The 144,179-nt window shown below is 37.4% G+C and overlaps 2 protein-coding genes across 12 annotated transcripts; one reads left to right on the top strand and one right to left on the bottom strand.

Annotated features, from left to right (window-relative positions):
• Positions 1–34,261: 34,261 nt before the first annotated feature.
• KTN1 (kinectin 1) lies at positions 34,262–134,858 on the bottom strand. Of its 11 annotated transcripts, XM_037984015.2 has the most exons (45): positions 134,751–134,852; positions 109,293–109,386; positions 106,764–107,316; positions 102,519–102,656; positions 101,029–101,199; positions 99,844–99,974; positions 90,880–90,996; positions 88,821–88,961; positions 85,624–85,730; positions 83,993–84,125; positions 82,129–82,216; positions 81,299–81,465; positions 80,818–80,886; positions 79,444–79,481; positions 78,671–78,761; positions 78,227–78,295; positions 77,735–77,772; positions 77,495–77,576; positions 76,944–77,012; positions 71,836–71,870; positions 71,040–71,130; positions 70,289–70,357; positions 69,318–69,355; positions 68,702–68,792; positions 68,485–68,553; positions 67,190–67,227; positions 66,187–66,277; positions 66,042–66,110; positions 65,527–65,564; positions 62,991–63,081; positions 60,527–60,595; positions 59,435–59,472; positions 57,562–57,652; positions 55,115–55,201; positions 51,806–51,895; positions 48,338–48,418; positions 47,491–47,580; positions 47,268–47,360; positions 46,427–46,498; positions 46,116–46,199; positions 45,875–45,958; positions 43,238–43,321; positions 40,721–40,813; positions 39,490–39,610; positions 34,262–34,744 (listed from the first exon to the last, which is right to left on the bottom strand). In XM_037984015.2, exons 3-45 carry the CDS (start codon positions 107,284–107,286, stop codon positions 34,740–34,742), a joined length of 4,074 nt encoding a protein of 1,357 aa, XP_037839943.2. In that variant the 5' UTR covers positions 107,287–107,316; positions 109,293–109,386; positions 134,751–134,852; the 3' UTR covers positions 34,262–34,739. The 11 variants fall into 11 exon arrangements, with proteins under 11 accessions (XP_037839943.2, XP_007984948.3, XP_072867108.1 ...); XM_007986757.3 differs by lacking the exon at positions 109,293–109,386 and having other exon boundaries at positions 134,751–134,858; XM_073011007.1 differs by lacking the exons at positions 109,293–109,386; positions 134,751–134,852 and adding an exon at positions 133,816–134,569.
• Positions 133,937–137,896, top strand: LOC140710005 (uncharacterized). Its single transcript, XM_073010809.1, is given in 5 exon segments — positions 133,937–134,334; positions 134,449–135,157; positions 136,355–136,492; positions 137,709–137,754; positions 137,757–137,896. Coding segments are annotated over 5 exon segments (1,431 nt in total).
• The last annotated feature ends 6,283 nt before the right edge of the window (positions 137,897–144,179 follow it).

Below are 144,179 nucleotides of genomic sequence, written 5' to 3'. Positions count from 1 at the left end.
GCTACTATAACAGAATACTATAGACTGGGCAAATTATAATGAACAGAAATTTATTTGGCTCATGGTTCTAGAGGCTGGAAAGTCCAAGACCAAAGGGATGGCATCTAGTGAGGCCTTCTTGCTGGGTCACAACATGGAGGAAGATATCATATGGCAAGAGAGACAAAAGAGAGGGCCACACCTGCTTTTATAGCAAACCGACTCCCACAATAACAACATTCATCCATTAAAGGTAGCACCTGTCAACACTGTTGTGTTGGGGATTAAGTTGCCAACACATGAACTCTGGGGGACACATTCAGACCCCAGCACCCATCTTCTCACAGCTCAGGCCACTGGGTGCAGACTGAGGATGAGTAACGAGGCCTGAAAAGGGGGAGGACCCATCACAAGCCTCCTGTAGCCCTCTTTATCTCTCCGGAATCCCAGGTGAACCAGGAGAACTGGGCTCAAATAGTTAGTCTTACAGTCCTGAGAAATCGTGTAATCCAAACCAAAATAAGCCAAGAAAACTCAGACGCTGTCTGCCCATGGGTAACACCAGAATAGTGCCTTCTCGTTCATTTAGGCTCCAGCTAAACCCAACAATAAGCATAGCCATTCAAATTTCACAGCCTCTGACTGTCAAAGTAGAATATTAATTTTATATAAATCAGAAATGTTATTATTATTTAATTTTAAATAATAGCAAATTTAGTTACATAAAAAATATTTAAATAAAAGTATTTAACTGTATATAAATCAGAAATTAATTTTAATTTCTGAATGTGAGTCCCCATTTTGCTGATGGTAGTGAATTTCATCTTGCCAAGTTTAAATAAAGGTCCATGCACACTGTGTCTTCTTCATCCCCACTGTGGCCCTCTCCTAGCTCCATCCTGCCCTTTCAGGAGGCATAAGGACCTTTGGGTACTCTCTTTGCATTAAATGGGGTATCAGGATTCTATGAGGCTAACTTCAGAGCCCTCTGGCTGTTGCCCAGTCATGTGTGACTTCTCCACCTCTGCGGGGCCAGGCTGCCTGTGAAGAGCTCTAAGAAGTATGTGGTCTCCTTGGGCTGTACCATGGGCAGGAAAGTGCAGGTTACTATGCTCAAGGATCACCCAGACCTGTCTGGATCTCTCTCATCATCCCCCTAACCAGGGGCTTCACTCTGACAGTGTGATCCTTTCTTTAAAACACTCCTGACATCAAATTCCATTTATCTCCTCCCCGAACTCAAAAAGCAAAACCAAGGAAATGGCTCCAAAGCCATGAAAAAGATTTGTATTTGGCAAGAAAGTCTATGCTTACATAATTATTCATTCTTTTTAATTCTATTGTTTATGAAATCAACCTTATCCTCCTTCAGCCATTTTGACTGCTGGAACTCAGATAATAATAAATAAAAGTAATAATTTTTTTGAAACAATAGCTTTTCTCTTCTTGGCAAGGAACTGCCAGCTTCAGTGCCCATGGTCTAGTTCAAGGAGCTACAGAATCCAGATGACCCTTTTATGGAGCCTCCCTGGTTCCAGGCTCCTGCCCTGGATACAGAGCTAGAAAGAGTAAAGAAAGGAAATTCTGTGCTTTTCAAATAAGTCAACCATCAGGGTCCAAAGGAAGTAAAAATAGCTCAAGCCAGTATCATGCCAGCCCTTGTTCAACAAAAACAGAAGTGACTCTGGCCATGAAAGGCTTTGTCTATACCACAATTGTCCCAAAGTGAAACACCAGTTAATAATGGTACCCTTCAAATGGCCATTTCTTGGTTACGTTCCCTTATTTTTGTGTTAGTTCCCTCTAACAGAAAAGTAAAGGAAAGAAAATTGAGAGAGAAGATTAGAGAAGGACTGAGTAAGGACCAGCCCATAAGATATAGAGATTTTTTAAAACAACACAGAGATTATTTGAGACACATGTGCATAAATAATGAATATTAAATTTAATTGTAGCTTTTTCTTTATTAACCAGATTACATTTATAACATTGATGTAATACTATTGTAGTCTACATTTAAATTTTCTTACTTGTGCTAATAATATTCTTTAGAGTCCAATTTTCCTCCAGTATCCAAAATCCAATCATCGATTACACATTGCAGTTAGTTGAATGTCTTGTTAGTTTCTTTTAATCTGGAATAGTTCCCAGACTTTTTGTCTTTTATGACACTGACTATTTGAAGAATCCAGGCCAGTTGTTTTGCAGAATGTCCTTCAATTGGGGTTTATTTGGTTGTTTCTTCTTGATTAGATTCAAATTCAACATTTTTGGCAGGAATTCTATGCAGGTGGTGTTGTGTCCTCATATGTCACACCAGAGGCCATAATGATGATTTGTCTATTATTGATGTTAAGTTTGATCACTTAGTTATAGCGGTGTCTGCCAAATTTCTCCACCATAAAAGTTCCCTTTTCCCTTTGTAATTAGTAAGTAATCTATGTGACGATACTTTGAGACTGTGAACATCCTCTTCCCCAACAACAGCTCAGCCAATGGTTTTAGAAACCATTAATAATTCTTGCCTGAGTTATTACTATGTAATAATTAAAATAATATAAAAATTAATAAAAATAATTGTAATAATATTACAATGAAAATTATTTCAATCACCATGGTGGTTGAAAATGGTGCTTTTGTAATTCTATCATTCATTTTTATTAATTGGCATTCTTCTACAAAGAAAGGCTTTCCCTTCTACCCTCCCCTTTTATTTAGTATAAATATAGATGGATGTTTATAGCAATGAGCTATTTATAGCAATGAGTTATTACTCATAACTGTTATTACTAATTTTGATTCTCAGATTGTCCGAAATTTGTCCAGGGGAGCCCCTTGAAGCAAATCCTTTGTCATTTTGACACACCTTCAGTTTTAAACACCTTATGGTGATATTTAAGATGAAAGAAAGAAATCAAGGTTGAAATGCTGAAGAAGGAAGAAGAGCCATGAAGGACAAGACAAGAGAGGGATAGTTCTGATGACAATGAAACTTTTTTTAACTAAAACAGAGCTCTTGTCTTCAGTCAGAGCTCTCTGTTGTCCACCACTGGGACTTAAATATATTCAGGAGCCATAGGGACAGGCCTGACAACAGGAAACATGCATGGAAAGTCTCCTGGGAAGAAATCAAGATTTTTCACCTGATGGGCTTTAAAATATTAAGGCATGCCTAGCAAATAGTCTATTTTCAGAAGGCGGAAGGAAGGTAGGACTCATCCTAAGGAAAGAGGGAGTTGAGCACAATGTATTTGTCCTTGGTTGTTAAAGGAGAATAGAAGTTATTTAAAATGAAAGTATGGGCGGTACTATAGGAATCCACCTCCAGCCAGGCCTGTAGGTGAGAGAGAGGTAACTGAGAGGAATAGGAACTATAGCTTATGGAGGTTCAAGCAACACTGCTTTGGGACCCTTCTTGCAGAAGGCAACACACAGGGGAGAGAGCTGCACTTCCCTTTGGCAACAGAGCTTGTTAATGGAATGAATGTTTGTATCCCTAAAATTCATACACTGAAATCCTAATCCCCTATGTGATGGTATTAGGACGTGAGGCCTTTGGGTGGTTAGTAGGTCATGTGGGTGGACTGAATGGGATTAACGCCTTTAGAAAAGGGATCCAGAGAGTTGTCCCTCTCGTTCTCACTCTCACTCTTGCTCTCTTCCTCCCATGCGAAGATCCAAAGAGAAGTGAGCAGCGTGCAACCCAGGAGAGGGCCTGGCCTTGCCAGAACCTGGCCATGCTGCACCCTGACCTCAGACTTCTAGACCCCCGAGCTGTGAGAAATACACTTCTGTTGTTTATAAACCATATCTAGTCTATGATAATCAGTCATAGCAGCCCTAATGAGCTAAGACACAACCCCTAATAGCTTTGGTTTCCAGGGAAGCCACAGCAGAATCTACCTTGACTGGCAGATCACTTGCACCTGGTGGAACAGTGCAGACACTACCAGAGAGGGCTTCTTTATGAGAGCCTTGGGACTGACTCACAGAAATATTCGAAATGGGAAAGCAGGTGGACTATTTAGATAATTCTATGTGAAGAGCCTAGGCCGATTAATTTAGGCTACAAAACAAATAGTCCTTTACCTGGGAAGTAGACATGGAAGTTATAATTATCCCTGAAACAAAGGCTCAGTGGGGTCCTTCTGTGTCTCAAGGCCAACTAGCTAGTAAGTAGTATTCACAGGACCTGAACTCCTAGTCCAACATCCTCTCCACCTAGCAGGAAGGAAATGAAGGCAGATGTTGAATTCTAGAAGGATGGAAAGAGAAGTCAACATCACCATAGTAAGAAAAGTGTGTATGAGAACGATGTACAAAGAGTCAGAATGGTCTTCATACAAGAGCCAAGAAGGTCACCTCAGGAACCCCCAGACTGAGGAAGAGATTCTGTGGCAGCCAAAGATACCCCAGGGCAGCACCATGAAGGAACAGGAGAGATCGAGAACATGCTTTACTGGCTCTGCCTCAGGTGACCAACAAACACGGTCCATAGTAAAATGGAATGCGGAGAATAAAGGAAAAACTGCACCTCAACGAGAGCAGAAGTGATCACAGGCAGAATCACAGCGGGGAAAGAAGGCAAGAAGCAAGAACAATGAAACAAAAGTCGACGTCAGGTCTTTGTTGGGCAATACCCCCTATTCATAAGTATTTGTGATAGATGAAGGTGCCTTCAGGGAAACACTTCAACAAAAGCACAAGATCAGACTTTGATGGGAATGGCTGCCAGTCCCTAATACAAACCTGTGCTTATTTATTTTAAATCTCTGAGCATCACTTACAGAAAAACACACTTTCCTTCCAAAACTAAGTTTGCTTATATGCATTGTCTATTGCCTCCCCCTAGTGATTGGATATGTGAAATGCCATAAGAATCCATTGGCAGAGTTGGAGGAATTAAGCGACCCCGATGATGGTGATGACAATGATGACAATGATGATGATGATGCCTCTTTACACTTGAACAGTATTGCACGCTCCTCAAAATGCTTTCACACAGGCAATCTCATGTGTCTGGATAACTACTCTGTAAAATAGGCAATATGGATTCCACCTCCACATCATCTCACACTGACATTGCTCTGGAGCCTATTAATCAAAATCAAAGAAAGAAAACAACCTAGGGATTTGGAGTTAGACCTACATTTGAAGCCTGGTGCCACCACGCACCCCTTTGTGATTTCGAGCCAGTGGCTTAAACCATGAGCCTCCATTTCCATATGTTTAAAATGGGGTTGAGACGGCATATATCATAGAGACACAATAACCACTAAATGAATCATTCAGTACTGGCTTGAGCACTGTGCCTGGTGCGAGGTAAGACCTTTTAAAAGATCATGGTTGTTGTTGTTGCTGCTGCTGCTGCTGCTTTAAATGGCATCTGTTAGAAGTGGCCTTTCACTTCCTTAGGATCACTTTTATGATTTCTCAGCCTGCTGGGAGACAATTCTTCCTTGTATCTAACTGAAAAACATGTACTTCAACTACTTAAATCTACTTTCAGCCGATGCAGGAGCTCGTGCCTATAATCCCAGTGCTTTGGGAGGCTGAGGCAGGAGGATCGCTTAAGGCCAGGAGCTCAAGTCTGCAGTGAACCATGATCACACCACTGCACTCCAGCCTGGGTGACAGAGCAAGATCCTGTCTCAGAAAAAAAAAAAAAAAAAAAAAAATCTACTTTCTCTTTCTCAATTTTCCTCATTTTCCAGTTATTTTTCCCTCTTTGGCCTGGCTTATGACCTGTCTTAGGGTTCATTTCTGAAGCAGAAGAACCTTGGCATGACAAGAAGTGCAAAACTGCAGGATGTCCTTTCCGGATGCTCCTTCAGTCCTATAAAGTCTTCCTGTCCACCCTAGGAACCCTGAGAGCCAAGTGCAACCAGAAGAGCACATTAGACCAGGCATTGCTCAGAACAATTCTCTTCCTCAAAGACTATCCCCTGGTGGTTAAAGAGGAACTAGTGGTCATAGGAAAGTGTGGAAAATCAGATAGGGAGGTTTTTAAGACTCTACATCTGGTTTATTATCAGTGAGCAAGCTTATGAAGCACACATGCACCCGAGCATGCGCGCACACACACACAGAGGTTCAGCGATTATGGGTTTATGAGATCTGCTTGGGGATAGCGAAAAGTAATTCCCGAAGTCAGCTACCAAAAATAGCTCCAGCACCTGGGCTTAGCAGATGTCAGGATGAAGAGCAAACAGCTTATTCTTGAACAAACACCTTTGACACAACCACAAGTCACCCAGGCAGCCCTCATCGCAGGTGCTGGCCTGTCTCCACTTCATGGAGGAGTCAAGAGTCTGCCACGTCCCGTGAGGCCTTGTGAAATAACAAGCAGGAGAGAAAGTAAAATGACATTCAGGAACTACAGAAACTTCTTTGCTGATGCTTCCTTCCTACTGCTGAAGAAAACACCATCCTTGCCACCTCCAAGTGACAGAAATCTCTAATTCTTTTTCCTGCATACTAGGAAGGTCTTTCTCAAAAGTTTTGCCCTGGGATGTGAGATACCAGCCTACACAATCAAGCCCGTGCATGCCTCTCTGCAATGAGCTTGGAGAACTCATACTCCAGTCCCTAAAGTGCACACAGCAGACTCCATCCAAGTCTCAGTTTCTTCAAAGCTTCCACCCTTTCCTGTGAGCCCACACCAAGGGTGGACAAAACTGTAACAAACCAGGGACCTGCCATGCTGACCCCATCTCAGGAAACAGGGACAATTGGGAACCAGAGGCCTAATTCATGGTGCTTAGCATTGTATTTGCACCACAATATTTGTGTTTAACAATGTCTGATTGAAGGATTCTATTCATGCACATTGAAAAAAACCCTAAGATGTCTCCAAGTCTTAGGTGTTGGTGGGTGAGGGGTATAGGACCAAGAAGATATAGCTGTTGCTCTGGGAGATGAACATTCATTGAGTACCGTCTACATGCCAGGCAGTGTAAGATGCTTGACCCACATTTATCCTCTAGTCCTCACAATGATCTATGAGAAGGTGTTAGAATCCTTGCTGGACAGATACAAAGATTGGGTCTGTAAAAGTTTAGGTCAGTTACTGATGGCTACACAGCTTGAGGACCAGAACAAGAATTTGGAACAAAAGGCTATCTACTTAAAGGTGGTTTGATTACAATGCTGACATCCTAAGCAGCAGCAAATGTTACTGTGAGTGGGAACTGTGACCTGAAAAGATGGCTCACCTGGCTGGGACAAGCTTGGCTAAGGCAGCATTTAATAGGCAAGCTGTGCACCTCCTCAGTCCAGTCTGGACACCCAAATCTTGACTGCAGTTGTCAGTTGAGGGCTACCTTATTCAAGAACTGAAGAGGGTTCTTTAACTTTATGAAGCCAGCACAAAGAACCGGATAAGAATGACCACATTCACTCTAGGGAATGAGGTTGAGAGCATAGAGGTTCTAGTGTCACATTACCTGGGTGACGCCTTGATTAAGCCACTTAGTAGCTGTATGATCTTGGGCAAGTCAATGAAACCCTTTGGGTCTCAGTTTTCTCATCTGTATAATGGGATAATAATGGAATCTACTTTATTTAGTGGAAGGTTTAATGAGATGATATCCTGAAAGTACTTAGCATAGCAGCTAAAACATTGCAATTATTCAATTCATGCTCACCACTGTTATTACTATATTACTATCATTACAGTTATCAATCATAATTATATACAATAAAAGATAAATAATCCATACTGGGGTAGACTCTCATTAATTTCCAAATTCTCCTTGTTGGAATTGAACAGCTTTAGCCAGATATGGCTAAAGGAAATGTCTGTCTTTTCTTTGGTTTTGCATTTTCTGCAGATTCTGTTCCATGCAACATGTGCCCTTTCCCCATCTATCTTCATCCCAGGACCAGGAGCGAGGCAGAGCTTCCAGACTGGTCATCAGACACCAGCGTGGTCAACAGAGCATCACAGGGGCTGTGATGGAAGTCTGGTGGTAGTAGTTCTAGGGCCTAAGGAAAAGAGCTGTCAACTGCCCTGTTCATCAACGCCTTGCCCCCTGACTTGTTCCTTTCCTTGAACCAGGGTCCATAACAGTAAATGCAAGGGATAACTAATATCTGCTCCAAGTCCACATATTTCTATAAAAAGTTTCCATTTTGAAGGGAAAGGCACTTTCTTGCTTTACCACAACTTGTTGGCATATACACATAAGGTACTGCAGTATATCATCAGGGTTCCCCAGAGAAATAGAACCAAGAGGGTAGACAGGTTCTATTATAAGTGATTTATTATAAGGAATTGGCTTATGCAATTACGGAAGCTAGTAAGTCCCAAGGTCCGCAGGGAGAGTCGGCAAGCTGGAGACCCAGGAAGAGCCAATGCTTCTGTTCAAGTCGTGCAGGCAGGAAAAAAACTATCCTGGTTTGAAGGAAATCAGGCAGGAGGGTCTGACTTCCTTCAGAAAGACTCAGGGGAGGGTCAGAGTATTTGTTCTACTCAGGCCTTCAGCTGATTGAATGAGGCCCATCTACACTGGGGAAGGCAATCTGCTTTACTCAGTCTACAGATTTCAATGTTAATCTCATCCCAAAGTACCCTCACAGAAACACCCAGAATAATGTCTGACCAAATATCTGGGCACCAGGTTGACACATGAAATTAACCATAACGGCCAGGCACAGTGGCTCACGCCTGTAATCCCAGCACTTTGGGAGGCCAAGGCGAGTGGATCACAAGGTCAGGAGATTGAGACCATCCTGGCCAACATGGTGAAACCTGGTCTCTACTAAAAATACAAAAAATTAGCTGGGCGTGGTGGCGGGTGCCTGTAGTCCCAGCTACTCGGGAGACTGAGGCAGGAGAATGGCCTGAAGCCGGGAGGCGGAGCTTGCAGTGAGCGGAGATAGCTCCACTGCACTCCAGCTTGGGCGACGGAGCAGCAAGACTCCATCTCAAAAAAAAAAAAAAGTAACCACTACATGCAGTGTGAGGTTTTCCTCCCTGCATTGCAGCCATGTCTCCCGCTGGGCCCTCCATCCTCAGCCTGTGATTTAGTGATGATGGAGTGTTTATCCATCCTCGGCCTGTGATTTAGTGTTCATACTCTGCTCTTGCCAGTGGCAAGTAAACTTCAGACTGAGTATGAGCTGAAAAACACCTCCTGTAATACAGAGACAAAAATTCACCAAATAAAATCTCCTGCATATGGTGTCCTGCGGCGCAACACAGTGAGAAGGAAATAGCCACATTTTGGTAGCCAGGTCTGACTTGAATCCTAGTCCTACCTCTTCTGGGTTTGTGGATCATGGAAATGTTGCTTAATCTCTTCAATCCTCGATTTCCTCATTCTTAAAATGGGCATAATATTAGCCCACTCTTGCAGGGAAATCAAGAGGATGAAAGTAACGTGTAAAATACTGGACCCTGTTAGGCACGTCATAAGTGGGAGCTCACTGTTCCCATGCAAGCTCGTACATGGCTCCCAGCTGCAGTATTTTGAGTGTGGTTTCTGCCCTACCATTTCCTCCTGCCTAATCATGCAGGATCCTCCACTGCCTCGAGGCTAATGGCCCTCATACTGTGCCTCTTATGATATTCTTGCTATTGGGCTTCATTAATTGTTGCAGAAATCTGTTAGGTACAGCCCTCTTGAGACTCCTACTGTGCCCAGAATAGCTTACAACTCTTCACATTAAAAATGAGCATCCTCAGCCCTTCTTTTCTCACCCCAAGCCTCCTGGGACATGTTTAAAACAATAATCAAAGCAGCATAACCCGTTGACACACGCCTTGAATAAAAGCAGGCTGTCCCAAATCCCATTCCTTTTGAGCTCATTAAACAACTTGCAGTCCCACTTTAAATGAAATCTTTCTTTCCAAGGGAGAGAGAGGAAGTGTTTAGCATCCTAAAGTCACCGCTACCAACCTACCTCTTCCTCTTCATTCCTCCTGCGTGCCCCTTCCTGCTCACTCTCACCCTTCTTTCTCAACAGTCTCCCCACTTTCCTGCTATCCTGCCCCAATATCGGTGATGATGATGATGGTAACTGAAAACACAGCCTGAACACTTACTCTGTGCCAGGCACCGATATGAGTAATTTACACACACTAAGTCATTTATTTCCCACAGTGCACATTACTGTTATCCTTGTTTTCCAGATGAGGTGACAAAGGCAGCAACATGTTTGAAGAGCTTGTCCAAGATCCCAGGACTAGTGCATGCCCAAATCCACCACACATTAAGGATCTTCCAGCCATCCTTGAGCCCCTCTTCTCTTTCACTCTTACCCTCAGCGCTACCAGGTCCTCTCTCTTCTGTCTCCTAAATAACTCCCAAACCCATCCCTTTCTCTGTCCTGAGATGGGCCTGCTTTTTTACAGCTTGGGCTCTCATCACCTCTTCCCTGGATTCTCACTGCTAAAATCTCTTCATTGATCTCACTGCCACTAATGATGACTCCTCCCCCACATCACCCTCCACATAACCACATTCGGTCAGCCATTCACTTGTTCACTAAGCATTACTAAGTATCACAAAGCATCAGTAAGCAGCTAACATTGCCAGGCATAGTAGTAGATTTGGGGTCACCAAAGTCAGTCCGTGACTCCAAGGAACTTACAGTATTGGGAAAGTCAGATGAAAGAGGATGAAAGTTAACAAATAACAAAAATAACAAACACTCAATGGTAATTGAATGTAGACCTATGCAACATGTGAGATGGGAACTCAGAGGAAGGACTACCAGATTCTGCCCAGTTTGATGTAATAGGACTTATTTTGCCTACAGTTCACTAGAGTGATTTAAATAAAATCAATGGTACTTAGTCTTAGGTTTTTATTTTTTTGTTGTTGTTGTTGTTTTGTTTTGTTTTTACATACCCAGAAGTCTGGAGACAAGAGGTTAAAGGGGTGGGTGAGAGTTTCATTGATTTTAGGGCCAATTCTCCTGCAATTCTTTTGGCCTTTCTTCTTGGTCACAAGATGGCTGCTGCATCACCAGCCATCATGTCTATGTTCAAGGCAAGAAAAGGAGAAAAGGAAAAAGGGCTGGATCAGCTCATGTGTTCTTTAAAAAAAAAAAAAAAAAAAAAATCCAAGAGAACTTTTGCTTTTCCAGAAGCCTCCCTTGCAGACTTTTACTTAGTGGTCACAGCCCAGATCTAGTTTACATGGCCACTTTTAGCTGCAAGGGAAGTTGGAAAAGTGAGTATTTGGTTTTCAGCCCCTCTGGTAGACAGGCAGTAAGGGAGAAGGAGGTGTGATGTGACATTTAGATAGCCAGACCACACATGGGCAGGAAAGTTTCAAAGCAGATGTGATGCTTAAGCCAAATCTTCATTTCTAATTCATAACCTGTATTAGTTCATGTTCACACTGCTGATAAAGACATATCTGAAACTGGGAACAAAAAAAGGTTTAATTGGACTTACATTTCCACATAGCTGGGGAGGCCTCAGAATCATGGCAGGAAGTGAAAGGCACTCCTTACATGGCGGCGGAAAGAGAAAATGAGCAAGAAGCCAAAGCGGAAACCCCTGATAAACCCATCAGATCTTGTGAGACTTATTCACTATCATGAGAACAGCACAGGAAAGACCGGCCCCCATGATTGAATTACGTCCCCCTGGATCCCTCCCACAACACGTGGGAATTCTGGGAGATACAATTCAAGTTGAGATTTGGTGGGGACACAACCAAACCATATCATAACCCATAAATGAATGCCATTATCAATGTGCTAGTTCTCATTCAGAAATGCTTTGAGAGTGAATTCTATGTATAGAATTTTCTTTTTTTTTCTTTTTTTTTTTTTTGAGACGGAGTCTTGCTCTGTATTCCGGGCTGGACTGCAGTGGCCGGATCTCAGCTCACTGCAAGCTCCGCCTCCCGGGTTTACGCCATTCTCCTGCCTCAGCCTCCGGATGTATAGAATTTTCATATTATCATTACCACACACCTGTTCAACAACAGGAAGGCAGAACTATTTGGACAAAGATGGAAACACATGTAACGTTATTCCATTGTCCTCTCCTGTACTTCCTGCTCCATCCCCTGCTCCCTCTCTGCTCTCCAGCACCCTGCATTCCCTTCTTTCCCTGTACTGCTTCAGGCCTTAGCTTAGACATTGTGTCCTTCTAGGAGCCCTCCCTAGCCTAGGCTCAGTGCCCTTCCTGCTTGGTTTTCTGTCTTTGTCATCCCCATGGCTGTCCCGAGCTTTATGGAAGCACCAGTATGTCTCTGTTGTTCTTTGCTGTGGTTCTAGCCCCAGAACTTCTGCTTGGTTCCTAGAAGATGTACAATCAAAACTTGTTGAATGAACAAAAATCACAAATCCTCTGTAGATATACTGTAGCATCCCCATATTTTTAGGCAAGTGCCTTTCTTCCTGGCCAAAAAGCAAGCAAGAAAGCAAGCAAACAAAAACCACCCTAGAAGTGAAGCGGAGAAGGAACTGGCTTAATCCAGATAGGGCTCAATATCAACCAAGGTGCTACTTTCTGCTGACATCTGTACATAATCCTAATATTGGAACCCAAATTAGAAAGAATAAGAAAGACAAACCAACAATCAGGAGACAGTGCTCAAAGGACCTAAACTGGCTTTCTGGCAACAAGGGCCAGCTCCCTGCTACAGACACGCCTCGGAACACAGGCTGGCCCCTGGCGTGTGCTCACAGGGAGGGAGGGAGACGAACACTTGCTGAGGGCCCAACACGCACCAGGCCCTCCACAGGCCATCCCATTTTTCTCACAACCTTCTGAGGTACAATGGGTATGCTGTTTGTGGGAACATGCCACAAGGCTATAATATGCGGTGTTAACTAATAAGCCCTAGTGGGTAAACAGAATAGAAGATCATTTCTCATCCATGCAAATTGTGCTGTGGGCACTGCCCTGCTCAGCTTTCCTCCAGGCAGTGACTCTGGGACCTGAGCTCCCTGGTGTCCTGGTGTGATTCTGCCAACTTCAGGTCCTTCATTTCCATCCTTAATGATCTCTCACCTGCAACTCCCTTGAGAGCAAGAACATGCTATTCCAACTAGTTGCTGACTTCTTCCTCAATTCATAGGTGTCTAGTGGCTTCTTTGCCTTTTGTCTGATGAGGTCTCTTCTTCCTCCAGATGGCCCTACTGGATAGATGCCAAGACAATCCCACTGGCTTTCTCTCTAACATGACTCATGTCTGGTTCATGGAAGACACCTACACACCCTTTGTTCTGAAAAATTTGGGAAATGCAGGCCATCCAGCATAGCCACCACTCCCTTATTTTGCCATCAAAGTAGCCATGTCTTGACCTTTGTTTTTTCTGGGACGGAGTCAGACCCCAGTCTACTCTGTTTTCCAAATGCAGAGGATGCATAACAAACTGCCAAGTTGGTCTCGTGGAAGATCCTCCCTCTTTAGATGAAGGGTTCCCCCATTCCTGACCCTTGACGGCAGTGGGACTCACAGTACAATAATAGCAATCTCTGAAAAATTCCCTTCTCTCCTAATTTCTAACTCCCATTTATATGATCATGGATACAGGAATTAGGAGTAGCAACATCATTTCTCCATCTTCCATTTTCAGAGTCCTGCATGTTTCGGAATCACACCCCACTTTGCAATGTCGTCTCTATACATGTGAGCTTCCACTTTGATATATTAATACACAGATTTGGAGCTCTTTGCAAAGCATGTGTGAGGGACAAGAGGGTAAAAGAATGTAATATATTGACAAAAGACATGTATATAATGAATTACAGGTAAATAAATATATATTATTTAAAACAATTTTTAAAGCTGTCAAGGGGCTAACACCTGCATGAGGGCAAATGACAGGAACAATGGAATTTAGCAGCTAAGAAATCTGGAATGGTAAGAGGTTGTATCAGAGGGTAGAATACTGGAGAACAATAGCAGGGTTCAAGCTGTGGTCTTAAGCATGAAAAAGATGAAGGTCTTTCGAGTTGCAATCGTCTGAATAATGGTCCCCCAAGAGATAGCCACATCCTAATCCCCAGAACCTGTGAATGTGTTACGTTGCCAGGCAAGGGGAAATGTGATTAAGGACTTTGAGAAGGGACAATTAGCCTGGATTACCCGATAGGCCCTAAATATAATCACAAGGGTCCTCATATGAGGGAGGCAAGAAGCCTTTTATGTTTAATGCAATAGGTCAAGATCATGTTTATGAGTCAACCTGACTGGGCTATGGAGTACCCAGTTAACCCATTTGGTTAAACATTATTCTGGGTGTGTCTGTGAGGCTGTTTCTAGATGAAATTAACATAAGGATCTGTAGACTGAGTAAAGCAGATTGCCCTCCCTGGTATGAGCTGGCCTCACCCAATTCATTGAAGGCCTGAATAGAACAAAAGTCTCAGTAAGAGAGAATTCATTCTCTGCCTGTCTTCAAGCTGGGACATCAACTTTCTCCTGTCTTCATGCTCATATTCTGGCTGAAAATTATACCATAAGCTCTCCTGGTTCTCAGGCCTTCGAACTCAGACTGAAACTACAGTCGGCTGTCCTGGGTCTCCAGCTTGCCAAACACAGACCATGCGGCTTCTCACCCTTCATAAGCTTGTGAGTCTATTCCTTATATTAAATCCCTTTATACATAGATGTCTTTCCTATTGCTTCTGTTTCTCTGGAGAATCCAGACCAATATAAAGGTCAAGGGGAACGTGATGACAAAGCAAGAGGCTGGAGTGTTGTGAGGAAGGGCCGACAAACCCAGGAATGCAGGGAGCCTCCAGAAGCTAGAGAATGTTAGGGAAGAGACTCCCGGCTGGAGCTGCCAGAGGAACCAATCCTGATGACAACTTGACTTTAGCCCACGCGACTTACTTTGGACTTCGGCTTCCAGAACTGTAAAAGAATAAATTTGTGTTGCTTTAAGCCACTAGTGGTAATTCGCTTCATCAGTTGTGAGAAACCATACATGAGTCAAGGTCTAAGAATTGTGAGCCTAGAGCGCTGGGTTAGGTCCACAGTCAGTTCAAATCACCTGCAACGACTGTGGAATTTGCACTGGAGAGGAAGCTGGAAGGCAGATGCCAGTTTCTAACACATGGGGAGAAGTGACCAAGGGGTGAATGGGTGACAGCAAAGGGGAGAGCAATGTTTCTAGATAGCGTGAGGCTCAGGGGAGCAGAATTTTATTTTAAAGAATAGGGGAGGGGTATCAGTTTTCCAAAGGAAAGGGTTATCAAAAGGAGGAGTGGATGGCCCAGGTGAAAAGAAAACAAGATGTTGGGTCAGAGGTGAGGAAGCATGAGGCAGTGTGGGGATGAGAAGCTGGGGGAGGATATTTGATTGAAGAGTGCATCAGTCAAGGTCCAATATGGAGACAGACTTGAACAGAAAACTTGAACAGAAAAAGTTTAATATAGTTATTCGTTGCAACAGGAGATGACCTACATATGGGTAAAAACAGCACTAAAGAATACCCTGGGCCAGGCGCGGTGGCTCATGCCTGTAATGCCAGCACTTTGGGAGGCCGAGACAGGCAGATCATTTGAGGTCAGGAGTTCAAGACCAGCCTGGCCAACATGGTGAAACTCTGTATCTACTAAATATACAAAAATTAGCTGGGCGTGAAGGCGGGTGCCTGTAATCTCAGCTACTTGGGAGGCTGAGGCATGAGAATCGCTTGAACCCGGGAGGCAGAGATTGCAGTGAGCTAAGATCACGCCATTGCACTCCAGCCTGGGCAACAAAGTGAGACTCTGTCTCAAAAAAAAATACTCTGGGGCTGAGGAAGAGTTTGCACGAAAAGACAAACTTGGAAGGCAAAGCTCAAACCTCATGGAGAAGGCATGGCTGCAGCCCAGGAGTGGCAGAGAAGCTAGCTGGGTTGCCCTGGGTGAGAGCTGTTCCACTGTTGGACAAGTACAAAACTCCCACCCAGGGTGCAGACGGGCAGGAAGCCACAGCCAAAAGTGGTGCTATCAGTTTCTTGTGGGTGCTATAACAAATGACCACAAATCTAAAACAACACAGATTTATTCTCTTACAATCCTGGAAGTCAGAAGTTGAACACAAGTCCCAACCCAGCTGTCAGGGCTGGGTTCCTTTTGGAGACTCTAGGGAAGAACCCTCTTCCTTGTCCTTTTCAGCTTCCAGAAAGCCTAGTCCTTGCCTCATGGCCCCCGTTCATCTTCAAAATCAGCAGTGGCAGGATGAGTCCTCACACTGCAGCACTCCAAAGTCGCTTCCATGGTCACTTCTCATTACCTGACTGAATGTTCTGTCTCCATCTTCCACATTTAAAGGACCCTTGTGATTACATAGGGCCCAGCCAGATATCCAAAATCATCCCTCATCTTTAGGTCAGTTGACGAGCAACTTGAATTCCATCTGTAACCTTTGCCATGTAACAAACTCTTTGCCATGTAACAAAACCTAATTATATCTTCTAGAGATCAGGACATGAACATATCTGGGACCATTACTCTGCCTATCACACTAGAAAACACCCCCTAGGCTGGCAGGCCTAGTGGGGGAAGCCAGCCACTACGGTATCTACAAGATTCTTCCTGTGGTGGTTGGTAAAACTCACTACAGGTGAATAACCCTGTAAGTCCATATATATACACACACACACACACACACACACACACACACACACACATGTTCTTGGCAGCCATACCATAGGAGCAGTAAGCAGATAGAAAACACCAGAACCAGGAAGAGAAGGTCCTTTTCCTTCCATGTCCCTCCAACAACTTCTACTGACAAAGCTTAACATAAGTGCACCTACTCCAAAGGAGAAATGTTTAAAGGACCCAGCTCCATTTTAGGACAAACAATGAAAAGTAGGTTTGCAGCTGAGAAGCAATAAATTTATAACTGGCTCAGGGGGCCTTTAAATTGGGGGTGGTAACCAAGGATGGCAGTAATACTAGGCTGGTGAGCTTACTGGTCTTAATTTCCAGAAAAACCCTGGTGTACAGTTACTAAAGAACTGAGGATTAGAAGGTGGCCAGCTGGTGGCCAGCCACCCTTGTAGATGTGAAGGCCAGTGTAGAGCAGCTGAGCCCGTAGACCCTAAGACCTGTGTAGAACGGGCCCGGGGGGGAGCCAAAGACCAGGACTATGAATAACACCTAAAAATTTTTGCAAACTGCAAAATATTTCAACATTTATAATGTCTAAGACATCAAATTACATGTCATCTCATTCAGCTCCGTCCCTCCCGGGCCTAATTAGGCCACCCTCAATCTACAACCGCTTTGGGAAAAGAGTTTTTTTTCTTTTATTTAAGTTATGGCATAGAAAGTAGCCTCAATCCCAAGTCCTATCACTCACCTTATAATTCAGCAGCTGGTGAACTCCCTTCCAGATTTCATTTGGAATTTGTAACCTCGAATCCCTCAGCCACTTCCATAAAGGCATGTAAAATACGATCTCATCAGACACACCAAGAAGCCAGGTGAAATAATCACATGGTCTCTCAAGGAAGTAAAGATATCAAGCCTTAACACTTAATGAATTTCAACTTGATTCTGCTCTGTAGTTAATGAAGTTTTTAAAGTGTGGCTCTCAAACTTCAGATCTTCTCTTCAGATCTGGCTATTGATATTGCTGAGGGCTATGGTCGTGGGAAGTGTCAATATCACTAAAACGTGCTTATTTGCTCTATCATGATTAGGGTAATTTAAGTTTGGGACTCTAAACATTCAAACACTTCAAATAAAAGGAAACAATATGGCTGTCATTAAAATGGTAGTAACAGAATCTGCCATTTGTTCATTTTCTGGCAGGAAGACAAATGGTCCCACATTGAAGCCTCAGTTGTGCTGATTCTAATCATTTAAATCGAGTTGGGTGGCTTATTTTGCCAATCGTAAAAATGCCACAGTTTGTGGAATTTTTCTCTGCAATTACCCCTGCTTCTAAACTTTCTCTTGGGATAAATTGCATGAGCAGACATTTTTCCCTCTTAAGCCTATGAGTAAGTTAGACTGAAACCTTGGTGTAGTAAGTCCTACTTCCAGCTGACTTTCTGCATGTCATCTATAACAAGATACAAACTTGCTTTGTCTTGGTTACCTCACCTACAAAAGGCTGATGGTAAGTCTAGTAAAGTCTGTTATCTGACATGGAAGGAACTTGGTGTTTGGAATTCTGCTATTATAACAGAAATAAAGACATGCAGGGTGGGGAGTAGAGGGAGCAAGACATTCAGGACAGTGGCATGTACTCTGATAGGGTCTTTACTGGTTCAGAATCTTGTGCTTTCTTTTTCTGGAACAGAATGAAGATTTTTAAATCTTTTGCTGTGAGGTTGAACAAGCACCAAAGAACCAATCCAAACTTCTCAAATTATCTGTTTAATAAGCCAATTATTTCATAAACACTTGAATTGTTAATGAGCAGTAATTATTCTCTCTCTGGAAGTTATCCTGGCTTAGCTTTGTGGGGCTTTGCCCTAAGCACGAGCAGATTTGTATTCAGCCAAAGACTCAAGGGAATCCCTGTTGGATTTCTGAAACTCTATAGCTCCCTCCTCTTGGGTATTCTTCTCCACAAATTATAGTTGGTTTGGCTATCTCAAATTCTGACTTCTATCTCTTCAACTCCATGAGGCTGCATAACTCTTTAACATCCCCTTCCTCACACCATATTTTGGACGTGGCTCCCAGGCAGAGACTCTGGGGAGTGAAAGCTCATTTCATCTGTCCTCTTTTTCTCAGTCACCATGGTCCTATTGTCTGTTGTCCAATGTCTAAAAATGGTGGATTCTGTATTTTGTTCAACTTTTTAGTTACTGGTTGTTTTTGTCATCATTATTTTCTACTGTTGCTTTTTTTTCCCAGTCTTCTTTTTAGTATTATGTTTTATTCTCTTTCTTTTCAGCTGTGCCCCTTTGTACAATTATTTTTACTTGTTGCTCTAGAGATTACATTACGCCTCCTTATCAGTCTATTTGAAATTAATGTGGTACTGCCCCATGTATGCAAGAACATTACAGTAACATAATTCCATTTGTCCCAAGTCTTTTGTGCTCTTTCTGTCATGTATTTTACATCTATACAGTTTTACTTTAAACTTTAGTTACCCTTTAAATAAGTTTTTTAAAAATAAAAGGATAGTCTTTATATTTTCACATATTTTGCCTTTTGGGGACTCTTCATTTCTTCCTGTGCATTCAAGTTTTCATCTAGTGTCATTTACCTTTACCTCCAGCTACAGGGAACTGCGTTTAGCACTTCTTATAGTGCTGGTGTGTGGGTGATAAATTCGCTTAGTTTTCATTTATCTGAAAATGTCTCAAGTTTATACCTTTTTATAACTCTTCTATTATCATTTTAGTGAGATCTTAGGAGGGAGAAGAGAAAATTTTATTCAATATGCTTTCTTTAATGCAAAGTTGGAAGCCTGACCGTGAGGGATTCTCTGTTTCACTCCTGGCCTCTCCTAGCCCTTTGCAATCCTGGAAAAGATTTTTTGGAAAACGCGAACTGGTGCCCAAAGCCCTCAGAGGCCAGGGGCCAGATAAAGGGTACATTTATTATAAAGATAATGGTTACAGAGAGAGGTTTAGTATCCAGGCAACCATTTTAAAAACAATAGTAACAGCTAACATACATTAAGTTTATGTTCCAGACACTAGCCTCAGTGCTTTATGAGCATTCTCTTACCTCACCCTTATAGCAGCCCTATGAGGCACGGAGAATGAGAAACATTATTGACTTCCTGGAGTTGCTGTGAGGGTAAAATGAGGTGAGGATAAACCGTTAGGGAGAAAGGAGGTAGCACATGGAAAGTTCGACATATGTTAACTATTGTTATTACCGCTGTAGCAAAAAAAAAAAGATCACAAAGAATATCAATAGGAAGGTGGATCAGCTCCAGACACGGTGGCTTGGCAGGAGGGAGCTATGAAAATGAAGTCAAAGAGTGACTTCTGAAGGGGAGAGACTGATGGGCAATGCAGCGATGCTGTCCCCTGACTCCCTCCTGCCCACCATATCCCAAATTATCACTCCCTCATAATCTTCCTTTTCCATGATTTGATGGCTGGAGAAGCCCTGTTTACTAAAATAATGATCTGTGCAAAAGACTGATACAGATTATCCTGGTGGACGTCTCTTAATGTTCAATTATAGCTTGGTATTTTGGTTTATGTTTTTAAGAACACTTAAGTACAAGTCTTGTATATACATGTTGATAGCAGCTTTATTTATAGTAGGCAAAAACTGGAAAAATACAAACATTCATCTATAAATGAACAGATAAATCAACTGTAGTATATACATACAATGCCATGTACTCAGAAATAAAAGGGACTATTGATTTTTATTATGTTGAGTGAAAGATGCCAGACAAAAAATAAGCACCTACTATATGATTCTCAAAACTGCATATTACCATAGACAGACAGAAAGCATATCAGGAGTTGCTTGGGGACAGGAAAGTTGGGGAGAAGACAAGTTACAAAGATACACAAGAAATCTTTTGTGGGTAATGTTTATGTTCATTATCTTGATTGTGGTTCATATTGCAAAATTTATCCAACTGTACACATATGTGTGATTTATTCTGCATTCATTATATTTTAATAAAATGGTTTAAAAACAAACCATGAGATCTCAGTTAACTCCCACTATATTGGCAAAAGAAAAATGATTTGTAGAATAATACCAAGTGTTGTGAAGTTATAGAGCAATAGAAACTCCCACATACTTTTTATGGAAATGTAAATTAAAACAATCACTATAGAAAACAGTCTAGTGGTTCCTATTAAAATGGAACCTGTGCATATTCTATAAGCCAAAGTTCCATCCCTAGGTATATACCCTAGAAAAATTCATATCCTCATACCCAAGAACATATGTACCAGAATATACATAGCACCATTATTCACAATAGCTCATATTCTAAAAAATGAACCCTGTCACTGTCCATTTAGAACAGATGGATAAGGAAATTTTGGTGTATTCCCTCAAAAAAACATTATATAGGAAGATGAAGGGGGAAGAGGAAAAAAGAGAGGGGAAAGAGAAAGGGAAAAGAAGAAGGAACTCAAACTATATGCAACCATTTTTATGACTCTCATAGAATAATGTTGAACAAAAAAGGCACATCACATTAATCATCCATCTTAGTAAAGGTCAAAACATATAAAACTAAATAATGTACTACCGGATGTGTAAACCTACACAAAAACACTACTTACAATCAACAAAGCAATAGCATACACAAATTTGGAATTGTGATTATGTCTGTGAGTGGTTGGAGTTGGATGGGATTGGAAAAGGATATCCAAGGAAATTCAAAGTAATGGTAACATTCTCTCTTTTAAATAGGATAGCAGGCAACCAAGTGCTCACTGCATTCTTATTTATACCTCACATGTATTTTGCAACTGTCATTCTCAATCAAATCAATATTAAACAAAAGTAATTTTAAGAAACAGTTATTACCAAATATTCAACTTAGGCACTGGAAAGCTCTATAAAGACTCCAAAGAATAAACTCCTAAAGCAACACAACTTTCTAGATAACCTTCCAACATACCAGTAGCAAAATGAAACATGCATTTAAAACACTAAGCATGGCACCTGGAAAACAGCACTCAATAAATGTTTGCAATTATTATAACTGCCATTATTTTGTTGTTGTAATTATTACTAATCATACTTGTTAATCGCTTTATAGAAGCATCAGTCACAATCCAGTTAAAAATTGTAAAGTTAACTCCTAGGCCATTGTAAGAGTGAATAGAAACTGGGGCAATTATGTGTTAAGGCTACTCATGATATTAAAACCAGGTGCTCAGCACATGTGCAAAAGTCCTCTATTCTCCATGCAAATGTGGGTAGGAAATGCAAGCTAGTTTATTCAAAATAGGTGTCAAGATACAGGCAGAAAGTTACCAGGATTAGTTGTCAGGGAAAAAACCTGTTTCATCTGACTGGACATGTTTATCTATTCTAACAGAAGACTAAGTCTATGGAGACTGTTACCTAACAGAACATTAGGGCTAAGATTCCATAAAAACTTTTGTTCCTGGGTTCCTATTTGTCCTCATAGTATTAGGTGAATAAACCACCCTGTCCTTGCTACCAAAAATGGGAAAAACTTACATTTTTCTCATCTTACATTATTCCAAGCAATTCCTTCTTCAAGGGGATAAAAATTATAATATTGGTCAATTGGAGGAGAACAGCATTCATGCATATTCAGACTTTGTGGGGGTGGATAATAAAGAAATTCACTGAAGAGGAAAAAAGCTTAAATTTGACTTATTTCTGAAAAAAATATTCCCCATGTGACATGAGAAAATATCAAGAAACACCTAGAGAACCACCAACTGGAGCCAAGCACATGTTGCAATCTCTGTTCCTCTCCAAATCTGTAGAATTTATAGACATGGTATAAAAATACTTAGTAAATATTTTAAAACCTTGAAAACAAGAACACTCATTTAATAAGAAACTGTGAAGAAACTGCAAAAGAAGAAAGGCAAATTGAAAACCATATGCATAACTTTCAGTGTGTTCCCCAAACCAGCAGCATCAGCTGCTGGGAATTTGCTTGAAATGCAAATTCTTGAACCCTAACCCACACCCACTGAACCAGAAACACAGTTTGGGAACTGGGGATGTATCAATTAACAAATTTGAATTTAACAAATATAAAACATACTTTCAATAGTTTGGAACATTTACAGATATTGACTATATAATTGGCAACAAAGGAATTGTTAAAGAAAACTTGTATTATTGCATTTGGGTTAGAATTTGCTAGTCACTGATAACAGTTTGGATGTTTGTCCCCTCCAAATCCATGTTGAACTGTAATCCTCAGTGGAGGTGCGGCCTAGCAGGAAGCATTCGGATCACCGGGGCAGACTCCTCATGATTTGCTTAGTTAGCATGATGAGTGAGTTCTTGCTCAGTTAGTTGACGCGAGATCTGGTTGCTTAAAAGTGCGCGGCCCCTTCCCCTTCTCTCCTGCTCCTGCTTGCCGTGCAATACTCTGGCTCCCTCTTTACTTTCTGCCATGATTATAGGCTTCCTGAAGTCTCATCAGAAGCAGATGCCAGTACCCTGCTTTCTGTACAGCCTGCAGAACCATGAGCCAATTAAGCTTTTCCTTATATTACCCTGCCATGGGTATTTATTTACAGCAATGCAAGAAGTGACTAACATGGGGGGGGCGGGGGCGGAGCAAGATGGCCGAATAGGAACAGCTCCAGTCTCCAGCTCCCAGCGCGAGCGACACAGAAGACAGGTGATTTCTGCATTATCAACTGAGGAACGCAGCTCATCGCCAGCAACGGATCAAAGCTGGACTGAGAATGACTTTAACGAGATGAGAGATGAAGGCTTCAGTCCATCAAACTTCTCAGAGCTAAAGGAGGAATTACATACCCAGCGCAAAGAAACTAATAATCTTGAAAAAAGAGTGGAAGAACTGATAACCAGAATAATTAATGCAGAGAAGGCCATAAACGAACGGACAGAGATGAAAACCATGACACGAGAAATACGTGACAAATGCACAAGCTTCAGTAACTGACTCGATCAACTGGAAGAAAGAGTATCAGCGATTGAGGATCAAATGAATGAAATGAAGCCAGAAGAGAAATCTAAAGAAAAAAGAAGAAAAAGAAATGAACAAAGCCTGCATGAAATATAGGATTATGTAAAAAGACCAAATCTATGTCTGATTGGGGTGCCTGAAAGTGAGGGGGAAAATGGAACCAAGTTGGAAAACACTCTTCAGGATATCATCCAGGAGAACTTCCCCAACCTAGTAGGGCAGGCCAACATTCAAATTCAGGAAATACAGAGAACGCCACAAAGATACTCCTCGAGAAGAGCAACTCCAAGACACATAATTGCCAGATTCACCAAAGTTGAAATGAAGGAAAATATCTTAAGGGCAGCCAGAGAGAAAGCTCGGGTTACCCACAAAGGGAAGCCCATCAGACTAACAGTAGATCTCTCGGCAGAAACTCTACAAGCCAGAAGAGAGTGGGGGCCAATATTCAACATTCTTAAAGAATTTTCAACCCAGAATTTCATATCCAGCCAAACTAAGTTTCATAAGTGAAGGAGAAATAAAATCCTTTATAGATAAGCAAATGCTTAGAGATTTTGTCACCACCAGGCCTGCCTTACAAGAGACCCTGAAGGAAGCACTAAACATGGAAAGGAACAACTGGTACCAGCCATTGCAAAAACATGCCAAAATGTAAAGACCATCAAGGCTAGGAAGAAACTGCATCAACTAACGAGCAAAATAACCAGTTAATATCATAATGGCAGGATCAAGTTCACACATAACAATATTAACTTTAAATGTAAATGGACTAAATGCTCCAATTAAAAGACACAGACTGGCAAACTGGATAAAGAGTCAAGACCCATCAGTTTGCTGTATTCAGGAGACCCATCTCATAGGCAGAGACATACATAGGCTCAAAATAAAGGGATGGAGGAAGATCTACCAAGCAAATGGAAAACAAAAAAAAGCAGGGGTTGCAATCCTAGTCTCTGATAAAACAGACTTTAAACCATCAAAGATCAAAAGAGACAAAGAAGGCCATTACATAATGGTAAAGGGATCAATTCAACAGGAAGAGCTAACTATCCTAAATATATATGCACCTAATACAGGAGCACTCAGATTCATAAAGCAAGTCCTTAGAGACTTACAAAGAGACTTAGACTCCCATAATATAATAATAGGAGACTTCAACACCCCATTGTCAACATTAGACAGATCAACGAGACAGAAAGTTAACAAGGATATCCAGGAATTGAACTCATCTTTGCAGCAAGCAAACCTAACAGACATCTACAGAACTCTCCACCCCAAATCAACAGAATATATATTCTTCTCAGCACCACATCACACTTATTCCAAAATTGACCACAAAATTGGAAGTAAAGCACTTCTTAGCAAATGTACAAGAACAGAAATTATAACAAACTGTCTCTCAGACCACAGTGCGATCAAACTAGAACTCAGGACTAAGAAACTCAATCAAAACCACTCAACTACATGGAAACTGAATAACCTGCTCCTGAATGACTACTGGGTACACAACGAAATGAAGGCAGAAATAAAGATGTTCTTTGAAACCAATGAGAACAAAGATACAACATGCCAGAATCTCTAGGACACATTTAAAGCAGTGTGTAGAGGGAAATTTATAAAACTAAATGCCCACAAGAGAAAGATGGAAAGACCTAAAATTGACACTCTAACATCACAATTAAAAGAACTAGAGAAGCAAGAGCAAACACATTCAAAAGCTAGCAGAAGGCAAGAAATAGCTAAGATCAGAGCAGAACTGAAGGAGATAGAGACACAAAAAACCCTCCAAAAAATCAATGAATCCAGGAGTTGGTTTTTCGAAAAGATCAACAAAATTGATAGACTGCTAGCAAGACTAATAAAGAAGAAAAGAGAGAAGAATCAAATAGATGCAATAAAAAATGATAAAGGGGATATCACCACCGACCCCACAGAAATACAAACTACCATCAGAGAATACTATAAATACCTCTATGCAAATAAACTAGAAAATCTAGAAGAAATGGATAATTTCCTGGACACTTACACTCTCCCAAGAATAAACCAGGAAGAAGCTGAATCCCTGAATAGACCAATAGCAGGCTCTGAAATTGAGGCAATAATTAATAGTCTACCAACCAAAAAAAGTCCAGGACCAGACGGATTCACAGCTGAATTCTACCAGAGATACAAGGAGGAGCTGGTACCATTCCTTCTGAAACTATTCCAATCAATAGAAAAAGAGGGAATCCTCCCTAACTCATTTTATGAGGCCAACATCATCCTGATACCAAAGCCTGGCAGAGACACAACAAAAAAAGACAATTTTAGACCAATATCCCTGATGAACATCAATGCAAAAATCCTCAATAAAATACTGGCAAACCGGATTCAGCAGCACATCAAAAAGCTTATCCACCATGACCAAGTTGGCTTCATCCCTGGGATGCAAGGCTGGTTCAACATACGCAAATCAATAAACGTAATCCAGCATATAAACAGAACCAAAGACAAAAACCACATGATTATCTCAATAGATGCAGAAAAGGCCTTTGACAAAATTCAACAGCCCTTCATGCTAAAAACTCTCAATAAATTTGGTATTGATGGAACGTACCTCAAAATCATAAGAGCTATTTATGACAAACCCAAGCCAATATCATATTGAATGGGCAAAAACTGGAAAAATTGCCCTGGAAAACTGGCACAAGACAGGGATGCCCTCTCTCACCACTCCTATTCAACATAGTGTTGGAAGTTCTGGCTAGGGCAATCAGGCAAGAGAAAGAAATCAAGGGTATTCCGTTAGGAAAAGAAGAAGTCAAACTGTCCCTGTTTGCAGATGACATGATTGTATATTTAGAAAACCCCATTGTCTCAGCCCAAAATCTCCTTAAGCTGATAAGCAACTTCAGCAAAGTCTCAGGATACAAAATTAATGTGCACAAATCACAAGCATTCTTATACACCAGTAACAGACAAACAGAGAGCCAAATCATGAATGAACTTCCATTCACAATTGCTTCAAAGAGAATAAAATACCTAGGAATCCAACTTACAAGGGATGTAAAGGACCTCTTCAAGGAGACCTACAAATCACTGCTCAGTGAAATAAAAGAGGACATAAACAAATGGAAGAACATACCATGCTCATGGATAGGAAGAATCAATATCGTGAAAATGGCCATACTGCCCAAGGTAATTTATAGATTCAATGCCATCCCCATCAAGCTACCAATGAGCTTCTTCACAGAATTGGAAAAAACTGCTTTAAAGTTCATATGGAACCAAAAAAGAGCCCACATCTCCAAGACAATCCTAAGTCAAAAGAACAAAGCTGGAGGCATCACGCTACCTGACTTCAAACTATACTACAAGGCTACAGTAACCAAAACAGCATGGTACTGGTATCAAAACAGAGATATAGACCAATGGAACAGAACAGAGTCCTCAGAAATAATACCACACATCTACAGCCATCTGCTCTTTGATAAACCTGAGAAAAACAAGAAATGGGGAAAGGATTCCCTATTTAATAAATGGTGCTGGGATAATTGGCTAGCCGTAAGTAGAAAGCTGAAACTGGATCCTTTCCTTACTCCTTATACGAAAATTAATTCAAGATGGATTAGAGACTTAAATGTTAGACCTAATACCATAAAAACCCGAGAAGAAAACCTAGATAATACTATTCAGGACATAGGCATGGGCAAAGACTTCATGTCTAAAACACCAAAAGCAACGGCAATGAAAGCCAAAATTGACAAATGGGATCTCATTAAACTAAAGAGCTTCTGCACAGCAAAAGAAACTACCATCAGAGTGAACAGGCAACCTACAGAATGGGAGAAAATTTTTGCAATCTACTCATCAGACAAAGGGCTAATATCCAGAACCTACAAAGAACTCAAACAAATTTACAAGAAAAAAACAAACAACCCCATCAAAAAGTGGGCAAAGGATATGAATAGACATTTCTCAAAAGAGGACATTCATACACCCAACAGACACATGAAAAAATGCTCATCATCACTCGCCATCAGAAAAATGCAAATCAAAAGCACAATGAGATACCATCTCACACCAGTTAGAATGGCAATCATTCAAAAGTCAGGAAACAACAGATGCTGGAGAGGATGTGGAGAAATAGGAACACTTTTACACTGTTGGTGGGATTGCAAACTAGTTCAACCATTATGGAAAACAGTATGGCGATTCCTCAAGGATCTAGAACTAGAAGTACCATATGACCCAGCCATCCCATTACTGGGTATATACCCAAAGGATTATAAATCATGCTGCTATAAAGACACATGCACACGTATGTTTATTGTGGCACTATTCACAATAGCAAAGACTTGGAATCAACCCAAATGTCCATCAGTGACAGACTGGATTAAGAAAATGTGGCACATATACACCATGGAATACTATGCAGCCATAAAAAGGATGAGTTTGTGTCCTTTGTAGGGACATGGATGCAGCTGGAAACCATCATTCTCAGCAAACTATCGCAAGAGCAGAAAACCAAACACCGCAGGTTCTCACTCATAGGTGGGAACTGAACAATGAGATCACTTGGACTCGGGAAGGGGCACATCACACACCGGAGCCTATCACGGGGAGCGGGGAGGGGGGAGGGATTGCATTGGGAGTTATACCTGATGTAAATGACGAGTTGATGGATGCTGACGAGTTGATGGGTGCAGCACACCAACGTGGCACAAGTATACATATGTAACAAACCTGCATGTTATGCACATGTACCCTAGAACTTAAAATATTTAAAAAAAAAAAAAAAGAAGTGACTAACATGGTCACATTTTTATGTTATTTACATAGCTAGCAAGGAGAAAAACTAGATGCAGAGGTTTGATAAGCCTGCACAATTTAGGTGGCAATGGAACTTACCAACACAATTCATCAACATAAGTAAGCAAATTTCCATTTCCTATAACTACAGTCTGTGGATTAACTCAACAATGACATATTTTATGTATTTTGAAATGAATACTGCATTCACTAGATAAACAGTAACTTTGTATTTGGCACTGGATGAAATCCCAAGAACTCTGTATTGAAGAGCTCAGGAAGAACCTGCTATTGACTCAAACTCGTAACTGCTAGATTCTTCATAGCAAAAGCAAGAGACAACGCAGAAATGCAAATGTAAATAAGACCTTTCCCCACCTATCTGACTCTGTTTCCTGTGTTCTGAGATCACTGGAAAATAAATATTCCCCAATTCCCTCTTATTTTGTAACTGAAGAAGGCAATATCCAGTCTGGTATAGTAACTTGAAAACTCAAACTTTCAGATAATGAGATCATTTCCTGCCAAAGCTTCACATTCTTCTTGACACATTCTTATTCTAAATCAAGACTAAATAATTTTTTTTTTTTTGGTTTATAATTTCTTTTTGAAGTCTCCACAAATTCAGGAAATTGGTGTCATATAGGTCATATTCACTGACACAAATGCAGTATTAGAAAAGGATCCTTTAAAAATCTATGCATGTGAAAAATATATAACACACTCCAAAAAAAAAAAAAAAAAAAAAAGCTTAAAGCCCAACTGAAAGTTACATAAAATTTGCATAAACTGATGACAACTTACATGTCCCTTAGCAGAGGAATGTATAAATTGTGGCATATTCATAGTTTAAAATGAATAAATTTTCAAGTCAATATTGAATGAATAAAGCAAATGGCAGAACAATTTATATAAATTTTGAAAACATGCTAAATAGTATTATGTTAGTTATGGATACCTACCTATGGTATTAATTGATAACAACATGAAATTAAATGATAAATCTCAGCCTCAGTGCAGTGGCTACCTCCGAAAATGGAGGGAAATGGGATGGGGGTTTTACAAGATGTTTCAACTGTAGCTAATGTTTTCTTTTATTTAAAAATTCAAGCAAACAGAAGGTGGAGGAACACGGCTTTTTCTCTTATTTTCTATGCTTTTCTATATGTTTGAAATACTCACAAATTAAAAAAATTTGTGAGTATTTCAATGGATTCCAGTATTTCAACACTGGAATACAACACAATACCTATGAATCAAAATCTGAGATGCAGGTAAAGAAGTCCCGGGGAAAACGTATAGCCTAAATTATTAGAAAACAGGAACTGAAAATAAATGAATTAAAATTTACAGGTAAGTTGGCAAAGAAAATAAAAAGAAAAGTATAAAAACATAAATGAATTGAATACAAAACAAAATACATAAAAAAATAGTGCCAGGTTGTCCAGTATAATTTAAAACTGTTGGAAAAATAAACCAACATGCCAGATCAGTGACTCAAGTTTTTAATCTCAGAACTGCTTTAGACTTAAAAACTTTTGTTGTTTCTATCAATATTCAATGTACTAGAAATTAAAACAAAGAAAATTGGAAGTTTACTAATTTAAAATAACAATATAATGAACATATTTTCATGAACTATAACTTCATTTTCCAAAACTCAAAAGATGAGAAAAGTGACATGGCTTTACATATTTGCAAATCTTTTTTGTAGAGAAGGCATCTCCCTATGTTGCCTAGGCTGCTCTTGAACTCCTGGCCTCCTCAAGGTATCCTCCCATTCCGGGCTTCCATAGTGCTGTAATGACAGTCATGAGCCACTGCACCTGGCCTTGTAAATCTCTTTAATTCCTGGCCTAATAGAAGGCAACTGCTTCTGAATTCAATCTGTTGTGATATGTTGTTTTGGTTGAAGTGTATGAAAAAAATCTGGCCTCACACAGACATATATCCTTGGGAAAAAAGCAGCCATTCAGACAACTGTGGATATTCTTTAATGCTACAGTCAAACTCAAGCGGTAATTTATTAAAGATTAATCACAATATGGAGTTTGAAACGATATCAATGAACTTTTTGCACTGTTACATTAAAATCCACTGGTTTGTCTTGCCTTTTTTTTTTTTTTTTTTTTTTTTGAGACGGAGCTTCACTCTTGTCACCCAGGCTGGAGTGCAGTGGCACAATCTCAGCTCACTGCACCCTCTGCCTCCCAGGCTCAAGTGATTCTCCCACCTCAGCCTCCCGAGTAGCTGGGATTATAGGTGCCTGCCACCATGCCCAGCCCTGTCTTGCTTTTTGAAGGGATCTTTCACCCACGTATGACTTTGTAACACTGTGCATTGATCATTTGGAAGATACTGGTTCACTGAGTTATACAGATCTTCCAAATGTTGACACATTTCATTACACATATCACAAAACCACATTCATTACCATCACTGCTGATCTCATCAGACGACATTCTCAGGTGACTTTGGTATTGCAGCAGGACTTTTACTGGGGTGAGTAGTGGTATAAATACAGTAACTAACACCACAGTTGGGAGCCACTGCTTTAACACTTGCTAAGGCACCATTCAGCGCAGATGTCGGTATGGTGAAAAAGGCAAATAATGTCTTATTATGAAAATTAAGTTTGCCCTTGCAAACTCCTAGAAAGGGTCTTGGAGATTCCCAGGGGTCTGCAAACCATACTTTTGAGAACCACAAAGGTAGGCAATCCCTTGCAAAGTAGAATCAAGACAAAATGAAAGAAGGTACCTTAACATCAGGAAAAAATGAGTAAATTTTAAAATAAGACTAGGTATGTCTAATTTTAAAAATTACTCTAGTAATTTATATATATAGTTACACTCACATTTATAAGTGCATACACACATATATACAAAATATTTTTTTTTAATGAGTATAAATAAGGCAATCAAGCCAGACAGCTTAGGTTGGAGGTTGGAAACCTGGTTCCTCTACTTAGTAGCTGTGAGACCTTGGATAATTTAATTATCCTCCCTGTGCCTTAGTTTCCTTATCTATAAAATGATGATGATGAAAGCACAATCCCCTGGCCAGTTAAACTCTAGGAAAGATTAAATGAACTAACGTAACTGCTTAAAAAAAGTCTGGCATGTGATAGGTTGTACAAGTAGCACATTGGTTGCCTGGTAGAACTCTGCCAACAAATATAAAATGGCCAGATTTTTTAGGAAAATAAAACAAAAATTTTGTCAAGAAAAAAAATCTACCACTCAGTTTGCAGAACAGCCTAAGAACTTAGTGTCCTTTCCCAACCATGGTCTTCAACCATGCTTTGCGGAGTCTCCCTCTTCTGGACATCCTAAGCAGACCCAACAGCTGTTCTGTAACTTTGGTTAATACAAGTCCAGTCCAATCCAGTGTAATAACCCATCTCCCATCTGCCCCCTGGCTTTAATAATGTCAACAAGGAATCATCTTTTCTTTCATTCCTCCTTTGCTCTCCCTTTTCTGGGGACCCAAATGAGGTCAAGGGACAAACATGTCTTAACCGAGGGTGTAACTGCAGCCTCCTTCTGGTGGTAACTGCTTCTCCCTACATCTCATCCTGGGCAGATTCCACAAGTGGCAGGTTCCCATATGCAGTCTCTGTCCTGGGATGCAAGACACATGAAAAATCTAGCTGTAACTCTGTAAGCAATACAGCTATTGCCCACAGCTATACACCACATAGCCTCTTGCAGCTAGAGTGAAACACAAGCAAGACAGCTCAAGCCTGGATGCTTTACACAGTATCACTACCTCCAGGAAATGAATTAGTTTTCCTACACCAAACCCAAGGGTACGGCCAGTTTCACAGGCATCCCCACTCCTCCCTTCCACATCTCTCTCTTCTCTTTTTGGGGATTAAGAAGTCTGCCCCTGACTATTCGTTATTCTCTTCCTGTAAGCTTTCTTCAATGTGTAATTTTCTTAGGGCTTTCTGCCTCAGTAGACTGTGATAGTGGCAAGGAGAGCCATTCAAGTTTGATGGTACAGGATTCCTTCTCTTTTGATGCTCCCTTCCTCTCCTGGAGACAGGTTTGTAATATACTGGGAGAAGGTGAACGGTCGGGGATTAATGAGGCAAGGAGGCTAGTTTGGCCTTTAAGCACTCAGTGCAACTAAGGAGCTGGGAATATTTAACTGTAAGGGGAATGAACGTAGAGCACAGAATTATCTTTGCATATCTGAACAATCACTGAGAGTGTGATAAGCTTTTTCCTATGTGATTCTGTAGTAAGAAAGGACAGATTGATGCAAGTATCAGGGACACAACTTTTAATGTCATACAAGAACCATTAACAATTAGAGCTGTCAAGTTAGAAAAGGCAATGTTGTGAACTTCCTGCTACTTCAGAGGCAAAAGATGAATGACTGTAAAGTTGAGATGTTGAGGGAAGGGACACAAACTGACAGGAGACTGGACTGTGTCCCCAGAGTCCTTTAACATTTATTTTTTTTAATTAAAACATACAGAGAGGTTGAAAAAATAATAGAATTACACAATTCTTCTGAGGAACTTAGCTCTGAAGAGAGAAAGAGTAGTAAGAAGACACCATAACTTGGAAGGCAGAATTTGTTACAGGTGGCAGCAACATGAGCACCTTTAGGCAATGGCAAAGGACAAAGTTAAGAGGCTGATATGATATCTGACCTTCAGATCAATTTCCCAATGATTTGCTGAAAGCAGCAAAGGTAGCAAAAGGTAAAGTGAATCCCCACACCAGTCCTCACTGGCCCTAAGAAGTCACTTCAGTTGATTTCTATATGCCTTAGAAATACCGTATGTGCAGTGTTAGGAAACACCACTTTAGATAATCTTCAATCTCCAAAAATGAATTTTATCCATTCATTCATTTAAATAGTTGAGCACAATGAAGTATCAGGCACTGTCTCAGGCTACAGATACAGCAAAGAACCAAAGATATATTTCCTGCCCTTGTGGAGTTTCCTTACTGATGGGAGCAAGGGGAGTAGATATCAAGTATGACAGACAATAAAGTAGAATAGGGAGGGCAGGAAGGATAGTAGATAGTCAGGAAAGACTTAATGAGAACGGTGACATTTAAGCAGATTTCAACATAGTGAAGGAGCAAGCCAAAGCTGACATACCAGAGGAGAGTTCCAAGCCCCGAGAACAGTAAATGCAAAGGCCCCATGACAGAAGCATGACTGTTACGTGCACAAAAATAACCAGATGACCACAGTGCAGCCTAATGGGTACTTTAGTACTGAATGGCACAAAGTATTTCTCAGTAGTTAATTAGCATCTGAAGTGTTTTTAACCAATTATTAAAAAAACTTTCATCGGCCAGACACAGTGGCTCACACCTGTAATCCCAGCCCTTTGGGAAGCCAAGATGGGTGGATCACCTGAGGTCAGCAATTCAAGACCAGCCTGGCCAACATGGTGAAACCCCCTCTCTACTAAAACTACAAAAATTAGCCAGGCATGGTGGCGCACACCTGTAATCCCAGCTACAGGAGAATCTCTTGAATCTGGGAGGTGGAGGTTGCAGTTAGTCCAGATCACGCCACTGCACTCCTGCCTAGACAACAGAGTGAGACTCTATCAAAAAACAGTAACGACGACGAAACTGTCAACAAAAAAGATAACACATCTAAACTGTGTAACAGTGCCTGAAAAACTAAAAGTTAATTATTATTACTTCAAAAAAAATTATAGAAATGGTAAAAATAGAGCTCCTCTACCTGAAATGTGGGTGGTAAGTCTGAAATCCTAAATGCTTGCTCTGTCCTTTCTGAAATCCCAGCACTCCTGGGCACTTTACATTGGACCAAACTGAAGAGGACCCACAGCACCAGTTAGAAAGGTTATAGAAACTACATAAACCTACCTTGTTGAATAGTTGCAATTAATAGCTGTATTCTAAATTATAATGATCTGTACTACTAATGAAATTGTTAAAGCTCAATAAAAATTAGAACAAGTCAAGTTTGAATAATAAGCATCCTTTTATTTGCTGACGCCATTACAAAAACCGATTACATTAGCAACAAAAAAAGTGTTTTCTTGAGTTGAAGTCAGAGGCAGTTACTTCCCAAAATGTTAAGTAAAACAGTGTACAACATCAGTATTAAAATGTTAAATTTTACATTGTCTTTACCACTTTGATCTTCTGAACAATTTTATTGAGCAAAATAAGATAAAAGATTACATGTTTATCTTCAGGAATGTAAAGGTCTAATTATTCAAACAGTTTTTATTATAAAACTAAACTCTGAAGGTGTCTACAGAGTTGGCTTTTTTTTTTTCTTTCTTTAAATCAGTAGTCTAACAAGGATTAGAAAAGACAAAACTCTGTTCAGTGTTTCTGACAAAGTAGAAAGGGTGAAAACATAAATAAGGCTTTAATTTGGCAAAATATAATACAATGCCTTTTTTATCCTCAAATGAACAGTTTCCCAATTACTTCACTCTGTAAAAGATCAGAAAGAATGAATTTCACTTTAAAACAAAGCAACAGAAGGCAATCAGAAGACATCTGTCAAACACCAAAAGTACATATTCCATTTGATCTAGCATGGCCCTTTGAACTAGGCTCAAAGCAATTCACACTAATGGTAACCAAAATGAGAAAAATCTCAGGATTCAAAGGAAACAAGCTTTTAGGTAGGTATTTTTAAATGTGAGCCAAATTATGTTAGAAAACATTTAAGAGAACAACACTGGTAATCCATTTTTATTAGTCCTACTAAGAGAATGTAAAGCTAAAGTGATTGAGTAGCACTGAAAAGAGGTTGAATACAATCTTACCCCAGTGAATAAATAATTTAAAGGAGCAGACATACTTTTTTTTTTTTTTAGGTCATACGAAGTTTTCTAAGTTAGATGACTACAGAAATTAAACTTCAAAAGCCATCAGAGAGACTAAGAGGACTTGACCAAACACAACATGTTAAATTTTGCCTTGGATTCTAGTTTGGGGAAAATAGTTAAAAAGTTATATTCGGTACAACTGACAAAATGTGAATAAAAGTTTAATATTGGATAGTATGTAACTACTGTTTCCTCTTTTTGGATGTAATAATGGTACCACTGGTTGGTAAAACAATGTCTTGTTTTCGGAGATGCATGCTAAAGTACTTAGAGATAAAATGTTATAATGACTAAAACTTACTTTCAATTAGTTTAACAACAACAAAATATGTAGACGTATAGAAAGAGATGAAGCAGGTGGAGGGTTTACGGGTGCTATACTATTCTTTCAACTTTATGTGTGAAATTTTTCAAAATAAAAAGTTTAGAGGAAAGAAGCAATTAGAAAATTAAAAAGCAAAGTTATCCCTGGCTATTAACAGTTGATCGGAAAAGTCTAAAAAGATCACTAGGACATTAAACTCTAAAGTGCTATGTAAACATATTACTGAAAATGAAAACCTGATCCATATGATAGCCAAGGTTCAGTGTAGAAATAAGATAAGTTTTTCTCCACAGCATTAACTCTTGTACTTCAGGAGCACTATGAAAGGACTTTTTCTTTCAGAAACAACAGATGACCGAATCACGTAAGAATCTATTTGCTACAGGGAGTACAGAGAGCACACACAGAGCTTCACCTCCATTTCTTCTGGATAATACTGTAAGCCTCTCCAATACACTACTGATAAATCAAATATCAACTTTAGGAAAAAGTCAGAATCGACTGACAAAACTTGTAAGAGGCTGGCCAAAAAAAAAAAAAAAAAAAAAAGACAAAATGAGGAGAAAAGAAAACAGTGACAAAAGGGATCAGGGAACACAGTGCCTGAATTAGGGAGAAGAAAAGCACTGATTAAGAACACAAGCCCTGTGCCCAAACTACCTTGATTTAAACCCCAGCTCATCCATTTATTAGCTGTATGACCATGGACAAGTTATAGAATCTCTTTGGGTCTGTTGTAACATGGGAATAATACTACCTACCTACCTAACGCACAGGGTGGTTGTGAAGAAGTTAAACGAGTTGCTACATGTTGGAAGCATGCTTATGCTTACAGACATACTCATGAAGTATCAGCTATTTAAATTATCATCCTCCCTCAACAGGATTCTACAAACTGGTTCCAAGATAAGGTAACCTGGGATAATAAAGTTTTCCCATTTGGTTAGAAACACACCTAGAATACTTAGAAACCAGGCAAATGTGAAACAAAAAGAGTAGATATCTGGGAACAAAAAAGTATATTATAAAATGCCAATACTGTCAATTCATATAAAAGGTATCTTAATCTCCCAACCCCCCAAATGGAAAGAGGAAGATGGTAGCCTTTTCTTTTTTTGATTGGGGGGAGGGGCGGGGGGAGGAAAAATAGGCAACGGGAAAAAAAAATTCCAAAAGAAAAGTTTTCACAAATTAAAGATATCAGTTAAATACACCTACCCCTACAGCTCTAAGAAATGCTAAATATTATGTATCAGGATTTAGAAAAACTATATTACTGCATATTATCTCTTACATATTTGTTTTTAAAAACAACTCTCCCTTTATTGAAATATGTGCAGCATTATCATAAACAATTCATATGTACTTGTGTATATTTTTAAAGGTTTCTTGACATCAGATATACTAACCTACTACCTACATTCCAATGATTAAGAAATGTGTATTTTCAATTTAATTATCTCATGTCAGTTTAAATAGAGTACACAGGAGGGAGAATATATGTAGCAAAAATGATAGCTAAGGATAAAAACCTGAGGGTAACACAAACATTTAAAGGGTATAAAGAAGAGCTATGGGAACCAAAACATAAGTGCATACGGAAGAATTATCAACGTCAATGCCAGGTAGAGCCTAAGGAATGAAGTTCGAGAGTGCCTGGTGTTGGCCAGGCGCGGTGGCTCAAGCCTGTAATCCCAGCACTTTGGGAGGCCGTGACGGGTGGATCACGAGGTCAGGAGATCGAGACCATCCTGGCTAACATGGTGAAACCCCGTCTCTACTAAAAAATACAAAAAAAACTAGCCGGGCGAGGTGGCGGGTGCCTGTAGTCCCAGCTACTCAGGAGGCTGAGGCAGGAGAATGGCGTGGACCCGGGAGGCGGAGCTTGCAGTGAGCTGAGATCCGGCCACTGCACTCCAGCCTGGGCTACAGAGCGAGACTCCATCTCAAAAAAAAAAAAAAAGAGTGCTTGGTGGGCCTCTATTTTCATAACAATCCAGTCTATCATTCATGATATAATACTGTCAACCACACACTTGCCAAACTTGGACTTATGTTTATCAGCTGACAAAAGAATGTTGCGCTATCACTTGGGGAGCTGCCTGCCAACTGTGTTGTGAGGGTGTACAGATATATTTTAATAAATTACTACAATTTTCTAAATCAAGAAGAAAAAGTGTTAATAACAATGACTCATATAAGTCTCAAATGTAATACAATTAAAACAAATGTGGCAACAGACAAGCCAAAAATAGTTCCTAAGACTTAAAATGAGTAGACTACATGTATTTAGGAAGAAAAGGAAAACATTAAAGAACACCTATGAGACGCTAAAGAGAGAATATTGCTTAGGTCTAAAAGCAAGAATAATAGGCAATCTTTTCATTGTTTAAGCTCTCTAGAAATGAAACCCTTCCCTTATAACACAAAGGTCTAATGTCAGCATTTTTGACATATTTCATAAGTACTTTCAGTATCTTATCATATGCAAAAGAATGGCCTATACTGGATCTAGCAATTAGTGATCATTAATGATTTTTGCAAAAATGATTTCATTGGAATAGCAGGAAGAAAAGCCATTCTAGAGCAGATAAAGTAATCAATAACAATAAATAAGTAGATACTAAGAGAGTATTTTCTTAAGAATACTAAACAGTAAAAAAGTCAAAAATAAGGGTGGTAACCTGAAGGAAGTACAAGGTTAAAATAAGCCATCTGGGCATGTTTTCAAGACTGAACAGAGGCAGCCAGTGGAAAGAATAAGGCTGAAGTCCTGGGAAGGAGAGATGGAACAGTTTCCCTAGGAAGCAAGGTTATTTCCTAATTTGGAAAAGTGAGGAAATGTGGCAGAATTTTTACACTGGGAAGCTGGAGAAGTCAGCTTACCAAGGATAAAAGATTTGGGATGAGGCTTAATTACTTTTGCTGATATGCTGGGCTTATTGTATGGAAAGTCATGTTTGAAATAACTGACCTGAATTAGCACTTTGAGGGAGAGCATGTGTCAAGGCAGGCCAGAGGATGATCACTCTGAAGTGAGACAAAATGCTCCTGTAACATCAAAATGGAAGTCCATCCCAACTTTTCCAGGACACCTAAGCTCTCCCTGAGGCCTTGTATAGCCCAACACAGTATTATCAGAGGTTCTGAAAGGGATAATTCAGTGATGAGTTGCCCCTCAGGGTCTCCAGGATATCAGGATTATTTTAGAGAAAATAGCTTCAAAAGAAGAATATCTGAAGTATCCAGTGCACATTTGAATACTCTAATTACGCTCTAGGCAGTGTGACTTCAGTTATTCATAAAACAGGTAAAATCCAGGTAGCAACTGGAAAAAAAAAACAAAAAACCTACAACCAGAAAAACAAAAACTGCACTCACCAGCTAGACTACAAGTCATTTTAAAATGCTACCAAACCTGGCCCTTCCAAGGTAATATAGACAATAAAAGCTCATAACACGACTTGGTTAATTACGGGTTTACTTATCCTCAAGTAAAAATCTCACTTCAGGAGCTAATGAATGAATTTCTTAGGTTACCTAACAAAAGCAAACTTAAATAAAAATCAGCTTTCAATTTTAAGAAAATGTGGTGACTTTACTTTCAGTTCAGCAATCTTACCTCAGTTAAAATGTTATGGTCATTTTATTTTGGGAGGGAGAAAAGGAAGAAGGAAGGGAGAGGGGAGAAAAGGTCACGGACAGAATCAACTACCGAAGCAGTTGCAGGTATTAAGGCAACAAACACAAACCCAGGCAGCCAAGTTACAAGAGAATCTGTTTGATACAAAGGTCAAAGGAGGTAAAGATAACCCCTCCAAGCTACAAGACCTTCAAAATATGCACAAAATAGAACTAAAGCTCCAAGAAAGCTAAAGGCTATCGTCTGGAAGTTCTGAGAGAGATAAAGAAGGAATATTTCCTCTAGTGAAGTGAGTTTCCTTTATTTATGTAAATATACATTACATATACACCTAATGTCAATTACCCATAGACAACAATATTTCATTTGTCCTTACCTAACACCTGGTAGTGCTCTTTCTCCTTTGTGAGCTGTTGGTTTACTGCCTGAAGCAATTGCTGTAACTGTGTTACAGTCTGATTTAGACTTACAGACATTGTCTCCTTCTCAGAAGAGTCCTGAAAAGAAGATGGAAGTGATGATAAACTCCATACACAAGGAAAAGAAATGTACAACCAAACAACAGAAAATGTTATATTGCTGATTTAAATACAAACATTTAAAAATCTGAACAATGACATGAAAATCAACAACAGCAAAAAACACACAGAGAAATACTGTTTGCTAACTAGTGGTGCAAACTAGTTGGCACCAAAGAAAACTGCATTATAAATGTTGTCACTTGGCCACAAAAGAAAAAAAAAAATCTAGAATCTATGACTATCAGAAATATATCCATTTTTTCTTTCAGAGAAAAAATTTGCCCCACAAAAGAAAGCACACTCCAAACAGTGAAAAAAAAAGTTAATATATACTGAGCTCTTACTAAGTAAGTGCCAGGCACTGTTGTAAGTACTAACTATTTTAAGTGTTTTTATGTATTAACTCATTTACTTCTTTCAAAAACCCTACAGGATAGGTACTATTCTCATTGCCTTTTACAGATGGGGCAACTAAAGCACAGAGTGGCTAAAGATTTGCCCAAATTCACATAGCTACTAAGTGGCAGAGCCAGGATTCAAACGTAGGCAGTCTAGCTCCAGAATCTATACTTTAAGCCAGTGACACCCAATCTTTTTGGCACCAGGGACCAGTTTTGTGAAAGACAATTTTTCCACAGATGGGTGAGGGAGGATGGTTTCGGGATGAAACTGTTCTACCTCACATCATCAGGCATTAGATTCTCATAAGGAGCATGCAGTTCACAATAGGGTTTGCACTCCTATGAGAACCTAATGCTGCCACTGATCTGACAGGAGGCAGAGCTCAGGCAGTAATGCTCATTCACCCACCACTCATCTCCTGCTGTGTGGCCTGGTTCCTAACAAGCCACTGACTGTTACCTGTCCACAGTCCAGGGATTGGAGACCACTGCTCCATACCTCTCAACACAAACCTTAAAATTAACATACCTCACTAAGCAAAAATGAGATCAAACATCACTACATTTTAGGGACAGGATATTTTCAAGAAAGATGACTTTAGGAGACGGACCTTATGCATTTTTGTTCTTCACACAGGTCACAAGGTAACTAGCTCAGAGATCTGGGGATGAAGAAAATACATACCGTTTCTGGGGAAACATCACTATTTTCAATAACAGTAATGTCTCCAGCAGCTTTTACTATTTTTGACTGGATAAGCTCCAGTGACTGTTGAGCCTATAAGGAAAGCAATATGGTAGGTACTAAATAATACAGTTGATAATACATAAAAAATGAATAATTTTATTCACTTCGTAGAAGATAAAAGCTCCTCTCAAACGATAAGGTTTTTCCCTCCAAAATGAAAATAGCTTCACCCCCCACCAGATTATAAGAACATATGTTCACTGCTTTTAAAAGCTTAAGTAATACAGAAACTATATAAAGAAATTTAAAAACAGAAATAACCATAGTTGATATTTAGGTTAGTATTAATCTAGATAAAAGGTTAGCCAAATCTGGCCCAAAGCCTGTTTTTGTACAGAACACAGGCTAAGAACGTTTTTTACTTTTTAAAGGGTTATGCTGTGGGGCGCAGTGGCTCACGCCTGTAATCCTAACACTTTGGGAGGCCAAGGTGGGTGGATCACCTGAGGTTGGGAGTTCCAGACCAGCCTGACCAACATGGATAAATCCTGTCTCTACTAAAAATACAAAATTAGCTGGGTGTGGTGGAACATGCCTGTAATCCCAGTTACTAGGGAGGCTGAGGCAGGAGAACCGATTGAACCTGGGAGGCGGAGGTGGCAGTGAGCCAAGATAGTGCCATTGCACTCCAGGCTGGGCAACAAGAGCGAAACTCCATCTCAAAAAATATAAAATAAAGGGTTATGTTAAAAAAGAGACAAAAATATTCTAAAGAGATCACATGTGACCCACAAACCCTAAAAAAGCTTTAGGATTTGTCCACCCCTAGTTTAGATCCCTCTCTACATATTATGTGCTTACAGAAAATATTACATAAATGAGCTTTAACATACATACTGCTTTATACTTACCTGTTTTACAAAGTATGTTATTAACCTTTTTTTTTTTTTTTTTTTTTAAAGACAGAGTCTTGCTCTGTCGCCTAGGCTAGAGTGCAGTGGTGCAATCTCGGCTCGCTGCAACCTCTGCCTCCTGGGTTCAAGAGATTCTCCTGCCTCAGCCTCCTGAGTAGCTGAGACTGCAGGTGCGCACCACCACTCCTGGCTAATTTTTGTATTTTTAGTAGAGACGGAGAGGTTTCACCATGTTGGCCAGGCTGGCCTTGAACTCCTGACCTCAGGTGATATGCCCACCTCGGCCTCCCAAAGTGCTGGGATTACAGGCATGAGCCACCACACCCAGCCATTATTAACTTTTTTAAGTCAAATATTTATGTGTATTTCCAATCAAATGTTGCACAATATTTCTACTGTATAGGTATGGGACAGTTAATTGTCATCTATCATTGCCATAAGATGGTGTGTAAGTAAGTAAGATGGTGTATCTGTAACTTTAAGCACTTGTTTAGTATTTTTAAAGTACTTTCTAAGAAACTACATCGCTAGGCTAAATTGCATGTTTTATATTTTGATCCAGAGGTTAAAAATTAAAATCATGTATCAAAGTAAACTGACTGCTCAACCATGACAGTGCAGTAAGCATCAAAATTTGTCCTCTAAAACAGACCCAAATTCACATTTTGTCTACACTAAAATAATCTGAAACACTAGTGGATTCCTAGACTTTTACATAACAATTATAAACTATAAGCATATAGAATCAAAAAAAAAATCCAACTCTTTAAAAGTATTATTTTTAAAAATGAGATAACTTTTAAAATCTATTAGAATATCAAATATTTAAACGGTAGACAATATCCAATACTGGTGAGCGTATAGGGAAATACATGTCCTCATACCATGTTGGGAGCAGTATAAAGTATTACTGTTGGGTTTCTGGGATTCCATTTTATACTATCAAAATTTAAGATGTGCGTACCTCTTGTTCTTGCAACTCCAAAGAGTGACATTTGTTTTGCTAATGATGATATATCCCATAAACACTATCATAGCTCTAAAACAGCTTTGATATAAGCATATGTGAATTCTACCATTAAAAATATCTCAAAATAGAATTATAAATAACCTGTCAAGCCAATGCAAAGAAATGCAGTCCTAAAAATCATTCATTTGCATTGAGATTAGGAAAAATATATTTGTATGAAGAAATAAATGAAGGAAAAACTTCTAAAAAAAAATAGAAATTTATAACTTTGTTTTATCCAAAAGACCAAGAGAAAAATACTTTGTAAATGAATACACAGCCAAATCCCAATTTTAAAAAATATATGGATGCAGCCAAATTTTAATAACTCCAACTAAATTTTACTCTGTACTTTATAAAGCAATTAAATATAGAAATGTGATGAAATAATGAGGTGAATTAAGAATCCTGGAAAAACAAGCCAAAAAGTTTTGTTCCAAAATAGTAACTAATAATAAGCAGCTTAAATTTATAAAAGGTTAATATAATGATGCAAAACAACAAACCCAGAATTAGCAGCATAACTTTGCTTAAGATTCAACACACAACATAGGCTCATGATACTACATCTCTAGGACAAACAGTGCCTACCTTATGCAAATCACCAGCTACCTTCTGTCTTTCATTTTGTTCAGTTCTAAGTTTTGTGAGTGTTTCATTTAACTGTGCCTTCAACTGTAAAAATAAAGAAACATCACAATTAACTTAATTTGCATCATTCTTTGATTATGCTGATACCTCTAGGACTGAAGAATGAATGGGACTGCTAACAGTTATTATGCACAGTGGATTAGCCAATATGCTGCACCAGATGTATAGAAAGGCTAAGCAGTAGAGGTTTCCATCTGTAAAGCTAAACATAAGAAAAGCCACAGAAATGAACTAGTTTAGAGTAGAAAACCACAAATGCGAAAACAAAACCATCAAATTCCAGTAAAGTGCCTTTTAAAGGTATCGGTATTTATAGTCACTGAAATTACTCCAAATTAAAAACCAAACAGATACTTTACCCATTAGTTTCTAAAGGTTTTCTTAATCTATACAGTTAAAGAGTCAATTATATAATATTTTTAAAGACATTGAACAGAAGACTACAAATCCAATCAAATTAAAACTCCCAAAATACTGACCATCATTTAAGGCTTCACTAAGGGGTAGTACAAGACCACACTGGCCTAAATTATACCATCAAGAAATGCCTTACGATACACCTATGAATAACCAATCTGTCAAAACAGAAAGTTCTGTAACTCCAATGCAAATATATAATGCCACTTCTCTGATTTTCCAATTAAATATGAGCAAGGAAAATGAACTATATTGCTCCCAAAAAACTTTCTTCTTATTCTCATAAGGTAATTGTTTTTGCTTCCCACCCATGGGCACTTTTGAAACAGTTCTGGAGGCCCAAAGGTGGAAATATAAGGCAGTGACATTTAAAATTGGAGGGAGAATTAAAAAGGGGCAGCAGTGGGGCAGAGGGAAATTCCACTTGGAAATTTTATCTGAGGAACTCTGTAAGTACCCAAATAAATTTTGCTCCTTTATATAACTTTGAGTTTTAATATTCTCCATCAGAGAAATGAACCTTTTGGCGGAAGAATACACAAAGTACATACAGGCAAACAAAGCTATTTTATCACAAAAAGTAGTAGCAGTTATCCTGAGCAAACAAACATCAAAATAAAATTCCAAACTCAAGACTAGGGAAAAAAAGTAAGTATCAACCACTCAAAATAATCTCCTGACGGAACTAGAGTGACAAAAAATCAAAATAAAGCATTAAGCTGAGTGGAGATGTAACCATGTAACTGTTGAGTCAGCCACTAAGCACAAAGTTAATAAGTAAAATCTCCAACAACTAGTTAGAAATGATTTTTTAAAAACATATTATAGGGTGAGGACTTATAGTCATGACATATCATAGTCTTAATCTGTGCAATGTATAGCACAGAACTAATCTCACAATGCAGTGTGAATGAGTTCAATTAAAGCAAAACATTGGTAAATAAAACAAAGATTTAAAAATTAGAGGTGTAGGGCTCTGTGTGTATAGGGCTGTGTGTGAACATCCCTAATCTGAAAAACTCTGAAATGCTCCAAAATCCTGAACTTTTTAAGCACTGACATGACACTCAAATGAAATGTTCATTGGAGCATTTCAGACTTCGGATTTTCAGATAAGGGACACATACAGAGCAAGCATATAATACAAATAATCCAAAATCCCCCCAAAAATTGCTGGTTCCAAGCATTCCAGATAAAGGATACACAACCTGTATTTCATACAGCTCTAAAAATTGATTCCCATAAATTTTTGCCATAACAGGATACTAACCACAAAAGAATGAGTTAAAGTTTTCTTGGTACATGGAGTAATGCTAAAAAGAAAATTCCAAACTGGGCAGGGTGAACTCTGGGTAAGGATAAAACTTACTGTAATCTTCTGAGAGTTTATTAAGGTACTTAAAAAAAAAATCTAATCCCTGTGCTGTAACAATTTTTAACTCACAAGGAAGACATAACAATTGTTGTTTGAAACAGAGAGCAAGACAGCCATATTTGTCTAATAGCTAAGTCTGTCACAATCAGTACAGTTTTTAGAAAACTTAAGAATAGGAATACAGGGTACTATATGTTTTAAGACATTTAACTAACTTTATCTCAAAGTCTATGCTAACTTTATCTCAAAGGATCACCATGCTCGAAATAATATGTTGATAATAAAGACTTTTATATGTTTTTTAATATTTGTAATATATAGAGAGACTAGGTTAAAATTAGAAACTGGATTACTGTCCTTGAATGAAGAATGTGTGTCTTTGGCTTTCAATATAATCTTCTCCCAGTTTAGAAAATAAAAGGCCCCATTAACTATGATAGTCTGAGAAGAAAATCTTTGTAACTCAGCCAACCTTTATTTCATTTCTTTATTCACAGAAAAGACTGCTGTTTGAAAAAACAGGATTTATAAAACACGGAAAATTTTGAAAAAGAGCTGGAAGCCAAACATGCCATTGTTAGGAGCTAAGAAAAGAAGGATCATTTTAGGAGTCAAGAAATGAAAGATAATCTTAGGAATCATCGGAATATGAAGATTATCTTAGACTTACAAAAAGGCCAAGCTAAAGATGTTAGCAAAGAAAAAAAAGCTTTGATGGTTTCTCCACATGTCAACAAAGTGTTTTCAGTGCCTACTTGATACCCAGTGGAGGACAAGCATCTTACCAAATTTAGCTCTTCATTCTGTCTTACTGCTTCAGAATATGAATCATCAAGTTTTTTCTGCAATTCAGTCAACAGATCTTTCAGCTGCAATGAAGTTTAGAGTTTAAGATTGATCTCCTTATGATAGCCCATGTTTTGTATGCTACTCGGAAGCTCTGCCACAAACAACTTATACTGAAATATCACTGTTATAAACAATCTGAATTGTGAAGCAAGTTTGAAAAGATTCTGTTGTAAGTACCTCTCTGACTTCTGTAACATAGGTAGATCGTTCCATCTCTGCCTTCTCTAGTTCCATTTCCAAATGTTCTCGTTCTCTTCTCAGCTAGCAATTCAACAAAGGAAAAGTTAACACACTTAAAATTTCCTTTCATAATATTTCCCCACAAGGCAAAGTTATGACACTTATGAATATAAAACTATATCAACTCAAACACTACCCAAGATATTAAGAGCATAACTATAAAGTAATCTTAAACCATACATCTTCAGACAACCATTAATGCTAAAAACAAATCTATAGGTTACAAGTAAAACAATCAAATAACATACATTTTCAATATCCTTATTTTCTCTTCTTAATCGCTCTAGCTCTTGTTCTGAAGATGTAAATGATGACTGCATCTGAAATGTGAAACAATTATATGGCCAAGTAAACCACCAAGGATATAGCGGTTTCTATCCTGTAGAATTCTGAATCAATTAAAAGACACTTCCAAGGTTTTGAAATGCATCTCATTTAAAGTCTTACTGAATTTTAAAAGACCTTAAACATGAGAGTCACATTGAACTTAATTTAAATTGTGGTCAAAACCTACTCCAGTTGTATATTAGGCTCAGCTAAAAGTGATTAATTTTTGATTAGTATTAACTGATATTCAGCTGTATTTATTCTGCAAGTGCATTAAAGTAGAGTACTATCAGCAACTGTAAATTCTGCACGTTGGTCCCAAAAAATAAGTGAGTAACAGATGGTACCCTTTATCACGCTGAAGTAAATGGGAGAAAAATTAAGGTTGCACAATAACATTCAGGTCCCACAAATAGAAGAATGACTAACTTTTTCTTGAATTCTGTATTATGGGTTAAATACTTTAAAACTGATTTTGAACCCACTATTCTTTACCTTATCACACAATAGTTCTATAACTAGCACTCTACATTCTATATGATTACCCTTGAGTCATACTTTAAAACCAGTGATTTTCAAACTTGGGTGGGCATTAGACTGTTCTGGAGGGCTCATGAAGACACAGACTGCTGCCACTCCACATACACGTTTTGGATTTGGTAGCTGGGTTGGGGCCCAAGAATGTGCATGGTGATGCTGATGCTGCTGGGCCAAGCCCCACACACTGAGAACCACTGCTCTAAGCTTTTCTTTTGTAAATACCTGTTTAATAGTCTTGTGTGATTCATCGACCTTAACTTTCCATTTATTTTCTTCTTGCTCAACACTTCTCTGTAGCTTCTGTAAAATTCCTTCCTACAGACAAAAGTATAGTTGTTTTGAAAAATTCATGTTCTAATGCCAAGATAAAAACTATTTAAGCCATGAAGGAAAAAGGTAATGATTTAAGGTAAAATCAAAATGTAGATTAAAAATCATTTCCTACTGTTTCTGCAAGGACGGATTTGTATTTTTCACACTCTAGCTGTAACAATGTGTGCATTTCATCAGCTTCTTTCAACTTGTGCTCTAGAACCTGCAAAGAATGAAATAAAGAAAACTTCCATAATTCTACCAGAAAGTTATGTGCTTCAAGTTTGTTTTAGTACTTAATACTGTATTATGATAAATGGTTTCAAAGTATTTCACAATGACACACTACATTTCGACCTTTCTAAGTAGCAATAAAGTTCATTCAATGACCCCTTTGGTCATTTTTATTAAACAATGCTATAATAAAAAGTCTTGGTACTAAAGTCTTTAGTCAGGTGGTAAGATCAAAGCAGACCACATGTGAAGTACAGTCACAATGCCTATGCTACTACACACATGGGAAATAGGGTTTTATTCATGCCACTTGAGATATAAGAAAACAATAATAATAAATCTCCCCAATTTCAGTAGCCAAGGATAAAAACCAATCCAGTTTCTAAATACCTCTAATGATGTATTTGGGGATGCTTCAGCAAACCAGTGAGATTCTACCTATCTCGACTGATCTTTACTTTTTAAATCTAGGCTAAAAAGATAGTAAGAGAAAAATATTCAATTTTAGAAACAATTAAAATACAGAATGAAAGGAATGGCAAACACTAGCTTCGTAAACAAACCAAATGCAAAGACGACCTACTGCATTTCAACTAAAATTTAAACAAAATGAAATCACCTTCTTACACTCTCTCAAAAGAGCCTTATTCGATTATCTTTTATCTTTTCCAAGCTCAAGAAGACAAAATCTTATCTGCTTCTTTTTTCTATGTTTAAATTACAAACAGTTCATTTCTTGAACTAACCTTAACCTCCTCTGACCCTGAAGTTCCAGCCATACATTCTTTTGCCTTCTTTTCAAATCCATGCAACCATTCACTATAACTCTGTGGATGAGAAAAGTTAAAATCATTAATTTTCAAAAACAAAAATCTAAATAAAACAGGTGAAACATTTAAAATAACCAAATTAGATAATTATAAAAGAAACCTACAGAGACAAACAGGACACTGCTACAAATTTCAAAGAGGAATGTACTGCGTAAGTTGGACATAACCCACTTTTAAAAACAAGCACTAAAAACAGACCTACGTACCTACCATCAAAATAAAATATTATATACTTAACCAAGAATATTTTCAACTGAATTCTGCAGTTGCAGGTAGAAAAACCTGGGTTCAAATCTGGCCTCTACCACTTACTAGCACCAGGACAAATAATCTTTAAAACACAAAAAACCCAGAATAATTTTTCAAACTGTTTCCAGATAAAACAGTTCTCCAAAATGAAGTATTTTGAGTTCATAAAGTGAAAGTTCAACTGAAGATGTTCCATTTGGAGGATTTCAAATTCTATGAAAATGCTCCAAGGACTCTAAAAATATTTCAAATTAGGAAATATTAAGTATTTTTAAAATCCTAATGAGAAGTGATATGCACACACATTTACTTATTTAAATCCAACAAAAACTCAATTTGTGCTGACAGGTTAGCTGATGTAAATATGCATATATTACAATTTTGGCATTTACTCTAAATTTTAGAAAAAATTACTCTCAATTATTGACGCTTATCTGAATTTTACACTTTGATAAAGAGGATCTGTGTGTCAGATACTTTAAATCAAATTTCCTCTTATTCCTTAAATCTTTGAATTAAATTTAAGATAAAAAACTCATGAAATTTTTATTAACTGCTATAATATAAACTGTTACATATGCAGCTGAATCAGGATTCTCTGCAAACTATCAAATAACAAAAAACAAGTAGATGCTGAGTCACTCCATAGTGCAATACCTTTAATAATATCAAATTAGTTTTAAAACACTATTTAACATTCTCACAACATAAAGCTGAACCAAGACTAAATGTACACTATCAGAATGCTACTTAACAGTTTCAACTATTGGCACCCAACATAAATTAAAATAAGTTAAAAAACTAGTTTCGTTGCTTAAAGTTTGTAAATCTCCCTCTAGGTCATATAATTTAGATCTCTCCTATGCTGACTGCTCAGCAAAACAATAAAAGAAAACAGTAAAAAAATTTATATATTTTTATATCTACTGATTATCTTGACTTATCCTAATGTTAATGAAGCCTATTGCTTTATTATTTTATAAGGTAAATAGTTTATTGTTCTTCATATCTTTACAAACCTAAAATGCCAGAGTCTAATGTTAGCACACAGAAAGTTTAGTACATTTCCTGTAGACTATATGCAGAAATATTCAACTTTTAACAAGTATATGAACAAAAGCCAAACAATATCATCCATATCTTATGATGACTTATAAATATTTATAGTGTCAAAAAGATTTGGTTACTGACAGTGGATAGTATTGCTGTTAAAAAAGAAAATTTTTACTGTTGGTGATCTTATACAATCTTTGAAGAACAGAAATTATCAATCATTAGTTCTCTTGGCTCATAAACTACTGCCAAAAAATACATTCCCCGGTATTATTTCTATAAATAAAATATAAAGTAGAAACAAAAACGGGTTATGCCACAAAGAAAAAAAATTAAATATATTAATAATAACCCTTTCTCTTAGGTTCAATTTAACAACAGCACTAGAACTGATAGCATATCTATACATTTACTTGGTGCTAGATATTTCATCAGTTCAACTCAAAAGTGGTAGAGATCTCCTAAACTGATCAAATCTGAACATATCCTCGATAGTTACAATGGAAACAAAGGAGTTTTCTCTCCTTACTTGAAATAAATGTAGGCTATACTTAACTCAGACTACAAATAGAACAAGCCATTAAGTTTACTTACCCCACCCCTAGCACCCACAGAGCTCCTTGGAGAAATAGTTGATTCTATGTTTGGGGCAGGAAATGTATATGATAAATCAGGAGCACCTTATCATACCACAAAGCATAGAAGCTATCAAAGTTTAGCAGCATTGTGTCAAAACGACTTGGTAACCAACCTAAATAAGTTCCAATGGGCCAAAGGAAGACAAGCAGACATTACGAATCTCCTGATAAAAGTGCACACCACTGCCTATGAAGTGGTCTTGCCCCTACTCTACCCTACACCAAAAATACTGAGCCTTAATCTGACTAGGAATCAGATTCCTGATTACAGATTTGACACATAAAAGATATATAAAGAAAAGAGGAACATGCTACCACCACAGGGATGCAGTCAACTAAATCCAAACTGTGGGAAACTTCATAGGAAACCACTAAGTCTTTTGTTTTTTTTTTAAAGGAGGTGGGGTGTTGCTGAGAAAGAGTGGGAGAACCCGTGGATTAAAAAATATCTAAGAGATGTCTCTAACCAGTTACATACTGACCTTATTTGGATCCTGATTAAAACAAACTACAGTAAGTTATTATTTAATAAAATAGACAATTTATATGACAACTGGAGAAACGCATACTATACAAAATTAAGAATGTGTTTTCAAGTGTAATATGATACTTTTTAAAGACAAATACTTATGTTTTAGAAATGTGTACTGAAATATTTACGGATGAAACGCTCTGATGTTTGAGTTCCTTCAAAATAATCTAGGGAGTACAGGGTAGGAGGTAAAACATGATTGCTTATATGCATGCCATGCACTGATAAGTGCCATGGAGACATGTTGGGTAAATGGGGCCTCATTATGCTTGTCTCTCTACTGTTGAACAGTTTTCCATTAAAAAAAAAAAAAAAAAAAAAAAAAAAAAAAAAAAAGACCCTACACTCTATTTCAGGAAACTCACATGCACATTCACTGACTTTCTCTGCCCTCAAATAATTATTGTTAATTCTCTGAACAAACAAGAACATGTACTACCTTAAATAAACCAAGTTGTTCTGTATTATCTGTAAGATTTCTGCTTGAAGAAGGTAATAGATGACCAAAAATCTTGAGTTTTAAAATGTAAAGAGCCTGGTTCATAGTATCAAGTACATTAAGGAAGTATTGCTAAAACTAAGAAGCAATCACTTAAAATTAAGTTTGAAATAAAGCCATTAAGAATGTTACCATATTGGTTTTATTAGCATTAAAAAACACTTCTTTCCCAAATGATGTTTTTAATCCCCTAAATAATGTCTCATAAAATGTTATAGAAACAAAAGTATCAGGTAAATAAAAATCAGTTTTAAATCAAGTTATTAATCTTTACTGAAAAGCACCAGCTTAACAATGGGAAAGATCAAGGAATCAGCACTCTACTGAAACCAAGAGGAGTGCAAATGATGTTGCTTATTCATACCTTTCCTGAATAATGTCATCATGTTAAAAAAATAATAAATTAGTCTTACCAAATTAGAAGGGACAGACACCTTTGGAAATAATTTTTTGAGAACTTCTTTAGCCTCCAACTCAACAGCTTCCACCTGTTGTTGTCTTTCCTAAAGCAGAAGATGAACCAAATCAAACTCACAAGATCACAGAATTTTTTAAAAAACAGAAAATAAAAAACTATGGTGTCTTAAATTCTACAGGAAGAAAAAGTTAAAAAAAAAAAGTTTAATACTGACAAATGTTAAAATTTCCCACTTAAAGATATTAAAATTCTCCCATAAGAAAAAATCTGCAAAATCTCTAAAGCATCCTAAATACCAAATAATGCCTTAGCAATATCTGACAATATGGACATTTTCCTTGGCATTTATAAATCAAGTGATTTGCCTGTCCAGGAACACTTCAAAAATAGACACACAAAAAACACTTCTTATAGCTAAAACTTCATAAACTACCAATAGCAGAAAATACACATTGGAGGAACATAACTGAGGTTTATTGGCTGGTATATCTCTATTAAAAAAAAAATGCATCACTTATGGACCATATAATGTCATGGCATTAAAATGGTAACTTCCTTATTTCCAACTTCAAGGCCATGTGAAGTATTTACGCTAAACAAGGAGGACCATTAAAATCTGATGGATGATATAAATGGGAAAAAGAACAAGGAGCAACTGATGGCATATTACTTCACTAATGCCACACATCATAAAAACTAGTTCTGACACTTGTATATGGACTCTGCTATAAATTTACAAATATTACAAATGTGTAAGTCTAAATTTGCTGATATTAAATCCAAGTCTAACGGATATCAATTATAACTCAAAACCATGGTTTGTCAAAATTAGGGTAATGACTTATCACACACCAAAAAAAAAAAAAAAAAAAAAAATCTAACATTCAAACTACCTCCATGAAATTAAAAAAAAAAAAAAAAAAGACCCCTATAAAAATGCACATCTAAACCAAGCCAAGAAAATCATCTAAAAACAACAGTCACAAAGTTCAACAGGTGACAAGAAGGCAAGCAAGCTAGAAACATCTCAACCATATCTTTCCCCCAACATTTAGATGTGAAATTTGAAATCTATCACTGATTTAAGGTCTATACACTTCAATTTTAGAAAATCTAATCATATGAAAATTTACACAATAAACAGCTGCAGATTTTGCCATTTTCCATACACACAAAAAGCTGTTAATTAAAGATCAGCAGATTTTTACAATAGGTGTTTTAATAGGGTATTTTAAATAATTCAATGAGGTCCACTAATTTTCAGGAATACACCTAACTACATAAAATAAGGAAAATAATTAACGCTACTTCAAGGATATTAAGAGGTAATTCTTATCATTTGACCAAAGCAGTGATCTTTAAAGAAAACCAGTTAGCAAAAGAAACACTGAGGAACAGCTTTTTGAAAACTTTCCAAGGAAAAAAACAGACTAAAAGAACAAAGTGTCTAACATAACCAAGAGCCACAAACATGGAAAGTTACTTTTATTTGGTATCAACAATTTTATCTAAGAAGTTTTCATCTGACTTAGTAGTTTGGTTATAGATAGCAATTTCCATTCCACTTTAACATCTGGGAAAGATCTAATATTGAAACTGAACTATAATTTGCATACCATCTTTAAGTGAAATGTATACAAGTTTTTTTCAGTAGCTCCTCAAGAGTATTTAGCCTTTAAAAATAATCCTGTAAAGACAGCATATATCATCCTCTTTACATTTTAGGTAAGCTGACCGTAACATTTCTAGTTAAAATACTGAAAGTGTTTCACATAGTTCCTTCTCATCACAACATAATTTACAGCACTGGGTCAATCAACATCCCTTTCACCTATGCTATCTAAGGACTGTCTAAATTCCATTGAAATATAGAAGACTTTCTATTCTATTCTTTTCAGATCTTTAGCTATGCAAGAAGGCATCATGCACAAAAATTCTAGCTTTCTTTTAGAATCATAAAATGCAAAAATGCCTATGGCAAGTAGCATGTAACTTCTTGTAGGAATGGCATGATGAGCACCCAGATACCCAGTCTCACTAACAAAATAAAACCAAAAAGGTGGCTCTTAACCATCAAAAACAAAGTAATAGAAACAACCAGAAACCACACTAAAACCCTGACAGAAATGACTGTACAATTGCAACCACTCCCAATGAAATAATGAAATGTCCCAATGAAACGTTCTATCTGACCTAGATTTTCCTACTCTGTGGTCCCAATATACCTCCCAGCTATCTCGAATTCAACCTTTACTGAAAATTATGGCTAGATGAATAGGGATATTGTTAAACACAAATCCACTAAGCTATAGGAAATATAACTATAAACGTATACTTGCTAAAAAAAAAAAATTACAGAACTATTTTATACTTAAAAATTCCTTCAGGTGTCACTAAGACTTATATTAAAGATTCAATAGAGTACCATGGCACACAAAATATTTTCACAGTGCTAAAATGAATCATGTAGGTTCCTTCATTTACCTATCTGCAAAATTCAATACCCCTGTTTCACATTTATTTTTGGCAGGAATTTTCAAAATACTTGACTGGACTGGCAGATTCAATTTTTTCAATCTTTAAAAACAACCTCTCTATGACAATTCATTAGAAATCTTCACACTCAATGGTACAACTTGAGCTCAAGGAGAATGTCCTCCATTGTTCTGAAGACAAAGGGGGCTATATATTTCAAGAGTACTTCACATACTCTGGTCAAGAGAATTATCCCTTGACAGTAATATTTCATCTAAACATGCCATATATGTCATTGCTATCCAGTAATATATGAAGTTTCAGTCCACCACCTCTAAGGAATCATTCCCAGCAACATACCGAAAGTTGATGCCTTTCCTGTATTTAAGACTTTTAACATTTTTCTACCTTATCTGTGACATCTTGGTGTGCCCTCCAAAACACCTAGTTTATGGCACATCCTACATATTCAAATGTGTTTCTTAATTCACCTAGATTTCTTTGGTTCAAAGTTTTCATGAAAGTTATCTTAACCAACCCAAAAGGCGCATATTGTCTGACAAGAGGTTAACATCAGTCTTCTGAGACTCTTCAGCTTAAAGTTGTGCTCAACAAAGCCCAAACAATCAGGTAATCACAACAAATCAGCATGCCCAAAATTAAAGCTTCAAGGAGTAGATGAAAAAAGCAGAGATGATAGAGATGATAAATGTGGACAAGGAGATTTTATATTTAAATTGCAGTAAAAGTAAATGCTTTAGTCTGATTTTAAGACAAGCTGCAGATTTTCTCTGTTCAGTGGATTGTTTCTAGGAGTTAGCATTACAACCTTGGAAGTCTTGTTCACTTTGTCCTGCAGCATTTTTTCAGTTGATGCCAATGCTTCCATTGCTTCCCAGTTTTTCTCCCGAAGGTCCTAATCATTTTTAGAAAGAATGATTTCAGTTTATCCATTATTGAAAGATTTTTGCTTTTTTACTTCATCAGTATTTTGCACTGCATTTAAATGCTGGTTACTGCAAAATTATTTCAATGGGAAAATATGCATATTAGCAAAAAAATAAAAAGCAATGTTTAGAAGTTTGAATGAGAAAATAAAGATGCCCACTTTCCATGTTTTAGTATATATACCAAATAGGCCAGCTTTTAAAATAACTACTATGCACATGTGACAAAGAAGAAAGCATTCAAAAGTAAAGACACAAACCAAGAATACATACATAATTTCAGGTACATTGAACATTAGAAGATTAAAGACAGAGCAAATATAGAAGTATTACAAAAAGCTTTTCATCTGATGTTTAAACAAGGCCCAATAACACTCATAGGACTTTCCCCTGCAGTGTAACATTTTTTTCTCTATGTTTTAATACAATTAACATGTTTCGAATCTACCTAGGAATCCCATAGTAACCCACTGTGTTCTATGTCTTTCTTGACATGGCCTAACATTCATGCCACAAAACAACCTTACATGAATTGTATGAGCTAGTTGATCAAAGCAAAGGGGAAGGCTGGAAGGCTATAAAATAGATTCTCTTGGAGGAGAGAGAGGTTATTAAAAATTGAGAGATCTGGATTTTAACAGCATTTCATTCACAAATATAAATATAATCTTCTATATTTCAGTCTTTTTTCCAGAATGAGAAATCTAAACAGATAAAAACCAACAACAACAACAAAAAAAGCCAATAATCACCATTTATTACTTAATATATGCCAACCACTGTACTTGGCAGTTCACAAATTCTCATCGTTACAACAACCGCATGAGGTATTTATTCCCATTCTATAGATAGGGAAACCACAGTTCAAGTAAGTTAGGAAACTGAGCCAAGTACACAAAGAAAATGAAGTGGCAGAACTAAAAGGAAAGACTGACACTGCTATCTGCTGGCCTCCAGTGTCCTGGCTCTTTTCACACGGGTTCAGTGTCTCCAGTGCTGCTGCTGCTGATGCTGCTGCTGCTGCATTACCATGCCCTCCTTATCTCAGAATCCCAATAATAAAACACAGTTAAGATGTTAGCAGTATATCGGCAAGTTCACCTCAAGTTTTGGGCTAAGCAATGCTGTTAGTACTGTTATACCAACACACAAGCAGCAATTCATGTACCTAATTTTGACAAACTCAGGGGTACAAGAAAATGTCAACTTGTTAAATTAACAATTTAATGCAAACTTTGAAAAATAGAAAACACACATCCATTTACTAGCAATACTCCCTTAGATTTCAGTAACAGTTTACCCTTGCTCAAGTGTTAGCAATCACAGTACAGTGTACAAAAATTTCTTCTCTAGCAAGAACGCTTGGACTCTACTTTATAGGTGTTGTCCTCTGGTATGAGAAAATTTAAGAAATTCTACTAAATTCATTATTTGTCTACTCAGTAAGTTATTAAGATTCATATTTCTGAAAGCACTATCCCCCCGCTTTCTAGTATAAACATAGTTAGGTTCTATAGCCTCTAACACACTTAATTACCAAAATTTGAACCACCTCTCAGTTAAAAATGAGAGGTTCTGGCCAGGTGCCATGGCTCACACCTATAATCCCAGCACTTTGGGAGGCCGAGGCAGGTGGATCACTTGAGGTCAGGAGTTCGAGACCAGCCTGGCCAACATGGTAAAACCCTATCTCTACTAAAAATACAAAAAAAATTAGCTGGGTATGGTGGTGCACACCTGTAATTCCAGCTACTCGGGAGGGTGAGGCAGGATAATCACCTGAACCCAACAGGCAGAGGTTGCAGTGAGCCGAGTTCATGCTACTTCCAGCCTGGGTGACAGAGGAAGACCCTGTCTTTAAAAAAAAAAAAAAAAAAAAAAAAAAAAAAACAGAAGGCTTTCAAAAGACCTCATTACTGAGTATACTGGGTTTGAATACTGGTATTACTTTTGGTTTACAAAAAGGCCAGCCCAATCTAAGAGGAAATACCTTTGATTTTAAAATACCAAGCTGAAAAACATGTTTTCCAAATAAAAGTTCAACAAAAAGTCAACTGCACTTTCAGTTTTTAAAAATAACTAAAGGTGTAATAATTATAACTTCAACATTTAAATATTTATAAGAATAAGAATTCGTCTTTTCACTTATTTTAAAAAAACTGTTCTCCAATAATGCCCCACCCCCCGAAAAACTACACACGGAAAATAGTACTTTCTCACAAAGATTAAGAAATCTAAAGTAAAAGTAGATTAAGAAAAAATTCCTGGACCATATTTCAGTGTTAAAGTAATAAAAAGAAAAGCTTCATTTTGATTAAGATTTACTTACATTGTTTTTCTTCCTTTGGTGTTCAACTGCATCCTTCAAAGAATCTAACTCATTCCAGAGACCACTTATTTCTTTCTCCCTTTCTGAAATTCTAAACCAGAACATGAATACGTGTAGCAAGATTTTAGGTAAACAGTAATACAACTCAGATTCCTACCTATCAATATTTGTTACTACAAAATAAGAATATCAAGAAATGGTACCTTGAAAAGTACATTAAAGAGTCCACCTACTGTTTAACATAGAAAGCCCATCCTATGAATTTCAGAAATGATTTCTAAGTTTTTATACCTAATATGGTACACTTAGGCTTGTGCTAAAGAGAAATCTCATTCCCTAAGAAACAGTTTATGAATATATTAACTGTTGTAGCTATTTATATTTTCACTTGGGTCAGTACACAGTAGCTATTTTCAGAGGAGTTAAAACGGATGTAGAAGCAGTCCCTTAAATATTTTTCTTCCCAGAGGGCAATGAAATCAGTTATAACTTTAAATGGCTAACCCACAACAAAAGTATAATATTAAAGTGAGCTCAGTGTTTTCTTGCCATTTTCATACTAATCTCAGCATTCATGTTTTTTTCTGCTACTGTTTCCCAGAAACGCAGAATGCAATGGCAAAGATTCATAATTTGATTCTGTTATAGTTGAGAGTGGCTGGAGTAGAAAGTTAAATAACAAATAGCTCTTCACTGAGAATCAGTGTCTATATAAGCAGCTGGCAAACTAAGGCTATGGGCCCACTCCACAGTCTGTTTCTGTAGGTCCTCGAACTAAGAGCTGTTTCTACATTTTAAAAGTGTTGTTTTATTTATACATGTACACACATATACACATATATATACACATGTATAAAACAGACCTATGTGTCTCACAGGCCTAAAATGCTATCAAGGTCTTTACAGAAAATGTTTGCCAACCTTTGCTCTATATAGTCAAACTCAAGATTCGATTTAACAGTCAATAATTCTAACCTAGTAAACAAGCAACTCTGTAAACCAAGATGGAAAAACATTTAGATTATTTTTCTAAAAAATTAATAATATTCCCGATGATAGATCACTTACATCATCTATTAATATACTTAATGTGGTTGACATTTTAACATGTTGAAACACACTAACTTATGTGAAATGACCTTAAATGTAGCCTCACAGAGAAAATTACAGGCTAACAAGAAAAATGTATCAGTTAAAAAAAAATCTCCTTAAGAAAGACAATCATGAAGACTATATATATATATTTTTTTCTTGGTGCCAGGCTGGAGTGCAACGGTGTGAACTTCCTGGGCTCAAAAGACCCTCCCACTTCAGCCTCTGGAGTAGTTGGAACCACAGGTGCATGCCACCACACCCGGAATTTCTAAACTTTTTGTAGAGACGAGGTCTGACTATATTGCCCAGGCTGATCTCAAAACCCTGGGCTCAGCAATCCTCCCGCCTCAGTCTCCCCAAGTGTTGGGATTACAGGCGTGAGCTACCACATCTAACCTAAAATTTCTTTAACAAATGAAGCTAAGCCAAAATTTGCATCATTCAATTACACAATCACACCTAGAAGAAGACCCAGTAAGATAATTGAGATAATAGAAGGTGATTTAGAAAACCCTGCAAAGCATAGTTTAACTTGATCTGAATGCCTAAAAAAACAAAAACAAACATCTCCCTCAACAAAATATTCAAATCCAAGTACTATAAAAAAAGCATCTTAGCCAAAGGTACCGCTCAACTCTAAACTGTAATTCAAGATATCCAAATAGACCTGTAAAAATCAGGTGCCATTTGCAGTTACACTAAACTGCTTATTTGAGAACGGTTTATCACATAAAAATAGTCACTACTTTATATACTGTGAATCAAACTTATTACTTACACTTTTAATAATTCTTCATGAGGGGGAAAACAAGATGCCTATCAAAAGAGTTAAATGTTATTTCAAAACAAAACTTTTCAGGAGACTTAAAAATATTGAAGCTTTTCTCAGATATAAATTAAGAAAACAACAAAAGTAAAAATAGCATATATTTCATATAAAAGTCACCCTGACTTTAATCAAATAATTTTAATAAAAACATGTACAAATCTGTAAAATGTATTGAATGCTAAATCCAATCTTCACTGTTGCAACATACTTAAACTCTTCATTTAGTAAGTATTTATCAATTTCCCACTATGTGTATGGAAGCATATCTTAAATTTTCAAACTGCACAATTCATATTTGACTACATAAAAATGTTAAGCTTCCAAGTTAAAAAAAAAAAAAAAACAGAAATGAAATCAAAAGAAAAACTAAGACAAGTTATGTTTCCTCACGTTTAACAAAAAGTTAATTATACATCAACATGCAAAGGTACACAGCCCTTCATATATGGTATTTATTCCTTGGTGACAATAATCTCTCAAGCTTCTTGTTTGCAAGGACTCCAATTCATTTGTTTCTCAAAATACTATCAAGTCTATCCATATACATTCATAAATTAATTTAAAGGCTATTTTGGGTAGCATCTTTTATAAAAACACATTTTGGTTTTTACCAAGCAGAATTATAACTTGAAAACCTCTTTTAAATAGTAGTACACTATCGCTTATAATACACTTGTTAGTTTCTCTCCAGTTACCGGTGCTTCATTTGGGAAGATAGAGTGTGTACACACATCTTTAAGCCAACCGCTACAGTATTTAAACTGACTTGCTAAGAATTCTAGGATCAGAAAACACACAGAGATACAAAACAGAGCTGGAGTACAGGCAATAATATTATTTGTGTATACATTATCAATTACAGATTTGTTTTACTTTGGATATGACATAGCAAGTTGCTTTTTTATATAAAATTTGATAAACATAAATAAAACATACTTTATTCTCAATAAAAATGCAGAAATGGCAAAAATACTTATATGTCACTGGTTATATAATTTTTTTGCCACCTAAGTGAAAGGCAAGACATCTAATAGTACCTACCTGTTGGTAGTTTTGTTGTTTAAGCTGCTCAATTTGGGACTTAAACAATTTGTTTTCATCTTGTACATCCTAATTAAACAAAAATTAAACATCAGTATCTAAACATTTTTTTCCACATAAACTTAGATCATACAAGCTAGAAACAGATCATACAAGCTAGAAAAATTCCAAAATAGCAATAATTTTAAAGTGTGTAATAAGCTCTATATTAAAACATATGATGAAATTCGAGTATTTATATTAGTACTAGCAGCAGAGTTTGCATGTCTCAATGGAACAAAATAGAATCCAGAAATATACCCAAATAGCTCTAAGAATTTAGTATGAAGTGACATTTCAAATCAACCTCAACTCCAGTAACATTTTGGGCTTGATATTTTTCTTTGCTGTGGGGGGTTTATCCTATGCACTGCCAGACATTTAGAAGCATCCATGGCACCCATCTACTAGATGCCCCAGCCCCGCTGCCCCAGCTGTGACACCCAAAAATGTCTTCAGATATTGACAAATGTCCCCTGGGGAACAGAATCACTATTGCTATGATGGATTATTTAACAATGTGGCTAGCCTTCTCTTTTTAATGGTTACAATATTATTGTTACAGCTTACTGATATAAGTTACATGAAATAACTTAAACAAACAAAAAGAATTATAAACATATTAGAAGAAAATGTAATTTTTTTTTTTTTAAGATGGAGTCTCGCTGTGTCACCCAGGCTGGAGTGCAGTGTTGTAATCATGGCTCACTGCAGCCTCTGTCTCCCAGGTTCAAGTGATTCTCCTGTCTCAGCTTCCCGAGTAGCTGGGATTACAGGCACCTGCCACCATGCCTGGCTAATTTTTGTATTATTTTAGTAGAGTTGGGGTTTCATCATGTTGGCCATGTTTGGTCTCGATCCCCAGACCTCAAGAGATCCACCTGCCACAGCCTCCCAAGGTGCTGGGTGGGATTACTAGTGTGAACTACCACACCCAGATGAATATATTTTTATGATCGTAGAGAGACATCTTTCTTTCCAAGACTTAAAACTCTGGAAATTACTTATATTTGAGTACATAAAAGTTTCAAATTTCCCAAAAAGGTTTTTCTCCTTCACAAATGAAGTCAGAAGAAAAAATGGGGAAAATAAATCACCTCGTATAATAACAAAAGGTTATTTAATTTCCTTTATTACATAAAAAAGACCTTACAAATTAGTAAAAGAGTCAACCCAGTGGAAAAAATGTGGGAAAAATTAAAGGACAATTCATATAAAAATGGCTTGAACATATGAAAAACGCTTAACTTCTCTCACAATCAAATGCAAATTAAAAATAATCTTACCATCTTTCAAGTATAATATCAAATATTTTTACCCTTGTCAATGTTGGAAAGGAAGAAGGGGAAATGGCCCTTAGTTGGTGAGAGTGTCAACTAGTAAAAACACTTTTGGAGGTCTATTTAGCACTGTCTAACAAAATTTAAAATGAACCTACATGAGAGGGAGAAGGAATGTGATAGACTCAAACTTTGAAGCATGTAATGTGAGCAAGATTAATCCAAGACAATGTAGGCATCTACAAATTTGCTACCACTTCAAATCAATGTTCTGTAAGTAATTTGAATACTAACTGCATGAAGGTGAGAAGATACTGATTTTCTATTTAACTATCTCTTTCAACAAACAAAAAACCGACATAAGCCTTGATCCAGAATTTCACTTCTAGGATACAGATACACTATTCAAAACGTGTGCAAGGATATTCACTGCTGCATTGTTTGTGCAGAAAAAAACAGCCCTAAATAATCTAGGTATCCATCAACCAGGATTGGTTATATAAATGATATATGCTGGGTACGGTGGCTCACACCTATAATCCCAGCACTTTGGGAGGCCAAGGCGGGCAGATCACCTGAGGTCAGGAGTTCGAGACCAGCCTGGCCAACATGCTGAAACCCCATCTCTACCAAAAGATACAATAAGTAGCTGTGCATAGTGGTGCACGCCTGTAGTCCCAGCTACTCTGGAGGCTGAGGCAGGAGAATTGCTTGAATCCAGGAGGCAGAGGTTGCAGTGAGCCGAGATCATGCCACTGTACTCCAGCCTGAGCAACACAGCGAGACTCTGTCTCAAAAATAAAAATAGAAGATGATGATATAATCATCCAATATCATAAAACTATTAAAAGTTAGGGCAGAAATGTGCTTTATATGGAAAGATCTTGAAAACACTGTTAATTGTGAAGGAAGCAAAATACACAAGTTAGTATAGTTCAACAGAGTATTTTATAAACAAGTATACACACATACATACATTTTATGTATGGGTACTTACTCAAAAAATATGCCAATAATGAGACCTAGTATCTGGGTGGGAGGGAGATTCATTCTGTACTCTATTTTTTGGCAGCAGTTAAAAATTATTTTAAAGCATGCAAAGACAATAATTTACAAAATAATTAATTTTAAGTCACCATATTCACCTGTAACAGCTTTGTTTTGCTAGAAAGATCACTCTCCCTCTCTTTTAGCATGGCTTCTACCCTCTTCAATTCATTTTCCTTTTCTTTCAACCTAGAATTTTTTACAAATATCTACATTTACTAAAGTACATAAAAAAAGAAAACCAGACTCCAATATCACCCCTAATAAAAAAGATGGCAGAAACAATACAAACCAGCTTTTTTCCCCCATATTATATCAACTTAGAAGTTTGTTTTAAAAGATATTTCTACGATCATTTACTCAGTCATACTTAACATTTCTTAAGGAAATGTGGCTTTATCTAGGAAGAAACTCTAAAACAAAAACTAAGAACAAAACTATATTTTATCTAATTGTTGCAAAAATTACCACTTAAAAAGCAAGGAATTTTGCCCTAAGAATCTCAGTCATAATTTGTTGACCCTGGAAATTATGAAATATGTATAACCTTTGTACTGAAGAGATGCTATGGATAATTTAATCTGTTTTTCCCTTACCCAATGCAGATGTAAATCTTTATCTAGCCCAAGTGAATCTCAATTGCCCTGGTCATCCTAAGCAATAGACCTATAGCGTTAACACCACCATCAAAATGATCTGTTTAACAGTTTCCTCAGGATAGGAAATCTTATCCATTTCAGTATCCCCAATGCCAGAGAGCACATAATAGAGTCTCAAGTATTCGTTGAGCTGAACACTTATTTTTACCGCATCTTGATCTAGAATTTCAAGATGCTTATAAATCTAAATGAAAAAAAATGACAAAACAGCACACATGAAGAGTGAGATAAATATATAAAAAGGGAAAAACTTAAATACATATTGCTAAGTAAAAGAAGCCAATCCAAGGCTGAGCATGGTGGCTCACACCTGTAATCCCAGCATTTTGGGAGGCCAAGGTGGGAGGATCACTCAAGTCCAGGATATCAAGACCAGCCTGGGCAACACAGGGACATCCTGTCTCTAAAAAATTAGCCAGGCATGGTGGCATGTGCCTGTAGTCCCAGCTACTCAAAAGGCTGAGGTGGGAGGATCACTTGAGCCCAGGATGTCCTGGCTGCAGTGAGCCATGATCACACTCCAGCCTGGGCCACAGAGAAAGACTCTGTTCCAAAAAAAGAGAAAAGAAAAGAGCCAATCCAGAAAAGCCATATACTGTATGATTTCAACTATGATATTCCAGAAAAGGTAAAACTCTGAAGACAGTAAGGTCACTGGTTGGGGGGGTGCTGCAGAGGTATGGAGGAAGGGAGGGAGAGATGCACAGGTAAAACACAGGAGATTTTTAAGGCAGTAAAACTGTTTTGTATGATACTGTAATGATGGATACATGCCATTATACGTTGGTTAAAACCCACAGAGAGTGATCCTAATGGAAACTATGAACTTCAGTTAATAACAACGATAACAATATACTGCTACTGGCTCATCAGTTGTAACAAATGTACCATGCTAATGCAAGATGTTAACAGTAGAGAGAATTGGAAAGAGTATATGGAAACTGTATTTCTCTCATTTTTCCTACAAATATAAAAACTGCTCCACCACAAAAAATAAAATCTATTAATTTAAAAAAGAAAATGGCAAAAAAAAAAAAATGTAAGGCAGAAATATACCTAAAATTACCTACTTTAATGGTCTACATATCCCTACTATAAATAGGCCAGAAATGCTGCCCTAAGCTTTCCAAGCAAATAAGAGATAAGCACCTTGACAGTTACACAATAGCCAAAAGACAAACAATCATTGTACAAATGAGCAATCTTCCAAAAACAGAGTAACTCCCTTGTTTTTAAAAAGATAATAACCTAATAAATATACTCAATATCTTGACAGTTTAAAAGGGGACACTTCTTTAAAACAAATATCAATAAAGAGTAATGGTATCACCAAGAAAAATTTGTTAAGAGCAATTTTAAAGAGGGCCAAAAGGATCAGGTCCAGATACCCTTTCTCACCACTGTAACCTGCTGTAGCTTAAGACAACAGACTCTCTAGAATAAAACATTTTCTAAGATTAATATCTACAAAAACTGACGCCTCTTATGCTGACTAGATTCAGTATTTTTCCTATTCAGTACAGAATGACAAGTTTCATTTTCCCTATAAATAAATTAAAATTATAGAAAGGTTTAAAATTCATTATCAAGATTATGGCTAAAATTATCTTCTGGTTCATTCAGAGATGTTACTAACACTTTCAAATACTAATTTTCATTTGAAATAAGTTTAATCTCTATAATAACTGCATACTTTGTTTTAAAAAATAACTTAAAACCAGTCTAGATTTGCAGAAAGAATAATTGAAAAAATGAGTTTGATGGATTTGGAAAGGATAAAAAATCCAGGTATCTGAAAGCATTTATAACCTTTATTTTACCCAACAGAGACTTAGCCTATTTGCCTCTGGATTATAATTTCCACTTAACAATAAAGTTAATCATGTACAGGAAACCCATCATTATATTCGAACACACTCTGGAAAATAATGAGACATTTGCTTCTCTTCAAAATGCTGTCTTAGAGCATACTTACACAATCTCAAGTTCTTCAAACTGTGATGCAGAAGAGACCTGAGAAACAGAATCACATTTTTAATGCTAACATTAAAAAAAAAAAAAAAAAGGTGCTATGACATAGATATAGAATCACACACCAATAAAAAAAAAAAACATAATTACATGCAGTCAATTTAAGATTGGGCCATTTATAAAGCAAGGACAGAATGAGTTTTATTAAACAAATTTTAATACTTATTTCTTAAAAGATTAAAGACTAATACTTTAAACAGATAGTTAAGAATGAGCTAAGAGTCTATTTGAAAAGGCAGAGATAAGGAAATGCTTGTAGGCTCAGCTTGACAGATTAAGCAGTTAAGTATGATTCGCCAGAAATAAAAGTTAACTTATTTAAACAACAACAGAACCATGGTACAACATAATTTTTCTGGCAAAGAAACTCAGAACATATTAACATCTTGACTTTCTAATACCTTAAACAAAGATTTCTCATTCCTTATATAACATGCTGGTAATTTGTTTATACTATACCTCTTTCAAGTTATGTTGTGCTACTTCCTGAACATGTGCTTTTAAAGATTCATTTTCTTCTTGAAGATCCTTAAAAAGAATAGGTGTAAATTAAATTGATAGTCAAGTATAAAAAGGCTATTTTTTATTGTTTTTAACTTCTCACCTGTAACCACTTCCCTGTATTGGCTAGGTCTTTCTCTTTCTCTTCTAAAACAGCCTTCATGGTATTCACCTGTTCCTCTTTTCCTTTTAATCTGGTAATAAATTAATCAGAACTCTAAATGAAAATGTTACATGACCATAAAAAGCAAAAATCTTAAGACACTGAAAAAAGTATATTTTGGGTAGTACTCACAGTCCAGCTGATTAAAATAAACTAAAACTTAACAAGTATAAAGGTATACAAGGCTGGCCGCGGTGGCTCACGCCTGTAATCCCAACACCATGGAAGGCCGAAGCGGGCGGACCATGAGGTCAGGAGATCAAGACCATCCTGGCTAACACGGTGAAACCCTGTCTCTACCAAAAATACAAAAAAATTAGCAGGGCGTGGAGATGCATGCCTGTAGTCCTAGCTACTCAGGAGGCTGAGGCAAGACAATCACTTGACCCCGGGAGGTGAAGCTTGCAGTGAGCCAAGATCGCACCACTGCACTCCAGCCTGGGCAACAGAGCGAGACTCCATCTCAAAAAAAAAAAAAGGCATGTAAGATTTTGGAGACAATCAAATCAGGAAGTACAGGATGATTAAGGAAAATCATTCTATCACTGAATATCCAGATATGAGTAAGTTATTTTAGCTCTACCTCAACCCTGTATCACCGTGTTTAAGTCTATACAAACAAATTTGGAAAACTTAGTACAATTGTTCTGGATGTGAAAGATACCAATTTCACATGGCTATTAAAACAGGCAAAGAGCAACATCTCAATTTGAGGTTACATTCAGATTATAAATCATGAAAAGACTTCCTACCTCCTTCCCACAAAATAACTTACAGGTTAAAGCCAAATAAGAAACTTAGGGCCCTTAGGAGTTTTGAGATAATTAGTATTTTTGTATTTTCTAAAACACCACTTGAAATCAAGAAGCTATAATTTTCATTATACTTCTATTTAACTCATGAAAAAGAAATAGTAAAACGAAATGAGATAAATGGTACTTACAAGTTCTGAAGCTCCTGAACTTGGGAAGTGATAGATAACTGAAATACAAAGGACAGAAAAACCTATTAATAATCCTTTCGATTTAACTTATTAAGCTTTATAAGTCTTTATAATGTGTACATTTCAAATTACAAAGAAACTAGCTAAATTTTTCATGACAAAATGAGATGTGTTTTGAGTTTACCTCCTCTTGACTCCAATAACACAAAAATTAATAAACTAAAAATAAGGGGGAGGGACAAGGAAAATAGTTATGAATAATAAGTCTAATTAATGTGATTTTTTTTTCTTTAGGCTAGTCAAGTGAAGCAGTGGGATGGAGAAGGAATAAAGAAATCTCTAACTGGTTGTGATCAATCAGTTGTAAATACCACTGCACTCAGATCAGCCATACTTCTACAGTTGTGAAAAATTAAAATATTAACTCTCCACACACCTCCCTACCATTATCAGAGATCTTCTCCATCCCAGTTTTCAAGGCCAATTACTCAACAGTACTCTATGATGTCCTTTTTTAATTTTTTCTTAATCATACACAGTCTGATAATACCTTTTATCCTCCACTCTCTTCTCACAGGCCCTTCAGATTCTTGGCTTAGATGTCAGTTCCCTGGGAGGAGACTTTCCTGAACTCTCAATCTATATTAGAAAAGTATGATCTTTTCATCCTACCTGTTTCGCTCAACACATTATCTCCAATCACTAGCTAGTGATCCACCAATCATGAGTACAGTGCTTTGACGAGAACTGCTTTGACAATAAATACTGCTGAATGAATCTATGAGATGAATGAATCATCTCTTCAATGAAATCTCACCATTTTTTCAAGGGAGCCTTATCAGATTAAAATCAGCAAAACTCATCAATTTCCAGTAATCACATCTACGTCTGAAATCCCAATGAAACTTGTACTTTGTTCTAAGGCAGAGGTCGAGCAATGCATATTCAAATAACATTTTGGTCCATGCAGTTTTCTTTTAAAAGGGGTGGGGAGGATTTAAAAAATTGCCTAAGTGTTTCATGTTTCATTTTTAATTGGCAAACTAAAATGAAACATTAACACAAAAAATGTTTTAGAAAATAACTATGAACGGTTAAAATTTTTAAGATATATAGATTAAAATATCAAGAACACTTTCTCAAATCAGGCAAAAAATAAAATTAAAAGCACATAACCCAATATACTTACAGCATACTACTAAAAGTTTTTTCTGAGTAACAAGAAAAAAAATCAAATAGCTTGTAAATAACACATAACTAATAAATCTGTCATGCTATGGCTCTGGGATTTTTACCTGTTGAGCCTTTTCAAGCTGGACATTTCCTATTTCTTCTTTTAGAGCCTTTATTTCCTGTTTCAAATCCTTGACAATGACAAAACAGACAAGATTGGACAATGGAAACACAGAAATTGACAAAAAATGCAATGCACAGACAAACACATGAAATTAAATGATATTAACTAAAGTTGATAAACAAAAACATAAAACACAGTTCTCTGTCTCCCAATACCTGAACAGTTTTCTCCTTGTTAGCAACTTTGAGAAGTTCTGCCTCCAGAAGCTCTTCTACAGATTTGATCTTTCCATCTTTCTCGTGGATCCTTCAATAAAGAAATGCAGTATAATTTGATTAGAAATCACCAGATCCATCAAAGATATAAAAATAGCGGCAAATAATGAAATGGCTCTCCAAATCAACCCTTTCCCATTTTAAATAAAATAGCAACATGTCTTTGTAGAAGGGCCAGGGCAAATATAAAGCTCCTCCTAACAGAGAGCTGAAGCCTAGTTAAGTGCTTCAAGAAGTCAGTTAAGTGCTTCAAAAGTACATCAGAAACACAAGATTTGTACCCTGAGGAACACAGGGGAGAATCAAGTTCCATTCAACTATACTGACTCCCATCCTCTGGAAATAGGTTTTGTTTTGTTTTGTGTTAATTATTACTATAATACTGAATTTGGGAAAGCACAGCTAAGTTCTCTTATTCCATTAAGAAAAATTCTAGAGTGAAAGTTAAACATACATCAGCTGTCCCAATTGCACAGTAAAACTAGATTTCTGAGCGCACACACACACAAAATGAACCAAAGAAGAAAAACCAGTTTATAATAATGTTATCACTTACACTTTCTTAAGTTCTTCAACTAAAGATGCAAAAGAAACCTGGAAATAGGAAAGTATCCTACTTAGTAATTTATTCAAAATAGAAATGGGTCAGAAATAGGAATGCACATTATCCTTAGATTTTCCACTACAATCAAAATCCAAATAGGAAAAGCCCAGGCATTCTTTCGAGACTTTTTTTAATGTCATCATAGCGACAATAAATAGCATTTTGAAAAGAGGTAGCTTTAAGGCCACTTATAAATATGTCAAAAGAAAAAAATCATTAGATAAATGTTAAAATTATTTAATCAATAATTCCAACCATAGAGAAAATGCAACTAAGAAACTGCCTAATTTCAGGCAGCCTCTTTTACTAGAGTCTTACTTTATATTTGTATACTTAGAACCTTTTTATCACTCTAGTAAGAGGCAATGGCACCCTATCTGGAGTATTCGTCACAGTACCTGGCACACAATCAGTATTATATAAATTGCAGCCTCTATTACTGATTATCATTCATAAATTAAAACTGTAATTGACAAATTCCAACCTGGAGGAAGAGAAACAAACAACAGACTTGTTTCTATGCAACAGTTTACCCCCTGTTTAAAAGAGAATGGGCTGGGCACAGTGCCTCATGCCTATAATCCCAACACTTGAGGAAGCTAATGTGGGAGGACCGCTTGAGGCCAGGAATTTGTGACCAGTCTGGACAACATGTCCAGACCCCATCTCTACAAAAAAATAAAATAAAAGTTAGCTGAGCATTGTGGCATGAGCCTATAGCCCTAGCTACTTAGAAGACTGAGCGAGGAGTTATCACTTGAGCCCAGGAGTTCGAAGTTATGGTGAGTTATGATTGTACCACTGCACTCCAGCCTGGGCAAAAGAGCAAGACCCCGTTTCTTTTAATTTAAAAAAACAAAAAAACAAACAAACAAACAAAAAACACAGAGACAAAGAACAGTTGTAAAAATGTACTACATTACCTGATCATTTTGCTTAGCTTTTAAATCTTGAACTTCTTTTGTCAGAGATGAATTTTCTGTTCTTATTGCCTTTTTCAAAGACACATAAGCAAAACATGCTTTTATTTTCTGAAAAATATAGCTAGCTTCAAAATACATTAGCTTCTCATTTCTTTAGCTGCTTCTTTTCCACTCTGGAAGGCCCAAAACTCTCACTTTTTTCCATGTCTATAATTCTGTAACTTCAATAGCTACCCAAATGAATTTTTAATTCAATTACACCCACATATATTTCTACTTATATCTGAACAACCTCAAAAATACATAGTATACCACTTGTTAGTTAAGTTATTCCTCTCCCTAAATTCAAATATATCTTTTAACTTACTTCTTCCAGCAACCTTTTCCCAATCAAGTTAGTTAAAGCTAATGACAACCATAAAATAGAATGGCAATCTCTTCTCTGGCCTCCAATACCATTTCATGAATTAAGTCTGCTAGTTATCATTTGGTTATAATTTGGACAAGGGTGCAAGAGGGGAAACTGATAAACTATAACAATAGTATCTACCTCATTAAGGCAGTCAATGTTACAATTATGCATTATTAACTTCTAAAAAAATCTTTAATAAAAAAGCATTATATAAATTTATAAAATGTGAGAGGTACTATTAAGTTTAAGGTCTATGGGGAAAACCTTACACAAATTACAGTGAAATCCTTTTATGTCACTGAATAAACACAAGGAAAACAAAACTACAAAATGCTTTACATTCAGCTCCTCTTCTTTAGTTGCCACCTGAATAAGTCCAGTTTCAAGTAATTCTTCTACAGTCTTTAACTTCTCATCTTTTTCTTGAATGCTGAAATTATAAGTTTATAACACATGTATTAACTATTTTTCAAGGTTAATGATATTATTTCTTCTCTTTTTTTGAGACAGAGTTTCGCTCTTGCTGCCCAGGCTGGAGTACAATGGCGCAATTTTGGCTCAGTGCAACCTCTGCCTCCCAGGTTCAAGCGATTCTCCTGCCTCAGCCTCCCAAGTAGCTGGGATTACAGGCATGCGCCACCATGCCTGGCTAATTTTGTATATTTGGTAAAGACAGGGTTTGCCATGTTGGCCAGGTTGGTTTCAAACCCCTGACTTCAGGTGATCCACCCGCCTCAGCCTCCCAAAGTGCTGGGATTATAGGTGTGAGCTACTGCGGCCGGCCAGTTAATGCTATTATTTCTAATCATTTTAAGTGGATCAACCTTTGTCCATCATTTCTTATAAACTTAATTCTAGAAAAGTTTCTAGGTTTCTAGGGATGGTTTATCACGGTCTCGGGATACTTCCTCTTTACAAGTAAAATGTACTCAAGTAATTCATGCTTACATGCTAGCCTCAACAAGTAAAATTACTGCCACACATGAAACCCACAAACGGTAATGTAATCCCAAATCAACAGTATACCACATTTTCTTCCATTACAAAGTTTAAAGAGAATTTTAAAAATGTGATTAATGTAGTTAATTTGGTAGAAGTAACTCATCAAAATATAAAAAGGAAACTAAACTCTTACCATTTTTCCATTTGTTCCACAACATCTTTATTAGGCTAAAATAAAAATCACCAAAAAGTTTAACTTTACCAAATTTGTATAAAGAAAAACCAGATGAGAAATATAATTTTGTGAAAACTGTTTAGGGTTATTAAATAGATACAAAATTTAGGACAATAACTTATCTGAAGACTTGATAATTAAAGAATTCAGAAAACAAAACAAAGAGATACATCTACACAAGAGACACAGAAAAAGCAGCAGTATAAAATGGGCTGGCAAAATGAATTAGTATCTTATGAAGAAAATCTTAATCACTAGAAAAGATAACCTTAAGACAACTTGCCTCACTTCCTTTACATTAATTCAATTCTTCAAATACAAAGAATCCAGACTCTAAGACCTTGCAAATCCAAAGAAAGAAAAGAGAGAGAAAAGAAAGAAAAAAGAAAAAGAAAGAAAGAAAAAGAAAGAAAAGGAAAAGGAAAAGAAAAAGAATGGAAAAGAAAGAAAAAAAGAAAAAGAGAAAGGCAGGCAAACGGGCTCTTTTAATTGATGTGATTTTTTTTTTCTATACTAAGGTGTAACATGTACATAGACAAGTGCACAAATCCTGTTTACAGTTCAGTGAATTTTGTTAGATAGATATTATGTAACTACCAACCAGATCAAGATATAAAATGTTTTAAAACTGATTGTAAACTGCAAAAGCAACAGGAATACATTCTTTATAAAGCATTAGAACATGACATGTAAGGTGAGTCCCCTTTGAAACTTCTCCTGGCATCCCCCGGTACACACAGAAGTCCCCAGTGTTAAAATTTATCTTATATCCAAAGCGGGATTTCTCCCTCAGTATTCCTGTATCTTCAGACAGCCAAGCAGCCTGACCAAAAAGATTTACGGTCTTTCTCCTAGAACATTCTCTTCTGTGCGCCCCTTTCCCAATCTTGCTAGTTTCTTTTTTTTCCCAATCTTTTTTTTGTTTTTCCCAACCTTATTACAATCATTTTTCACAAATAGTATTAATTTTTCCATTGCCCTATCCAAGTCCTAAAATTCCACTCTGTACATACTTATGAAATTAAACCCTTCTCTTTAATGCCTAAGTTTAGGCCCTCAGCTTACTCATCTCAAATATCATAATACCCTAATTCTTCTCCCTGCTTCTAGTTCGTAAGAATTGTTTTGCAGAAGGCACAGGAAAAAAGTTCCCAATGGGAAAAAATAATCCAAACATCAGAAGGGAAATAGGAATTGTCAAAAGTACATTAAATCAGGTTTATACTATGAAAAACAAATCATACATTAAGCCTTTAAATCATTCATGAAGATAGTTTTTGTCCATATTTTCAATGAATGCCATCTCAGAAAAACACATAACACTATTAAGTCTAAGTTACCTGCACCTTAACCATTTACTGTATTGTACCTTTAGTCAGTCCTACCTACCAGAGTCTTCTTTCTAAAATGTTAGGCTAAATGCTCATTTATCCTTCCAACACCCTTTAGTGGCTTACCCACACGCTACATCAGGCTCATAGTCCTCACACAGCATACAAAGCCCTTCATAATTAGGTCTTAGCAAATCTTTCTCTACTCCTTACATCCTTCCTGTATTTTGTACTTCTGCAATATACCAACACTCTGAATATGCCAATCTGGCCACACTGTCATGTTTTTGAACATTGTATTCCCTCAGCCTGGATTGCCTCTTAGCTCTTTGGCAAATTCATGCTCATTTTTCAAAATCAGGTTTAGCTGTTCCCTGTGTTACCTCCCTACCTCCTTCAAATATTAATAGAATGCATTATCTCTTCCTCTAAACCTGTACACAGAGTCCCAAAATTTCATTCACCATAATTTTCTGTTTAACACATCTATCTCCATATTAGGAAGGCAGGAATCAAGTCTCATTCATCTCTGTAGGCTCAGCATGTAGATAAGTACCTAGTGTATACTCAACTAGTAAATAAGCATTTGATGAATTGAATTTTTTTTAATGAAGTTACAGTTTAGAAATTCTTGGTCTTCAGCTTATCAAATACTCTATTGCATAAAACTGACCCAGCTTAGTTTGCATCTCCTCCAACATTTTTACTTCACTTCATACTTTATTGGTTTAATCCAATCCTACTATTTCCACCCTAGATGATTTCCAAAACTATACCATATACAATAAATTCTTCTGCAATACAATTTAACAAGGCAGCAGAGCAAAATGAAGAAACTTCCTACAGTTTTTACTTAATAATCTTGACCACTGAATCTTAAAAATCTACTGGAGTAAGAATAAATAAGTCATGCTGCTCCTTCACTAAAAGTCAGGATGTGCTCTCGCCCAGCCAAAAAAAAAAAAGTCTTATTCTGAGTTAATGAAATATTAGTAAATGATTTATTTGCATTATCTGACCATCTGCAAGCCTAAATCCAAATGCAGCCTTCTCTCCTTTAGGTATCAACAGGTTACCTTACTTGGTACCTGCTGTCTTTCTGCTTCCTACACCTGAAGAAACAACAACTTGGCACCATTATTGGTTTCTGCTTTCATAAGCTCAATCTCTTCCTCCAGAATAAAAATCCATGGGGTAAAAGGACTGAAATTTTTACATAACTGAACTGTTCAATCTCTCAACTGTCACTTGGAATTCTGACTGAGGGATAGAAAGGGGTTAAAGAAAAGTGGAAACAACAGAAATTAAGATTATACCCATCTTTTCTCTTCTTTCACTAGCAACAATGAAAACGACTAGAGGAAAAGCCACAAAGATGATTCTTTGCCAAAATGAAAGAAGTCACAACTATAACCAAAACCTCAGTCATATGCTTTCTAGACTATTAATAAAAAGCTTTCAGAGTCAGAACAACTCTTAAGAATTACCCGGCAGCAGATCTTAAATTAGTGTCACAAAATAAGTTTCCCCCTTATCAAATAATTCTTTTAAATAAATCAAAAAATGTGGCTATAAAATTTTATCCTGTGAATTGTTAATTATTCTTCCTATCAAAAACACATCTCATACTAAAAGTTGTCACTTTAACAGAACATCTAAAAAGTACGCAGAAATCTTATAATAAAAGGCTGACTTAATAAGATAGCAATAATATTAACTTTCATGAATGATTGGGAATTTTACATAAGGTTATTACAATGGCATTTCTCAAGGTATTATATGACTTTAAAGGAAAAGAAAAATTTAAGGCTGGTGGTTTTACTTTTATCTAATGATGGAAAATACCATTTTTAGTAAAGAACAAAAGTTTTCTGTTTAAATAAGAGTCGCCAGCACCTGGATACTACTAGAATACAAGAATTCTAGGACAGATTCAGAAGTTTCTAAGCATCTGTTTTACCTCCATGAAGTTAATTTTAGAAAGGTTAAAACTTCATACACTGATATCAGCATTTCAAAAATCTCTGGTAACTAACACACAGAAACTATATACTCTGCTGTTCCAAGTAAGAACACACACACAAAAATCTATTACATCTAATCCAAGTCACCAATGTTATATCTCACCACTGCTATTTAACAGTAAAAATTTAAAATGTTGCCAATTAAACAACTAAACTGTAACCAGAGACTACAAGATACATTCATATTTCAGAAATGGGGGGGGGAGAAACCTTATAATTGATATCATATCTTTTGTAAGCTATACCAGAAAAGGAAATAAGACAAGAATAAGCCTTAGCTGGGCACAGTGGTTCACATCTGTAATCCCAGCACTTTGGTAGGCCAAGGCAGGCAGATCACTTAAGGCCAGGAGTTCAAGACCAGCCTGGCTAATATTGCGAAACTCCCTCTCTGCTAAAAATACAAAAATTAGCCAAGCATGGTGGCACGTGCCTGTAGTCCCAGCTACTCAGGAGACTGAGGGATAAGAATGGCTTGAACCTGGGAGGCGGAGGATACAGTGGGCCAAGATGGTGCTACTGAACTCCAGCCTTGGCAACAGAGGAAAACTGTCTCAAGAAAAAAAAAAAAGAATAAGCCTTAAATGCCATTTAAACTAAATATCACCCCTTCAGCATTTTCTCCTCTATTACTTTTAGTTTACAAGGGTAAAGCAAAAACAAAGTACATAGTAAGACTATGTAATAATGCACTTAATATCATATGCGGAGGTAAAATAAATAGATTATTTCTTGACAAGTTAATAAAATACTTACAGAGGCACAGTTACTTACACCAGCTTAATATCTGCATAAACGTAAATTTTAAAATAAATGAAAGAATGCAAGGATTCACTAAAAGAAGTGCTATCATTTGCAACAGCTTTACATTTCAGCTTCCAATAAAAGTACAATTCAAAAACTTAGTATTAGGAACAAATGCAAACCTTCTAATGTGTCACCAAGAGTTCGTGTTTTATTAATAAACTGTAATTGTAAGAGCTGCGTAGGAGAAGAGTAAGAAGGCACCACTTAGGAATAGGCAGAGAACAGATACCACTGGGCTCTAATTTATGGAACCATGCTTATTCAAAGCTGCTATAGTTTTGATGCCTTGCTATAAATATGAAATGAATAGTGATGGTGGCAGCGGATGGAGATGAGATGGATAAAATAAATACTCTAAGAGAAAAGAATTAAGGTTTAGATACCTGCCATAAACAAAGCACTAGGCTAAGCATGATACATAAGCTTCTCCTTTCAAATCTAACAACCTTATAGTGTAAATATAATCTCCACGTGAAAGGCTTGGAATGAGAGGTGTCACAAAGGTTAAGCTATTTGATCAACATCACACTGCTGTTAAGTGCTAGTAATAAGTTTCAACCTTTAAAGATACCATGCTCCCTAAAAGAAAAAGCTGAGGTTCCAAGTCTAAGGCAGGACATTTATTCTAAGAGTCAAATGTATCAAAATGGCTTAAATTCTTTTTATGCATATCCTATTACACTTTTTTGTTTTTCTGGAATGTGCTTTTGAGCAGACTGGCATAAACTTCATCTCAGGAAGAAAAAATGTCCTTAATTTAGATACAGGATGAACAGAAAGGCAATAACAGACATATCCAAGCTCAAGCAAAATTTCTCAATTAGTCTTTTGGTACCTAAATAAGAAGAACCAGATCTTGTTATATATCAAGTGTTTCTACTTTGTAATTTAGGAAAAACCTTACCTGTTCAGAAACAAGAGTCTGTAGCTTCTGAACTTCTAATTTTAATGCTTTGTTTTGGTCATTTAGAATCTGGAAGAAAGAATCTCAATTTACTGTTTTATTAAGAAAAAAGGTAATAAAGCAATCATTTGAATGGGTTTTTGAACAATCAAACCTTTATCTCGGCTTTCAGTACTCAAAGTGACAGGTCAATTATACACTGACATAATTCAAATTTCACTGGACACAGAGATGCACCCTAGCACTTGGTTGGCCATGACCAGAAACCAGAACTACAGCAATAGTGGAGACAAATAAGACAGTCCCAAATAGAAACTACCAGCTGAGAAAAGGTTGGGGGGGGAGCAAAATAAATCTCTAAGCTCTACTAAAAGAACAGATAATCTACAGGAAAAATGATAAAACTCATGGTTTGCGTAAGTCCCCTAATGAACTACAAAAACACTGTTTCAGAGTGACTTCACATAAAATGTAGTATTTCTGGAATCACTCAACTGAAAAGTATGCAAGGTTGTTCTAAGAAACCTGAGTTTACAAGCTTAATCACACACCTTAAATTCTTCCATTTTGTTTGAAATTTCATGTTGTAGTTGCTCTTCCAGCAATCTTATTTTATCATCTTTAACATAAACACTATAAGGGTGAAAAAAAGTAAATTAAAATACCTCATACATTCAGAAAATCTACAGGAATTATGGGCACAACTATCAATTATAAGTAGCAACATTTTCTGCAACAATTATACTTAAACATAAATGTATGAATGACTAGATGTACAATACTTTAGTCACCTTTGTTGCATCTTCTCCAATTCATGTGCAGCAGCAGCCTGTGTGTGGAATGAGAAGAAAATGGTATCACTTCTCAGGAAGTGCTCAAAACTATTTTTTCACTAATTTTTACATATTAAAAAGTTATAGTTCCATATATTTGAAGTTACAGCAATACCATACATTTCTGTAATATGTTTTGCTGTTTGATATTTTTTACTTCTCACTTTTATCCTAGTAAAAGGTATATCTTTTTTGAATTAAATGGCTCAAATAAAAGACTCAAACAAATCAGCATAGTAAGATCATTTTAACTGCCTCTTGAAGTGATCAATTCATTGGATCAAACATTTATTTCAACATAAAAATAGTAACATCAAATCATGCAGCCGAAGATAAGAAACCATCATATTTTTTACTTACACAATCAAACTGGGGCTCACAATACCAATGAAAATAAAAATACGCAAACTGAAATTCTGAGGTCAATGCTCTAAAGCAATAAAGATCTACCTGCTCATTTGCCAGGGCCTGTAATTTCTGCACTTCAGCTTTTAATAAGAAATTCATATTCTGTATATCCTAGAACAAGGAAAAATAGCATTTAAAATATTTAATACAATTGATTTTAAAGTTTGTAAAGCATCTTTTCTACAGAAGAGTTAAGCAAATGTCTCAACTTACAAAATTTCCTAAATAAAAAGAAACCACCAATTTCTGTTATTTAGCGTAGTCCTATCAAACTATTGTAAATTATTGTAAATTATATCACAAGAGAAGCCCTTTGAATTTTTCCTCATAGAGAGCTAGAGGATTTTGTAGTTTAGAAAAATAGTCATTTCAAATGAACTCTAGACTATTTTCCATTCTTCATATACACTTACTGATTATGTGGATAAAAGTAATTTAAATTTCAGTCCTGTAAAATATTGCAGCCATTTATACAAATTACTATACCTTAAGTTCCTCTTCTTTACTTGTTAAATGATCACGTTCATTCGCTAAAGAATCTTCAGTCTGTTTTATCTGCTTATCCTTTTCTGCAATCCTTTAGAAGGAAAGACATTTGTACATTCAATAAACATTCAGAAGTCACAAATCAAAAGGATTTAAAGCCTTAAAAAGCATCATCCTTACTTCAGTAGTTCTCATATAGCTTCCATTTCTATAGCCCCTTTCAGTTTACTAACAACTGTCATACACATTACTATAACTCCTTAAAATACATAACCCTATTTTAAAACTCGAAATAAAAGAGGTTAATTTGTTAAAGCTAGCAATGTCAAAACCAGATTTCAGATCTTCCGAACTCAAGTGATCAATGTCCATGCAAAATTACACGGCACAAAAAAAAGCACATAACTTTGTTTTGGGTATACAACCACAGAGTCGGACACAGAAGAACTACAACTACTTATTAGACACAAAAACTAATTTACTTCCACTACTTTCTAAACAATTACCTCTTCCACATAATTGCTAACACCCAAATGAAAGTCTCCTCAACTCTTTTTATAATAAAAACATAAATAAAAGCAGAATATATGTTTAGGGATCCAACTCACTAATGGGGAAAAAGGAAAAAAAAAAAAAAGCAAAAGTTGCTCAAATCCAGTTCAGAGTATTTTCTGAACAGGTCAGAGATATAAAGTTAATCGTAAGTGTCGCATCTAACAAGTATCAGTTAGTGGTGACTACACAATTATAAGAGTGTGAAAAGATAGGCTTACACTTTATGTAATTCTTCTGCTAGAACTGAAGCGGATGTCTAAGAAAGAAAAACAATGTCAACATAAAAGTATTTAAGAGAAAGCTTTAAAGCTATACAATAATCATAACAGAGTTTTAAATTCTAAGAGAAGTTAATGTATATAAATTGTTAAGAAAGTATCTGGCCCATGGTGAGTGTTCAATAAAGAGTAACTACCATTCTGAAAGCAAGTTTGATCACCAACAGCCAGTAGTCAGGAATTACATATCACAAGCCATTTAGAATAAAACAAGTTGACAGGTCAGGAAACTAAATAATTGACAAGCAACAAATGAGTAGGAAAAACAGCCAGAAAGGCCATTTGTCATCCTGTGTTTCTTCTCCTTAGTAACAACTTTTAATAATAAAATTATCCATTCCATGACTAATATAGTTTGGTAATACCCATGTTCATGTTTACTATTTAAAAGATTCTTACAAGCACTCTCTACGTATTTAACTCCTGATAAATTTTTTAGAGCTACTTCTCAGCTGATAACCCAAGATCACAATTCAATTTGAGTTTGTAATCCACATATACATACACATCCATAGCAGCACCCTTTCCTGCATTAATTCTTCCCCAATTATTTTATACTATAATTTCTACAGACAAAGCAATTGGGAAAAATATGTTTATAGGGTCAAAGCTTTGGGAGTTTGAACTTCTCTGAACCTTAAAAACAAAATTTTAATGTTAAAACCACTTTTTATACAGAAATGTCAGACTTCTAAGCCAATACTTTTTGCTACAAATAACTCTCAGAATTTTCAAGTTGAAAAACTGAAGCTCAAAATTCACAATACTTAACTTGCTTTTTACTTGATTTTCTTTATATTATTTATAAAGATGTGTACGTCATGTCAAAGAATAACAGGTCTTACACTATCACTTGAAAACTTTGGAAGGATGAGTCACTAAACTGAGGTACAAATTTTCAATTGATCCTTTTGCAAATATAATCTGTGATCTATGGTTACCATATTGTTCCCCCTGTTGATATATTAGGATTTTCCAGAGCTAGTTGATATTTAATGAACATCTGTAATACATAAGCCACTATTCTAGACAGCATTCGGCCAATTCTCTCTCCTTGTTTTGTGACAGGATTGGGGATATTTTTGTATAATAAAAGCTCTCTAACCTTCCCCTCATCCGATTAGTTGGTATAGATTTCTTTCTAAGTGTTTTCGCTCAGCACCGTACATAATTAGCAAGTGTTTAGCACTCAGGATCATCATTTGTTGATTCAATGACTAGTCTCCCAGCTATTAATCCAGTAATTGGCACTCAACGGGCATTCAGATGAGTGTTTAAATGGCTGAATCATAAGCAATAAGAAAGCGTCATTACCTGGGCTGCTATCTGGGAATGGAACTGCTGAATTTGAGCTTTCAAAGCCTCATTCTGCTCCAAAATATCCTTTCATAAATAGCAATCAAAAAGAAAAAAAGCATGCTAATAAATAACCCCATGTATATGAACACAATGTATTATAGGTACATCTGTTTATCTTTATCTTTTTTCTTTTTTAAGGCATTCTTAGATTCCAAAAGGCATTATTTTAAACAATGATTAGACATTCTGAGTTAGCTTATAAGACAGAAGTTAAAGATATGTCTGTGCTATTCCTAATCTAATACAAAGAACCTAAGACTGTGGATGAGCACATCTTCAAACATACCATATTGTGACAAGTGCTCAAAGACAAAGTTATAATTATTCATCATCATTTCAGAATTAGGATAAGGTAGACCTTACTCTCTCCTCTAGACACACAGATCTAATAACTGACCACCTGTATTTTTTTTAATAAAAAAGAAGAAAAAAATACCTGAACCTGCATTTGCAGAGACTCTTCTTTGTTCACCCTTTTCTGCTCTGATTCCATTAACTGCATTAGTCTTTGCTCCAACTGTTGTTTTGATACCAAGGTATCTGTAAGCTTACTATGCAGACTCTGTACTTCATTTTCTTTGGCCACAAATTTACTCTGTAAATCTGTAATAAAACATTACATTTTACAGAGGTCTCTTTCTTTGCCTAGTTTCTCATACTCATCTTTAGTGTAGGCATTCTCTTCTCTAGAAAACCTCCTTTGAATCTCTCCTGCTTCCACTCCTGCATGCTCCTGTAGCAGCCTATACTTGTTTTTCATGGCAGAAAGGCAGTAGTAGAGAAATAAACAACACACATAACACGTACTCCATTATCTCCCAGATGGATTCATCAAATTAAGAGTAAATGAGTAAAAGTTAGCATGTATTAAATGGGCAGTTTTAAGTAAATTACTTGGGATGGTAATGCTCTGTTTTTCTCTTCAAAATAAGAACTATTTTCTTGGGAACAAAAAATAAAATGAAGAATTAACCAAAGAACCAAAGAGAATAACTACAGAAAAGAAACACACACAGCCAGGACCCCATTACCCTATCATGTACTACAATTTTGCCTCCAACTTTAATGCTTCAGGCAAAACTAGTAGGTAACTTATTTTAAAACCCTAACAAATGTCAAAGAAAGAAAGATATTCTGAAAGTATAAAAGCTATTTTTACTGAGCTATAACCAAAATACCAAATTATACTTTCTTCACAGATGGAAGAGAAAGGAAATTTTACCCAAAATTATATACAAAGTTTACATGAATACCTCTTCCCCTTACCTTGCTGTGCTGCCTCATGTTCCGCTGTTCTCTTCCTGATGTAGCTCTGAACTTCTTCCCACCTTCTCTCAGCTTCTTGTAGTTGAACCTTGGTATTTTAAAAGGGAGAAAGGATAAATTAGCACAAACACAGAATTTCTACTTTGAAAAAGAGGGAAAAAAAGTATCCTCTACCTTTACTGTTGTATCATAAAACTGCTTATTACAACTAGTCTCCTACATTTCAATAAGACAGGCAGATAAACACAGTCTAAAAGCTATTTATTTATCAGTCATAGCCATCCTATCCTCCAACATTACAGGGTTTATAGTTTAGAGATTATTTCAGAGACTCAATATTTGTGCTGAGTTTAGATCAAGATAGCAACTACTATATACATATCTGATCCACTTAGCAATAACCTGTTTCCCACTAACCCTCCTTCAGCTTATAAGCTTCCAAAGGACAGGATAGTATCTTTATTGCTAAATCTAAGTAGCTAAAAATTCTTATTTTGAGGTATTTCTATAACACAACACTCCAATCATGACTATAATCTTTAATGTCATTTATTTATCCATATCCACAGAAAACAGACTTCCATATCTATGCCAGTAGTAAACCCATCAGCAAGATCAGTATTAAATAAAAGAAAGGATACTTATATTAATCTCCCAACAAGACCCAAGAAAACTTAAGAAAAACAAAGGTTACTCACACTATTTTCCATATTCAATTACCCTTGAAGCCTTTTTAACTCCTACTCTGGAACTGTTATCAAAGTACAACTGTATCAATGACCTAGGTAGGAATCTATTATAATGAGGTAGCATTTAACTTAAACAAATTGAACTATACTTTCAACAAATCTCCTCTCCAATAAAAGGAGAAACAGAAAATTACACTCATCATTCTATTCAATGTACATATGCTCCAGAATGCATATAAAATGAGATAAATGAATCTGTTCCTCCCTCAGTCAGCCTGAGCAGTGACACTCTGGTGTCTAAGAACATAATATGTGATTTTTTTGTACATCATGGGTCGAGTGCAAGCCATTGGAACACCACTTAGTCTTGTGCTTAAACAAAGGAAAAACTACCTATTCCAGTGCTGAAAGAAAACTAGATTCTACTGGACCTACTGAAAAATCCAAGCTATGGGTGATAAAGTGGTATTAAGGGTAATTTTTAACTACATGATTTCTGCCCCATATATGTAGACCCTAATCCCCATATATAAGACAAACTTCTACAGTTTATACCTGTCAATCAGCTAACATCATTTACCATATCTTCAAACAGTCTTTAACTTCAAATTCAAGGCTATATTCAATTATTTCAACAGGGCACATGATTCTTTTTCTTTCATCAGGGCATAGCATTTAGACTACAGGTCCCACTAAGCATCAAACTATATTTTTCAAATCTATATACACATTTAAGTCATCAAATTAAATACCTACTGATATGGTTAGGCTTTGTGTCCCCACCCAAATCTCATCTTGAATTGTAATCCCCATAATCTCTATGTGTCAAGGGAGAGACCACGTGGAGGTAATTGAATCATAGGCATGGTTACCCCCATGCTGTTCTTGTGATAATGAGTGAGTTCTCACAAGATCTGATGGTTTTATAAGGGGCTCTTCCCCATCGCTCGGCATTTCTCCTTCCTGCTGCTTCGTGAAGAAGATGCTTTGCTTCCTCTTCACCTTCTGCCATGATTGTAAGTTTCCTGAGGCTTCCCCAGCCATGTTGAACTGTGAGTCAATTAAACCTCTTTCCTTAAAAATTTACCCAGTCTCAGGCAGTTCTTCATACCACTATGAAAACGAACTAATACACCTATATTATTCATGAAATGACAAAGGTGGGAATATATCACCTTCAACTGAGTAACTGCTTGCTCAGCATTCTTCTTTTGGACTTCCTCTTGCTGTAGCTTTCCTGTTTTCTCAGTCAGCTCATTCACCAACCTAGCATAATCCTGGCGTAGTTTATTTAGTTCTGCAGACTGCCTGAAAACAGTAACTGGATTAGGAGCCTTCCATTATTACAAATAGATATAAGAAATAAACAAAACATACTTTGGTAGTTTCGCTGAGCTGAGCTAGTAGTTCTATTTACAGCCCAACTGAAACAGAACACAAGCGATTACTAACAATAAAGTTTAGGTGGGTAATTCCTATATAATTCTAACGAGTTATACAAATTCTAAAACACTGTAAAACATCAAGAAAAATAGATGACCATAAATAGACAGTGTCACCTTCAAACTGGTCTTCTGAAAATGTATTAAAAATCAACCAGTCAGGGTACTGTGTACTCATATTACTAATCTCTCTAAGGTACTATTTCTCAAAGTATGGCCTCAGAGTCAATCACTATCACAAGGAAAGTGTCTTTTTTTTTTGAGACAGAGTGTGGTTCTGTTGCCCAGGCTGGAGTGCAGTGGCACAATCTGGGCTCACTGCAACCTCCGCCTCCCAGGCTCAAGCAATTCTCCTAAGTGTCCCGAGTAGCTGAGATTACAAGTATGCGCCACCACGCCCAGCTAATTTTTGTATTTTTAGTAGAGACAGGGTTTCGCCATGTTGGCCAGGCTGGTCTTGAACTCCTGACTTCAGGTGATCTGCCCACCTCGGCCTCCCAAAGTGCTAGGATTAAAGGCGTGAGCCATCACATTCGGCCCGAAAGTGTCTTAATATGTAGATTGCTAGGCTCTACCTCAGAGTCAGTAAATCATAATCTTTTAAGGGTAGGACTCAAGAATACACTTTTTAACTAGAATGCCAGGTGCTCTTCAGAATACTGAAGTTTAGGAGCTACTGTGAAAGGGGACAGATGGATTAAAACTTATAAATTTCATAGACCATTCCATTGGTGGTACTAGTATTTATTACATAGTTTATATATAATATACACATACATGTTTATATAAATATGTAATATATGATATATATTAATGTGTTTGTATAAGTACATAATAGTATGACATTAATATAACATATATAGTTTACATATATGTAACTGAAGAAGTTCTTCACAAAGCAAAAGAGAATTGTTTTTAAAAGTAACTCATTTTAAGCCAGGTGTGGTGGTTCACGCCTGTAATCCCAGCACTTTGGGAGGCTGAAGACGGGCAGATCACCTGAGGTTGAGAGTTCAAGACCACCCTGACCAGCACGGAGAAACCCCGTCTCTACTAAAAATACAAAAAAATCAGCCGGGTGTGGTGGCACATGCCTGTAATCCCAGCTGCTCGGGAGGCTGAGGCAGGAGAATTGCTTGAACCCAGGAGGCGGAGGTTACGGTGAGCCAGAGATCACGCCATTGTACTCCAGCCTGGGCATCAAGAACGAAACTCCGTCTCAAAAAAAAAAAAAAAAAAAACCTCATTTTAGAAACAAATGTAAAAAAAAAGTCTAACCAATTACTATCAAACACTATTAATATTTTGATGATTCAAGAAAATACTCTGCCATTCAATTAAAAATAAGGTATTTGGAAGCATACTTGCTTTCCAGTTGATTTGTAGTGTTGCTGACAGCATCTCTCAGTATGCCATTTTCCTGCTTCAAGTGAGCTATCTCTGCCTCCATCTGCTCACGAACTTGCTGAAACTAAAATTTTACATACATAAAACTTAGAAAACAAAGACTGTCAAAGCTAACTTTCAAAATAAACTTTATTAAAATGAGAACGTAAAAAGCATCAATAGAATGAAGTTTGAATCATTCTTCTCAAATAAACATGAACAAATTTAAAAGAAATATACTGTTAGTGATGACTGCAAATTAAATACAAACTCTCACCACATTCAAGAATACAAGTAGATGCTAGCTGCTATCATATTTGACATACAAGATAAACATGCTTAGAGATGATGTTTCAGAACTGAGTATGATTCAGGACTTCTTTCCTACCAAATAGATTCATACAGAATTAAGCTTGTCCTGATCCTATGTCAATTGTATGTTAGCAATATTCTTAAAGTCTTTAGTAAGCCAAAGTTTAAAAACTGAAAATATGTTTGGTATACTTCATATTAAGTTACAAATTGAGCCATAATCATATAGATAACACAAAAACCTGCTTGCTAAAATATTCTGACCTCTAATTGTTTTTCAAGCTTTTACATTATAAAATACATATAACATAAAACATACCATTCTAACCATTTTCAAGTATACAGTTCACTGGTATTAAATATATCCACAATGCTGTGTAATCATGACCACCATTCATCTCCATAACTCTCTTCATTGTGTAAAACAAAACTCTGCACCTTTTAACGAATAACTCCCATTTCTTTCCCTGAAACCCCTGGCGACCACCACGCTTAACTTTCTTCTTCTAATTTTAAAATTTTGGATTAAAGAATCTAAAGACAAAGCACACTGACTCTTACATTCTCATAAGAACATGTTTTTATATGAAATAATCTTATTAATAATTCTTTCAAAAGAAATTGTTGCTTATTAAGAGAAATTAGGGTATACATTTCTATTTTTCACAGAAGTTATCATATGGAATCTGTATCCTGACCTCTGTAAGTAATCAAGTAAAACAGGATGAATCAATTAAATACCTTTCACCTTCAACAAAAGATGCTGCTACGAGTATTTGACTAATTTTCAAATTAACAGGAATTAGGAACTAAGAAGAAAAGATCACTTGAGGCTAGGAAAATTAGTTCTTCAATAACTCAAATTGCTGGGGGATGAGAAGATGAAGGAATGGGTTAAACAAATGCTAAAAGCAGTGGATAAGGTAAAAACACAGAAACAGCATCATTCACTTCTTTTTTGCTATCAGTGGCATTTCAGAGGAAAATAGTGGGACTCTGAAAGCAGCGAAGAATATTTTTAAATTTTTAGCAGACTAGCGATATTATCAGAGCAATATTTTACAAAAAAAAAAATTTGGTACCAAATGCAAGACAGAATGAAAATGACAAACCTATTAATATGAGCTATAATTATTCTAGTTTGTAATAATAAACTAAAGACACATCTAAGAATTGAATGCAAGAATAACTAGAAATAAAGTGGTTTGGAGTTTTTTGTTTTTTGAGACAGGGTCTCACCCTGTCACCCAGGCTGGAGTGCAAATGCGTGATCACGGCTCACTGCAACCTCAACCTCCCAGGCTCAAGCCTCCCACCTCAGCCTCCTGAGTAATTGGGACCATGGGCATGCCACCATGCCTGGCTAACTTTTTAATTTTTTTGTAGAATGGGGTCCCACTATTTTGCCCAGGCTGTTCTCAAATTCCTGGGTTCAAGTGATCCTCTACCTCAGCTGGGATTACAGACATGAGCCACAGCACCTGGCCATAGAAATAAAATGTCTTTAAGATTTCAGAGCAAATTGTAGACTAAGCAAGGCAGAGAGAAGTCACAGGATTCAAGCAGAAAGATAACAATGCCTCAAAATATAAAAACCATGATCGGCCTGGGGGAAAAAAAAAAAAAATCAATCTGATCAATAGGTGAGAGTTTTAGACACATATTAAATCTGAGGTAATGACAGACCTTCCAAATTGAAGGATCAGCCAGCAGATGCAAGTAACAATTTCAAAAAGTCACTGGTCAAGAAAGTTAAATTAAGGAAAGTATTACATGACCACTAAGCAAGCAGACCCAAGCCATATTCTTCAATAGCCTCTTTAGCAGTAATAAAGATATTTCAATCTTTTTAAAAGTAAGAAAAAAAATTCACCGGTCTAGTCCTAACTAGGATCATGAAAATGGAAAATATATACAAGAGACGGACTGTAAAAACTGAGCCTTCTGACAGAAGACAAGTGAAACGGTAGGAAGTAACAAAATCACTCAGGCCAAAACCTTAGAAGTCATTCTTCACTATCACCTCTCCCCTCCACACTAACACCAAGCCCTATCTAACTAACTCTTTGTATACGCAAACTCATTCTCTCATTGTCAACATCTAATTTCAGGCCCTTGTTCTTTGACTTGAATTCTAGCAAAGTCTTCCAACCATCCTTTGCTCCACTCTCCCCACTGCTACCAAGGTAAAAATTTAAAATAGCAGTGTAATTCCAGCGACTGCTGCGTTGCTTAAACTCCTTCTCTGGCTCCCCAGTCTTCAGGTATACAAGGCCCTTTTAAGATGGGGCCTCTAACTACTTCTCAATATCCCTTCTTCATTCCAGCTCTGATTCCCAAATACCACAACTCTTACTGTATTTCTCACAGAGCAGTTACTCCAGACAATCTGTACTGGTAGCACCTGGATTGCACTCATTAAAAAGCTCAATCCTGGGTCCCAGAATATACCCACTGAACTATCATCTCCAGAGATGGACTAAGAAATCACACCAAGTAACTCTTATCCTCAGTGCCCATTTCTTTACTCTCTTACTTGATAATGCCTAATTGTTTTAAAAGATTGAACACAGTCTTATCACTTCTAAAAAGTCTTCCCTATCAAATCCTTCTCTTCCCTACCTCCCATCACCATTGCTCTAAAGTAGCCAATACTTATCTTTATCATCATATTGATCTGCATCCAGCCTCTCTACCTCATCCCCACCTAGAAAAGTTGTTTTACTTAGGACAGAGAGTGAATTTCACTAGCCACTGTATGTTGATGGCCCAGCAAAGGGCCTTGCACATACTAGTCACTTAAAAGTTTGCTAATTAAATGAATGCAAACATTTCATCTTGTTTTCAAAGAATGAAAATATACCTTCATCTGCATCTGTTGAGTCTCTTGATAACTGACATGTATTTTGTTTTGAAATACATTATGTTCCTTTTCTAATGTTCCAATCCGATCTTTCATCCTTGCTATAACCACATTGCTTCTTTCTTTCTCTGACATCATTTCCTAAAAGAATATCCCAGAAATTTAAAAACTTGTTATTTAATAAGTATCATAAGCCTGCAACAATGATAAACAATGATGTTATATAACATCAGTAAAATAATCACGAATGATAAAACATTAAGTACTTGCTTTAAAAAAGCTAGGTCAAAAGATTTCAAAAAGAGTCTTCTGCATCTCATCTGCTCTTCACACCTATTCCCTTCATAATCACTTTGCCACTGTTTTACTACTAATTCAAATGCATTTTCTAGTTTACTATAAGTTAAAGACTATGAACCTAGAATAAATCCTACATTCTAACTTGATTACACGAAAGAACATTTTAAAGCACAATAGTTCCTTCTCTATCATTCCCAGGTACATTCTCTTTCAGGGAAAAAAGGCCTAGAAGGAAATAAAAGTCTCTTTCCTAAGGGAAGAAATAGGGATAAGATGTCTACAGTAGAGTCAAAGTTTCAAACAAGGGAAAGTAAAAATCAGAAAGCAGTTTTATCATCTTCCTAAGTCAAATCTTTTTTTTTTTTTTTTTTTTTTTTTCCCTGAGACGGAGTCCCGCTTCATCGCCCAGGCTGGAGTGCAGTGGCGCAATCTCAGCTCACTACAAGCTCCCCCTCCCGGGTTCACGCCATTCTCCTGCCTCAGCCTCCCGAGTAGCTGAGACTACAGGCGCCCGTCGCCATGCCCGGCTAATTTTTTTTGTATTTTTAGTAGAGACGGGGTTTCACCGTGTTAGCCAGGAAGGTCTTGATCTCCTGACCTCGTGATCTGCCCGCCTCAGCCTCCTAAAGTGTAGGGACTACAGGCGTGAGCCACCGCAACTGGCCCCTAAGTCAAATCTTAAATGAGGGATTTCATTTTGTTTTGCTGGTACTATGAACTCCTAGAAAAAATATTAATTATCGAAGTACATGAAAGCCAAGCAATTTTAAAATCAGCTGTAGGTATGATTAGGACTAATCATGTCCCTGCTCTAAAGCAACTTTTCGACAAAATTTGAGATATTACATAATTTATGTTTGCCTGAGTTTGTTCATTCATCTTTACAAATTGTTACACTCCTGTATGACATACTTAGAAGTATATACATCGTAAGTACATAGCTCAATGAATTATCAAATTAGTTATCCTAATTTTTTTAAATACAGTCATATAGTCACATAAAACTGTAAGTTTCTAATTTTATTAACAACTTTAATCTTGCCAACTTTTTCCATTGACTTTTTTTATTTACTTCAAATTCACATAAAGGATTTATATTCAAACAAGGTCATTCATTCTTACAATGTCATCAAGTGGCTAGGTGAACGACTATTAAATAAACATCATGTACTCTACTGCATTTAATCCCTAGAAAGAGAAACAAGCACTTCAGGAATAATGAAAACATATTTTCTATAGTTTCAATTCTCTTCTCTCAGTTTCATGATGTTTTAAAGATTGGCTTTTCCAGTATTTTTTACTATTAACCTCTGAGAGTAATATTTCTGAGATTTGAAGAACTAGACAAAAAATTATACTTATCACAAGAAGCTCCATAAATAAATTACTTATGTTAAGAGTTTCACATTTATTCCATTAATAAGACTTAAACAAGATCACACCAAATTTTGTGTTTCTATAAAGAAAAGATCTAGGTCAGATCCAATTAAAACAAATTCCCATGCTTCTGTACAGAATGCTTTTGTTATTCTGAAGTTAGGGTATCTGTAAGTACTCTTATTTTAAATAATTCAACTATAGGTTATAATATCACGAAAGAGAGAGACGGCTCTATCTACTCTCCCAAAACTCTAAAAGAAAGTTACTTTTGTTGGATATAAATTATAAATAATTAAACTACTGACAATAGATAATTTCTAAAATCTTTCGTTGCTTCTGATTTGGGAAGTATATCCCTCGTACATAAGAATGTCTTCACCTGGGTTAACTGCTTACACCGATCCTTTGTAGCAGCAGCATCTTCCTTCACAGCAGCAAGTAACTTGTCCTTTTCTTGAAGCTGATGTACGAGTGTAGTCAATTCTCCCTTACTTGACTGCAATCGAGAAAGCAACGCAGAATTAGTAATAGTTACCATGGGCTAATAAAAAGTATGAAAATGGGGCTGGGCGCCGTGGCTCACGCCTATAATCCCAGCACCTTGGGAGGCCGAGGCGTGCGGATCACAAGGTCAGGAGATCGAGACCATCCTGGCTAACACAGTGAAACCTCGTCTCTACTAAAAATACAAAAAAAAAAAAAAAAGAGCCGGGCATGGTGGCGGGCGCCTGTAGTCCCAACTACTCAGGAAGCTGAGGCAGGAGAATGGTGTGAACCCGGGAGGCGGAGCTTGCAGTTAGCCGAGATCGCGCCACTGCACTCCAGCCTGGGCAACGGAGCGAGACTCCGTCTCAAAAAGAAAAAAAAAAGTATGAAAATGAAATGTGGCACCTATACACCATGGAATACTATGCAGCCATATAAAAGGGTAAGTTCATGTCCTTTGCAGGGACATGGATGAAGCTCGAAACCATCATTCTCAGCAAACGAACACCACAACAGAAAACCAAACACTGCATGTTCTCACTCATAAGTGGGAGTTGAACAATGGGAACACATGGACACAGAAAGGGGAACATGGACACAGGAAGGGGAACATGCCGTCGGGGGGTGGGAGGATAGGGGAGGGATAGCATTAGGAGAAACACCTAATGTAGATGACGGGCTGAGGGGTGCAGCAAACCACCATGGCATGTGTATACCTATGTAACAAACCTGCACGTTCTGCACATGTACCCCAGAACTTAAAGTATAAGAAAAATAAAATAATAAAAGGTGCTAAGATTTAAAAAATTATGAAAATAAAGTATCTAACATTAAGTGCTCCTGGGTCAATGCAGAGTTCTGTATTACATAAAAGGTAAAATAACTGCCAAATACTGATCAGTGAAATATTCAGAAAAATCTCTTTAAAGTTGTATATTCTGAAATTTCCAACTAGATACATATCAATCAAAAAACAGATTTTTACAAAGAATTATGGGAATTCTAGTTTTAAACTCAGAGTCAAGACAGTAATTTCCTCCTTCTCCTACTAGATCAAAAGAGAGAATGTGAAACCAAAATGTAAGCTGCTATGAATGAAACAGTAACCTATAATCTCAAAGCATCTGAGGAAAGATCACCAAATACAGTAAAAATCAAAATCAGATGCTCCACGACCCCGTCAGAATACACCCATGGCTATAGAGGTGCCATAAATGTATAGTTCTCTGAAATTAACAGGCACATCCTGAAAGGTAAAACCAGCAATCCCCAATTTGACATGGGAAACAACAAACAAGTGCAAAGATTGAAACTTTCTCAGAAGACGGTCTCAAGAAGGGGAAAAAAAAAAAGTCACAGATAAAATCACACATCTCAAGCAGGAAAAAAAACCACTCAAAGGGAGTAACTAGCCAGTAAGGCAGTCAAAAGATTCTCTATAGGGAGGCCCTAAGTCTCTTATCTGAAAAGCAGCGAAGGCTAAAAAAACTCATTTTACATACACAGTCCCCAAGGAGAACACCAGTCAGCCTTGACCCTTTAGTAATACCAAGCCTTAGTACAAAGATGATCCAAGAAAAACACCCCTCATTGGAAGAACAGTAGTAAATAAAATAAAATAGAATAAAATAAAACAGGATCTATACTAGATATCAAAAAAATGAAAATAAGAAAAACACAAACAACAAGTGAAGAAAAATCACCAGAAAAAGGTTATCAAACAGCAGATTAAAATTGTGATTAAAAATCTAATATAGGAATCATCTCTGGAAAATAAAAGAGCTCAGAGAAAAGATAACACAAAATGAGATGAAATGTGAGCTGGCAAAACTAAAGTGGAAGCAAAAGCAACACCATCCCAGAAATATACTATAGTTAAAAGCAGCAAACAGAAAAGCACATGCCGCTGTAAACACAGTAAGGGCCATAGAGTACATGGTAGAGAGAAGTAAATAAAAAGGAGAAATAAAGTTTTCTTTGGTAATGTGTTAGGGTTTTTTTGTTGTTAAAGATATGACAGATAATGAAGGTAGCCAGAGGAGAGCCCACATGTATTTAACTGATCTCCATTATTTTACTTATTTCAAGAACATTATATATAACTTCCCAGTAATAAAAGCTGACTTGAATCTAATGACTGAAAAGACATACTGTATCCAAGGTATAACAGAGCAGTCAACGTCAAGCCATATTATAGTACAATTACTGAATGCCAAAGAAACTGAATCTCTTGATGTGTGTAGAGTAGGTCAGACACTGAAAAAAATCCAGTAAATAATAAAAATGTGATTGATTATTCAAAGAATGTTTTATTGTGAGAGTGCAGTTTAACAAAAATATATGAAAAAGGTGCAAAATGCAGGCTGGCTTCAGACCTCTATCCAGCAATATGAATAAAGAGAACAGTGAAACAACAAATGCATAAAATGTTTCAAGAAAAGAAAATGAAACTCTGGAATGTTATACCCTACCAAACTATTATTTAAGTATAAATACAACAAAAGCATGTTAACTTGCCAAAATTTGGAAAATTTCTTGAAGAAATCCCAGGAAAAGAAACTTCAGCTAACCAAGAGATGAATAAAGAAGCTATGACAAAAATACTAATATTGAGATCTGGACCTACCATTAAACTATAAAATTAAAACTAAAACATGAAAATTATAATCACAGAAGAGATGTTAAATATTACAAGTATCTGACAAACAGAAAAACTATTATTAACAAAAGTTGAGAGGGGTGGAAGAAAGAAGCTAGGGGAAAAAAATTTAAGTGGTATAACAGTAGTTCCTCCTGCTACGCAGCATGGGGCCCAAATTGTTAATAAAGTTTAAAATATAACTGAAGCAAGTATATTTAAATGTCAATAATAAAAAATTAATAATTAAACATTTTACTAATAATTACATTAATAGTTTATATTTTTCAGCATTTATTATATGCTAGGGACTCTAAGCACCTAACATGCACTATCATTTAATTCTCAAAACTTGATCACTCCCATTTTAGACACAGGAAAACTGAGGCACTAAAGCTAAGAAACTTACCTAAGGCCACAAAGCTGCAATCAGCAGAGTCCAGATTTGAATTCAGGAAGTCTGACTCCAGAGCTCAGGATCTTAAGTACACTCTCAAGTGCCTCATAACTCGAATACAAGGGCACGTGTGCACTCACACAACATAACATCTCTGCTCCAACCCTTCTAGCTTTTGCTCTGTTTTCCCCTTCCCACCTAAGCTTATTCATAGCGGACACTCGCTGTCACTTTTCCCATTCATTTGGTACTTATTTATAATCTTGTACTGCAATGAAACTGCTTTTACTAAGGATATCAAACTCATCTCTAAAGCATGTTACTGTTGATCATTCAAACTCAAAGTTTCTGTGATTCCACTATCTCCTAGTGTTCCTCCCACTTCGCGCCTCTTCAGTATCTTTCGTGGTGATTTTCCTTGCCCTTTAAATGTTGGTGTTTCCTGGGGTTCATTCTTGAGCCTTCTATCACCTCTCACATCCTCCCTGATCTAATATACATCTACCATATGTACTGATGATAGTGGATTATCTTCCTCTATCACTCCCATTGTAGCCTTTCTTCTACTCCAGAGAAATATATTTTTAATTGTAAAATGACTATATCCACTTAAATGGCACAAGGGACACCTAAAACAGCTTTCTGAAATTTCTCAATCCTCTACTCTCTACAAAGTGTTCACAAAAACCACACTCACCACAATCTATCCAGTTACTCAAGAGAGAAAACAAGCAGTCACCATGGACTCTTCTTTAGCCACTACATAAGCAAATCCCTTAACTCTTCTATCCTATGCCAGTGCCCTGTATTTATCTTCCCCTTGCTCTAAAGTGGTCTTTATTCGGCACAAGGATTCAATTACCTCTGGGACTTTGAACAATTTGTGAAAAGGTCTGACCAACTCAGTTCTAAGGCAGGAAAAGGGAGAAATTAAACTTACCTAGTCTTACTCAGATACAGGAGACCTACAAAGGCAGAGTTCCTTCACTAGAGAACAGAACCGCCCCATGAGAAACCAAAAACAAAAAGATTTTAATTTAAAACCAAATGGCTCCAAGGAAAAGGGGAAAAACATCAACAGTTTCAAAACACTTGCTCCATGCTATCTTTAACAGTTTCCAACTTCTTCCAAGGCCTGCCTAAAATAGATAAAGAGTAGTCTGATTTACCACCCAGACTCTAGAGTTCAAAGCTGTCTCAGACAATAAAATGATTACTCTTGCCCCCATAAGCTACCAGGAACATCTTTAATTAGAAGAGAGACACTTAAAGCAATTACTTTTAATCTTAAAAAGCATTAACTCTAAACAGCAATATAGTAACACAGTAACTTCAGCAAGGTTCTTCCCTGTTAGGAGCTGTTCTCAATCCCCACATATAACTAACAACTTTTTAAAGATATGTAGTAGTCACCCAATTACAATAAAATAAACCAAAGGACAAATTCTTTAATCAATATCAAGGCTAAGCACCATGGCTCACACCTGTAATCCTAGCACTTTGGGAGGCCAACACAGGAGGACTGATTGAGCTCAGGAGCTTGAAACCAGCATGGGCAACACGGTGAAACTCCATCTCTACAAAAAATACAAAAACTAGCCAGGCATTGCTTGTGGTCCCAGCTACTCAGGAGAGTGAGACGGGAGGATCGCTTGAGCCCAAGAGGTGAAGGTTGCAGTGAGCAGAGATCGCACCACTGCACTCCAGCCTGGGTGACAGGGCCAGACCTCATCTCAAAAAAATAAAAATAAAAATAATCAAGAAATTTCCTTGCAACAAAATATCTGTCTTCGTATTTAAAGTCACATTTATCGTATTTACTGATTACCTTTTTACTCTGGGCCATTGCTGGCATCACATGGAGACTATCTAATAAGCATGCTACATCATAAAATTGCCACAGATTTGTAAAATGCACTGTCAATAGAAGTATGACAGACTTATAATGCTACGATAAATGCTATGGCAAAAACATCCAGACGGTTGTAAGAAAGAATAGAAGGACAAACAATTTAGACTGTGAATTCAGGTTAGCCTTATATGAGAAAATGACATTTAAGTGGAGACTTGAAGGAGGAATTGGGCATAGAAAGAAATTGGAGGGGAGGGTTTGGGAGGAAAGGGGAGACAGGACAGACAGAAGAAAAAAATCTGATATGAGAGAAGAATCAGAGAAGACTCCGTATGGGTGAAATTTAGTGAAGAAATAAGAAAAAGTGTCATTAGATGAGGCTGCAGAGACAGGCAGGACATAGACCTGTTAAGGAATCTGGATTTATGTTTTAACTGCAAAACAGAAAAACACCAAAGGGTTTTTAAAGCAGTAATATATAACCTAATTTATCTCTTACAGGTCACTTTACAGTTAAGTGGGGAAAAAAACAAAATTAGAGGACTAACAGGAAAAGCAGAAACATCAATTTGGAGACTACTGCAGGTAATCAGGTGAGAGGCAATGGTCTAGACTAGTCTAAGAAAAAATTAAACCATTGAAGGTTTGAAAGTAGTTGAAAGGTTATGGGAAAAGAGGTGTGCATATGTGTGTTTTTAGAATAAAGACAGTTAAAGGCACCATAGCATCTAAATGACAGCTAAATGCTAATATTGAATAGCAGACACCATATCACTTTATTTTACATAGGTAACCCTTGAAAACTTCACCGTTCCCAGTACGACACAGTACATATAATATTATAGTGAATATGACCCATAATATAGATGTTAACTGCATGGGGTTCTTATTTTACAATTTTTTTTAAAATCAGCCATAGCAGTGACTATGCCTTTCAAATCATTTCTTTTAGAAAAGTAAACACAACGTACACATACCCCCACAACAACAGCCCTGAGGTTCTTTGAACGGTCTGATCTTCAGTCACAAAAACAGTTCATATATGCTATCCAGAAATCACCTGACTTTGACTTTAGCACTTCTGGTCAGAGCAAAGCACAGTCCAGTTTAGCCAAGGGCCAAATGACTTTAAAAGTAATATAAATCTGGCCGGGCGCGGTGGCTCACGCTTGTAATCCCAGCACTTTGGGAGGCCGAGGCGGGTGGATCACGAGGTTAGGAGAGCACGACCATCCTGGCTAACACGGTGAAACCCCGTCTCTACTAAAAATACAAAAAGTAGCCGGGCATGGTGGTGCATGCCTGTAATGCCAGCTACTCTGGAGGCTGAGGCATGAGAATTGCTTGAACCCAGGAGGCGGAGGCTGCAGTGAGCCGAGATCACACCACTACACTCCAGCCTGGGAGACAGAGAAAGACTCTGTCTCAAAAAAAAAAAAAATATATATATATATATATAAAAAAATCATCTTATTTTAAGCAATTGGCTCTGTCAAAAGATCAGATGACAACAGATGACATTTTAAATAAGTGAATTGATTAGTGTGAATATATGATATGGTTCGGCTGTGTACCCACCCAAATCTCATCTTGAATTGTAACTCCCATAATTCCCACATGTTATGGAAGAGACTTGGTGGGAGATAATTGAATCATGAGGGCAGTTTCCCCTATACTGTTCTCCTGGTAGTGAATAAGTCTCACAAGATCTGAGGGTTTTAAAAGGGGAAATCCCTTTCATTTGGTTCTCATTCCCTCTTCCCTGTTGCCATGTAAGACATGCCTTTCACCTTCTGCTATGATTGTGAGGCCAGCCACATGAAACTGTGAGTCCATTAAACCTCTTTTTCTTTATAAATTACCAGTCTCAGGTACGTCTTTATCAGCAACGTGAAAATAGACTAATACAGTAAATTGGTACCAGGAGTGAGGAACTGCCGTAAAGATACCCAAAAACGTGGACGTGACTTTGGAACTGGGTAACAGGCAGAAGTTAGAACAGTTTGGAGGGCTCAGAAGACAGGAAGATGTGGGAGTTTTGAACTTCCTAGAGACTTGCTGAATAGCTTTGCTGATAATGACACAGGCGATGAAATCCAGGATGAGGTCATTTCAGATGGAGATGAGGAACATGTTGGGAACTGGAGTAAATGTGACTCTTGATATGTTTTAGCAAAAAGACTGGTGGCATTTATGCACCTGTCCTAGAGATCTGAGGGAGACCTGAGGGAGATGATTTCGGGTCTCTGGCGGAAGAAGTTTCTAAGAAGCAAAGCATTCAAGGTGACTTGGGTGCTATTAACAGCATTCAGTTTTAAGAGGGAAACAGAGAATAAAAGTTTGGAAAATTTGCAGCCTGATGATGCAACAGAAAAGAAAAACCCACCATCTGAGGAGAAATTCAAGCCAGCGGCAGGCAGAAGTAATGAGGAACCAAATGTAAATCATCAAAACAATGGAGAAAATGTCTCCAGGGCATGTCAAAGACCTTTGCAGCAGGGCCCTCCTATCATGGGCTGGAGACCTAGGAATTAAAAATGGTTTCCTGGGAAGGGCCCAGGGCCCCCCTGCTGTATGTAGCCTAGGGACTTAGTGTCCTGCATCCCAGCCACTCTAGGCATGGATAAAAGAGACCAAAGTACAGTATGGGCCGTGGCTTCAGAGGGTACAAGCCCCAAGCCTTAGCAGCTTCCACATAGTGTTGAGCCTGCGGGTGCACAGAAGTCAAGATTTGAGTTTTGGGAAATCTCTGCCTAGACTTCAGAGGATGTATGGAAACACTTGGATGTCCAGGCAGAAGTTTGCCACAGGGGTGGGGCCCTCATGGAGAACCTCTGCTAGGGTAGTGAGGAAGGGAAATGTGAGGTTGAAACCTCCACACGAAGTCCCCACTGAAGCACTGCCTAGTGGAGATGTGAGAAGATGGCCACCATCCTCCAGATCCCAGAATAGAATAGTAGATCCACTGACAGCTTGTACCGTGAGCCTAGAAAAGCCACAGACTCTCAACGCCAGCCCGTGAAAGCAGCCTGAAGGGAGGCTGTACCCTGCAAAGCAACAGGGGCGGAGTTGCCCAAGACCATGGGAACCCACCTTTTGAATCAGTGTGACCTGGATGTGAGACACGGAGTCAAAAGAGATCATTTTCGAGCTTCAAGATTTGACTACCCCACTGGATTTCAGATTCGCATGGGGCCTGTTGCCCTTTTATTTTGGCCAATTTCTCCCATTTGGAGTGACTGTATTTTCCCAATGCCTGTACCCCATTGTATCTAGGAGGTAACTAAGTTGCTTCTGATATTACAGGCTCATAGGCGGAAGGGACTTGCCTTGTCTCGGATAAGACTTTGGACTGTGGACTTCTGAATTAATGTTGAAATTAATTAACACTTTGGGGGACCAGTAGGAGAGTATGATTGGTTTTGAAATGTGACATGAGATTTGGGAGGGTCCAGAGAGGAATGTTATGGTTTGGCTGTGACCCCACCCAAATCTCATCCTGAATGGTAGCTCCCATAATTCCCATGTGTTGTGGGAGGGACCTGGTGGGAGATAACTGAATCATGGGGGCAATTTCCCCCATATTGTTCTCGTGGTAGTAAATAAGCCTTACAAGGTCTGATGGTTTTATAAGAGGACAACCCTTTCGCTTAGTTCTCATTCTCTCTTCCCTGCCACCACGAAGACGTGCCTTTCACCTTCCACTATGATTGTGAGACCTCCCCAGCCACGCAGAACTGTGAGTCATTTAAACTTTTTCTTTATAAATTACCCAGTCTCGGGTATCTCTTTATCAGCGGCATGAAAATGGACTAATACAATATATGAAGTAATTTCTGAAGGCATTCCAGACTATATGTTCTGAGATGTTAAGGATGGGAGTAGATATTAATTGCTCTGGCTAAAGTCTTGTTTGGTGAACTTCTAATGACTGGTCATGAATATGCCCATAATCAAAAAACATGCTTACCTTCTTTAAAGCATCTTGTATCACACCAGACTTCTCCTTTAGCAGATCTACAACACAAAGAGCCTCATCTTCAGAAAACATCATAGTCTTCAAGGACAGAAGAAAATCTTTAAACTTCACTTCAGCATTTTCTTAATTTGAAAAAAAAAAAAAAAGAGTTGCCATTAAAAAAACAAAAGTAATAACTTTAGCAAAGGTAAGTATGAAGAATTCATAGCCCAGAAAGTCAATAACCAAAAGAAAACAGATATATACTTCAGGTCAAATAAAACAAATACTCCAGTCAATAGGAAAAAAAAACGGGTTTATCATCTATAATACGGAATAATTACATTAGCTAAAAGTTTGCTCAAATTGCAAAATACTAAAATGCCAATATACCCTCACTTTAAAAAAAATCATTTAGGTGTCTAGTATGTGCTAATATCTGCACTATTATATTCACAATAATCTCAATCAACTTTAATAATCCTTGCACACTGACAACCAACTGTGAAAAACAAAATAATCCTGAGAGATATATAAGCCAAATTCCACACATGAGAAAATAAGTTCTAAGATAATTATAAAAAGGAAATCTGATTCTATGAAGATCAAATATATGCAAACCATCCTGACATTTTAAAAATCCATGCATCAAGCACCTCCTGACTCATCCACCCTTATTTTCCCAAGGTTCTCGTATCAGGCATTAACAACCTCTTCTTAAAAAGAACTGCCACCCATCAGACTCAAAGGAGCCTAGGGTTTTTAATACTTCAGCTAAATTATAAGTTTTAAAAGATAGTTGTGTACATATGTTGAAACAGGGGATATGTGGGAACTCTGAACTTTGCAATGAATTTTGCTGTGAACCTAAAACTACTCTTAAAAAAAAAGTCTATTTAAAAAAAAAAAAAAAACAGTTATGAATTAGCCAAGAAACCTCACAGGAGACAGTAGTAGCTGGAAAATAATCATCAGATAGCAAAATAGCTGTAGGACCTTTAATAAGTCAAATTCAAGTTCCAGATCTACAAAACTGAGGAGGCTGGACTAAAAGACTACCAATAAATCTTCTACTACGAGGATTTGATTCTTTTGCAATGCATTGTTTCTATGAGAAAATGAAATATATGACTCCATCAGAACTCAGAAATGTGTTTTTATAGTACAACGAAGACTATAAATCCCATACATTATTACCTTTGTCAGTTTCAGTCTTCAGTTTTTTAGTCCCAGATTTCTGAATCCCTTCTACTTGGTCAGGTTTAAGCAAATCAATAACCTCTCTCTTATCCACCACAGGACTTGAGTCAGCATTATCCATCAAAGGAATATATGCAGTTGCATGAATAAGGGGTTCGTCTACGAAGACTGCAATTTAAGTTCAACAAAATCGTAATTAGAATATTTACAAAACAGAGTAAATGACATGCAAGCATACTTTAATGATAAATGCAGTTATTTTGAAACCTCTAATAGTAGTTCAAATTGGTTTTAAATTCCTATTTCATCATTTAACAAGTCAAAACACTCATTCTGATGAAGCAGTACCAGCTCAATAGCCTTATTTTATAGTAAATCATTTAAGTTATCTAAAAATGTATAGCATATCTCCTCTAATGGTATCTAAAAACTTTTCACGCACCCTTAGGTCTCATTTAATTTTTGTTTTAATATAAGAATTATTTCCACTTAATTAGTGCTCAAGGAAAACTATTAGTTTTTATTTATGTTGGTACTGTACCAACTTATTGTAGTTGATAATTTTTAATCAAGTTCTTTATACTTGCTAAGTGCAAAAATCACACTGTTCCTAGCAGATAGCTTCTCATTTCTCAATAGTTATGCCTCTAATTTCTATGGTACATGTACACTTGCTAAAACTTCCAAAATAACATTAAAAGTGGAAGAAGGAAGCCTCTTTATTTTGTTCCTAATTGTAAAGGGAAGAATTTGAAGAGTTTGAACATAAAGTCTAATGTCTGCTGGTTAGAGATACAAACTTCCACACCTAGATGAAAATCTCTTTTCTTTTCATTCCTACCTTTTAAAAAGAACTTTTGTACTTATATATGTCTCTTCTTTTATTTAAAAGTAAAATTGTTTAACATTTAATTTTAACAAATATATTCAGGTAATATTTCTCTCATACCTAATTGATATGTAATAATTTTAAGTTGTTTAGTCTTCACAAATTTCACAGCCAAGCTTTCCCTGGAAAACTGTGAACAAATAAGATGGCTCCATCTCTTATCATTTGATGCCTGCTATATACACATGCGAGTTCTGTTTAGGAATTAATTAGAAATGTATGCTAATGCCAGATCTAGCTAATGTCCTTAAGCATAATCTTTAAATGATATTAAAAAGTACAAATATTTCAAGAATGTTTTTCTTTTATGGTCTGTATGCTATTTATTTTTTTCAAAACTGAGTTAAGAATATTTATAAATGCTTTGCCCTTTGTAAATGGTATATAAACTTTTTCACCTCAAATGTACACTCTGCCCATCTGTCAAAGCACTACAAAGTCATAAGGCTAAAGATAATTTTAGACCTGCATTAGTATTACAGTTGTCATTAGCACACATTAAACTGGGAACTAAAGAGTGTGTGAGATTTCCAGGGTCCTTGTGCTGGTGTACTTCTCTAGAATTAGCATTATAAAAATACATATCTAAACATCTCACCATTTTCTGTCTTTTGTTTCTTTGATGAAGCTTTCTTCTTCCCTGATCCACTTTCTTGTTTAGTCTCTTGGTGGAGGGGTAATGCTTCTTGCCTTTTTGATGGTACTATGAGAGTTTCCACCTTTTTATCCTGGTCATCTTTATTAAACACAAATGAAAAAAACAATTGCAGCAAACAATGAACATAACAGAAAAGATGCAATCATTGAGTAATTCCCAGAATGCTTTACCACTAAAAATTTAAAGTGTGACATATAACACTCTTACTAATAACTTATTCTAGCTTTCTTACTCCACTACACCAGCTCTTCAATGTACTTACTCCTCCTTTCCCATTCCTCAGCTATTTTCAACCCTACTGAGCCAATAGGCATGATCAAGTCTCTATCATCAAAAAAAAGAAACAGCAAGGTGCAGTTGCTCACACCTGTAATCCCAGCACTTTGGGAGGCTGAGGCAGGCAGATCATCTGAACCCAGGAGTTCCAGACGAGCCTAGGCAACGTGGCGAAACCCAATCTCTATAAAACCCCATCTCTACGAAAAAAATTAAAAAATTAGCCAGGTGTGGTGGTGCACACCTGTAGTTCTGGCTACTCTGGGGCTGAGGTGGGAGGACAGCTTAAGCCCCAGAGGTTGAAGCTGCAGTAAGCCAAGATCGCACTATTCACTCAAGCCTAAGCAACAGAGCAAGACCCTGTCAAAAGAAAAGAAAGAAAAGAAAGAAAGAGAAGAAAGAGAAGAAAGAAAGAAGAGAAAGAAGAGAAAGAGAGAAAGAAGAGAAAGAAGAGAAAGAAGAGAAAGAAAGAAAGAAAGAAAGAAAGAAAGAAAGAAAGAAAGAAAAGAAAGAAAAGAAAGAAAGAGAAAGAAAGAAAGAAAGAAAGAAAGAAAGAAAGAAAGAAAGAAAGAAAGAAAGAAAGAAAGAAAGAAAGAGAGAAAGAGAAAGGAAAGAAAGAAGAGGAAAAAGAAAAAGAAAAGGGAAGGAAAAGAAGGGAAGGAAGGAGGAGAAAACCCTTCCCCATCACCATAATTCCCAGCATCCCACATATATCTCCTTACATATTGACAAAACATTCTTAGTTCCTTTTCTACCAGTCATTCCCCAACTAATTGCAACCTGATTTTTATCTCTTTCATTCTATGAAAGGATTAACTCAGATCCCCCAGTGTCCCAAATGCCATATTCTACAAATACTCATTAATCCTTATTTGACTACTCTGGCATTTTATACTTCCTTTATACTATCCCTTTCTTAAAATTCTCTCCTCTCCATTTTGTTCAGTAAAATATGGCAGTGACAAAAAGACAAATATTGTAGAATTTCACTTATATGACATTCCCAGAGTAGTCAAATTCATAAAGACAGAAAGCAGAAGGGTAATTGTCGAGATATGCGGGAAGGTGGAGGAACGGGGGAAAACGGGGAGGCAGGTAGAACGGGGAATTAGTGTATAATGCGTACAGAGTTTCATTTAGAGAAGATGAAGAGTTCTGGACTTGGCTAGTGGTGATCATTATATGAGAATGTGAATGTACTTACCACCACACGACTATACACTTAAAAGTTGTTAAAATGGTAAATTTCATGCTATATGTAATTTGCCACAATAAAAATAAAATAAATTATCTCCTATCAGCTCCCATGATAATTCTTTTCTTACACTTGAAATATTCCTTTGCAGTATCCTTTGGGAACTGCTTCTACTGAATGCTGCTAGTTCTCAGGGTTGGGGCTTCAATTGAGATACTTTCCTTGGATAAGCTATCTACCCCCATGCCTTCTACTACCTTCATGCTTAAGGCTTCTGAATCTACTTTTCCACACTTACATACCCTACTGCATCCTGAGTTGCTCTAGTAGATGGCCCCACAGGTACTGGAAACACAAACTGGGGGTGTTCTCTTCTCCATTCACATCTAGTCTCTCTCCAGTATTACCCATTTTAGTGCTACCAACCATCTGCCAAGCACAAGTTGGCAAACTTTTTCTGCGAAGGGCCAGGTCGTAAAAACTTTAGGCCTTATAGGCCATATGGACTCTGGTACAACTATTCAAGTCTGCTACTGCAGCATGAAAGCCAGTCATAAACATATTATGAATGAGTTAATGAATGTAGCTGCATGTAAAAACACTTTATGAATACTGAGACTTGACTTTTTTTTACATTTTTACATTTCTCAAAATATTATTCTATTTCCCAACCACTTAAAATGTAAAAACTATTCTTGGTTCATGGGCATAAAAAAAGGAAGTGAGCTACATGTGGCTCACAGGTTGCAGTCTGCCAACCCCAACCTAACTCAGAACTTGGGAGATCAGCTTTAATCCTGTCTCCTCCTTTATCTGCCACACTTCTATATAGTGAGGTTATTCGTGTCATTCTTACTTTGCATACTTCTCAACTTTGTTTCTTCTGTCACTACCATAGTTCAGGCCTACATCTTCATTTTAGAAAACTACAATAACCTCTTAACTAGTCTGCTGGCATCAAATACCACCCCATGAAATCTGTTCTTGCTAGCTCTGCCAAAAAATCTTTCTAAAACAGAAATATGACCATCTAACTAAACTGCTTGAAAATCTTCAACAATGGCTAACCTAAGAAGTCCTAGCTCCCTGGCACGGTATCCATAACCCATCATGATCTAGCCACTGCCATCTTTTCAGCTCTGTTCCCTACCACTCTCTACATCTCACATTGTATGGTTCAACTATACACTGTACTCTTGCAGCTCTGTGCCTTTACATGATATCCTGCCAATGAGGAATGAGACCCCACTATCTGCTTGATGAAGCGATTCAATGCTCAGGCACTGCCTCCTCTGTAAAGCCTTTCCTCCAGCATAAGCAGTAGTTGCTTTAGCTTCTATATTTCCTCTATACTTTCTCTATCTCCTACATAAATCACTTTTATTTTTACTGGCTTACATGTCCTTTTCCCCAACTAAAACATGTAGTGTTTACCCTTACTACGTCTTGATCCTAGCTGACATGCAAATATTTAAAATCCAATATAACCAGGCCGAGCGTGGTGGCTCACGCCTGTGATTTCAGCACTTTGTGAGGCCAAGGCGGGTGGATCATTTGAGGTCAGGAGTTCGAGACCAGTCTGGCCAATTTTGTGAAACCCCATCTCTACTAAAAATGCAAAAATTAGCTGGGTGTGGTAGCACACACCTGTAATTCCAGCTACTAGGGAGGCTGAGGCAGGAGAATCACTTGAACTTGGGCAGCAGAGGACACACTGAGCCAAGATCGCACCACTGCACTCCAGCCTGGGCGAGACCGTGAGACTCCGTCTCAAAAAAAAAAAAAAAAATCCAATATAACCTCCTACAAGTTAAGACACACAAACGACTTAATGGTACATACGAGTCCTTTCAAATAAAACAAACTGTTTACAGTTGCACACATCACGACGCCATTTCTCAAGGCTTTTCCACTGTACCTATCAGCTCCCTTTCCCTGGAATCTCCCTCCCCCACCACCCACCCAAAAAACCTAACTAGTACTTACCCAAACTTTAAAAATTTCTGGCATTACATGCTTTAAGTGGTCTACCTTAGAATTCCTACACTGGTTTAGACATATCCAGACCACTACACTAAATCTTTTATAATGACCTATTTGTGTCTACAGCTAACACACGACTACCTTGAAAATGCACTATTCATCTCCGTAGCCCTACTACCTAGCATAATGCCTAGCATAAAACAGATATATGATAAATGTTAGCAAAATGAAGCAATCAAGGGTGAGAAATGATATCTGATTTTAGCTTTCCACCTTTAATTCTTACCACATCATTTAGAAAGTGAAGTTCATAACTGCTGATATTTACAGGTCCTAAGTGGTTTTAGTAAAATAGTCAAAGTTGGATATTTATAAGATGTATGGGTTTGTTGGTTTTTTTTCTTTTAATTTCTTGTAGAGATGAGGTCTCTCTCTGTTGCCCAGGCTGGTCTAAAACACCTGGCCTCAAGGCGTCCTCCCACTTCAGCCTCCCAATGTGCTAGGATTACAGGCATGAGCCACTGCATCGGGCTCTGAAGTTTAAAGTGCTATTTTATGATCAATACTAACTTCTACTAGCAATTAATGTTAATGAAGCAAACACATAATGAAAAGAATAATCTCGGTTTCAAATTCAGTATTAAACTTCTGTGTATGTACCTAACAGAATATCTCAATTCCAAGCTCCAAATCATACAATAAAATTAAATAGATTAAATAGATTACAATACCGCTTCCATTTTTAGACTTCTTCTGCCCTGGTTTCTTCTTTGAGGCAGCTGCTTCAGAGGGAGGGGTGGGCTGTTTAGTAACTGGGACAGGTTCTACTTTTTTGCCAGGAATCTTTGATGCATCACTTTCTTTGATGACCTGCTCTTCAAGTACAGGCTTTTGTTTCTTTTCCTTCTTTTTTCTTTCCCTAACACTACTTGAAGTTTCAACCACATTCAATGGAACAGGTACAACTTGATCATCTTCTACTGCCAAAGCATCTGATAATTTAAAGTCTCGAGGTACACTCTCAGAATCAGATTCATGGAGGTTTCCATTCTGGATTTCTTTCTTTTTATTCTTTTTCTTTTCTGCTTTCTTTTTATCTGTTTTGGTAGGAATAAGCTTTTGTTCTCTTTTCTGTTTTGCAAGAACTTCATCATATAATGTTTCTTTCATGAAAAGCCAGAAGAAGAGGAAAATTACTGTAATAACTATCGAAGGAATAAGAACAATAAAATATGCTGACTCATAAAACTCCATGGTACTTTTGTCAATGTGATCCTATAAAACCTAAATAGGGAAGAAGGTGGGGACAAAAAAAAGAACCTGTCAGTCTCATAAAAATTAAAGTCAAAACTGCTGCTCTTTCAAATGGCCTTTCAAATCTAACCTAACCTACAAATCTAAACCGGTTAGTTCTTTAAATCACATTCTTATTTGCCAACAATTCATACATACTATGAAAAATAAGACTAGTGGTAACTAGAAAGAGTAGAACACATCCTTCCATTTCTAAATCATGTGAAAATATCCTAATTGAGGAGAAAAATTTTAAATATTCATTACTTTCTTTTCCCCAAATATCCACTTTTGGTATTTTATTAGTAGTTAATTTTTTTTGTTTATTGTACAGTGTTGATAACTACATGTGAAAATAAAGAGGCACTATTACCAACTCAATGGACATTCATTAAAAGTGTCATATTCTGAAATGCACACACACACAAAAAGAGGTGGTTTATTTACAGATTAAGACCAGTCACAAACTGCTTGCATCTTTACACCAGTGACTATCAGCCTCATGATGCGGTGGGATCTATCAAGGATATAAAAATCTAATATAATCAAAATCCAAATGTTAGGATGTGGCATTTGGCATTATAATAAATTACAGACCAGGCGCAGTGGCTCACGCCTGAATCCCACCACTTTGGGAGGCTGAGGCAGATGGATCACTTGAGCCTAAGGAGTTCCAGTCCACCCTGGGCAACATGGTGAAACCCTGTCTCTAAAAAAAAAAAACAAAAAAAAAAACACCAAGAAAATTAGCTGGGCATAGTTAAAACGAGCCTGTAGTCCCAGCTACTTGGAGGCTGAGGTGGGAGGATCACTTGAGACTTGGAAGTCAAGGTTTCAGTGAGCTGTGACTCTGCCACTGCACTCCCGCCTGGGCAACAAAGCAAGGCCCTGTCCCAAAAAAATAAAGTAGTGAAATAAATTACAAGTTAGGAACTTATCTCAGTTTTTTAAAGGTACCCCATACTGCACAAAACAAGTTATACAGCAAAAGCGAGGCTGCCATCAACATCCTACCTAAATTGCTAAATAAAAGGCTTTGCCTCATCAATAGGACATCGGCCCTACTTTTAGATTGACTCAGTAAGTACCGCGGCAGGGAGGAAAGATGTAACTTGACTACCAACATCTGCCTTGAATACAGATATTGTATCACTTACGTGAAGGGTAGTTTCCCCTAAAAGTAAATCTCAAAGTAAAAATGATTCTGATGTTGAGATTCTACATACTGATGCTCCTTATGAACATGCATAAGCCACATAAAAGTGACTTGTATTCTTATGTCATCTCAAGTGTGTTGTAGAAAAAGACAAGGTATATAATACAGATACAATTAAACATCAGGACACGTTTAGGATAAAGCAAATTAAAGTTAATTTCTGCACTTTTAATGTAAAAATAAATCTAAGAATATTTAAAGTTTTCAAATTATTGATTTGGAGAATCTTGATACGTAATGATTAGATAAAGAAATCAATTCTACCTAAACAGGGGACTTACTCTAAGAATTATTTTACACCTAAGAAAACATCTGATTTTAAATTGGACAAATGTGAGTTTATTGAATATAAGACTTTGCCAGAACTATAACAACACGGGTTTGAACTGCACTGGTCTACTTACACATGGATTTTTTTTTTTAACCAATTGTTACTGAAAATACGGTATTCACTGGACATGAAGAATCGGTGTTTCAGAATTCTTGTGGTCTCGTAGCCTCTCTTCTCCTTGAACATTTGCTACTTTTTCTTTCTTTTTCTACTTTTTCTTTCTATTATGTGCTTTTGAGACGGAGTCTCGCTCTGTCACCCAGGCTAGAGTGCAGTGGCCACATCTCAGCTTACTGCAAGCTCCGCCTCCCAGGTTTACGCCATTCTCCTGCCTCAGCCTCCCGAGTAGCTGGGACTACAGACGCCTGCCACCTCGCCCAGCTAGTTTTTTGTATTTTTTTAGTAGAGATGGGGTTTCACCTTGTTAGCCAGGATGGTCTCGATCTCCTGACCTCGTGATCCGCCCCTCTCGGCCTCCCAAAGTGCTGGGATTACAGGCTTGAGCCACTGCGCCCTAAAATTTTAAGTGATATAAAAATCTGGTGGCAATTATTAGAATTTCAATAGAACTGCTTAACCAAAAAGGATAATATATTTATGTATATACAAGACAGATCACACTGTTTATATAATAAAACCATGAAACTGTTTCAGTGTGGGACATGTGAAGAAACATCATACGACCATTTAAAATAATTAAGATTGTAATGCAGCAAAATACATTACATAGAAGAAAGATTAAAATTTTTGTGTTGAGTATTATATACACTCATAGATGATACCTAAAAAACGGGAATCATTACATTTTTTTGAAGGGAGATTATTACAAACATTTTACTGTTTTAATTGTTCAACTTTTAAAATTTCACATTAAAATAGTAAGTAACCAATCTGAATGCACAGTACTAAACTTCAACAGCTTAACTACATAAAAATAAGACTTATTCATATTATGAGAAAAAACTGAGGCAGTTTGATAAGTATACTATTAAATTTCAAGTAATACAACAATTTTGAATTATATTTTCTTACTATAGGGTTTCAGTTGCTCTTACTTCTGCTATCCTTTTCTTCACATTAAAAACATTGAAAGCAAATGACACAAAAAAAATTTTATCAATATTTCTGTCCTCCAATTGACACAATTTTATCAGTTAGGGTGACTCAAAAAAACCATTAGCAAAAACTTAACAAATCAAAATTCAAGACTGAAATCTGAACACAGTGAAAGTATTTTTCCACCAAAAAACATACAAAGCAAGCAGACACATTTGAAAAAAACAAAAGCAGTAAGTTGAGGGAAAGGTAATTTTCAACATAGGAATGCAAAATTCCATAAAAGTTCAGGTATAAATCAATGGACAACTAAACGAATACACCCTTAAGATATACAGGCTCCCAGAGTAGCCTATAAGTAAGAGCTTGATTTCGTTATTTGAATACAGTTAAAATATGACAGAAGTAGCTGAGAGGCCTAAGCTGAAAGCTATTATTATAGGTTATCTGTAAAAATAATGTTCATAGGTTAAAAAAACAACAACAACAAAAAAAGCTATCTGTAATCTGATCACACTGAATCTAAATACTTGGCATTCCAAACGTGCCACTCTTCATATCATGTTTACCTTTCTTTAAACCCACAATACTATCTCATGTTTTTTTTAACAGACACGTTAATCTTTTTTTAAGAAAAATGATTTATGGTTAAGTTTTCTACAGTGATAAAAAGTTTACTATTGGTAGCCAAGTATCGTTTAATTAAATTTCCATTCCGCAAAAGGTTTAGCTACAATGAACTCCTCCTGCTAAAATTAAGTATTAGGCATCATGTAGTTGATAACCTTCGAATATAGTATGCGTGTTATATTGCAGATACATCCTGAGCAAAAGTAAATTATTTTAAGATTAGTGAATAGCAATATAATGAAGCAGTAAAATGGAAGGCAAGAGTCTTGACTTTTAGTTCCAATTCGGCCTTCACTCAGTCTTACTTAAAAATTTTAACCATGAGTTTCTTCTCACATGGCTTTAGGGTCCAAACTACTTGCATGATCTTGGATATGCCAAGATCCAAGTGGCCCCCAGTTGGTGGTGCCCAGAGTACCCATGGTAGAAGCAAATGCGTAACTTCTTCCGTGGAATCCTTCCCCAAGTCAGGCTCCTTAAGGTTTTTAAAAATTATTATCCAGATATGAGCCCACAAAAAAATAACAGAACATGTGACAAGCCATCATGAACAAGAGGCAGAAGAAACAAGCTAAAGAATTAGATCCCCAACTGCACTCCAGCCTGGCCGACAGAGTAATATTCCGTCTCAAATAAATAAATGAAACAAACACATAAATCAAACCAAATGGATAGGTTAAAAATAGTTGCAAGGAGATCAATTTAAATGACTTTCAATAGTTTAAGTAGATCTGATGACAGTAAATCAATTTCAACACAGAAATACTTGGGTGGAACAACTAACAAGAAAACTCAACTATTTGAAAGTGAGTGAGGACTCTAGTAAGACAATTCCCACATGTCATGCTTGGAAGGTTCCATAAATGAGAAAAACCCCTTGCCAAGATTAAGAATACAGGAATACGTTCCTATCTGGGAGTTGTAGATCAGATTTTGAAGAAAATATGGGACCACCAGCTAGAAAAGATCAGCAGTCAACCAAGTGGGAAAAATCAGCAGGAAGAGGCTACTATGGATTCTAAATCAGGCAATCAGAGGAACCACTTTCTAAAGTTCCATTTAAAGCACCTCACCTCATCCCGGCAATCAAATCTAAAAATCTTTGCCTTGTCCTTTGTATGAAATCTCCACCTAACCTTCAAAACCCAGCTTAAATCAAACCTATGAATATGTAATTTCAACTCTCTTCCACAATAGTCTTTATTATTCATTTGTTATTTAGCACTGACCATATGTCAGGACTGCTCTAGGACATTCTGAGTAGACAGCAGTAAAAGGGCCACAAACCCTGCACTTACAGAGCTAACATTCTACTAAGTGGTAAGATGGACCAACAATTAGTATGCAGTATATGAAAGGGCAATAAGTAGCAAGAATAGTGATAAGCAGGGAAGAGAAATACGGAGAACAGGAAGATGTGGACAACGGTTAAATTTTATTTATTTTTTTAATTATTTAGAGACAAGGTTTTGCCATGTTGCCCAGGCTGGTCTGAAACTCCCAATGGTTAAAATTTAGAGTAGAATGGTCAGAGATGATTTCATTTTTAAAAAATGACATCTCAATAAAGACCTGAAATAAGTGAAAGATAGAGCCATGTTGCTATCCGTATCTAAGTGAAGAGCAAAATACAGTGAATGAGAGAAGAGCAAGCACAAAGACCATGAGACAGTAACATACCTGCTATATATGAGCAAGAGCAGTAAGGACAACATGGTTCAGGCAGAATGAACAGAAGGATAAACTGATGAGGTCAAAGAGAATTTGAAAGGGAGAGGGGATGTGGTTAACAATTCATGTTGTTTCTTACAGGAAAAGGATTGTGGTTAACGCTCTCAGTAATATGGGAAAACTACTGGAGGGGTGTGACTAGGGAAGGGTGTAGGGAGAAAGTGAAATCAGGGAAAACTGTTAGGTGACAACTGAAATAATTTAGAGATGATGGTAGCAGGTGAGGTGGTCAAATTTTTGATACTTTATAAAGGTAGAGCCAAGATGATTTGCTGATGGACTGGATGTAGGGTATGAGAGAATAAACAAAGCCAAAGGCAATTCCAAAGCTTTTAGACTAGGCCAAAAACAAAGGAGCTGCCCTTTACTGAGATAGGGGAAATGTGGCAGGGACATGGTTAAGGTTGAAGATAAGGAGTTAGGTTTTAGGTAAGTGGAGATGTCCAATAGACAGCTAAATAAAAGAGTTGTCACGTGAGAAGTGAAGGCTAGAGATATAAATTTGGAAGTATTCAGCAAATGGACTATACTTAAAGTCATAAACTTGGATAAAATCCCAAACAAATGGGTATAAATAGAGACCAGGTCTCAAGACTGAAGCACTGAAATTCAACAACAGGAAGATGAAGAACTCTCAAGGGAGAGAGGAGAGGTAGAAAGAAAACCAGGAGTGTGCTGTCCTGGACACTAGATGAATACGGTCTATTAAGGAGGAGAGATGGATCAATTTTGTCAAATGGGGTTGGTAAGTAAAACACAATGAAAACTAGTAATTGACTTCTGAATTTAGCAACATAGACGTTACTGGTGACTTTGACCAAAGCAGTAGAGTAGTGGTGATCAAAACCTGATTGAAACGAATTTAAAAGTTAAAAGAACTCTAGCAAGCGTGGACAACTCTTTGAAGCAGCCTTCCTGTGAAAGGATGCAGAGAAATAAGATGGAACTTGGAGGAGAATATGAGGTTAAGAGTTTGGTTTTTAAAGATGGGAGAAACTACAGCATGATAATATGCTGACAAAAAAACAATTCACTAAAAAGGGAAAGACTAATGATGCAGGAGTGAGAGGCAATGTTTTCAAATAGCAAGAAAGGACAGAATTTGGACAAGTAGATAGAGTGATTGGCCTTAAATGGTACCACACAGTTCACCTGTAGGAACACAGAGAAGGAAGAATACAAAAGCACAGACCCAAGACAGGAAAGGAGGTAGATGGTATAGACGTTTGTGAAAATTCTGTTCCTAATGCTACGATTCTCTTTAAGAAATGAGAAGCAAAGTCATAAGCAGAGAATAAGTGTAAAAAAGATGGTGGCCAGGCACAGTGGCTCACGTCTGTAATTCTAGCACTCTGGGAGGCCAACAAGAAAGGATTGCTTGAGCCGAGAGTTCAAGACCATCCTGGGCAACATAGCAGAACCCTGTCTCTACAAACAATAAAAAATTAGCTAGACGTAGTGGCATGCACCTGTAGCCCCAGCTGCTCGGGAGAACAACGCAGAAAGATCACTTGAGCACAGGAGCTCAAGGCTAAAGTAAGTCATGATTTCACCTCTGCGCTCTAGCCTGGGTGACAGAGGGAGACCCTGTCTCAAAAAACAAAAATACAAAAACAAAAAACAGTATTGAAGGTCTTATAAAACACATTACAATTATTGTTGTAGTTTTCATTCTTTGTAAGTTGCACTCGTTTTAATTTTCCACTTAGGTTTTTGAATGCAGGATATTTAACAGTGTTCACAAATAAATTTGCTGACTTTAAATGAATTTATAATCTCACTGAGAAAGGAAGTATATAGTATCTACAAAACTAACCAGAGCAAAAAGCCTAACTTGAGCCTCCATGTGGTTCTACTCTTCCAGCTCAAGTACCATGTCCACAGCTAGTTCTCCTCCTAAAATTCCAGAGCACTTATTCTCTATTCACATACACATGCACAGAATTCTATGATACAGTAAACGGTTTCAACTAATATAGCAAGGCAGCAACATACTGCAGTATGATAAAGATAAGAAAATAATAATTGAATTCAAAATCTAAAACAAACCCAAATACACACAAAAATTCAGTTTACTCTAAGTTATTTCCAATCAGTAGAAGGCTGTATCATTCAAATCAACTAAAAGCATCCAAATAAAGTTTCAAACATAAGAAAAAATATAAAGCACTTGAGGGCTGGGCGTGGTGGCTCACACCTATAATCCCAGCACCTTCAGAGGCCACAGCAGGTGGATCACTTGAGGCAGGAGTTTAAGACCAGCCTGGCCAACATGATAAAACCCTGTCTCTACCAAACATACAAAACTTAGCTGAGTGCGGTGGCACACACCTACAATCCCAGCTACTCAGGAGGCTGAGGCAATGAGAGTCACTCGAATCCAGGAGGCAAAGGGTTGCAGTAAGCCAAGGTCATGCCACTGCACTCCAGCCTGCGTGACAGAGCGAAAATCTATCTGAAAAAAAGAAAAAATATAAAGTACTTGAAAACACAAGAAAATAGATAGGCTCATTTTACATAGTTCTATATGTTTAAATTTTTGTAAGTATATTCCATTTGCAGTAAGAATTTTTAAAAATAAATGATTCTACCAATCGATTTAAAAAAACAAAAAACTCAATGAGAAAAATAGACAAAGCATTAACCATTTCCTGAAATGGCCATCAAAATGCAAAAACTCATCTTAAATTTCTATTGTCCTAGTCAGTCACTACACCAAAAGTGTAATGGCCCGGGAGTGCACAACACAATTAAACAATTATCTTTTAAAATAAGAGGAAAAACATTCGAAGTAAGCAAAAGACAAAACAATCCAGGAAATCCAAACACTGAATTCCTCAGCATGGGAATCCCATTTACAGTATCTTTTCTAAGATTAACTCTATAGACCACACTAAAATTTCAAAGCTATGGTACAATTTCTCCTTTTAAACTGCAAGGCAGTTATTTCTATGACTCACATCTTATTAACACACCCCTTACTTCAGCAATATCCATTCTAAAGTACTGCTACCCCAATCTGAAATGAATACAACTAATGCCAGAAATGAGTAATGAAATTTAATTTCTCCATTAGGTACCATGTCACAACAAATGAGACTTCTATTTTTTAATCAAACTTTTTCCCCTTTAATGAGAATAGATCAATCCACTTGAACAGCTTTCTCAAGAAACTGAAAAGGAATTGCAGAGATGATAGCTGCTGAAAATGTCTTTCAGACTTTTGCTTACTCATCATGCCCAAACCAGCCCATTTTCTCAGGAAAAGGCACTGCTCATTTAAAAACAATTCCATAGGAAATAATCTGGTTAAAAGTGTATTCTGTAAAAAAAAATCTAATTTATAATTAGATAAACTGAAAGCTTTAATACCAAAAAAATTAATAACTTTTTAAAAGTCTTTCAAATCAACACATAAAATCAGTTTTCAAAGACAAAAGAACATAAGTCATCAAAACTGTTCAAAAATTAACACTACAACACGAAATTCATACCAATAATGTAACCGTAAAACAGCTACACCATGTACAGAAGCTTTCCTCCCCTTAAAATCTACCATCTTGACCTACTTTTCCTTTCATAAGATTCCTGAGTAAGAAAGGGCCATCTAATCCAACTAGCCACTCAGAGATTAGACCCAGCTGAAACAGGCAGCCAGCCTATGCTTGAAAAGCAGGGATGAACACCTCCCATAAACCCCCTGTATTTCTTTAGAAAGACAAGTTCTTTTTAGTTTTGATCCAAAATTGCATCACCCTGTAACTTCTCCCAGTGGTCCTATCTCTACCCTAACCTTAACAAATCTGTCCAATCCCACTACCACCAGGTAGTCTTAATAACTGATGCTTAAACTTAACGAAATTAAATTTAAGGTGGATCACCTTAGGTCATTCAACAATGGAAGTACTAAAATGATCAGATGTTTTAGGTATTATGTCTTTTTTGGGGATAAGCAAGAATAATTTATTCATAAAGGATACAATGATGAATGTCCAATAAATCAAATGTAAATTCAAGAATAATTTATTCTTGCTTATCCCCAGAAAAGACATAATACCTAAAACATTTATTCTTGCTTATCCCCAGAAGACATAATACCTAAAACATCTCACAAACTAAACATGAAATGTAAATGAGAATATCAAATACTGTCAAAAATGACTCTACTAAAAAAGTTTTGCTTATGAAAACAAGAATTTTTAAACCTTGTCCAAGAACACCCAATTAAAGGCAAAATAGCCCAAATACAAACAAAAAGTTCAGTATATTATCACACTGCCATTTCAAATCAGTAAGTTGAAAAAAAATAGATTTAATAAGTAGTGTTGGCACAAATGCGAAAAAGACACAAGAGAAAGCTTGTTTGCTTTTCAAAAACCCAAAAGTCTCCATTAAGATTTTACAATCATAAATTATTATCTACAGTCTCTGCCAATCCAGAACACTCCCCTACTGCCCGCTTCCTACCACAAATATTAACATAAAAATGGCTCACGGATCACCTGAGGTCAGCAGTTTGAGAACAGCCTGGCCAACATGGTGAAACCCCATCTCTACTAAAAATACAAAAAATTAGCCGGGCATGGTGGCGGGAGTCTGTTAATCCCAGCTACTCCGGAGGCTGAGGCATGAGAATTGCTTTGAACCTGTGCAGCAGAAGTTGGCAGTGAGCCAAGACTGCGCCACTGCACTCCGCCCTGGGCGACAGAGCTAGACTCCGTCTCAATAAAAAGAAAAAAAAAAATGGATCAACGGCCACAAAAGCCCTGTGACTCAGGAAAAACTCTTGGGAAGGAAAAATCTCTCTGGGAAAAAAACTACCTCTATTCAATCTAGTCTGTACAGTATAGTATTTGCAGATATTCTCCTGTCAAAGGTGAACTTCCAGTCAAAATGAACAAGAGTAGCACATACAGAGAGTAGATCCCAAAAAAATGGTAACAGAATGTGAAAGACTATTAAAACAAAAATGTTAGCCATTAGAGTTATAAAAGAAATCAGAAACACAGAAAACACTCATTAAAAAAAAGAAAAATTAGAACTTGAACTTTATAAATTATGTGTATGCATACATATGCACACACAGACATACAAACACCCCCAGAAATTAAAAGCCAAATGGCCTGATAACTATATAAAGCTGAATTATCAAACAAGACAGACTTGATTAAAAAACTGACAATGTACCACAAAAAATTATACATAAGGGACAATATGAAAGAAAAATTAACAGACATAAAGGATACCATGAGAATGTCTAATAAATCAAATGGGAATTCAAGGAGAGGAAAGAACAAAGAAACAAAGTGACTGAGAATTTTCAAAAACTGCTGAAAGCTATGAATCTTCCAATTCAGGAAAGGCAACAAAATTTGAACAGAATAAAAGATATTTAAACATATTTGCAGTAACACTGTGTAACTCAAACAAGTCTTGAAAGCAACACAGAAAAGAGTAGGAAGAAGAAATTTAGACTTACATAGTACTTAGCAATAGAAGCCAAAGGATAATGTAATAAAATCTCTATAGAAACAATGACCATTAATTATTACCACAGAATTCTAGACCCTGCTGAACACTGGAATATTATTAGTTTTCAGAAGCAGTAAGTCTGTCAGCTATGCAACAAACAAAACTGATTAACATTAGTAAATAGTAAAAATTCAGACTTTATATGAGATTTACTAATCCAGAATGTAATTTTTTTAATGAACAGTACCTCTTTCCAACCACAGTATGCCTGACTGAGAAACCAATATTCTTATTCTTTCATTAGGGATTACAGCTGACCTTTGCTTTTCTCTAATAAACTCTTCAGGAATGTACAAACAAGAGTGCTAGCAAAGAGTTTTCCCTCTCTGGCCCCTCGATTCCAAGCTTCCATGTACAAAGTCATATAAAATTAGGACAAATCTTCACAGATAGTCAAGTACGCCAGTTAAATGATGAAAGCCTGAATTTTTTTCTAAACCTTACAATCTATTCTGTAGTCTACATTTTAATTTCTACACTTCTACAACCTACATTTCTTTTTTTTTTATTTTTTTTTATTTTATTTTTTTTTTTGAGATAGGATCTGACTCTGTCACCTAGACTGGAGTGCAGGGGCATGATCCTGGCTCACTGCAACCTCCACCTCTGGGGCTCAAGTGATTCTCTGGCCTCAGCCTCCCAAGTAGCTGGGATTACAGGTGCCCGCCACCATGCCTGGCTAATTTTTTTATTTTTAGTAGAGATAGGGTTTCACCATGTTGGCCAGGCTGTTCTCAATCTCCTGACCCTCAAGTGATCCGCCCACCTCGGCCTCCCAAAGTGCTGGGATTACAGGCATGAGCCACCATGCCGGCCCTTCTACATTTCAATTTTAATGTTCATATTCCACAGGGAAATTCCTATCATTGCTATTTAAGAAAAAGCAAAGAGATTCAACATCTACACAAACAGCAAAATCGTCAATAAACAGCAAAATCTTGCAATCTAAAAACAAGTACAAATGAAGAATCCGATAAAATTAAGAAATGTTCTCATTCTGATTCACTGAAATAAAGAGGCATTTGCTTTAATACATTCACAATCTTATGTACTTATCATTCTCTGAAATTGTACCTTAAGAACTATGGCTTAAGAAAACATTCACTGAAGATTTTTACTCACTTCTTATACAAAGTTTAGTTTATACTACTCAAAAAGTATAAGTCAAATGAGTAACTCTCCTTTTCAAATATATGTTCTCCCATCTATCTGGGAGCCCAACACACAGTCCAATGCAGTGTTGTCAAATATTTAATAACTTTATATAGGTGGTCCTTGTGAGTTCTTCCTTTTGGATTTTTTTTCAAAATAATCCTTCATATATACAGTATATACTAATTCTATTTGTGTTCACTGGTACTCTGAAACACAAAATCAAGGATGTTTTATCATGATATGGTCTTCATTATAATCCTCTATTCTTGAAGCTGCCAAGAGTCTATGACAGAAAAAACATCAAAAAGTACAGATATAATTACCTTGAATTGGAAATAAGTGTAGCTTTCATATATTAACAAAGTTTAAGTCTACAGTGGCAAAAAAAAAAAAAAAAAGTTTGTCAAAAAAAGAAAAAAAGGTTCTACCCTTTTGACATCACTCACAATAATAAGAAACTTAGGCAAAAAATTAGTGAGAGAACAGATCTTACTAAGAACAACCATAGGAAGCTAACTCCAAGAAATAGTCCTTGTGATTTCACCAACTGAAAGTTGGTTTAAGTACGTAAATTATGTAATTAGCATAATTAAAACACAGCATACCATGAACCTTCAAAATTTGTGATCGCAAAGACTGCCTTCCAGACAACAGAAATATGAAGTAAGAGGTTGAAAGGTGATCAGTTATCAGAACCTAAAATACAGCCACAAGTAGAGGCTCCTATCCTATAGTCATCCTTAGAATCCATGTTTACAACACAACCACCTCAACAGCCATGCAAACATAGATGTTGCCTTCAGCAGACACAGCTGCCATGATCCTACATTTCAAGTTCCATGAAAGGCTTCTGCTTTCCTCACCATTAGAAAATGCCTGAAGAGTTAGGGGAAAAAAAGTAAAAGCTATTAAATATCATGTACTAAATATAGAAAGTAGTCAAATTAAAATTGATGAATTTATTTTAGGTAAATCCAGATAACGTTACTAAAAAATACAGGCACATCAAAAGCTATCCACTATAAACCATTTTTTTGTTTTTTGAGACGGAGTCTTGCTCTGTTGCCCAGGCTGGAGTGCAGTGGCGCGATCTCAGCTCACTGAAAGCTCAGCCTCCCAGGTTCATGCCATTCTCCTGCCTCAGCCTTCCGAGTAGCTGGGACTACAGGCGTCCGCCACCACACTCGGCTAATTTTTTTGTATTTTTAGTAGAGACGGGGTTTCACCATGTTATCCAGGATGGTCTCGATCTCCTGACCTCACGATCCGCCCACCTCGGCCTCCTAAAGTGTTGGGATTACAGCCATGAGTCACCACGCCCAGCTGCCAAACCAGTCACTATTAAAAAAAAAAAAAAAAATCACTCCAGTACCTTTTTAAATAAAAGGATTATTAAATCAGGAAAACCCAATACACATTATGGAATGTCTGATTTTGTCAGAACAGTCAATAAACAAGCTATCCTTGGTGACAAGATTGATAAATCCTGAACATGGCTGAATAGTGGCATAAATTGGAGAATATTTAAAAGGTTAAACAATAATATCCCAAAGTTGCCAATTAATGGTTTAGAAAGTACCTTAACAATGCACAAAAAAACTCGGTTCTTAGCCTAACCTTACTAACATTTTAATCAATTAAAGATAATCTTGCCAGTTCACAAATGTGGATGAGAACAAAGGGCAAACCAATGAAAGGTTTCAGAAAATAAGATTTGTATTATCCTGTGTTACTCTTTGAGCTACCCGGTTAGAATAGCAGAAATTCTGACAACTAGTTCAGATAAGCGGGAATATCACGTTATTAAGTCTACAAACTTACCCCACATAATGAGCTGTTCATTTAACTGGTTTTCATCAAAATGGCTCTTGAAAATTACCACTTTTCAAGCAATGACCTTTTTTGGTATTAGTGACTGTCTACCTAAGCACACACAAAATAAATACTCCATAGAGTGAAATTTCAACATTTATGATTTCAGGCAAAGACACACTCAATGTTTTATTCAACATAATTATTTCCCGTCAGCGTATATCATATGCAACAGATCTATACTGCACATACAGTATACTCGATGAACCTAGATATGCTTTGTGTATATACGCAGAGCAAGAAAGTCAATGAGCTTCCAGCTCCTACAACTCTGTCTTTTCTGCTTGCGTTCCATTTCCCGTGTTTTACACAACTTGTGTTTATCTGTTATTGTCCTAGTGGTGCTTTTCTGCGCAGACAACTTAAGTGCAGACTGAATGCAAGATAACTCTGAACTCCAGAACGCGTGAATTGGTGAAAAAACACAATACAGAAGAAACAGACTTTCCAAAAAGTGACACCCTACCAACCACACTACCATCCACCATCAAATTTTCTTTCTCCTTTGGCAAATACAATTAGCCTTCAATATACTACATTATATTTTATGTATAAAGTGTATTTACTTTCAACTTGTTTATACCTACACAAACTTGTCTTCATTGTTAGATTAATATTTACCTACGTGTGAAAACTGTTTGGGATGAAATATTGCATCATAATTCCCTACTAAAATTAATGGAAATATGCTTTCATTTAATAGCTTTTAAATTACCAGCAGGGTTTTCAAGAAAATGAATTCAAAACATTGAATATTTGACTTTCAAGTTGGAGACAACAAGCAAAAATATTTCAGACAACAACGGATCCCAGTCCAAACTCAAAAAACGAAAAAAAAAAAAAAAATCTACTCTGCTTGAGTGGGAATAGCAACTCCAAAACAGAATGAAGAAACACAAGATGAGTAAGATCAAGCAGCAAAAGCAAGAATCGCATTTCAAGACTTAAGGATTCTAACTAATTATATCATCATAAATTAGTGTGATGCTAATATCAGATGTGTTCTATAGAGCTGAATAATATTCAACAAGATTAAAAGACAGATTTGTGCAAAGGAAGGGAAAAGATCACTGAACTAGAGCACTCAGGATACACTATGAATACTACTCAGGATACACAAGCTGGGATTCAAAAAACAAGTAAGACTAAGATAGATAGAAATGAAGATAAAGACTTCCAATAAGGATCCTCCTACTCCAAATAACTTAATAATGGTGTGAAATACTACTTTTGCACCAACCTTTTGCACGAATATAAAAGGAAATGATTTAAAAGATATGGCTAAACTCAAAACTAAGATAAACATCATAGTGGGATGAAATGCAATAAAAATTCAAAGTAGCAACCCATATCTTAAGTGGAGTAGAGGGAAGAAGGAACCAGGAAGATGGCTGGATAGTTCAGCTCCTAGAAGTAACAGCAATAAAACAGAACCAGGTTCACCGCCAGATGCCAAGGGGTCAGGATTTGCACAGCTTGTAAAAAGAGGTTTTAAAAAAATAAAAAGGTAAAAAAGGAGAGGGCAAGAGAGGGGAGAAAAACAATGACACGGCAAATCCAGAGCTATAACTTTATAGAAGCTCCAAGCCTGGAGAAAAAAAAAGATAACAAAACATCCAATGTCATAGCAAATTAAAAATTAATAATTCCTTAATACAAAGCTAGCGTTCGTTCACATTCCCCAATTGCTTTGTAAGTATTTTGTTATTCCTTGACTGGTATATTTCTTGTCTCCTTTCACCTACTATACCTATCTCTTCATTTTTCAGTTTCTTACAATTCTTAGAACTTTTAGTTGGGGAGGGAAAAAAAAACAAAAACCAGGCAGCTAGTCCTAGAGAGTTTCCCAGTGTGAATTTTGTTAATAGTACCCTCACAGTGTTTAACAAGTTTTGTTTGTTTTTTTTTTTTGGGGGGGGGGTGTCTATTTCTGATCAATTCGTAAACTCAAAAACAAGATTAAATATCAGGGTTTTGATTTGAACACAAAAGTCATCAAAATAATGAGTCTGTCCAATGTTAAAACCAGGTTTTTTTTAAAATCCAAAACATAGCAAGAAATTTAATGAGAAAAAACAATCATATAAAAACATGAATTCACATCAGATGTTTTATGAAATGGTCTGACAAAGATTTTTTAATTTGAACATGTTAAAGGAAGAGAGAGAGATTTTCTAAGTAGCAAAAGGGTTGTCAAACAAAAAGAGAATTGAAACCGGTGATTACGAAAAAGCAATTCCAAATCTAAAATATGAAAATTATAGATACTGGCATATAGACTCAACAGATACAATACACTCCAGACAAAATAGAAAAATAAAATGGTAAATTGCTAGACAGTAATGAATTCACCTAGTATGAAGCACAGAGAAGAGAAAAAAATGATAGAACAATCAAAGACACGGGATAAACTAAGACTCCAAGACAGGTCTAACAAGTGAGAAAAGTGAAAATAAAAGAAGCAATATTTAAAGAGGTAAGAATTTTTCAAAATTAAGGATTTGATTCCTCATACTGTAAGTACACTCTGAGTACCAGCTGGATACACAGAAGTTTGTCCATATTTATTCAAAATACCAAGCACAAAGATCTACTTCACAATATATGTGCAAAACAATTTAAGAAAACCACATGCAAACACTGGCATCACTGTCAAATATTTACAAAACACTTAGGATGTCAACTAGGGATTGGAGGAGGGACTTCAAAGTTTACTGAATAACTATCCAAAGTTTCTTTCTGAAAACATACAGTCATCCCTCAGTATGCATCAAAAATTGGTTACAGGACACACACAGATATACCAAAATCTGCCCACAGTCAAGTCAAATAGTCCATCTACTCAGGTTTCACTATCCTGCGCTACGCATAAATGGACCCATGCAGTTCAAACCTATGTTGTTCAAGGGCCACTTGCAATTATTTTCTTGTGACTCTAAAAGTAAGTTGTAGATGCAATCCTCAAAACAACCCCATAGTCAAAATATTATTTCAAAGCACATTTTAGCCCTTAAAAACTGAATAAACACATTTAATACTATATAAACACTATATATAAACACATTTTAGCCCTTAAAAACTGAAATGGTAAGCAGTGGAAACCTTGGAGAAAAGAAAACAGCACAAAGGGGAAGAAACAAAAATCAATTCAAAGGAAAGAACTGTGAGACAACATAAAACTTTAGAAGACAACATGCGAGAACATCTTCATAACCGTGAGGCAGAGAAGAATTTCTTAAACTAGACACAAAGTACAAATGATAAAAGGAAAATTTAATTATACATTAAAATTTTTAACTTTTAATAGAGACACCATAGGAAAGTCAGAAGACAAGCCACAAAGTAGGAAGACATTTATAACACATAAGTGGCAAAGAATTAGTATTCAGAACATACGAAGAAATCTTGCCACCCAAAAAAATAAACCCAACAGAAAAATGAACAGTCATTTCAGAGAAAAGGAAACTAGTGCCCAGCAAACGCTGAAAATATGTTTTGTCTCATTAATCAGAAATGCAAGGCCAGGTGCAGTGGCTCACGCCTGTAAATCACAGCACTTTGGGTGGCCAAGGCAGGCAGATCACCTGACGTCGGGAGACCAGCCTGACCAATATGGAGAAACCCCATCTCTACTAAAAATACAAAATTAGCCGGGCATGGTGGCGCATGCCTGTAATCCCAGCTGAGGGAGGAGAAACGCTTGAACTCGGAGGCAGAGGCTGCGATGAGCCAAGATCGCACCATTGCACTCCAGCCTGGACGACAAGAGCGAAATTCCGTCTCAAAAAAAAAAAAAAAGAAATGCAAAGACATACAATGTATCAATTCACACACAATAGGCTAACTGGTTTCTGCCATTATCATGTATAGGGAAGAATGTGGAGCCATTACACATATACACTGGTGACAGGAATAAACTGAAACATTTATATTGGAAAGAAAACAATTTAGCACTAACTAGTAAGGTTGAAAATGTGTGTCTCCTACAATCCAGCAATTCTATTTCTAGCTAGTTATAAGCCCTAAAACTATCTACACTCTAGCCTCATTAGCGATTAGCATAAAACTTAGGTCTTGACTAGCGTTTTTAGTTTTAATGAAACAGAATACCATGGAATAGTATACCTGATAATATAATGAGTAATAATTTAAAATGTGTTTCTTACTGTGAGTGGTAACAAAAAGTTTGAAAAAAACAGTATCCTAGAGACACAAGTGCAATAAATAGACCTATGCTATTTAAGGTGTTCATAGCAGCACCGTGTATGCTAACAACAAAAATACCTAGAAACCCAAATGTCCAACAACAGGAAACAGGTAGTAAAATATTCATACATGAAGTAGCCAAATCAGTTAGAGCTACACACAACATGATGAAAGAATACCCCGGGCCAAGGCAGGTGGATCACAATGTCAGGAGATCAAGATCAGCCTTGCCAACATGGTGAAACCCCGTCTCTACTAAAAATATAAAAATTACCTGGACGTGGCGGTGCATGCCTGTAATCCCAGCTACTCAGAGACTGAGGCAGGAGAAATGCTTGCAGGCAGAGGTTGCAGTGAGCTGGGATCGCGCCACTGCACTCCAGCCTGGGCGACAGAGCAAGACTCCGTCTCAAAAAAAAAAAAAAGAAAAGAAATGAAATCAGATAAATATAGTAACCAAGAATAACAATTAAGGAATCTCTGGCCCAGCATGGTGGCTCATGCCTGTAATCTCAGCACTTTGGGAGGCTAAGGCGGGCGGATTACTTGAGGTCAGGAGTTCGAGACCAGCCTGGTCAACGAGACAAAACCCCATCTCTACTAAAATACAAATATTAGCCAGGTTTGGTGGAAGGCGCCTGTAATCCCAGCTACTTGGGAGGCAGCAGAATCGCTTGAGCCCAGGAGGTGGAGGTTGCAGTGAATCAGAGATTCCAATGAGTCAGAGGTTGCAGTGAGCCAGGACTGCACCACTGCACTCCAGCCTGGGTGACAGAGCGAGATGCCGTTTCAAAAAAAAGAATCTCTTTATACCAAAAGTAGTCTGTTATTTTGAATGCTGCCAGGACTTTCTGCTTAAATAAAGGTTACATAACACTGAAAGGATATGAAATATAACTACCAATTTATGCCAGGTAATTAATCCTAGAAGAGCAGACCAAAATTCAGCTTTCATCACTTTACAACTAACTTATATTTATGAATTACTTCTTTTCTCCCCAAAACCTCAGACAAGGTAAATGCCTGGGCTGTATTTTACATATAATTCCAAGGCTAATCTTGAATATATAACTGACCTTTGAACATTATATGGGTTTAAACCATGTGGGTTCACTTCATGCAGATTTTTTTCAGTAACTACATTGGAAAATTTTTTGGAGAACGCAATAATTTGAAAAAACCTCGCAGAGAAACCATAGCCTACAAATACTGAAAAAATTAAGAAAAAGGTATGTCATGAATGCATAAAATATATGTAGATACCAGTCTATTTTATAATTTACTACCATAAAATATACACAAATTATAAAGTTAAAATTTATCAAAACTTACACAAACACAAACCAGACCCTATATGGAGACTGTACATGGTGCCATTTGCAATAGAAGGAAATGTAAACAAATATAAAGATATAGTGCTAAATCACAACTGCATAAAATTAACTGCAGTACATATTGTACCACTGTAATAATTTTGTAGCCACCTCCTGTTGCTATTACTGTGAGCTCAAGTGTCTGAAGTATCCATGACTCCTATCCATGACTCTAATTATCTCCACACGAGCATTCTGTCCTTCCAGTAACAGTAACACAGTAAAAAGTGATCTCAGTTCTCGCACATTTTTCATCATTTTTAGCACAACACCGTAAACCCTGAATAACACCATGGGACCCATGCCAAGTGCCACTAGTAATGCTGGAAGTGCTCCCAAGAAGCAGAGAAAAGTCATGACAAGGAAAAGTTGAATTACTTGATATGTACTATAGACTGAGGTCTGCAGTTACAGTTGCTCACTGTTTCAGACAGATGATTCATCTTACAGATGATATAAACTTACTGTATCAGTAAACAGTACAGTATTGTAAATACAGTCTCTCATGATTTTCTTAGCATTTTCTTTTCTTTAGCTTTATAAGAATACAGTATATAATACAATACACATGTTAATTGTACAATATACATGTTAATTGACTATTTATGTAATTGGTAAGGTTTCCAGTCAACAGTAGGGTACTAGTAGTTAAGTTTCTGAAGAGTCAAAAGTTATACAAAAATTTTTGACTGCACAGGGGGCTAGCGCCCCGAATTCCCACATTGTCCAAAGGTCAGCTGTATTTTTCACTTGAAAAGTGCTCCAAAATTTTCAAGCTCAGAAATACTTCAAGTTAAAACTAAATATAATTATTTAGACTAAAAGAAAAAAAAAAAGAGCAAAAGAACCAAGCCACTTTTACAAAAGGATTCAATTTAAACTTAAAATTACAGCAAACATCTAGGTCAAACTGGAAGTTATTTAAGAAATGACTCCCCAGCAATAGAGTACCAAGCACAAAGATTATACAACACAGTACCTGAAACTGTACCCAGAAATAAGAGCACTAAATACAAGCTTCAGGAATTCCCTTCACAGAAATCATGACATTTAGCCAACCTGAAGAGATCCAGATTATGAAAACTACGTAAAGAAATTACAGAAACATTTCAAATGAACATGACTTCCCAACAAGGTAGGCAAGTAAAGGTTGGCAGCACGTAAGTGAATTCAACCTGTGTGGATATTACAGATTTAAGGCAACATCTTCAATGTTCTGCAACACAGCGTTCAGAACACTAGGAGTTTTCAGCGCACAGCTTAGCTTGTCCAAATTTATTTCAAAAGATAATTAGATCTAAACACAGGCATTCACTGAATTATTTATGTAGAGATTCCACTCAGAACACTTACATTACTGATGAACAAGATTAACTGAGACTAAGCACAAGCATTTTGCTGAAATTTGTGTTTCAAACTGTTTTCCATTCCACTCTCCCAAGAGTAAACCTGAAACCCTTATTCTTAGAGTTTCACTTTATATGGCACACCAAATACTACTCAGTTAGGCATGCTAATAAAGGATGGCAAGTAAAGCAAAAGACTCAATGAGTCCCAATCATTTTCGAGCATCAGACCATCCATTCATTCAAATTCAGCACTACCTAAGTGTCAAACACATAGTTCACAGTGATGAACAAAACAGTCCCTGCCTCACTTACATTCTTGTAGGTGAGGCAGATACCAAGAAAGAAATAAGCATATTATAACATCAGGTTGTGACTGATGGTGCAATGAAGACAAATAAGGCTGTGACAAAGAATAGGGAGGGTATGCATTTTTAGGTAGGGTCAGAGTTGGCTTTTTTGAGGTAGTCATTAAGGAATGCCTGTAAGATCACACAAGAGTAACTCATAATGAACATATGTAGGAAATGAAACAGAAAAATTTCTTGGAAACTAAAAGGATGACATTCTATCTACTGCTTTTCATATAACTAAAACATTTTATAGCACGTGTTTTAGGTAGCTTTTACTATTTTCTCCACTTGAAAAACTTCAAGTCTTTAAATTTAAATCACTAGTTTTAAGAATTAATTTCTAATTCCTGTGGCGGGGGGCGGGGGGGTGCGGAATCCTTATAACCTTAATTTAGCTTTGTAACGCCTAACAGTAGACAGTAACCTTAATTTAGTTTTGTAACGCCTAACAGTAGACAGTTGCACATGGACGGCATTTTATTTTTCAGAAAGCATTCTTATAAAACAGCTCAATGGGTAAGAATGGGCTCTAAGTCAGAATGCCTCAGTTAAAATTAAGGCTCCTCCTAAAGACATTTGTTGTGTCTTTAAACAAATTATTTGTCTCCCTAGTTTTTACCACATAGTACCTACCTCATAAGGTTGTTGAGAGGATTAAATATGATAATGCACATAAAGCATTTAGAGTCTGACAGCAAATATGTACTCCAATGTTAGCTATCATTTATGAGGCAACTACTTAGGTAAGAGAGTTCCTTAATGAGCCTTAGGCAGGTTAATATATGTTAAGATCACACATGCAGTAAGCGGTACTGACTAGCAAAACTAAATTCAAGCCCAAGGTCTTCAGACTCCCTAGTGCCCACACTGTTTCTACTACCCCACAGAACATGATGTAATTAAAGAACTGGACAATAAAGAACTTGCAAAAAACCTTAGAATTAATAAGGTCTAAGACCTGTAGGTCTCCTAACTACTGACTTCCAGCTCATTATACCGGACCAGACTGTTTCCTTGACAACTCAATGACTCGTGTAAGAATAATAATTGTCCCACATTTTCCAGTGAAAATGCAGTGTAACATCATGTCTCCTGATAGACAATGGACACTTACTTGAATTCACGTAAGTTCTGATAACTAATTGTAGATGTTACTCAGAGTCAAAATAAAGAAGTACAAGTAAATAACATTCTCCTCTAGTAATTATAGGCTGGTATGACCCTACGGCCCCTATGAAACCTATTCAAAGTGGAAGCTGTCTTAAAGGATCTCTCACTGGATTAACTGACATTCTACTCCTTTGTAAAAATACACAGGCTGGTGTCTTCAGAAAGCTGTTTCTGGCTAGCGGTTACTCTCCTACTTACTTATTTCTATATATCTATCAAATATGAAAATAGAGTCAAAAGGTGTTATTTCTATAAAAACGGCATTAATTCCTTTGGAAGGCCTTGATGAATAGCTGCAAAAATCTATAAAGATTTTGTACTTGGAGAGTTTCCCAGTTCCTACCTTTTCATTCCATTTTAAAGAAGCCAATACTAGATATCATACATAATGCTTTTAGAGTACAATCTATGAAAGGAAAATCAGGATAACCTTTATTTTAAGAAGTCAGTACAAATAAAAAGGTAAATAAAAGTAAAATCAAATATTTTCAGTGAAAACATTTAAGGTGCACATATATTTTGAGTTCTTGCTTTAACCAACTTTTTGAATTAACTAACGAATGGTCCTAATTATGTGGGGTATGTAAGACGGTCTCCACCACACTCTAACATCATTCCCAAAAGCACCATGCCACTTTCTTCCGCTCTCTGACCATCCCTGAAAGACTAAAGGAGCAAACTGGAAACCACATGTATCCAATAATGAGGTATCCATCAAAGGAAGGAATGCGAGATTTTTTGTTTTTTTTGAGACGAAATCTCACTCTGTCACCCAGGCTAGAGTGCAGTCCGCATGATCTCAGCTCACTGCAACTTCTACCTTCCTGGCTCAAGCAATCCTCCCACCTCAGCCTCCCAAAAAGCTAGGATCACAGGCACATGCCACCATGCCGGGCTATTTTTATATTTTTTTTTAGAGATGGGGTTTTGCCACGTTCCCCAGGCTGGTCCCAAACTGCTGGGCTCAAGCAATCCACACACCTTGGCCTCCCAAAGTGCTGGCATTACAGATGTGAGTCATCACACCCAGCCAGGATTTAATTACTGTGTTCAACAAATCCTTATTGAGGACCTGCTACCTGCTAGACACTGCTCTGAACTCTTAAAGAGTCATCAATAAACAAAACAGACAAAAAGCCTACCCTCATAGAAGCTATGTAATACTGTTGTTTGGGGGTTTATGGGGAAGAGACAATAAACACAATCAGGAAATTATACAGTACAACAGAAGGTGACAAATGCTATAAAGAAAACAGCAAAGTACAAGAATCAGACATTAGGGGAGTGCAGTTTTAAATAAAATAGGCAGATCTTTTTAAGAAAGTGACATTTAAAAAGCAAAGACTGGACAGAGACAACAAGCCATGCATGTATCTTCAGAAAAAACACTGATCTAAGGAGGGGCAGCAGCCAGTGTAAAACACAGCTCTGTTTCCTCCATGGCACTTGTCACCTTCTTGCCAGGAGAAGTCAACAGTATATAATTTCCTCATTGATTGTGTTTATTATCTCTTCCCCTTGCCCTCAAACACACACTATTACATAACTTCTATCAGGGCAGAGCTTTTCGTCTGTTTTGTTTATTGATGGAGCCTAAGTGTTTAACGCAGTGTCTGACATGTAGCTGCCCCTAGGAAAGCCAATGGGGCCAGAGGAAATAAGCAGAGGGAAGATAGTAGCTAACCTTAGAGGTAAGGGGGAATGGGGAGAGTGGAAGTGTCCAGATTCTGTATGGCCTTAAGGACATAAGAACTTCAGCTTTCACTCTGCATAGAGAAAGTCACTGTAGCATTCTGAGAAGGTAAGTGATATGATCCGGTTGTTGTGTTGGAAAGACTGTAGAGAGTGCAGAGGCAGCGAGATCAGTTAGGAGGTTAATTACAGAAATCGAGGTAAGAGATAAGAATGGCTTGGACCAGGCTGTGAGCAGTGGAGGCAATAAGTACTGACTGGATTCTGGTTATATTTTCAAGATAAGACAGAGCACAGAATGCCAAGTGTGAAAGAAGTAAGTCAGGGATGACTCCAACGTTTTTTTACCTGAATGTTTGATGAAAACATCAAACATGTTTGAGGAAAAATATGGAAGTTTAGTTGGAGCTGATCACTGCACATCCAAGTGGATAGGCCTAACAGGATATGTGGAAAGTCTGGGTTGGAAATACAAATATGGGAGCCATCAGCATATAGGTATTTAAAACCATGACACTGGATAAGACTGTCAGAGGAATATAAAAAGAAAAGTGAAACAAGGACTGAGCAAGTCAACTTTAAGAGTAGAAGACGTAAGATAGAACTAACAAAGCAATTAGTAATGAGACAGCCCAAAAAGCAGAATGTCCTGGAAGAAGAGCACAAACAAATTAAATTTAGTGTGTAAATCACTTTGCTGAAACCATATTTAAGTTATGGAACAGTTTTAATCATCCTGTAGTAGTTAGGATGACTCGTAAAATACTAAATCACAATTTTTTTTAGGTTATGTCTTATACATTTCCTAGGAATATTATATTTCCTATCAGAGTATCTACAAAACTACTGTTACAACTAAAAGTATATCTTGCCTATTTTCTTTTTACATAAAACCAATTAAAAGCTTGTACCATTTTTTAAAAAAGAAAAATAGCCTAGTTTTCACTGCTACCTCTGTCAAAGACCGAAAACACATTCAAGCACAACAGCTTGGCACACAGTTGTAAACTGTCATTATTTCTCTTTCTCTAGACCTCAGACACAGGTTATATTAAACTCCTTAGTTCACAGCACATAAAGTTCTTCCCCTTACTGTTTAATTTTCTATTTACAGATGTGGGGAAAAGGTTTATAATCTCATCTAGACCAATGTTTTCCCAGTGATTTGAAAATAAATTACATTTTTTGATTGGGACACTCAAAGTCATGTTCACAGGAACTGAAAGAGGAAGCAATGAAATGCAATTCTCTTTGAGCATGAGTGATCATCAATGTCACTTCTAGAGAAATAGTTACTTGCTTCTATCCTCTAAGTGTACTCTGGATTTACCTTCAAAGTCACTAAAAACAGTACAGAGAACAAGCAAGTCATAAGGTGTATTCTCAAATATATGATCTTGCAAAGCATGATTTTTCTCATTTCCTTATTACATATTAGGTCAGATTCCCAAGAGAACCAAAACCTTCCTAGAACCATTTAAGTTCATCAATAATTTTATATTTTAACACAGCACTGGAGATCTTTTAGGTTAAAACTTCATTTGCTATAAAAATTATAAGCACACAATTAAAAATACATCTTCCATTCAAGTTAAGAACTTAACTCACACATATTAAATGTATAAGACACATTCAACTTTTATTAAAAAAATTATGATTCAGTATTCTACGTGTCATCTTAACCATGACAGGCTGATTAAGAACTTTTAACCATAACTTAAAATTCAAGTTAAGAACTTAACAATAGCGACAATCTTAATATGGGTTCTTTAGAAGTTAAGCCTCAAAAAGGTTTTCACTTTTTAGACTCTTTTAAAAAGTCATACTGACTGATATTAAAAATATAATTATTAAAACGATCTCCCTACCAAAAGCAGATTAAAGCCTATAAACTAGAAGGGAGCCTGAAGTGAGGTATTTTTAGGGAAAAACACAATATCAAACAGAAGAGCCTACTGGTATTAAAAGAACATATAAAGATCTAAATTGGAAACAAAATCATAAATGTCTCTTCATAATGTTGACCCTGAATCATTAAGAGTTAAATACTTGATATTCTTTATAATTTTCAAGTATTAAGAAAATTTTTCAATATATCTTGTTATATTTTCAAATTCATTATCAGCCTCAAGTAAATTAAGTAGAACACCTTATTCTCTAAGCTCACTAGATAAGGTATTGTCATGTCTGCTGAAGGCTAAAAAATTAGAAGAGACATTTGAAACTCAATGTTGAGGTGGAAGGGGAACTCATCAACAGACCCAGCTATTTCAGGTTAGATCCCTAAAATAAAGACAAAAGGAAAAAGGGGGGGGGGGGGGAAGAGCCTTTTTTAACAGGCAACACATCAAATATGAAAGTCTACTGCAAGGCATGTCTACCCAAAACACTCAAAGAGTAATTTAGTGTTATTCCTGGGAACATTATCCCCAGTCTCACCAGCAATTGCTCTGGACCAAACCGGAGACACTGTTGCCATAAGACTGCTAGGTAAGTAAGCTAAGGAAAACAAATGCAACCTCATTTAGCAGAAATTCTAACTTTAAGTCAACTCCTATACAATTCAGAACGTTTAGTTCACCTGAAGATGCTTATCTTCGGCTAGGCTGGCTATGGGTGTCTACATTTCTCAAGGCTTTCCACAAAGTCATCTCAAAACACACACACACACACAACTTAACAGTTAACTTCAACTGTAGCTCTTTAAGCACTACTAACTTAAATAGCTGCTAAGGAATTCGTCTGACAACACAGTTCTGAATTTAGATTCCTCCTTCCTCCCAGAAGAAAGAAAGGCCAACATCGAACAGCTTACTTTTAACCTAACCTAGTCAAGGTGCAGCTGGGCCAGGCTGGGACGCCGCTGCCCGCGTCCGGGGCTGCCCACTTCTAGTGCACCGAGCGCCTTCACCGCCAGCGTGCGGGGCTGCACATCCCACACCAGGCGTATGGCTGAGAGCCAGACGACTTCTCTGGACTTCCCGTGTAGTTTTCCGGCGAGGTCCCCAGGCCAAAAGTCTCACTGTTGGAAACTGAAGGGGTCAGGCCGAATCGCTAAGAAGACACACCCCTCGGGGAGAGGAAGGGATAACTTCGCCGGTGTCGAGGGTGGTCCACGGATTTTTCCAAAGTCCCCGCAGCGCTGCTTTCCGCGCCCAACCGCCTCCCGCCCTGACCTAGGGACTCGCAAAGGGCAGCGGGAGGGGCGCCGGGGAAGGCGGCGAGCGCCCAGGCCGCCGGAGGCAGCGGCGAAGACTGGAATTCCAGCATGGCGTAAGCGTGGCCCAGCTCCGGCCCGGGGACGCCGCCGGAGACGCGCTGCCTCCGTCCACCGACCGAGGAGGCGGTAATCCGCCTTCCCTCCCGGGGCCCTCAGGCCTGGCTAAAAATAGGTGCCTCGGTCACCCCAGGGCCCTCTTGGGTCGACCTCGCCTTCGGGAGAGTAGTCCTTGGGGAGAAGGGGGGTATCCCTCGGCCGCGCCCCGGGCGCCGCGACAGAGCCGGGGTCGGACCCGGGGCGGCCCCGCGAGGACGAGGAGGTCCCTCCGAGCCCGCCACCTGCGGCGTCCCGACCCCAGCAGGAGCCCGGCGGCGGCGACCGGATGCCCGAGGCCTACCCAGCGGGCGGCGTCCGGACCCCACGGCCGCGCCCCCCCGCCCGGCGCGGCCCTCCCGCCTGCCCCAGGACCCCGCGGCCGGCGCCACCTCCCCCCGCGCTCCCTGCCGCCGGTGCCCGGCCCGGTGCGGCCTGCTCTCCCTCACCCTGTGCGGCCGGGGAAGGAGACCGGGAAGACGCGGCGGCGCCGGCACTACAGCCCGGGCCGCCCGCTCCGAGGCGCCGCCGCCGCCGCCGCAGTCGCTCAGGTGCCGTCGCGCGGCTCGGCAGGAAACGGGCGGCTTCGGGGCGGGGCGGCCCTGGCACGTCCCGGCGTCTGGGCCGGCGGCGCCGGGAGACCGGCCCCTTAAAGGGACAGACGCCGGCCCGCCTCTGCCTTCGCTCGCCTGCCCACGCGCTCCGGTATTCGCAGGAGCGGCTGGCCGGCTCGGGATTCCGGGCTTTCCTCCCGAGACCACGTCTCCCAGCTGGGCCGAAGGTGGACGTTCAGGAGCTGGAGGCTCCGCGGAATCTCCTGCGTTCATTAGCCCCGCTCTCCCCTGTCCCGGAGATGGTCTCGTCTTGCGCGGCCCTCCTTCCAGGGCACCACCTGGCTCCCCACGCCTTTCTTTTAACTTAAGCAAACGGCGCTAGATTTACCCCCTGAAATTACTGGAAAACGACATCCCCCGTCCCTTTCTCTAGGGGATCTCTGAAATCTCCTTCGGGCAATGCTAGCTACAAACGGAGAAAGAAATTAGAAAGCGACCCACATAATGGTCGGGCACAGTGGTTCACGCCTGTAATCCCAGTACTTTGGGAGGCCGAGGCAGGCGAATCACCTGAGGTCAGGAGTTCGAGACCAGCCTGGCCAACATATAGTGAAACTCCGTCTCTACAAAAATATATATATATACACACAATAAATTAGCTGGGCATAGTGGCGCACGCCTGTAGCCCCAACTACTTGGGAAGCTGAGGTAGAAGAATCGCATGAATCCAGGAGGCGGAGGTTGCAGTGAGCCGAGATCTCACCTCTGCGCTCCAGCCTGGGCGAGAGAGTGAGACTCTCCGTTTCTCTCAAAAAAAAAAAAAAAAAAAAAAAAAAAGGAAAGAAAAGACAGCGACCCAAATAAATTGTGTGCAAATATTATGAAAGTGTTGTGTCTGCCAGCTGGTAGCCATTCATGAAGCCGAGGTAAAAATTTAGAAACTGCTGCGCGAGGATGGATGGGCCCGGATCTCTGCTTATTCGTTTAGCTCTTTGCTGAAAGGATGGCAGCGATCCTCCCGGTCCACTGGCAAGTGAGTTTTGTGTGGATTGTTTATAGATGATCAGTCTCTCACAGGAGGCCAGGCACTGCCCCACTACATGTACAAAACACTCCAAGCTCTCCGCAAATGTTATGAAGGTTTAAAATAATCCAAACGCTTCGAGACTGGATAGAGATACAAAAAATTAGGACTCACCACCACCACCACCTCGCCCTACATCTGACAAAGTCGGAACAGAAGCAATTAAGAAATGAACAGCAGAACCGTTTCTACACCAACAGAATTTCCTGTACATGGGCTGGTTAAAAGTATCTATACTTTTTATTCTAATCATTTCTAAGTTTTCTAGAGCACCTCCAAAATACAAATGAAAACTGCGCGCTGTATAAGTGGCCTGAGATATTGAGAATTCTGCCAGTCTTCAGTCACCGTTCTCCACAGATGCATTCTGTCTTATTTTAACTCCAGAGGCGTCCTCTTTTTCCTTTCTCATTAGGATTACTGTGCCCCTCAGCGGCTCCAGAGCCCTCAAAGCAATCTATCTCTGAAGTACTGGCTATCTTCTGAGCGTGTGCCAGAAGATCCAGCTTTGTTGAAAAGCGAAGCCATTAGTCCCTTAATACAAAGGGGAAGTGTATCATTTATGTAATGGAGTTTAAGGGCTCTTGATTAGCTTACAGACAACCATGTAACTTCCCAGGTTAGTACTAAAGCAGGTTTTAGATTAGAATTAAAAAATCATATTTTCCTGACCAGTAAAACCGCAATGTCAGTTACAGGCAATAATATTTCGGTGCACTTGTAAGACAGACAGACAGTAAGTGGAGTTTAGGATTTTCTCAAAATATACTGCTGCCTATATTAAAGGATGACTTTGTATCACCTATTTCAGCTTTTCTGGCGTTTGAACTTTGACTATTGAAAGGGAAGTGGTTGAATGCTTTATTTTTTATAAGCTTTCTATTTATTCATATCAAAACAAAAAGATTTACTAGAGGCTGGGCGCAGTGGCTCACACCTGTAATCCCAGCACTTTGGGAGGCCGAGCTGGGCGGATCACCCGACGTCAGGAGTTCGAGACCACCCTGGCCAACATGGCGAAACCCCAACTCTACTAAAATACAAAACTTAGCCGGGCATGGTGGTGCACGCCTGTAATCCCAGCGACTAGGGAGACTGAGGCAGGAGAATCGCTTGAACCTGGGAGGTGGAGGTTGCAGTAAACAGAGATGGCACCACCACACTCCAGCCTGGGCAACAGAGCAAGACTGTCTTAAAAAAAAAAAAAGATTCACTAGAAATACTATGCATCTCTAGTGTTATGCATAATAGGCACGCCCTATTATGAATTAACACCAACCCTCCAGGTTTTGAAGTGTAGTATAATATAATGTAATTACCTATAGTTAACACATATAATTAACCTAAGATATAATTAACTTTGCCTGCTATTTACTACCCTCCAATGCCACTGAAACCAACAACTTGTTAAAAAGGATTAGCAACACACCCAGCATCTGAGGTACCTCTAGTTGCAACAACTAATAAATTAAATTTTATTGAAAACTATAAAGTCTAAATACTGTTACCTAAACAGCTCACATCCTTTTTTTTCTTAATTTAACAAAATTGCAGTTTACTGAAGACTGTCTTCTGAATTTTTTGCATGTAACAACGCTTTCTTCTGAGTTTGGGGAAAGTTTTAAAGACAAATAATACATTCCTGTCCTGCAGATGGAAGACAAGCTGGCTATTCCTGTTTTGACTAGGGTAGTTTTCCCATAAGTGGTGACTTGTGTAGAGATTTGAGTAATACGTGAGTAACAGATTATATCTCTTGACTCCACAAGATCAGGGATGGCAGAAATGAAAGTATGATGGAAGTAACTGGAGGATTCAGGTCCACTTTCACCCAAGTAATGGAGAGGGAAGGTTCATCGAAACTTCTTCAGCTGCAGATCTTGAGGTCATCAGCTATTCTAGCAAAGTATCTGTCACAGAAAGGTGCTTCATAAAGGTCTGCACTGTGCTCCTTTGACCTGTGTCTTCAAGCATGTGCTTTCATAACAGATTAAAGGTGACTGAAAATTATCTGCCACTCATTGCATGACAGGTGGGATCTATAGACCTCCCTCTTGAATCTAGAAGGATTCTGTGACTGCTGTGACCAATGAATATGGCAGAAGTGATGCTTTGCCAACTTCTGGGTCCAGGCTATACAAGACAGGTAGTTCCACTCACTGCCTCTTAGATCCATGTAAAAAGTTCATATACCTTGCTGGAAAAACCGTGTAGAGAGGCCCTGAGACTACACTGGGTGGGAGAGGGGTTCAGCTGGACCATCTTCCAACTGTTCCCACCAAGATGGCAGAAATATAAATGAAGCCTTCTTGAACTCCAGACCATCTATGCTACAAGTTCAATGCCACCAAGCGACCCCAGTTAATACCACATGGAGCAAAAATATCACCTAACCAAGCACTCTCTGAGTACTGACCCCTCCGAATTCTGACCCCATACAAACAAAATAATTTTTGCGATTTTTTTTTTATAATTTGCCATGTAATAGATAAATGGAACAGCCTTCTTCCACTTTTTAAAATAATAGCTGCAAGAAATCTTATTCAAGCAGAAGGAAATTTCTGCTTTGTTCATGCAGTCTCAAGACATCCCTGTAGTCTTTCAAGGGAAATTTAGGCAGAAGTAGGTGGAGAGGTAAAGCTATTATGTAACATTACTTAACATGATTAAAACCACCTTAATGTCTTCCATCCTCAAAGGCTGCCAGTGAAATGGAAACTAATGTATTAAATGATGACAGAGAAACTAGTATTTGTTGTGCATATGCACTGTGCCAGGTATTTAACATATCTTAGCTCATGTGGTCCTCGAAACAACCCCATATTGTAGCAACAGGCTCACACGGGTAACTAACTAGTGCAAAGACACAAGGCTCACAAACTGGTACTTGAACCTAGAGCTGTTTGACTCCAATTCCCATGTACATGCCCCAAGGCTGTGTTCACTCCCAAGGTGTAAATCTTTAGGTACACAAACAACTAAAATGTGAATTTTCATTTATACATAATTTTTGCTTATGATATCTTTTTTGTCACTTGCATAAATAATAAGATATGTAACTTTAAATCAGCAATGTTATGTTGGCTATCAACCAGTTTCATGTAAATTTTTCTAACAGAATGTAGCATTGAAATGTGTACATTTTTGTCCAAGTACACCTAGCAATTGGAAGGAAAAATCCAAGCCACTTGGATGCTTGATTCTGTGATTTTTTATACACTTCCTTATAATAACTTGTTTTTTCTTTTTAGGTATTGAATTTGCAACTACAAAACCTGATTTTCCTCCCAGTTCTGCCCCTTTCTAGTAATGAGACTTTGGACAAGTTACTTCATTTCCCAGAGCTTTAGTTTCCTCACTAATTAATGGACGCCAAGAGTTAGCTCTAAGAGTTAGTGTGAGAATTATTAATAAATGAGATAATGTATTTTAAAATATTTTTAAGCTACAAAATAGCATATAACTATATAACAGAGTCCACTTTATTATAGGGTCTAAATATAAATAGGCATTATTTAACCTATAATGTATCTGATAATAATAACCACCTTAGTAGCTACTTTTCATATACTATATATAATTACCAATTGTAACAACCTCATGGGATGTAATTACGCTCAGGCTTAGGAAAGGAAATAATTCACAACAGAGAAGTGTGCAAAAGGAGGAAAAAATAGAAAGAATGAATGACATAACCTGCCTAAGGTCAAATGGCTACTAAGTGGCAGAGCTAGGACTGGAACTCCAAAGTTCAAGCTCCTTCCTCTCTACCAAACTATTCCCTACATGCTAACAGGCTAGTTTACAACCTGCTTGAACAGCAGGAAAAAAAGGGAGATTTGATCTCCTTCTTCTCACTTTTAGCCCAAACCTCTCTTAGCCTCACCACATAGGTGGGAATCCTTTTTTAGAGGGGTGGCGGGGAGGCAGGGGAGAGAGACAAGGTCTCACTCCCAATGCCCAGGCTGGAGTGCAGTGGCGCAATCTCAGCTCACTGCAGCCTCAACCTCTGGGGCTCAAGCAATCTGCCTACCTCAGCCCCCCAAATAGCTAGGACTACAGGCACATGCCACCACACTAGGTTAATTTTTTTATTTTTTGTAGAGACAGGGTTTTGCCATTTTGCCCAGGATGGTCTCCAGCTTCTGGGCTCAAGCTATCCATTCGCCTCAACCTCCCAAAGGGCTGGGATTACAGGCGTGAGCCACCATGCCCAGCCCAGCCCTTATTTTTTAAAAATTTTACATATAATTCAACGCTCTTTCTCAACAGCTACTTACCCAGTGTTTAAAGGTTTAATGTCCTTCAGAGTTATGTAATTCTTCTATCACTCTGAACTCAATCTCAGAAACTTTTTTTTTTTTTGAGACAGAATTTCACTCTCGTTACCCAGACTGGAATGCAATAGCACAACCTCGGCTCACTGCAACCTCTGCCTCCCGTATTCAAACGATCCTCCTGCCTCAGCCTCCCAAGTAGCTGGGATTACAGATGCCTGCTAGTTTTCCATGGCTCTCTTTAATAGTGAATGCTACATTTTTGCTAGTAAGATCCCTAAAGAATGCTCCCAGTAATGGAAGGTTACTTTGTAGTTCTTTAGTCCTCACTTGACATGTTTTATTTGTTTGGAAGGTTAGATCAGTTTTAGTTGATCAGTATTAGCTCTTCAACAAGGCCTAAATAAAAAATTTGGTCAACATAAGGGCAGCAGGCTGCCATATACGGGTCATATAAGAGAGAAACAAAAAACAAAAAAGTTCTCTTCCACTGCCTGCACAACCTTCATCCTGACCAGCTATGTTGCAGGGACCTGGTCTGAGGAATCAGGCAAGAGAATGTGGATATGTCAGCATAAACCATCACCAGTGCTGTCCAAATAACTCTTAATATGACAGGCGAGGGCAGATCAGTAGCAACAAATCAAATCAAGTCAGCAAATATTTATAACATGCATAGCATCCTGTTAGGTGTTTGAATGTAAAACACGTGTTTAAAAATTTTTGTGCTCCAAAGTGGTGCTCACATTTTAAACCTCGCTCCTGTTTACTGACTCCTATTCAGCTCCTTTGTGGTAATGCTTGTATCCCAGCCAGCCCTTACCCAGTGTTTTTCACCCCTGTAGTATGACAGATCTGTGATTAACCTTCACAGGCTTTGTTCCATTTATTTTTGACCACATCTCCAACTTACCAATTTCTTTGATCTGAGTCAACAATTTTTTTAAAGGCACCTTTTGGTACTTCTGTATATTGTTTTGGAAATTTTCTATTTATGAGAAAAGGTAAATAGATTCCAAGCTCCATTACAAATCATTATTCCATGAAGGCTGTAGAATACTTTCTCTAGATGCCAAGTCTTATGACACAGAACTCGGGATGTCAGCCTTTTCAGCCCCCTCAGGGACCTCACTCTATTAGCAATGCCCATTCTGTCTGTATTTCCAACCTTTCCCTCTCTGTCAGGCGTTAGTGCATTGAGAGCTCTCTCCACTTAAATGGGAAAAAAAAAGTTACTTCCAACTCCAAATCACCCATCTACCTCATTTCTTGCAAAGCCAGGTTTTTGGTTGGTTAGCTGGTTGGTTGGTTGGTTGGCTGATTGGTTAGTTAAGAGTCACTTACTTAGGATGGGTGTGATGGCTCACATCTGTGATCCCGGCACTTTGGGAAGCCGAGGTGAGTGGATCGCTTGAGCTCAGGAGTTTGAAACCAGCCTGGGAAACATGGTAAAACCCCATCTCTACCAAAAAAAATACAAAAATTAGCTGGGCATGGTGGTGTGTGCCTATAGTCCCAGCTATTCCAGAGGCTGAGGTGGGAGGATTGCTTGAGCCAGGGAGGTGGAGGTTGCAGTAAGCTGAGATTGCACCACTGCACTCCAGCCTGGGTGATAGAGTGAGACCTCTTCTAAAAAAAAAAAAAAGGAGTCACTTACTTGACTGAGTATTTGCACTCACATTCACTCCTCATATTATGGTAGTCTGCTTCTGTACCCAGAACTAGATTCTGAAACACTTTTCACCAAAGTCACCAATGACATTCCTGCTGCTAACTCTAGGGAAGCATCTCAGTCTTCATCCGTCTGGTAGAACCTCTCTGTTACATAGGATACCACTGATCACTTCTTGAAATGCTTCTCTTTCCTTGACTTCAGTGGAAACCTCATCCACATGGCTCTTCTGACACACCACACGACATTGCTTCTGACAAACTGATTTCACAGCAGAGTGAGGCAATGGGCAAAGAATTCACAAGAAGCAGCTAACATTACAGAATGGTTGGAATGGCTATCAAAAAAAAACAGCTTTGGTGACAAATGAGAGACAGAGACCATGGCATTAGAGTGCCATTCTACCAGATGCAATATGTGCTTCAAATCACCTACAAAGCTGTATGACTTTTTAAAAAATCTGTAGACAAAATATATAGATGCAGAAACCAAAAGGAAGAAGTGAGAATGGCTCTTAATTTTTTCCCCCTTTTTTTTGAGGCAGTCTTACTCTGTCTCCCAGGCTGGAGTGCAGCAGTGCAATCTCCACTCACGGCAACCTCTGCTTCCTGGGTTCAAGTGATTCTCCTGACTCAGCCTCCCGAGTAGCTGGGATTATAGGCGCATGCCGGCACGCTGGGTAATTTTTGTATTTTTGGCAGAGACAGGGTTTCACCATGTTGGCCAAGTTGGTTTTGAACTCCTGACCTCAGGTGATCTGCCCACTTCAGCCTCCCAAAGTGCTGGGATTACAGGTATAAGCCACTGCACCCCGCCGGCTCTTATTACTATACCTAATGATCTCTGCATATTTAGAGGTCTTGGTTGCCAGGGAAGGAAGACTTCTATCAGGAGATAAATAGGTCCTATTTGATCTGAAAGTCGAGGCTTCCAGGTGGTCGTTTATGTGTTTCTCCAGCCACCGAACAGATAGAGAGGAGACATACCCTTCTTACTGGAATCATGGATCCGTACTACCAAGGGGATCTGAGCCTGCTTGGTTTTCTCATAACTATGTTAACCATCTCATACTAGTTCGTCTAAGACTTTTTCAGTTTTATCACTCAAAATCTCACATGCTGGAAAATCCCTTACTCCTAGGCAACTTGGGACAATTGGTTGCCCAACTAGCTTCACTAGGACATTGAAGACACTCAATACATTTGCTTTATAGTGGATCTTGTTTATGCCAAGCAGAATCCATCCCAATCCTCCCAAAGTAGATCCTTGATGACACGCAAACTTATTTTGCATCCCAGGGAGAAATGTTTGCAGATAGCATTGGCTTGCTCCTTCACTGGCTTACTTCTATCCACAGACATCATCCTCAGTGGCTCGTATGCCTTTGAGGATGGAGTAGTGCTTCCCTGGCAAGCTGAAGGGAAAACCCTACATTTCATATACTTGAGCTCATTTTTGTTCTTTACTCATATTCTCCCAGAATGATGTACTATTTGATCTTTAGTTTTTTAAATGAATTCTCTCATTAATCTGATTTTTCCAGCACCATGGAAAATCTATGTTCAAGAAGGGATCAATAAATCATCTAACCCAAACCCAAATATTTCATGTTCATCTGCTACTGCCCTATTATTAAAACTTCATTATTTTTGTTTTGGCTTATGATTTGCCATGTTCACCAGGCATTCATTTCCTCAACTGACCAAAAATTACACTTGCACATTTGACGTAGTGAGTAATTTACTTTTGCTTGTATAATGATGGTAAACTCAGACTTTCAAAACCTCAGTGTTCTCTAGCATCTCATCAAAAATCACTACTCAATGAGAGCTTGTTGATGAGGACGTTGGTCTGCTAAATCCCATTTTCTATTGTGTCTTGGTAATAACATCCGTGATTGTCAAAAAATCTGCTTCCATATGGACCCGGCTTACAGCACCAACCACAGAGTAGAACTCAAAACCAAGATTAAGATTTATTTCATTTCATGTGAGAAACAACTGAGATAAAACAATACCATCCCACAAATCTTCCACTGGTGCTAATCTCAGTCAAATAATGGGGTAAATAGACTACTGGTCTTGCATTTTGCTCCCATGAATCAGTCCTCTAATTTTTTGAGGTTAGCAATAAAGAAGAACAGAATTTGTGACACCATTTAAATTGTAACCAAAAGATATTCATTATGCTTAGAGTCTCACTCCAGTTTGTCAGAGTCTACCTCCTGTAAAATTGCCAGCAAAGAAGGGGATTTCTAAAGAAAAATATTTTTTACCACGTTTTTCCTTCTT

This window comes from Chlorocebus sabaeus, chromosome 24, assembly GCF_047675955.1.
Source record: "Chlorocebus sabaeus isolate Y175 chromosome 24, mChlSab1.0.hap1, whole genome shotgun sequence".
Classification (NCBI taxonomy): domain Eukaryota; kingdom Metazoa; phylum Chordata; class Mammalia; order Primates; family Cercopithecidae; genus Chlorocebus; species Chlorocebus sabaeus.
Note: the sequence above shows the minus strand (reverse complement) of the source record. Positions and strands in the feature narration are given on the sequence as shown.

Excerpts from the sequence above, each read along its gene's own strand:
- KTN1 (XM_007986757.3), bottom strand. The coding sequence starts at position 107,286 with ATGGAGTTTTATGAGTCAGCATATTTTATTGTTCTTATTCCTTCGATA. Across the intron at positions 78,296-78,670 it reads GTAAAGAAGAGGAACTTAAG|GATATACAGAATATGAATTT; the intron begins GTATAGTAATTT and ends TCCTTGTTCTAG. Across the intron at positions 46,200-46,426 it reads AAAATAAGGATATTGAAAAT|CTGAGAAGAGAACGAGAACA; the intron begins GTATGTTATTTG and ends TTGAATTGCTAG.